The 130,434-nt window shown below is 41.1% G+C and overlaps 10 protein-coding genes across 11 annotated transcripts; 7 read left to right on the plus strand and 3 right to left on the minus strand.

Moving 5' to 3' along the window:
* Positions 1–518: 518 nt before the first annotated feature.
* Positions 519–8,209, plus strand: chatb (choline O-acetyltransferase b; the record flags this gene model as incomplete). Its single annotated transcript, XM_080517475.1, has 14 exons — positions 519–542; positions 953–1,144; positions 1,637–1,755; positions 3,324–3,377; positions 3,500–3,680; positions 4,589–4,766; positions 4,848–5,017; positions 5,093–5,193; positions 5,311–5,439; positions 5,529–5,651; positions 5,742–5,883; positions 6,131–6,193; positions 6,865–7,002; positions 7,943–8,209. 14 exons carry the CDS (start codon positions 519–521, stop codon positions 8,207–8,209), a joined length of 1,881 nt encoding a protein of 626 aa, XP_080373601.1.
* A 16,304-nt stretch (positions 8,210–24,513) lies between these two features.
* On the minus strand, positions 24,514–44,234 carry LOC308145994 (poly(ADP-ribose) glycohydrolase). The gene is given in 19 exon segments (XM_080517616.1): positions 24,514–25,347; positions 25,558–25,686; positions 26,833–26,938; positions 28,600–28,615; positions 28,617–28,676; positions 29,330–29,408; positions 33,455–33,602; positions 35,252–35,327; positions 35,470–35,530; positions 35,630–35,709; positions 37,910–38,064; positions 38,881–38,973; positions 41,711–41,785; positions 42,118–42,204; positions 42,434–42,556; positions 42,775–42,965; positions 43,101–43,466; positions 43,545–43,633; positions 43,712–44,234. Coding segments are annotated over 19 exon segments (2,226 nt in total). The 5' UTR covers positions 43,828–44,234; the 3' UTR covers positions 24,514–25,171.
* Positions 44,235–45,176: 942 nt separating this feature from the next.
* Positions 45,177–52,874, plus strand: adam9b (ADAM metallopeptidase domain 9b). Its single transcript, XM_080517657.1, has 22 exons — positions 45,177–45,276; positions 45,433–45,536; positions 45,624–45,697; positions 45,786–45,858; positions 45,950–46,020; positions 46,486–46,678; positions 46,814–46,876; positions 47,070–47,141; positions 47,242–47,411; positions 47,504–47,594; positions 48,214–48,344; positions 48,512–48,683; positions 48,935–49,024; positions 49,123–49,318; positions 49,561–49,672; positions 49,959–50,139; positions 50,324–50,410; positions 50,500–50,605; positions 51,368–51,497; positions 51,608–51,674; positions 51,811–51,854; positions 51,960–52,874. Exons 1-22 carry the CDS (start codon positions 45,207–45,209, stop codon positions 52,081–52,083), a joined length of 2,421 nt encoding a protein of 806 aa, XP_080373783.1. The 5' UTR covers positions 45,177–45,206; the 3' UTR covers positions 52,084–52,874.
* Positions 52,875–54,273: 1,399 nt separating this feature from the next.
* On the plus strand, positions 54,274–56,259 carry pstk (phosphoseryl-tRNA kinase). The gene is made up of 6 exons (XM_080517409.1): positions 54,274–54,565; positions 55,062–55,311; positions 55,391–55,592; positions 55,675–55,750; positions 55,829–55,922; positions 56,004–56,259. Exons 1-6 carry the CDS (start codon positions 54,344–54,346, stop codon positions 56,219–56,221), a joined length of 1,062 nt encoding a protein of 353 aa, XP_080373535.1. The 5' UTR covers positions 54,274–54,343; the 3' UTR covers positions 56,222–56,259.
* Positions 56,260–56,417: 158 nt separating this feature from the next.
* On the minus strand, positions 56,418–59,480 carry LOC308145636 (zinc finger protein Pegasus-like; the record flags this gene model as incomplete). Its single annotated transcript, XM_080517110.1, is given in 5 exon segments — positions 56,418–58,396; positions 59,076–59,193; positions 59,196–59,255; positions 59,258–59,309; positions 59,311–59,480. Coding segments are annotated over 5 exon segments (1,308 nt in total). The 3' UTR covers positions 56,418–57,488.
* A 954-nt stretch (positions 59,481–60,434) lies between these two features.
* On the plus strand, positions 60,435–64,745 carry acadsb (acyl-CoA dehydrogenase short/branched chain). Its single transcript, XM_080517109.1, has 11 exons — positions 60,435–60,564; positions 60,763–60,922; positions 61,007–61,107; positions 61,201–61,407; positions 61,497–61,667; positions 62,110–62,235; positions 62,329–62,421; positions 62,501–62,590; positions 62,677–62,814; positions 63,087–63,186; positions 63,679–64,745. Exons 1-11 carry the CDS (start codon positions 60,499–60,501, stop codon positions 63,753–63,755), a joined length of 1,329 nt encoding a protein of 442 aa, XP_080373235.1. The 5' UTR covers positions 60,435–60,498; the 3' UTR covers positions 63,756–64,745.
* A 2,851-nt stretch (positions 64,746–67,596) lies between these two features.
* On the plus strand, positions 67,597–68,713 carry hmx3b (H6 family homeobox 3b; the record flags this gene model as incomplete). The annotated part of the gene is made up of 2 exons (XM_080517111.1): positions 67,597–67,876; positions 68,118–68,713. The coding sequence occupies 2 exons, from the start codon at positions 67,597–67,599 to the stop codon at positions 68,711–68,713; spliced, it is 876 nt and encodes a 291-aa protein (XP_080373237.1).
* Positions 68,714–70,291: 1,578 nt separating this feature from the next.
* Positions 70,292–73,912, plus strand: bub3 (BUB3 mitotic checkpoint protein). 2 transcript variants are annotated; one of them, XM_080517851.1, is made up of 8 exons: positions 70,292–70,432; positions 71,249–71,443; positions 71,566–71,635; positions 71,734–71,885; positions 72,146–72,304; positions 72,464–72,641; positions 72,824–73,040; positions 73,710–73,912. In XM_080517851.1, exons 2-8 carry the CDS (start codon positions 71,249–71,251, stop codon positions 73,717–73,719), a joined length of 981 nt encoding a protein of 326 aa, XP_080373977.1. In that variant the 5' UTR covers positions 70,292–70,432; the 3' UTR covers positions 73,720–73,912. The 2 variants fall into 2 exon arrangements, with proteins under 2 accessions (XP_080373977.1, XP_080373978.1); XM_080517852.1 differs by having other exon boundaries at positions 72,824–73,912.
* Positions 73,913–82,422: 8,510 nt separating this feature from the next.
* On the minus strand, positions 82,423–97,662 carry LOC308145941 (uncharacterized protein). Its single transcript, XM_080517541.1, has 7 exons — positions 97,501–97,662; positions 97,095–97,225; positions 95,794–95,894; positions 95,351–95,499; positions 94,289–94,517; positions 93,859–94,079; positions 82,423–83,720 (listed from the first exon to the last, which is right to left on the minus strand). Exons 2-7 carry the CDS (start codon positions 97,211–97,213, stop codon positions 83,553–83,555), a joined length of 987 nt encoding a protein of 328 aa, XP_080373667.1. The 5' UTR covers positions 97,214–97,225; positions 97,501–97,662; the 3' UTR covers positions 82,423–83,552.
* Positions 97,663–116,592: 18,930 nt separating this feature from the next.
* LOC308145885 (G-protein coupled receptor 26-like) lies at positions 116,593–121,411 on the plus strand (the record flags this gene model as incomplete). Its single annotated transcript, XM_080517476.1, has 3 exons — positions 116,593–117,266; positions 118,338–118,451; positions 121,129–121,411. Exons 1-3 carry the CDS (start codon positions 116,599–116,601, stop codon positions 121,409–121,411), a joined length of 1,065 nt encoding a protein of 354 aa, XP_080373602.1. The 5' UTR covers positions 116,593–116,598.
* Between the last annotated feature and the right edge of the window lie 9,023 nt (positions 121,412–130,434).

Raw genomic sequence — 130,434 nt, forward strand, 5'->3', positions numbered from 1 at the left:
AGTTGCAGCACACCTGCTTGCAATGAAGGTCTCGTTACTGGGATTATTCACAACCTTGGTGATGACATCATCGTTAGATTTAGGTATGCTGAAGCAGGGAGAGAACAATGTGCATGACACCGACCCTTCAGGACCGAGTCTGAACACCCCTGGTTTATATGGAGAGTTGTGTCGCTGTCCGTGGTGCTGAAGTTGTTGCTGAATTTCAGCACCGCGGACATCGCTGGTGTTATTCACTTGAGTGACCACTAGGGGCAACATTCACAAAGGAGGCCTCTTCCTTTCCAGGTGCATAAGCCTAATTGAACACACTGTCAGGGATATGATTCCCTTCTCATACAGCCAGGCAATAATAATTGACGGCCAGTTTGTAGACATATAAGGACTTTACGGTTTGACGAGCTATACGTTGAATTGTGTTGTGTAAATGTTCCTTTAAACTACCCAACATGTAAACACAGTCCTATTCATGAACTCACAGTTAAAACGTCATGAGCATCCCATTTATCAATATTAACATGTTGGCTTACGAACAGTTTCCGGTATGCAAATTCAGAAACATCACACAGAAATGATAATAAATTTGCACTTTTCATCGTTACAAAACAACACCCGTGAGACTCTTGGAGTCATTCTCCAATGTGCCTCAAAGCATTTAAGATTAATTATTAATTCTGACTCCAATGATAAAAGCATCATGAAGAAAAAAAGAAAATGACTCCACTTTTAATGAAGGTTGTCTTGAAATATATTAACATGTTGACCAGCCCCTGTCCTTTCTATGCTCCCTTTGAAGAATGTATATTATTATTATTATTATTATTATTATTATTATTATTATTATTATTATTATTATTATTATTATTATTATTATTATTATTATTATTATTGTTGTTGTTGTTGTTGTTGTTGTTGCTGTTGTTGCTGTTGTTGTTATTGTTATTATTCACAGGAGTTGCCAAAGGTCCCTGTACCACCACTGAAACAAACCCTGGACACCTACTTGAAGTGTGTGCAGCATCTGGTGAAAGAGGAGCAGTTTAGAAAAACAAAGGCCATGGTGGAAAAGTTCGGGGCTCCCGGAGGTGTTGGGGAGATTCTGCAGAAGAGGCTCGTGGAGAGGAGGGACAAGATGACCAACTGGGTAAAACAACAACTCTCTAGATCGTCAAATTCCAATAAAGATCTGTTTGGACTTCATTATCTTCATACACATTTATTTGTGCTTCAGCCTTGCAAAGCTTTTAATTTGAATACAGACTGAATTATGGGTTACAACACTGACTCAGACTTTTAGTCTTACTGTTTTTAACGAACACGTTTGAATGAAAGGTCAAAGAAAGTCTGCTGACACCTGGTGCTGACAATTTATGTGACCTATTGCTTTGCTCTCTGTTGCGTCAGTCGCCTCTCCTGCCTCTCAGTCGCTCCACAAGTCATCCAGCTTAGCGAGATCTATCACACTCCCACTCTCACATCGGCTCTCTCCCACTTTCTTTTTCATCTGGCAGTGATGCACTGTGATGGATTTTTACTCCACTGCCCACAGATCTCAACTCCGAGAGTAATAACTTCAGCCCGGGACACTTGACAAAACAACATTTCTCAAAAGAAGTCTCCCTGTGTTTACATCTAGGTGTACGACTACTGGCTAGAAGACATGTACCTGAACAACAGGCTGGCCCTACCTGTCAACTCCAGCCCCGTCATGGTGTTTCCTAAACAGACGTTCAGGGATCATGCTGATGCACTGAGGTTTGTGCCGGATTGTCAACTGATTGTGTGTTTTGAGGTTGTTTTTTTTTTTTTTTTTTAATGAATTTTCCTTTGATACCCGCCAATAGATCGTGAAAATTGTGTTTCAGACAAGATTCAAAGAGAAACACCACAATGATCTGGGTCAGGGGGAGAAAAAAAAATCAAGTGAGGCACTTCATCTCAAACAGAAGCAATATGTAAGGAAGAGCATTTAACCCATCCCAAAGGAGCTGTGCACGGCCACTGCGGTGCCCCCCGGAGTTAATGGGCTGTGTGCAAGAGCCCACACTGTGTGGCTGTGAGGCGGGAACAAGCAGCAGTTTTCACTTTCTGCACAACAACCTCTTCATAGTCCAGGGTATTTGAATGAGCAACCTTGTTGTTGCACAGTCTCTTCGCCAAACGAGGTGGAACCGGTACAGGTACTTTGTTATGATTATCTGGATACTGAGTTACTTTGATACTGTCTCCTGAATATGCGGCTGTTTCCTGGACTCAGCCTCCTTCCAGGAAATATTGCAGTCGCATAAACTTTGGAGGTAAAACTCTGTGCTATGTTGACTGCTAATTTGAATAAAAGTTAAAATCTTTAAATGTAGGACGTCAAACTTCAAAATGACTAATGGATTAAAGTCAAGGGTTTATTTTCTTTTCATAAACAGATTATAACTTCTTAATATTCTAAAAAAAAAATGTTATTCTGGAGGCAGCCAGCTAAAACACATCTAATAGGAAAGTCACTGACATGCAAAGAGGAAGATAAAATAACGAGTGAGATATGGGAAGAAAAAAAAACCTTTCTGAAACTGATCTACACTCCTAATTCCAAAGCAATGAATGAAAAAAATACACTAAATGACAGAGGCCATTTGTGAAGTAATACTGCACTGTATCATAACTCAATGTAGGAACTATACATATTCAGCTCTTTAGCTGCTGACAGGCTTTATGTCCTGTTCAGCAGACGCAGATTCAGATTAAGATCTGAACTACAGTCATGGGGAGAATCTCTGCCCATTATTAAATGAGCCGTGGTCCACCAGACATTACACTGCTCCATCCAGCCCTGTAACTCAACATTAGCTTTTGTCAGCTCACACTGCGCTAACTGAATATTTCCAGAGCACCCCAAGCAGCTGGTAATCTACTGACACAGCCACTTATTAGATTGGGAGTGACAGAGCCAAGCTCTCCGCAGAGACTGCTAGTCAGGCCTCATTTAGGGGTGTGGTGCACTGTGGCTGCCTCTCTTGTATTGATCTGGCTTTGAACGTAATAACATCGAGACAAATGACATACAACACAAGACCTGACAAGGCGCTGTGTTTTCCTTATTTGCCCACGCCGCCTACTCACACATGAAGTCTCGCTCGCACACACAGATAAACGCACATGGCTCATTTACTGTATCCCAGTAATTTGCAATGATATGATTACTGTGGGTCCTATGAGACATTGGAGTCCATCTAAATATAATCACTGGCTTGTCGATGTATGTTTAGTGTTGTGCAGCAAACTCTTCACCTGCGACGTTTGCGTAACTTCAATCTTTTGTATTTTGTAAGATTTGCTGCTCGCCTCATCAGAGGAGTGCTGGAGTACAAGGCTCTCATCGACGGGTAAGTTCTACCTGTAATGGATTACCTGCCAACCTCAGTGCACGTGAAGTAAAAGCAAAGTATGATATCGGGTCACGAGTCTCCGGAGTGGGGAATCTGAGGTGTTTGATATTGTCTCTCAGGCGAGCGCTGCCAGTGGATTTCGCCCGGGGCCAGCTTGCTGGGACTCCTCTCTGCATGGAGCAGTACTACCGCCTTTTCACCTCCTACCGATACCCGGGGTTAAAGTCAGACACGCTGAAGGTCCAGATGAACGCGGCCTCCTCAGCGCCTGATCACATGATCGTTGTGTGCAAGAACCAGGTCAGCTCACTGATCTCCGAGGAGGATTTTCACACACGTGCATGCAAGCAACTTGTATTAAAGTAAAATACGACCATTTAATAATTCAATGTAATTGACATGTCATTTAAAGCGAGAAGGCTTAAAATATGAGGTAACTAGTCACCATATGTTGAACATTAAAGGCAGCCTGTATCCACATACTGGAGCCGAGCTACAGATGGGAACTCCGCATTTCACTGCACTGATCCTAATTAAACTGATGTGCATGTATTCAATCTTTCATTTCGCAGTGGTCTTGTGTGATTTTATGTGAAGTGTCAGATCACACATCGCGAGTCCCAAATTCAACTTTGCCTAAATTAGCCCCACTATAATCTACAGCATGTGGCCATTACCCTCTCATTTCCCTCACAGTATCTGAGTCCTCACTGATGGTCCTCATTCGCATAACTGCGTATAACCCATGCCAACATCTGCATGTCCTACGGTGCAAGGCTGCAGCATTGATTTTATTTTGGTCAAGGTCTGTGGCTTCAAATTACCGTGGAAAAAGCCATGAGCCCTCACCTGGAGATGGTTCTGGGAGCTATCAATCTGCAGTGGATAAGGGCCCGTCCCCATAGAGATCCAGGAAGTTAACTTAATTACTGCTGATTAAATCTGCCATTTTGTCTAAGAGCTTCCTTGAGTTGCATACTTAACTGATCGCAGTGAACTTGCCATATTGTAGGTAGCAATTGGCCATTTTTAGTCCCTGTCATTATTATGAATGTCCTTGTTATCCCAGCCATTGTAACATTGTTTGACAGTAACAGCAGGCTTACAAAGTATTCTCAAGCAAGGGCACATTTAAACGTGAGTCATCATCACTGTAAAGTGCATCGTGTGGTTTTCAACTGGAGTCTTTTCCCCCTTTGTGTCTCTAGTTTTTCGCGTTGGATGTGGTCGCAAATGGCAAGCACCTTAATGAAGCCGAGATTTTATCACAACTGGAGAAGATCGTGAAAATGTCAGAAAACGCGGAAGAGAGACTCCCTCCTATGGGTCTATTGACGTCTGACGGGAGGACCGAATGGGCGCAAGCTCGAGATGCACTAATAAAAGGTCTCAGTCTGTGTTTTAATTCACTTCATTTAACATCCGTCTCATCGAGTCATGGCTCACTCTGACACCTCCTCCGTCCAGATCAAACCAACAAGGACTCTCTGGTTTTGATCGAGAGCTGTATATGTGTCATATGTCTGGACGAGCCCAGCAGGCTGGAGGCCAGCGACACAAACCGGGCCCTGATGATGCTACATGGAGGCGGGCGAGAACAAAATGGTGCAAACCGCTGGTATGATAAGTCGATGCAGGTAGGCACAAATTGCAGCCATTTCTGTCTTCGGTGAGCCAAACGTCCGTGCTGTAGGTGATCGACTTTGTCTCAGTTTGTTATAGGAATGAACGGGACTTGTGGAGTCGTGTGTGACCATTCCCCGTTTGAAGGAATAGTGATGGTGCAGTGCTCCGAATACCTCATGAAATATGTGTAAGTTAGATTCATGCAGCTGGATTGAATTGCTCACTGGACATCAGTGAAAGTTGCTGAGTCCAGGAGTTTAGAAAACATTGATGATGATGATGATGTTATTGTTGTGCTAAACAGAACCGGAAGCCCATCCAAGATCGCCGCTTCCTCTTGCTCAAGAGAACTTTTCCCTCCGAGAAGGCTCCAATGGAAATACAACGCAAACATCCAAGGACTCCTCACAGCATCTGGAGACAGACTTCAGAGGCAAGACACAACATTAATAATCATACAATCATATAGTCGATAATCGAAGGTTCTTTTATGTCACATTTCTTCTTTTCTTTTTGCCTCAGACTGGTGAATAATCTTGACATGGATGTATTCACATTTAAAGTTTATGGAAAAGAATTCATCAAGAAACAGAAGATGAGTCCAGACGCCTTCATACAAGTCGCCTTACAACTTGCATTCTACAAGTACAAACATCTGTTATACTGGGATTTGAACTCCAGTTAAACATCTTGGCAATGCCATATCTTCTTACAGCATGTCTTTCCTGTGCTCAGGTGCGGTGGGAGGCTTGTTTCCACTTACGAAAGTGCGTCCATACGACGTTTCCAAGAAGGCCGAGTGGATAATATTCGCTCAGCGACCGCTGAAGCCCTGGCCTTCGTGAAGCTGATGACAGATGAGAGGCTAACGTTCACCGTGAGTCATTTTTCTTACTTTCACCCCAATTACGAACTCCCAGATTACAGTTCATCATGCCAGCTTAAATGAAACAGGTGCGACTGGCTCACCTTGGCACATTGAAGGCAGCGTCCCAATTCAAACAGATGAGCTCCCTGCAGATCGGAAAAAATGGTTGCCGGAACTGCTGCCTTTTCGCAACACGTGATAAATCCCCAATCGTTATCTTCTCTTGAAAATTGTTTTTTTTTGTCCCTCCTGACAGGATTCTGAAAAAATGAAACGACTGAGGGATGCAATTAATGCCCAGACAAATTATACAGTTGCGGTAAGTCATTTAAATCGTTGAAATCCTATTAACGTACAGACATGAAAGAAAGGTTCAAGCTTAATTCGGCTGAACTGCTTCACCATCAAATGTCCAGAAATTTTATTTTTATATGAGAACAAATGTACAAAGGAAGACAAAATACATGAAATGTTCCTTGTCATATCAGCTGCCCACATTATCCACAGTGATGTGATTTAATCCCATTATGTTTGTACCGGGTAATTTAGCACTTAACCCACCAGGACTACCACAAAGTGGTGTCGTGGTTAGGGCGATCACAATGAAGGTGGGTTATACACTGTGTGCAATTTGCATGTTCTCCCTTTATGTGCATGGGTTGTCATGTGGTATTCTGGTCTACTGGCACAATCCAAAAACATCTATTTCAGGTCATTATCTCAATGGAAGTCGGTATTATTATTTTTAAGTTGTACCCCACAATCGCTCATCGTCAGGTGGGATTGCTTCCAGCCGCCAGTGACACTGGGATGGAAAAAGCAGCATAGAAGTTGAATCGATGGACAACAAGGTTTACAACAAGGGTTTAACTGTTGCATCTCAATTTCTAGTATACTTAAATTTTGCTTGACGGCGATGAATGGTTATTAAACAATAATTGAAACCTCATTTGTGGCTCAAATAGAAGCTAAGACAGCTGCTCTTTTCAGGCTATTACAGGAATGGCGATAGACAATCATCTCCTCGGGCTCCTGAGAATTTCAGCGGAGCTCCGTATGGAGAAGCCGGACATCTTCTGTGATGAAACATATCGGGCTAGTAACCACTTCATCCTCTCCACCAGTCAGGTAACATGCAATCCAACTCCACTCCGGTTTATAATCATCGTTCGTGGGTGATTGCCTGAAACTTGCAGCGGATGGATGACATTTGAAGCACTATGCACAAACATAATATTCTCTGAAATCTGGACCCAATAGGTTTAGAACACATGAAATGATCAGCAAGATAAACACACAAATATTGATGTTCTTCTGATTGTCCATTGCCTGAACATGAATAACAAGGATGAAGATTGCCAAGGGAATCTGAAAGTCTACATCAAACATGGAACTCTTCTTACGTACCTCTGGGGTTGAACATACTGAGGATAGTCTGGTGTTCTCCATCGCCACACTCAAGACTATTATGTATGATGCTTAAGGCAACCATATCGAAGAAATCAGAGGATACACTCATTACACTGTTTAATTACACTTCTATTGCTTTCTGACTGAGATTCTTAGTTTTGAGATTTTCTATTTGAGGGAGTAAAACAAAGAATTTTAACTATGTATGCCATACAGTAGTTGAAAATTCTAAGTACGAAATACTGTAATAGTGAATTAGAATACATTATTTCTGTGAAGAACAGGAGTACATTTTGCTTTTTTGTTAGGTGATTCAAGTGGTATTGTGTTCATTCTAACTTCTGCAATACAATATATTTGACAGCAGCTTTAATACAAATAATATACTGCCCATACATCTTTATGTGTTCAATACAATGAACAGTAGAAACAAACATTCTTTAACAGAAATTAATTTATGATGCAAAACTTGATGCCCTCTCAAATTTGTAAATAGGTAGTGTTTCTGTTGCTTACAAACAACACAGCCCAATATTCTTTGTCAAGACAAAGCTGATTAACATTGTACTTATATCTGTGAACTCGTATATATTTTTTGCAATTTGGCACAGTTCTCTCTAAAAGCCTAGAATAAAATGCACCGTCGTCTTGTCTGCAGGTTCCAACCACAGTGGAAATGTTCTGCTGCTATGGCCCCGTGGTGCCCAATGGTTACGGCGCCTGCTACAACCCCCAGTCAGACCACATCCTCTTCTGCGTGTCCAGCTTCTGGGAGAACACGGAGACGAGCTCGACCGTCTTCGTCAAAGCCCTGAACGAGGGCCTGCTGGAAATCAGGGACCTATGCAATCGAAGCAATGCTGAGGCTACCAAACTGGCTGTAAGTAGCCAGGGAGCAAGCCCGCCTCATAAATCAGGGAAGTAAGCCATACTGAGAGAGCACGCCCACTCCACTGCTCCACTCGGCACTCTTAGACTTAGACTTTCACTCTTGACTCAGTAGTTGAGACGCTTTGATGTGTCGTTGTCTGTGCAATATTGTTCCTTTTGCAACCAAATGCAAAGCCTTAAAGTTCACATATAGTCTGTAAATATTGGAAAATATAAATGACAGCTGTGTAATAACTTTGATTTTGGAGTTTTGTGGACATAGAAAAATATTTCAGGTCCAACAATGAGCCGGCTTGACTTGGTCGACTGTGGTTAACTAGTCTGCTGCCTTTAGGAAACCGAAGCCATGTGTTGCAATGTGAGGGTGAATACTTATGTCAGAGGTAGTATACAAATCATCTAAATGTATATCTTACATGCATAGAGTATTAATGTAGTAGACAAATACCTACAGTGTGTTTAAGTGACGTATAACAATCACAACATCCTGTAAATGTATCCTGCCAACCTCACTTTGCGTGCACCATCGTGTGAAAAGTTATACTGTAAGATGTATTTAAATGTGATATTTTTAATTGTAGTATTCTGACACTGTGAGCTTGCCATGACATAGATATATAAATCCTGTCTGATGAGGCACTTTGATATATTTATAGACATACAACCTGTATGCAAAGAGAAGTAGATCTAAATATTGTGATGATAGGTAACATTGAGTTGTGTGATTTGGTTTTAGTGGCACACTTGTACTGTACTCTATGTATACCATAGCAATAGTAAATATGTGCAAAGTGTGATGAGCAGTATTACTTTGTAAACAAGATGCAGTCCCACGGTGACTGAGGCATACCACTGTGTCCATGTGTATATGTGTGTACGTGCGTTTAGAGGTAGAACAAGGTTAGTGATGTATTTGTACGATGTAGATGCAATAAAACAAAGGTAAGTGCAGTAAGGGACGTGTGCATTGTGCAAAATGAAGCTTGTTCGATGCATGGAGCAAATAGAAGATCAATCACTAGAGAAGCTATTTTTATATATACGGAAAAAGAGTAAATATTATTTATGAAAATCTCTATCGTGCATGCTGTTTCACTCAGAAACATTTCAAAGCGTACCTTGGTGTTTCTTGTGGGTGTTGTTCAATCTGTGGCAATTTTGCTTTAAAGCAAATTGAATCTGTAGCTGTGACAGTCTGAGGATATGTGTCGTCTTGTGTCCTTGAGGTGTGTGTGAGTGTGTGTGTGTGTGTGAGTGTCAGTGTGAGTGCGTGTGCTGTGTTTGTGCATAATCAGCCAACGTGAATGTGAACCGCATGGATAACGTTCTCATGTCGGAGGACACAACATGCATGTTTATTCTTACATCATAGCTGTATTTTTATATGTTCACATAAAGACTATTAAGTAAATATTACTAGCGAGGAATACTAAAATGCCTTAAAGTAATGCAAAATGTTATCCACACATCCTGTGAGATGTAAAATTCTACTGTATGTTTTACCGCTGATGTCACTTTGAAGTGTCTCTGCTTGGTGTTTGCTAAGTGGTACCTGTATGTAAACGAATGTAATGTTTGCTGTTGGTTGTGTTTTTGTTTTGTTCCTTAAAAGTGTTGTTCACATTCAGGCTGTTTTAATGCAACACAGTTTTAATGTGGCCTGATTAATTACGGTTGCACTCACCCACTGGAGACACTTTGTAAATGTGATTGATATGTAACACATCACTGGCAGACATAACAGTTTTTTAATAGAATCACTTAATATAATAAATGGAGTGAAAAGTCATGTATTTATCTTTTCGGAAAAGAAAAATGTTTTGGTAGGAGCCATAACAATAGTTGGTCGATAGAAGACATCAGCTGTACTGACATGATCATGTAGGTAGCAGAAATGTTGCATAATCCCATGAATAAAAACAACTTAAAAATAATTTATGAACTCTGTCAGCTTTTTTTTGTCACACATGTAAACCGTTGTTTACTTATTTTTGCATTATATGACATCGAGTATGAAACAGATATTCTTTTTTCAGATTTTAAACACTAGTCGAGCTGTGAAGTGAATATAACAACTGAACCTTGCTTGAAAGTGGAATTATTTACATATGACTGTCTGTCTGCAACAATACCACTGTACTACGACTCTCCCAACAGATGGCTGTATTTCACTGGCATCTGAGCAGGTCTTTAGGCAGAGGCAGACATTTAATTCTCCATTAGTTAAACCACTGAACCAGGTCGATCGAGTGCCCAAAAAAACATTCAGCATTTAGCTTCTATGAACTGGTCCAATCAAATCTGGATCACAGATTTGACTGCAACAAATCAGTCAGACCCATGAGGATATTAAAAATAGCAAAGTTCAGTGTGTTCGTAGTAACAAGAATGATCATGCATGTCATCGGGTAATAACTATATGCGTCATTGTGTTTTTAATAAAAAATGCAATGCATCTTTAATCTATAATATAGTGAATATATAGTGTATACCAGACCAAACCAAGCAAAAGTGCTCCACTGGTAAAAGCAAATAAAATATTAAGCATCACCCACATCACAGCTAATTGGAACATGTTTTAAAGTGATCATAATTATAGTTGCTTAGGTTGTCGCTGTTTGTGTTCATCAGTGGCACCTCCTTCTTCTTTCTTACACAGGATTTGATTACATTTGTTATCAAAAAGCTCATCAGAATCTGTCGTGAGAACAAGAAGCCATGGATTTATATGCTGGTTGTTCCAAACCTCTAGTTTTTTTCTTGCATTCTCCCTGTGAGACATTCTCTCTGTGATTTGCCAAAACATTACAATGAAACTGGATACTTGATACACCAATTTTCACCAACATGCAAAAGCCAGGTTCCAGAGTGTTTATATATTATATTTCATATATATATATATATATATATATATATATATATATATATATATATATATATATATATATATATGAAACTCTAACTCTATCTCAGTGGTCCAGGAACCCCAAGGTTAGGAACTCAATCTCACTATATCCATTTTGCGTGCTGAAGCAAATATGGGTGTGAATGGGTGAATGTGACTACATTTGTGAATGCTGAAGCAATGAAAAAAATACTATGAAGATAAAACCTATTTGCCATCTGTTGTCTTAATGGGTTTTTTTTATAGTTCACACCTGGTTTACTCTGATATTTCCTGCACTAAATTGTTCCTTATACCATTTTTAGATTATAACTGTTAAACGCGATAACAGCTAAATGCATTGATGCTAACAAATGAAATGCGAATTTCTTATCCAACTCAACTCTTTAATGCTTGTGTGTGACATTCACCTGAAGTTTTAGCTTAAAATATCTTTTAACACAATAGGAAAACACCCTACACAGCGGGGCGAGTCACCTCACAGCGACACTGCTGGCCACGTTACCACTGGTCTATTGACAGAACATTATAAGCTGGGTCATGGAAAGCCAGTGCTGGCAGTGAACGGTGGTTTCACTGCTTGAGGAGCAGCTTGTGACAAGACTTGGCGTTGAGATCAATGGCGGAAGCCCACCTGGAGATGGATGATGGGAGAACATTACCACTAATAAGCGTCTGCCACGCCGCAGACAGAGTCAGAGCCTTACCTGCTGGCTGCTATCGACTGGAGCGGGGAGGAGAGGGGAGCAGAGCTGTCCATCCACATCCCCTCCTCCCGGCTCAGAGGTTTGCCGGGGTGCAAGAGAAATGAGAGGCCACTGAAGGTGTGTTTTTCTGTCGCGTCTCAGGATGACAAAAAAAAAAAAAAATCCAAAAGCGGAGACAGCGGTGTTTACGATTGACTCCCTGGCATATGAACTATGAACATCTCTAAATGAGCGAAGTGGACGTCTGACACCTGCCTGGACCAGGTGCGCACAGGCCGAGGGGATTTCAATTTATTTGGCTTGCATTCCACTTCAGCATGAGCAAGAAGGAGGCATTACAAGGTTGCCATGGAAAATGTCGCAAGTAGGTTCAGACTGTGCAATATACAGCTGCAAGAAGGTGTTTGAAAGGTGCACTCTTGTTGGTAATTATTATGGGTCAGATACAAAGAAAGGGCTAAATAAAAATGTCTTCATGTGTTATTTTCAAGTGTGCATTAGCTTGGTTAAATGTTAATTTTTGCATCATTTGTAAATGCTTTCATATGTATATTTATGGCCTTATGAAGCATTCTGGATTACTGTTCAAATAGATAATTTGGCATAGATCAAGTCAAATTGCCTTGTTGAATCAGATCCCCAATTGATGTCTCCGTTGCCTTAAGGGATTCTACCAATGACAGTAATGTGAGGGAAAGTGTTGAAAGTAATCTTGATGACTGTCTGTGTAACCTGCTGTTATTCTTGCCATTTCTGATTTTGTTCTTCACCTTAAATCTGTATTTAGCTCCAATAGCTGACGACCAGCTACAACCTGACTTTAACCGTCCAACTCAGTCCATCATGTCCATCATGGTCCAGTCATCCTGGTCTCAACTGGTATTCTCACATACATCTATACCAAAAGCCAATCATCATTCAAGGTATGTTGTGGTGTGATCACTAATCAATATGTGATGTGATCATAATGAGGATCTGTAATTGAACAAGTGCACACACATAATGAGCCTCGGAAGTTATAACATGACAGAATGACTCCATTCGGCAGCCTATTAGCTTCACTTGTTGGTAATTTTGTAACCTGAACCACATTGTAGCACCTTTGAAAATGAAAATGAGCTTGACATTTCCCCTCAAAAAAGGGAAGAGAAAAGAAATAAGCCATTGTTCTCGGTTTCAAATATTGACATTTAAGTGGAAACACACAGAAAGCAATCCTGCCATTCTTACATTCTTTCATTTAGGACAGAGTCTACATTTTATCTGTCTGATTTCACTCACAAAAGGAATCTGATAATGGCCATTCTGACATTTATTAGGAAACTGCTCCCAGGGCAGCAGCTGCATTTACACACCATCTTGAAGCCTAATTGGGTAAGAAGTGAGGGGCCATTAAATATTATGCCACAATACAGGACATGACAAAAGCTGAAATGAACTACTTTCACAGAACCAGTCCCATTTAAGTGAGATGTTGATAAAAAAAAAAAAAAAGAACTGATTTATGCTTTGACAGATTCACTTGCTGAAAAACTCAAATGTGCATTTTTGTTTTCTGGATTTCTAAATAAATACTGGGAATGATTGAAAAAAAAAAAAAGGGAAGAATTTCCCAATACAGCCCAACTTGCTCCTATTTTCTGAAGGACAGCAATGTAACGATATCATAGACGCAGCAATTATTATTGAATGAAAATATTTAAATGACTTAATAGTACAGTGTTGCATGTCAGCATGGTAAAATGGCCAACTTCAAGCTCTTCCTTTCAGTGACTGTCAACAGTTTCTTCAGCTGTTGTGATGCGTTTTAATGAGGCGCTGCTGGATGACAACCTGACACCTATTCATCTCAAGGCAGACTGCTTCTATTTTTTTTTTTTTTTATTCCTATTTACACTCCTCTCAGTCTGGGCACTTGTTTTCTCATGGTTCCTAAACTATAATCCATCCCCCGGCTGCGTATCAGCCGTAACACAAGCGACGCTACTGTAAACGCAGTGCCTAAACAACGTTGGCAAGGTATGATTCATTTTGCGATTGGAAGATCAATAACCAATTTGGCGATGACCTGGTGGAAGAGCATCCAGATTGCGAGGCTGTGCTGCTTGGATGTGCAGCGTAAATCTCAGGTGGTGGATGTGTGTCTCGCCCTGCCACGGCTCCTGCTCCGGGGGAATGATTTATGCCTCGGTCCGGCGACAGATCCAGCATTGGTTGGGCACTCGTCAAATAGCCGGGGCTAATTTGAGAGGCCCCAGTGAAAGAGGCTTCTGAATGAATAGTGGGGATGGTAAGTGAAAGGGTCAGGGTGTTAGAATCAGAAAGTAAAAAAAACACACACACAAAAAAATATAAAAATCTCAAGAGTCAATGATTGTTCACATCAGAGAAAAACAAAAAGAAAAGAGACAAATCGTGACCGGGGTGATCTGGAAGGTAAACCATTGTGCCAGGCCAGACTCAATCAACCGCAAGAGGCCCCAGCGAAGAGACAAACGCTTAAACGCCCTCCTCACATCGGAGTAACAACCGTTCGTCCGCCTGCACGGCCTCTCGATTCAGCATGAGAGCCGGTTGCACAAGTGCAGATATGAACGATCCAAGGCGACAGGAGGAAGAAAAGTTAGATGGAAGGAACTCATTAGGCGAGCAGCACTCTCCTCACAAACCCCATCTCGGTAATGCGGAGGAATTTGTGACCTGGCCATGAGTTCTGAAGGATATCTCATAACACTTGACAAGTGAAGAGCGCCACCAGGCAGCTAATAGCTATACTGTCAGGAAGACAAATAAAAAGGCATGAGTTTGCATGCATGTAGGCTTCGTGGCTCTGGTCATGTGAGACACTGTTTGCTATAAGTAATTCTCTCTCTCTCTCTCTCTCTCTCTCTCTCTCTCTCTCTCTCTCTCTCTCTCTCTCTCTCTCTCTCTCTCTCTGTCTCGACCTTCTGCCAGGCCAGATGTGAGATGGAGGGATTGTTAGTGTTACGAAAAAGAGGTTGACTGAGGGGAAGAGGAGTGAATTTTTTTTAAAAAGGTGTGCTTCATTAAATGCTCGGCTCCCAGGAGGCCGTTTGTCCCAGGAGCTCCGTCCCCGCGGGGCAGGGTTGTGTGGGGTGGAGGGAGGAGATGAACAGAGGCAGCATCCTCAAGCCCACAGCTGCCAGTGGCTGCATCCCTCTCAAGACTCCAGTAACTGAACCACACGCAGTGGAGCGGTGCTCCGCTTCCTGACTCCTGCCAATTACAGCCACACCATTAAAAAGAACTAATGCAGTCGCGACAGATGTGAGGACGGAAATGTGTTAACTCCCATATTGTCAGGAGACCGTCTTAATGCTAATGAAGTTTCGGGCTACTAGTATGAAGGAACAAAAGGAGAAAAAATGCATATATCAGTTTGTTCTTTCTGTAACATTTTATAATTATTTTGTATGGTTTGACCCTTCACAGGAAACAAGTCATTTGTAAAGGATTAAGGATGTAAAAAGTATTTACACCAATATACAACATATGATACTTCCATACAATAAAATTTGCAAAAAAGTGCAAAACAGACCAAACTCATTTGTTTGTTCACCATTTATAACACTTTTAGGAGGTTATACATTCTGTTTTCACAACTTATACTTTGCTGAGGGCTACTATCCCACAATAACTATACAATGTATCCTAAATATGACACACAGGTGTATTTTTATGTAAAAAAAAAAATATATATATAAACCTGCATCAGCACATGAGCACATGTGCATGGTAGGGATGAGGTTAATCTCTTTCCTCAGAGCAAAACAGTTCCTGGATCAAATCCTTTGCATGTTCCACTTGTGGGTGCATGTGTTTTCTCCCATAGTATGGAAATAAATGTATTTGTCCCTCGCTGTTTTAGCCAGTGATGGACTGGTGGACCCTGTCTTCACTCAGTTAGGTAGAATCAGCTCTCACCCTCACATAGATAAAAAATAGTACATATAAATAGATGTACTCTCACAATGAAAAGAATATCATATAAATTATTCTCTATTGACAATGTCAGTTATTAGCTGTTTGTGAAATTACTACTGGATATGGTGAAGAAAACCTACTGAAGAGCAAACGCAGTGTTGGAATGAATAAGAAATCTGATTCAAATAAATATCAATGTTACATGGATGTAGATACCAGAGAGGCCTGTATTCTATAAAAAGACAAATGTTCAAGAGAGGAAGTAATCTAATCAGCAGTAGCTCTCTAAGTAAATGAATAAGTATGCCAAAGGTGACAAAAGGCATTATCACGGCTGCAGTGGAAAACTTGGAATAAATATGCCAAAGCAGCAAAACCGACTCTCATATTGGCTAAAAAAGAATACACTGAGGCTATTGTTTACATACGGTTACCAAAACGGAACTCTAGAAAAACAGGGTAAAACATAGTTTGTCCCAATGATCTTCAATTTCTGCTGCTATCGACAGACGATCACGCCCAGAACTCAATGTTAACAACATGAAAATGTGGATCCGTTCAGATATGTGACGTTTAGCAACATTCCAGGGTGCCAATAGTGTTGCGATGGTTGGGAAGGGGCTTTAATTGGAACACTGATGAAGCATTACTCAAACACTTCAGCCGATCAAAGTGTTGTAGCAGACCATGACCGTCCCATTATGACGGGATCATTTATGTTCTGACGTGTAATTTCAGTATTTCATGTCACTCTGATCTTCTCACCAGATCGTCTGATATAGAACCGTTAAACTACGGTGGAGCATGAGATCAGCGTCATCATTTCAAACCCACAAATCTGCAGAAACTGCATGATGCTGTCATGTGTGTCAGTGCGATACGAAAACTCAGATGATTATGTCCAGCACCATGTGCAAACTGTGATTGAAGACTGTTCTTAAGATAAAACGGGGTCCAATCTGGTAGTGGCAAGGTGTATCTAATAATGTGGCCAGGGAGTGTTTATGCACGGCTAACAGAGACCAACTGAACACACAAATCCAGCATTTCATAACCAAACTATTCCAGCAACAGGCTCCGCTGGCTGAAATGAACAAACAGTGTGTGGGTGACCGTCCTTCTCCTGTGAAGGAAATAAAGAGAGCTGAAATACAAACAACACCAAAGGGAAGCCTGATACTGCAAACCATGAGCACATTATGGTGCAGGTTTCACAGAAGAGTGCGGTCGGATATAAAACTGCATTCAAACCGCACGGAGGTGCAGTGAGAAATAACGTAAACAGTCATTAGGAAGTTTAGTGGACACCGAGCTGTGAAGTTTCACTTCATGGCCGCTTTTTCCAAATCTGGCTCGTGTGTTTTCTGTACATTCTTTACCTCATTTGAGTTTATTTACTTCGAGGGGGCCGTGAAGTTAGATGAAGAGGAGCAGAGAAGAGCTACTGTAAAGTAATGGGTCCGTGTTTAATGAGCGGCTGGGGAACGCAGTGCCTGGTGACACAGAGAGTCGCTGTCGCAGGGGAAGAGCTCGCCCTAAATCCTGTTCTTATTGTGACAATATCTCACTCTCGAGACACAACTTCAGATTTTTATGAGTGCTCAGGTAATTGAGCAGCAGAAGGGAGAGGATCTAATCCACTTAGCCGTAAAGGAAGTGCATCCAAACCGAATGACTCCATGCCCACTCCCTGCTGCCTTTAACTCTTTGGAATTTGTCAATGAGATACGTTTAGCGGCCATCAGTGTTTGGCACTGGAGCGATGGCATAATCTTGACTACATATGTCCTGGTGTAAATAAGCCTGCCAGTTTAGCCGCTGGTTGATATGTAATGGAGGAGCGGACTGAGGGATGACGGCAGTGCCGCTATATGGCCTCTTCAAGCCACACTTGTCAGGGAAACTGGCACTACGAGACAGCGCTGAGGGGCAGGACAAATGGGCTTTGTCTCTGTAGTTTACAATTACCAACACGGAGACAAACTATGTGGCATTTTCATTCTCTGAAATGACTCGGGAACAGCAGATGACAAAGACACGTCGTTTTTTTGTTTTTGTTTTACCAGTGATGAGGCAAAAATCACAACAGCAAAATGCCTGCAACGTGAGAGTTGGGATGGCAGTCGACAAAACACTGGAGGAGACAAGGTGTTTCAAATTTGAATCCAAAAATAACTATAAAGATGCTGTGGAGAGGATGTAGAGTAGAGTGGTGGACCTTCAATCGGAAGGCTGCAGGTCCAATTCCCCATCGTGTCAAAGTGTCCTTAAGCAAGACACTGAACCCCGAACTGCTGCCAGTGGATGGATTGAAATCCATTTACCATTTACCCTCAAATATTGAACATGTACCATGTAATTTCCACTGTAAAACAAAACAAAAATCGTTTTCTTTTTGGACATGAAACAAGCAGCAGAAAATCAATCAGTTTTGAATAATCAAAATACTTACAAAGTAAATGCAATGTTAAAGAACAATGTTAAATCAAATTATAGTGTGATTTAGTAAACACAAGTGAATAAAATAGACAGTAGACATAATTAGTGGTATCATTCAGACAATTACAAATCAGTTCCTTAAACAAAGAAAAAGAAATTATCATTTGCAGAATCCAAATAAAACATTTGACCTGTTCTTGTCACAGTGATAATGGAAAAAGGTCTTGAGAACTGTTCGATTGGCTGCAAAAGCTCTTGCAGTTCATGAAGTCATCACAAAGCTTTGTGAAGATGTCGGATGCATGAAACTGAGACAACACAGAGACAATGCAGGTTGTGGTGAGCTCAACGGGTAAAGATAATAGAGAACAACACCACAACTTAAAGGAAGGCACAAAAAGACACAACTGTCAAAGCTCAACCATCTGCATTCATTTTCTTTAAAAAGACTAAATGGGATGGTTTGTTCAAGCATCTCGAGCTACCAAATCCTGCCAGTGGCTACAGGATATATGTATTTTGAGAGTTGTTGAGGAGGTCAAAGGTCATCCAGCAAGTTGGAACCTGAATGCATCACGAGGAACAAGTGATAGAAACTTGTAGGGGCCACATACTTTATGAGCAAAATGAATACGTGTGAGGGACCAGGGAAATTATACCATAGTAGCTAATGAATGCTGACAAATTTAAATTTTGTCCATTATTCTAATACAAAGTTTTGTCTTTTGTCTCACCAAGCAATCTTTATTTCCCCAGAATGTATTTCTACTCCACTGACAATGTCTTTCTTCTTTTCCTTCAGCCTGAAGATGTTGTTTCACCTCTGCTGACAGCTGCTTTGACTGTTTGTTTTGACTTCACAGTTACTTTTGCTCTCTTAAAAAAAACAGCTGCATATTAAAGCGTTTTAATTCCTATTATTCCTCCAATTAAGAGTTCAGTCATTAATAAATTGCAAAATGCAAAGATGAAAATAATCCGTCCATCACACTGAGTTATAGCTGCTATCACATCCTACTGTCTCATTTATGTGTTCATAAAAAATGATGTCTATTTAAAGACTGGAGGGCTTTCATAGGGGCCATCTAATTAATAATGTGATAAAAAAAAAAAAAAGAGCCCAGCAGGGATTCACTTATTAACCAGGAAATCCTTAACCCCCCGTGCAGCCTCACCGGACTGTAATTACAGCTTTGCTGTAGAAAAACAGACATTGGAAAAAAAAAAAAAAAAAAAGTTTGGTTTCCTCATTTGTCTGTGAGTAACAGTCAGTTGTGACTTTTCTTTCCTAACATCCAGGGAAGGGAGCGTTGCATGGTGCGCCGCCACCCCAACAGTGACAGCTCCATAACAAGGCCAGTGCACAGCAGAGCCTGGAGGTTCCCCCTGCCAGTCCGGCTCTGCAAAGCACTGGAAGCAAACACCGGCTGGACAGCTCCCTCCTCTCCCAGGACAGACACACACTGAGTCAACCTGCGACATGTGACAGGCCTTCGCCTGCGGTTCGATTCCCTTGAGCCCGTTGTCAAAGGCTCTTCACATACATGCATAAAGCAACCCATCAAGAAACTTGAGAGCGCTGTGGACAGACCATGTGATGGTTTTATCAGTTTAACGCCGTGACAATAAATCTCCGAGCAAGTTCGAATTGCTGGAAAGATCTTTCCATTTGAAATATTAGAAAGCAACAAACCTTGGTCTTCTAACCACCGCAGTCCAAAACACCACGTGCATTTGGACTCACAAGACACACAGACAGATAGAAGTGTGTGTGGTTGTCAGTCTCGGTGGACTGACGACACATCCAGAGAGTTCCCCACCCTCATGACCAGTGAGGAATGTTCATGGAATCATCTCCAGCACTCTGCCACCCGACGTTGGATAAAGTGTAGATAATCACTGGATGGGCAGCTTTTTGTTAATGAATTAAAAAAATAACCTCAAACTTTTGTCCATTTCTCTCGAAACCACATTTACCAAAGTGAAATATCCTCCAACTGAACGCCTCCACTTTGTTTACTATGACTGCTTGCCATGTGTTTGAGTCTAATCATATCCTGAAAATGATCAAGGCCAAAAGTCAGTAAAAAAAAAAATCTTCTTTGAAATGTTCGAGAAGCATCTGTCTCTGGCACCTTTGAATCCCGGATAGAAACATCTGTGAGTGATGCTCAAAGTGCACCAGTAGACCGACATCTGCATCAGTTCCTCTCAATTCAACATCCTTAAATTAGCGAAATAATTGATTTACGAGCAAGTATAAAACCTCTGTCTCACTCTCCTGCATAAGCTCCTTTGTAGTACTTTGCCATGCGGGGAGCTGAATGCACTTTTCTCTTTTTTGAATGTGTGATGGGTCCTGTGTGGTCGCCGAGCAGATGGTTGTTGTCTACCTCTTGGGTGAGAGGAGCAACAAGTGTGCAATTAAAGGCCTGAGGAAATACTTCATACAAGCCCGATAAACTCTGGAAAATAAACCGATTCTGCTGCCTACCACAAAACTAATCATTTCTTCCCGGTGCAGTCTGAAAGTTAAATCTGATGCCGGAAATGCTAATAGATGGTAAAGTGATGACACATGAAAGCTAATGAACGGTAGGTGCAATTTTATGTGGTCAGCAATATGAGCACTGTCCTTAAATTAACAGTTTTTGCATGCACACTTAGTGTACTCATCATTCTGCAATTGCCTATCCAGCAGTTATTTTCTTAAGAAAACATGCTGATGCAGTCGCTTTCGCACAGAAACATGGCGTGCAAGAACGTCCAACACTGATCTGAAATGAGCGTAAATGAAAAATGATGGAACCGAAGTGGCGAGCAGGTAAATTCCTCTTCATTATATCCTTTAAGAGCTTCCTCCACACCAGCAGAACACCGGGCTACTTCCTACTGCCGTGTGCATGCTGTGGCGGCCCCCGGCTCCATCTTTCATTCAAGCTGAGTCCGTATCAATCACATGACACCGCAGTGATAGATAGGCAATCTATTAACACGACGAGCAAAAATAACTTCACTCACTCAATCCTTGACCTTACAGAGCGGGCAGTCAGTTTGGTTAAAAGCTAAGGCTATCACATAAAATGGATTTTTTTTTTTTTTTTTTCAGGATCAATTGCAGTGGAAACATTTGCACTAAAATGCCCATAGAAAGCTGTCACTTGTAAATAATTGCTGTTGTCATGGATTTAATCACCACCTCCACCCCCACCGTCTCAAACAGCCTCTTTTCAAGAACATTGCAGGAATATTTAGCGCCGATAAAAGACAAAAGCAAGCAGGTTTTAGGAGCGGCGAAGGAACCGCCTTCGGACGAGGAACCGTCTCAGCATGTACGAGGACGCGCAGCTATCATCAAACAGTAGTTTTTGCCACGGCGCTGCTGAGAAAAGAGGAAGCGGAGGAAACATTTAGGTCACGTCGGGTTCAAATGCGCTGGCGGGTACAGCCCTGCGTGGGAGCCCGCCACATTTATCACACACAAGATCTACTGTGAAATGTGACCCAACGGAAGAGAAACGGTGAAAGTTCAAGACCATGAACCAGACAAATTAAAATGGACCAGTTTTAAACGAGCAACGATTGAAAGGTTAATAACAGTAAAATGAATCACAGTAAGTTACTGTCAATGACGGCGTCGATACGGTTCATTTAACATGGCAGCTTTTGCCCGTTTAGCCTGTTTAGCAGATAAGCTGTTCACAGTAAATAACTGAATTTCACAGATGATATGAAATAAACTCATGAGTTGAAATTTGATTTTATAACTTTTGCTTATAACCCAGATTTTATTATCACATTTTGAATGTATGCACTGTAAACAGTGATGAAATCAGCGGTGACCTCGGCTGTGAGTCCTGCTCCAATAAAACAACAAGCTGCACCGGTGATGAGGGTTCTGCCAAAGACTCGTCTTCATAAATCCCTTTGAAAACTGAAGTACACGGACCCGTGAGATCAGAGAATCCACTCTTTGGTGTTAAAATTTGGTTTCCAATTTTAAAAAGTTGACTTATATGGTCGCACAGTAAAGTTTTCTAACCATCTGGGGGAATGTGGAATGTAAAACACACTGATGTTGTATTATTTGCATTGAAATGAATTCGCCTTGGTCACTTTGACATATCAGCCAACTCTGAGAGTACCGACGGAGAGAAATCACAATAATAAATGGCTTTTTATTCCACGCTTAATATGCAAGAACCTCGATGCCTCGCGTGAATTTGAAACATTTATCACCCATCATTACCACATAAAGGACAAACTCTGAATAATCAGCCAAGAAGTGCTCATGACAATGAATCCTATTCTTGTCTTATGTCTTCAGTGAAAACAAATAGAAGCCACAGTTCCCAGGGTTTGATTAAACATATCAACATTCAGCTGATGAAGCCTTTAATCTGTGGCCAAGAGATCCTTGCATAGCTCCTCATAACACTCCCGGGAGTTTCCACTAATGATCAAAAATGATAAAGAGCTCAGAAGTGAATAGCTTATATTTAATTTTTATAGGCCGCCACATTTATAATACAGTACCCTACATTATCAGAGCTGACCTTCTTGGATGGAAACAAAGCAAAAGTAGAGGAGCGGCGGGGCTGTGATGTTCCAGTTTCAAAAAGAAGCTGAAGAGGAAGTGTTCTGGTGCCGGAGCAACGAGATCCAATGAGAAAAGCTGCCATCAATGTGGCTCGACATGTCAATGAGCACCTGCCAACATGCTGGTTGATCCACTTTTTACATACATCCCATATTGTTCAGGATAAATATTTACCACCAATAAATAAATGACACCTGTTTTTTTATTGAATTAGAAAAAGTTTTTACATTTTAGATTTTTCCATTACAATTCCTATAAAGTACCAACAACAGAACGTCAGTGCTCGGAGTGGGACAAAGAATCTGAGCAGTGAGCTCAAAGGTTTAAAACCCATGAAATAACTTAAATATTAAACATCATATTGATTCAATATCTTGTGTCTGGCTTAGTAGTATTATTCCTTATCATGGAATGATTATGAAAACTTCTGTAAAGTATAGCCCTCACTAAAACTAATGGATTAAATCAGTGTGCCCATTGAGGATCTTCTGATATTAAATGAAAACAATCAAATTACATTCTTATAATCCTTTTTTTCATATTGTTTTATCTCAGTCAGGTGGAGCTTGTTGGAAGGGGGGGCCAATCCGAACTGACTGTTTAGCCATACATACACAACGCCTATCATTATATACCAGTATAACAAATATTAACCAATATACTTCTGACATCTGGAAAACCCCACAAAATAGAACCAAATCGTGATAAATTCACCACATTTAACTAAAAAGCTAAACTTGTGAATGGAGTTTATTATAGCTCTGACCTACTAGTGAAGTCAGACGGAGAAAAAAGAAGATCGAACTCTGTTCACTCCATCCTCTGAGGACCATAGGTAAGAAAAGAAAAGAAAAGAAAACAATATAAACAATTTGCTAACATGGCTGGAAACTCTGCAAACTGCATTAGTCGTCTCACTTCACCATCACTACAACGCGATAAACTGATTGTGTCTAAAACTAAACGTGAGTTTATGACAGATGGTCGTCTAAAGGTCAAAAGCACACGTGAGGCCGACAGTGGAGGGATCAATCCGCCATAGACACCGCGGTGTGGCGGAGCCCCTCGGGAGAGACGCCACCAAAGGCTCGTTTTGAACTCAGCAAGCAACAAAGGGAGACCCCGCTACTGCAGGTCCTGATTTCGCGGAGGCAGACAACATCAAGCTCCGAGGCTCCTGAGCCTCATTCATTCACTGACAGACTGGAAGGAAGGAGTCCATTCAGGACAGAGATCCAAACTAAATTCACATCCAGCTAAACAGTCAATAAAGGGATTCTCAATAAATCGACAGTGAACAAACCAAATGAAAATATATCACAGAAAAAAAAAGTGAAGTGGCTCCGTCGGCCGGCTTCACGTTGATTGAAAAGACAGAGCCACTCCAGAGCCCCAATGCATGGCGCTCACATCTGACTGGATGTGCTCAGATCTGCTCTTCACTTAATGAGGTGTCATGTACACTTTATATAAAAGGTGTGACCTTATTAAACTGCGAGTTGAACGGCTGAAGCAGCAACTGGGTGAAGATAAATGGCAATGCTGTATGGAAACTCATTTTCCCTGTAACATCCGTGGGACAAGAAGCTGTTATCCTGAAGTGTGTTTACTGACATTTATGGCTCCATCTGAATGATTGTGCAGGGAGACAAGAATGGCTTAACTGAATCTTGTCATTTTTATTATCAACTTTATTTTTATTCAAACTTAAAAACAGAATATGCAAGAAAAATACATTTAATTCTCATTGGGATGACAGATTTATTTTTTTTAAACTGATTTATAACAAGATTGATAAGAAATTACACAAACAAATGAACACGAGAGATCAACAACAATGAAATCAGTTTGCATTTACAATGCATGCGCCCAGATAAATGCAGTAGTTAGGAGATTATTTCTCGCAGCCAGGCTGCTCTTTAAATCAAACCACTTTCCTGAGGCCGCTCCCAGCTTTCCAAACACCAATCTTGTTATTTTTTTTCCCTTTAACTTGATTTCTGACAGCCAATTCAATTAGGCTGGATATGTCTGGGTGTAAAAAAGGCAACATGACAAACCGAGAAGATGGATGGCAACCTTTGCTTCACCATTAAAATCACAATTGCGTCGCATTGAAGCTCAATCTATTGCCGTATTACCAGCTGCTGCAGAATGAGCGTGGTTTGGACCGCAGCCGCAGACAGGGTCATAACTAACCACCTCCTGCAGCTCAGCCGTTTCTGGAAAGGATCTGGAAGCTGGAATTTTTCATTTTAAGTAGCGAGTGGTCAGAGCCGCACGTGGGGAAAGCCCCACGACACATCGGCTGAAAGAAAACGAAGCTTTAAGGCAGATATCTGATTTCATGTGTCTTATCTTCTGGAAACAAGGCACCGGTGACTCATCAGTCACCCGACCTCACTGACGGTCTGTGGGTACGTGCCGTCTGGCGGAACTCGCGTCGGGATCGTCGGACGTCGGGGAGGAGCCGACCTGCTTGTAGATGAAAGGGTAGAGGCTGACGTCAGGGCGCCGGCCGACGCAGCTCTTGCACTCGGAGCCGTAGTACTGCCCCAGGAGATCGTACACCTCCCCTGGGACACGGGCAAGGAGATTGTGTGTATTGTTTTAGTCGCACAGTTTTTCAAGGATGAACTGTTTCATAAGCTTTGATCTTTTTACACCAAAATCGTCAAGAGGAATCTCGCCACTTTCATTTCTTGTGGTATTTAGGGGGGGGGTGGAAGAGCGATGAACACAGTTTCACATGGGCAAGAAGTGAACAGGATGGCGGCGCGCCTTACCAACGTTGATGTTCCTCTGAGTGAGGAAGTCGTGCATCTTGTAGACATCTGTCATGAGCTGGCTGTCACCGAAGGTGAAATAGACTACGTCCCGACCCGCCTCAGCAGCTGCCAGCATCTGAAGCAGAGCTGGAGGAGAGGAAAGGTTGAGGTAGAGATTAACAAGGAGAGAGTCACAAATAATGCTTCGGCGCACCGACCGACATCACCTCTCTTCAAAATGCCATTTATATTGGCTGAATATGCAGAAAAAAGACCCCAATCCATTTTGATGTCACCTTTATTTTAAGTTTGTTTGTTTTTTTAAATTAAAAACACATTTTCCAGTAACAACAACGATTAAACATACCGAGGTCTGACAAGTCATCGAGTCGTCAATGTTTCTGTTTAGAACCAAGCAGCTGCAGCCTCTGCGGCTGCTACTGTAGAAGCTAAGTAATCGGGGGGAATAGGTCTCCCCCCTGCTGAGAACTCTGGATTAGTTACAAAGGGAGGTTCGGTCTGGCCCTGGAGAGCTGTGAATATTTTAAGAGACTGGAAATATGTCTGCTGATTAATGAACGTTGAGACGCTGCCGAGTTAATGAGCAACAACTGAATCAACATCGTCAGACGAGGGCTAAACTGAATACGTCTACATTTCAGCGGCTTCTCTCCGCCGTGCTGTTTTCAACTGCTTTCTTCAAAAAAATGATCAGGCAATTTAGAAATATAGGCTTCTTTGTTGAGCCCCCTGAAGGTAAATCCGGGAAGAAAACAGCATCGGGATACAAGAGTCTCTTCTCTGGAGGCATGTAACGAAGCAGACAGGAAGGGATGGTACCTATGAAAGACTTTACCTTGCTTCGTCTCATTGATAACTATGAAAAGATACGTACAGTTTGTTAGGAATGTATACGAGTTATAATGAAGTAGAGCTCCTACGGCAAACAGTTGGTAAAATCTGTCCTGAAGCTCCCTGTGCAGTGACAGTGATGCAAGGCACAGACGGAGAGCTGCAGCAGATTGATGGACTCAAGCAGGCGATCAATTTCACTATTAATGAAACATATTAACTTTGTCAGTTGATCAATAGGAGGAAGGCGACGAATAGGCCTTAAGTAAATGAACGTATTCCCGGAAGACAAATGGATGCCCGCACTGATCAGCTGCAGCCTTTCAATCTGAAATTTATTCCGTTACATCGAGGGAAAGAGTCCAATTAGACTGGAACAAATACAGTCTGAGTGCTTCTCGGTGCAAGAGCTACTGACGGCAGCGTGACGTCAGAGCTTACCTTTGAGACGAGTGTCGCCTCCAAAAACGCCACAGCCCCAGTTCCCGGTCGCCACTGCTGCCAGGTTTTCCTTTTCTTCTCCAGGGCGAGCAAAGCCGCAGTATGCCTGTGTGACAACAGAGTGAAGAGAATGTCAGGAGAACCGAGATCTGAGCTGAGAGATCAGCAGCGCAGGAGGAAACGCGAGTTTACATAATAATAGCAAACCGAACAGAGCAATGTTATTATGGCTAATGAGAACGTACACAAAAAAAACCCACAGAATTTCCAATGAATGAAAATCAACCGAAACTGTATGTTTGCAAATCTAACTTTATATTATATTGTAGAGAAAATGTGCTTTGATTTGAGATTGTGTGCACATATGGATCATGAACAGCAGGAGGTGTCCTAAACATTCAGAGTTTTTAGCAGGAAGACGCACGTGTGAGGACATTTGATCACTTGCGTGAACTTTGGAAACCTAAATTTAAATCATAAAATAGTGACTACACCCGTCACTTTGTTGTGACTTGAAATCTACCCAGTCAGTGTGCCAAAGATTGTTCAGTAAGAAAAGATTCATATTTGTGATTTGGTTTAAAAATCTGAAATTAGTTATGGGATCGCATTATTGGTCCAGATCACTGGTATGTTTCATAGAAACCAACCAACCAACAAGTCTCCAAATGTCAATGGAATGCAGACAGCGACAAAGTAATTGAATTTCACTGTGGGTCTTCAGTCTGTACAAGTTATCCTGGACATTTGTCTCGCATTGTGTATGTTTTTTGCTCATTTTCATTGACATTGACATAAAAATCTGTGATTTTTACTTTTTGTTACTAAAGCCATGTAATATAACTGTAAGTTGTCGATACTGTGCATATAAATACCACATTTATTAATCACTGATATACAAGCACTGGATCAGGCTCCCCTCCTGCTTAAAACACATCACATGACGTGTCAGGTGGCTTACGAGTCATGTGAATTGTAAACGTGAGACCTCGCTAAATTAAAGACTTGAGAAGGCTCTGGACATTAATTCTCACATCAAATAAGAAGGTGATAGCAAAAACAAATAAAAAAAATGAATTGAAAGTGCCCAGCCCCCCCCCCCATTGACCAGTCACAAATTCTCCTTTCGAAAGGGCAGATGAACAATATTCGAAAGAGGATTGATCTTCGTGTTGGTGCATTTTTCACTTCCTTGTCAGAGCTGTCAAGCTGCTCCATGCTTCCTGACAGCAGACTTGACAACATCAACATCTTGATTTTCTATAATGAATAGACATGACTATTCTGGGAAGATTACGCATGAGGACAGATATCAGTTATATATTTAAAAAAAAATGAATATAAATGGAAGTAAATATTATAACTGTGATTAATTGTTATAGTGCCAATTATGTTCATTAAAATTTATTCTGGGCTTAATAGACAGTGTAATGAAAACAATTATATTTATTCTCTACAAATACAACAATCCATCAGTGTGTATTATACTCATACGACACATCCATTATTGATATATTTACATCCAGAAAAGTAAACATGAGTCAACATTATCTCATTTGTGATTATGCTGTGTTTCCATAGCAACACAGGGGATTGGCAGCCATAACATTAGGTCGATGTAGCTCGAGCATGAAACAACAATGCTTAAAAGAACATTGCTGCAGCCATAAAGAACATTCAAGGGACTGTTTGCAGAGACAAAGGCTGAAATACAGATAAACAAAAACAAGAGATCAGTTTCGGGTCAAAGCGAAATAGAAGAATTACCTTGTTGAGTTCTCTAGTTCCTGAAGGGCAGCGCATCAATGGCCACGATCTCAGTGCATCTCCTCTGCCAGGCATCCCTGAAAAACAGCCAACCATCGGGTTTGACACCGTTATAATACAATGAACCAGGTGGTTTGTAGTCACGGAGGGTTATGGTTTCTACCATAGAATACATACTCTGATAATAAAACGTCAAGTCTGAATTTAGTACAGGATTTACTTGCAGCTCGAGTTAAAGCCTTAAAAATACTTTTGCAAAAGAACTTCATATATTTACACTATCATGCCCCCCCCCCCCCCCCCCCCCCCCCCCCCCCCCCCCCCCCCCCCCCCCCCCCATGTCGATACTCAGCAGTGGCACTGGTTATCACTGTTGAATCATGATTGGAGGACGAATTGAAATTTCTCCATTATGATGGTCAGGGGTTGCTAAAGTTGGTACCGGTCATCCAGAGGGTGGCACGAATATCAGTGCCAATCTTTCCTCTAATCCATTTAAAGCTGATGAGATGTTTCACTAAAAGTCTGAGGGATTCACCCTCTGGGACAATGAATGCCTCAACAAAAGGTCATGGCACTCCATCGAATTGATACTTTGGATAGTAAAATGTTTACATCAGGCCGAAGTACTGTAATGAGCTGAAAGGCCACCCCAGCAAAGTGGCAGTAAAAAAAAGATTGATATGTCATGTATCTACAACATCTTGAAGCACAGAGATGGAGGAAATACCTTGGTATGGTGTCCTGGTGGGAGTCGATCCATTTATAGGTCTGTGCGTAGCCGCTGTATTTACTGTATTGCTCTGTTCCTAAAAACAACAAGGAGATCCATTTTACACCACTTGTTGGCCAAGAGCTCAAAGGCAAGTATGGCGACACCATGTTCTGAGCCCAGTCTGAAGTGGGCGGAGCCTATTCAGGGTTCACGAGCAGAACCTGAAACATCCGAGGAAACTCTGCACAATCACCATTAAAAAAAAGGCTATTTTTCTTTTCAACCCCAGGAGGTCATACTTTAATATTTTGAAGAGAGACAAAATAATTACTTCAAAATGTAGAGGAATAGCTGCATCAAGTACTCAAGCAAACTTACCAGTCTCACTGTTTATCATTGACATTTGCCAACCTGCAATTTGTATTCTGATCCTAAACTACTGTGACATCATCATACAAATGTGGCATTTAAAGTGTTTGAAAAGATTTAATATGACACAAAGAAAATAATGCCAATACATTGACATGTCTGCCAATAAACATCCAAAAATTCCAAACTGTGTAATCCCATTATTATGTACAGTAGTTTTGTCATAATAATCAAAATATACACTTTAAAAGTAAATGTGAATAATTTATAGAGCATTTATGATTATGGCTGCAATTCATAAAAAAGAAACACATTTGAAATTGATTAGAATACTAAGTAATTATAAAATACTTAATCAAATGAGAACCAGTAAGTAACAGTGAGCCCACCGGGCAGCACTCCACGCCTGTAAAACAGGGGACCAGAGGCGATGGAGGTAACGACACAGTCAAAGAAATAATGCTACAAATTAACTTCCCTCTCATTAGTGCTCATTAGTAAATGGCTGTCCAGAGAACTTGCAGAGATGTTTCATGCTGTAAAGTGAATATACCAAGTGATGAGCAGTGGAGCGCTGGTCAGCAGGTACGAGGAAGAGCATGAGGGGGGAGGGGGGAGGGGGGGGGGGGGGGGGGGGATCTCCAGAGTACACACTACATGGCATCATAGCAGCTCATTAAAGCTTTCTTGAAATTAGATTTAAAAAATACTTTTTTTTCTTTTTGAATCTGCACATCAAAGAACTCTCATCTCCCGAATAAGAGAAAAATTGTCAAATATCAACTAAAATGGCTAAAATAGCTAGAAACAAAAAAAAATGCTCAATTATAAATGCTAAAAATTGCCCAAGACTCCGAAAACAGCCAAAAAACAAAACAAAAGAAATAAAGAAATACGAGTAAAGTGGTTACCTGCAGTGGTTAAAAGCAGCTAAAAAGATTAAAGCCATGAGAATATGTGAGAAGGAAAATGGCCAAAATCTTTAAAAGAGTCAAAATTGATTGAACAACTCAAATACAATTGCTGAAATTCCTCAAAACTGTTAAAAGAGTCAAACTGAACTCGTTTAAACAGCAAAGGTCAAAGGCCAGCAAACACACATAAGATGGTTGATGTAGCTTAAAGATTGAATCCACTAAAATAATAAAACATGGTAAAAATATATATATAAAAAAATATTCAGAAATATTCCAATTCAATAAAACACGTGTCTCAATTGGTAGTCAAGTCATGAAACCTTTACCTCCAACGTTATGAGCTGTGTTTCCTCATTTTAAAGATTCCAACTGAATTTCACTTGGTGGATGGAGCATAAACAGCTCTTTAAGTCATAAAGGTTGCAGATGCCTGATGAAAACAGACATTGAGTGCCACTGCCTTGTTGAGTTAACATTGTCAACATGGCCGCCATCTTGAATGAGGACCCACTTGTCAAATGCAATGAGTGAGGTTTTTACATGGTATTAATAATTATACCTTACTAGATTTTGTTTCTTACAAACAGCAGAGATGTAGGTAAAATTCAGAATGGAAGCTTGTGTACACCAAAAAATTGCATTTTCAGATGTTTGAATAGAAATGAATGCACCAAAATCATGACTGAAGCGAGGCCTGTTGATGGTTGTTTCCCTGAAGCCTTTTAAAACTCAATTTTTTGGTTTAACTGAGTATCCCAGTGGCATCCTGTTGTTTTATTCACTCTCTCAATACAAAATATTGTATTAAAATCTCAATCCATTAAATTTAATTTAATAGAAATCACAATTATTGGAAAAATATTAGTAGGGATATTCTAAATTAGATTGTACAATAACAGACCGACATCCATTCCCAATGAGATAGCACTACTCTCTTCAAACTAGACAGTTTATGTTTTCACTTAACCTTTACCGATTCTCCACAAATATCAGACTTTGATATCTACCGTATTTGCATTTGAAAGGGACATTCTCCGGGAACAAAATAAATTCTACTTTTGATTTCCCTGCAACCCATTTGTCATTTAAAAATCATTTTTGGTGTCAAGCCGATCAATGCCCGAGTATCAGGAATGAATTCTGAACAGCGAACAGGTTGCATGAAGATCAGCCGGTCTGATTCAAAATGTCTTCAAGGTTGGTCTATTCATTTGTAAATACATCAACAACACACTTTTTTTTTTATTTGTGTTAGACCAGACTCTGAAAGGTCAGACGTGTGTCTTGTTGCCATGTCAAGACAAAATTAAGAAAACCAATATGTTTTTCTCCATTATTGTCCAGTTGTACCGTGAGACAAATTAGATGACATTTGTGCGTCAATGGAAGCTATGGCTTTTTACAATAAGCACATCAATATCAATGAATAGTATACCTGGAGCTACTGTCTCCGACTGGCAACAAGGATGTCCTGTATTTTCTGCTCAGCTCAACCGTAAGTGAATCATATGACTTCTCCTTGAGGCTATTTATACGTTTGACCGCCTAGTGGCAGCCAGATATCTAGCAATCAAGAAGAATTCAATTAGGCCTGGGCACTTTTGCAAATTTCAGTGCAGAGGTACAATCCATTAGCTTCTGCACTGTATGCCGGGACGCATCGCAGGGGAATATGATTTAGCGCATGGCCACAATGCAGCCGGGGGTTGGACTTTGGAGAACGAGGGGACAAAATATACGGGCAGGGTTTAATAAAGATGATGGAATGGAAGAGTCCATTAGTGGGGAAGGTCTTGGGCTGGTCTTCCAGCTATAATTAATTCTGGGCCAAGGTAATTCAGTTAAGTGGTGTAAGTGGAGGCGTGGGACCAGAGAGAAGTCTGAAGGTGACTCCGCCAAAAGGCAAGGAGCTCCGACGCTGCGGCACGACGGAGAGGGTGGAGTCTCTGGTGCCGCAGCTTCCGTGATCGTCCAACCCGATTGCTAAGCAATGTTGGGAGCAGCACTTTAGCCATTTCTGGATGATAATCATTAAAAGCTATTCATGTCATCAGGCATCATGATGTTTGTAAGTAATAAAAGCAAAATGATAACATGACATAAATATAAATATAAGGCTTTATTGGCAATTTCTTACTGTATAATTAACGTATGGCTGTTTCAGCAGATAAAATGTGACCCAACCTCGTCCTGCCCTTTAGGGTCACTTGATTTGTGAATGTTCAAGTAAAGTGGGATTGAAGGTGGGTGCGTGATCATTTATAGTTGTCAATTCCATATAGATTTCTACTATGGGGATATTTTTAGTTGGAGCAGAGAGATAACTTTGTTTTATTTCGACAGGCCATCACAATATTTTACTGCTTGTCAAAGCTCTTCATTCAACACGATCAATCTGCCACATCTGCCTGTACGAACAGTGTACGATGAAAAAAGAAGGAAAACAGACGGAGCCATCAGCCTCCTGCTGGGATTTCTGAAGTCTGAGGCAAGTTACTGGGCCGACTGGCCTATCTTCAGCTTATTTGTTACAGACAATCAATTGTGAGGAAGACTCAGACTCAAAAAAGACCCCAGAGAGCAATCAGGACAGCCAAGACTCCAGTCTCCACTCTGGAGCCAATCAAGACAAAACATGACAAGGACAAATACAAAAAGCAAGACAATTGCCAAAAATCTGACACTTTGCAACAAATACTTCATACTGTGTGAAACGATGAATGCACGGTCAAGCAGGAGAAGGTGAACACGTTCCATCATGGATGTCATCCGGATCGAACAAATTAGTTTGTCACAATTAATTTACCGTTTTTAGTGGAAGTTGTTGTTTGCGAAGACTCGGGTTACCACTGACCTGTGATGATCAGACATTCATCGTGACCCAAAGCTTCAGTGAAGAGACGGGAAACGATCAGCTCGGGGTTGATGAGGAAGCGGATTTCTTCTTGAACGAGACCAGAACTGGTGACGCCTCCTCCGACGAACCGATTGGCAAAGTCAACCTGGAGACCCGAGACAAAAGGTCAATGATGAAAAGAAAGAAAGAAAGAAAGAAAGAAAGAAAGAAAGAAAGAAAGAAAGAAAGAAAGAAAGAAAGAAAGAAAGCATGCTTTGTTTGATTATCTTGGTGGGGTTATTTCTCTGCATTTAACGCATTTTATTCATAGTTAACCTTGACTACACACACTTCCATGAGTGGGTCTCCACAATGTGGAACCCACTTCGCAAGGCTCAAGGGACCTTTGTTGGGAACCTACAGCAAATACAGAGGGATTTGAACCTTGAAACTCTGAATACAAGCCTGCTTCTTTAAGCTCTAGGCCACCACTTACCCCATAAAGAAGGAAATGTATAACATTCACGCATAGATTTGATCTTTTTTATTTTTTATTTTTTTTGGGGGGGGGGTTGGGGTGTTATCTGCCATAGTCTTAGGAAAACAACATATCAAAACATTTTATCAGGTGGTGAAACATGCAGCTTCCAAACTGGAACAGGAGGAAAAACACCTCACCAAATGGTCTCTGCCCTTTTTATTCTGTTTATGACAGAATCCCTGACAAGCCGACTGGGAAGGTGGCCAGAGGTGCTCGCATTAATCAGGCAACCGTCCCCTATGCCAAAATCAGCTCTCCCCAGGAGCGACACTTAAGTGTGCGGCTGCCAGCTGCAAACATCAAATCAAGAGAGCAGTCCTGGAGTTCAAAGTAAACATCTTCCTCCAGTCATAACAGGCTGTAAAACAGATTTTCCTTTTTTTTTTTTTCCCCCCCTAACTTCAATTGTGACTTAAAAGATAATACATATCACACCGTTTTCATTTATACAAGCATGACAATTGCTTCAGTCATAAGGCAGCTCCAACATATAATCTTACAATTTTGATGCTGACAGTTGCTCATTGGCCTGAAGACTGTCCCGCCCAAAACCCCTCACAACCCTGGGAAAGAAGCTGCGCAGGGGTGCGCGGGAGTCCGAGAGCAGATCTCCCCAAACTGGTCACTCAACTCTGGGACAGCGAGCCAGCCTCTAAAGTCTGCTTTGACAAGCTGTCAGCCACCCCCCCCCCCACCCCCCCGCCACAACCCCCACCCTCGCAGAGCATCCATCAATCCGGGCCGTGGCGTGCCCCGGAGCTGGTCATGTGTGCATATCAACTGTCAGCTTGTGGCAACTGGAGGCAAACAAAAGGTGAAAGCCAGAGCGCGTACGTGAAGTGTGGCCGTCACAGAGAGCGGAGGAGGCGCAGAGGCCTTGACCCCAGTCCCAGCACGCACTGCGTCCAACGCATCACGGGCTCCCTCAAAGGCCTTTTCAACAGGAGTAAGCATTCTGCGTGGAAACTCTGTCACTGATTTTAACAAAGCGGGGAAAAGGATGCGCAATCTCTTATACCGAGTGTGGGACGAAGAGCCCCCCCCCCCCCGATTGAACTCTAAAGTCACACATTTTCCACATGCGTGTTCTAATTAAATAATTAAGTAAAAGCCTTTGAATTGATCACGATTTCTACCCATTCTGACAAAAGCAGGCGGAGGGAATGGGGTGGGGCTGTCCTTTATGAACAAGTTTCTTTCAGCACAGAGTCTGTACATTGATTTTAAGTCGTCTTCACACAAATGATTAGAAAAACTGCTTCTCAGCAACGAACCTGAAGCATCCCGTAGCCATTATCCTCAATGGTGCCTTCACAGGTGATGTGTAGCCTTGTAAGCAGTGTCTCTGAACTGAAACATAAGATTATGTTTCAGTTATCAAAAACAAAAGAACATCTCTTAATGAAATAATGGAATGCTCAACCATCTGGAAAAAAAATATGACTGCATTATCTTTTAAATCATAAATCATTAGTGCTTTAAAAGACCCAACCTTTCCCAGTCTGGTGGATTGTCCAGTTTTTTCCGGGTAAATGTTACAAGTCCAGTTGGCACTAAAAAAAAAATATAGAAATGTTGATGTGAAAAGTGTATCCTACAATATTCACGTATCTTTTTCACCTCTAACACGATCATAAAAACGAAGCACTCACTTTTCCCTGTGACACTATGAAAATAGCACATCAGTGTTTTCAACTTCTCAGTCTTCCTGGAAGATGAACCCTCGAACAGTCTGAAAAGGAAAATAAAAAGAAGGTGATGAGATGTGTCTTTATCGCTAAAATAAACAGATTTTGGATGGTCGACCAGCACGCTGTGCAGCGACGGTCCAGGCGAAAGCGAGGATGAGGGGAAAAACTGCTCCCCATGTAAGCAGTGCAGCCGAGGCACATAACCTCCACTCTAGCCATGTGAGTTCAGTCATGCTTTAACTTTTTATATGAATTAGTTCATCTCTCACTCAGCTTCCTTTTCAGTCAGTGGCCGATTATGTCGGAGCGCCTTCACTGCTGCGACAACGGACTTGCCCGGGGCCTGCCACCACAGCACTCACTCATGAGCCACTTCACGTTACTCACACAAAAAAGGAAGAGAGCAGGAAACAAGGCTTCCTCTTCGGGGATACATTAAGAAGCCCCGTGTCCCTTTTAAGAAACAAGAGTCCTCAGGAGGCAAAAGGTCGCTCCCCCCGGAACACAGCGCACACTCTTGACACACAAAGCTGCTCGCAGCAGTGAGGTGCGCTGAACGGGCTTGAATGCACTTTAAGCATTAAGCCCGCCATCGCTCTCTCTCTCTCTCTCTCTCTCTCGCTCCCTCTCAACGGGCCACCTCACACGCAAGAACATAAAGACGAAAATTTTGCAAAGGATAAAAAAAAACAACGACAAAGCCCGATGCACTGAGAGCCCTTCAGGGCCTGAGAAACCCATTCATCTAAGTCCAGCATTCATTCCACTCTTCCGTTTTTTTTCTTTTCAGTCCGGCCCCTGGAAGCAATCAAGCCTCGTGTGGGCCTCAGGGAAAATGTCAGACATAAGCTCGCCACCAGTGAGACCGGCCTCTTGGTACCAAATCATAATGCGATCTTTGGGGAAATGAGCGTTAATACTCAATTATATAACATCAATATACTACCTACAGATGAGCCGAAACCTATGATGTAACTCAGATTACGTGTTTCTGTGAATACAATAGGCGTGAGCAAACCGTTCTTTAAAACATGAAAAGCAGCCCGTTAACTTGATGTGACGATTCTGCATCGTGACAAAATAAGCCGAGCTTGTTGAAGAATACACTGGTTGGGGATCTGACCATTCAAATAACACAAAAGGGCAACAGCCTTTATATTACTTCTATTCCTTTAAACTATTTAATATGGCTTGTATGTAAACAGACTTTTCGACAGAGAAAGATGGCGACGCTCGCGTTTGTTTCCACTCACAACCAAACCTCTACGCGGATGAAATTCTGATGCGACGACGCTTCTTCTACTGCTTTCTGCCACTGACCTGGCTCTACAGCCGAGAGCAGCCATCTGAGTCAATGTTAATCTCATTTTCCTTTCCATTTGGGTAATTACAATACGATGCCATCAGAGATGGGGGACGTGACTGAGCAGCGATCTGCAGACTGATTTTACCACCAAGACCATCTCCAGTGAAATTTGGATTACTGTGCTATAAAGAGGTTGAAACTGTTGCGTGAGCTCACATCCCAGTTTTTTGCATGAGTGTCGGTATATAAATGTCGGGAATTACATTTGTGAGTGTTTACGTTCAAAAGTTGTTTATTATTATGCTTATTGACAAAAGGACGAGAGGAAAAAATGAGAGCGAAACAATGTTAAGTTTAACACGATCGATAAGCAAATGCACAACACATCAAAGCGTGGAAATATCCGACGAGGCAATAATGATCAACAGAGCCAGAGCTTCAGTTTGTTCAGAAAATTAAATCATCAATATATCAATCAATTCAAGCCTCTTGGTGAACCTCCCCATCAAACATCCTCTTCAACGACTCCATTACTGTCTGCATCCTTCATGTAATTCAAATTACTTTGTCAAAAAAAAACCTGAAATACTAAAACTGTCAGTCTCCTGCTGTATTAAAAAAATCCAGCGAAAATGTTGTGCAGTCAGTATTCTTTTTTTCTTAATATTTCTGCTTGCTCTGTCAACAAAGACAACATTACAGTGATTAAATCACTGCAGGGATTGAATAAATAAACTCAAGGGCCTGTTTGTTTAAAACAACACATTCACTGTGCAAATGCTGAATGTTTAAACTTGCAGCAAGAGGATGAAATGACAAGTAAGAAAGGCATATACAGTAGTGCCCCCTCATGGAAATGAAGTTAGTTGTCACAGCGGCGTAACTCACAGCCAACAAACCCTTAAAACATTCAAAGTCTCACGTCAGGACTTTACCTGAAAAAGTTGATGTCTGGGTAATTGCTGTACTCAGACCTTCTGGAGTTGCGTCTGGGGAAGGTACAGAAGAAGGCGTTGGCGAGCAGACAGGCCACCTGCTCCTGAGACATGGTGATGGAGTGGTTCATGCCCCTCTTGAGGAGGGGTATTGGCTAGAGGAGGAACACAAATACAACTGAGGAAGGTCAAAATAATTAGTTTGCTTCAATTTACCCAACGAGACGTTGAAGTGTGCCACGTAAATGCAATGAATTGGCACTTGTCTTTGCTTCTTGAGTTAGCCACTACAATTATAATCAAAATCAATTTATACAAGTACTTGAAAGGCATACGCCCAATACAGGTTATGGAGTTATAAACATCACGTCTGAATCTATATCTGCAGGGAGCTTCTTACCTTATGACAATTTTATGGTGTGTTTTTACTCCAATACAGACATTCAACTCTTTTCAAAAACGGTATCTTTTTCTAATATAAAAAAAAATACCGGTACCAACTGAAATTCCATAGTAAGCAAATATTAAAGAAACATTTGTAAAAACACAAATAATGCATAACACAACAAGCTTTGTGTTATGACATAGAGTTTAGATTCAATTTAGATTTTACACAGAAGCTGTACCCCAATTCTGTTAGGAGTTTGTTCTGCTATACCGTGAATGTTAACTATATCTAATTAGAAATAATTTCACGAAAGATATACCAGCAGCTTGGCCAAATCAAGAGACATTTTTGGGCTGCTGCACACACATTGCACTTCATCATCCACATGCTAAACAACCAGATGACCACAGGGGCTGTAAAGCATCTGGCAAATTACCACCAATAGCTGCGTGCCTTGACCTCGCTGCTTCTACAACCATTTCACACGTTGATTTGTCACGTCTTGACCTTTGGGGTCAACCTGCTGCAGTGATCTACTGTGTCACAGGCCAGTGAGTCACTTTCCTCTGGTTCGTGATGTTACCTTGGTGCAAAGCTCAGATGCTCTCAGCGCTAATTGCACCATGTCTGGCAGCAGGGAGTCAAACAGATGTTCGGCAGCATCAGGCTCCAGGACCTTGGAGAGAGCAGGAGATCTGTTTATGTTTGTTGCTTTGCCACAAAACTCAGCTGTGACATTATTAGCTGCCTGGGTTGATTAGTGTGAGAGAGGCAGCAAAAACTGAAATGTCTGGAAAACTACCATGAAAGGGATACTAAAGGTAAGAGCAGATTTAATATTGTGAAGGAAAACAGAACTTTTTAGGTTGCTGCGTCAACTATATGTCAGTGCAGTGTTAAATACATCTGGCATTGGCTGTACAATTCATGCAAAACAATAAAAGCAGCCAATCCATGACTATACAACTTGCATGAATCCCACAGACAACTGCAATTATATACCGCAATTATTTAAACCCATTCTGGCTACAAATGTCACATTGATCAATAACGGGGCAATTTCATCAAGGCTGCACAGTGATGCCAACGTACTAAACAGTCTTCCTGGCAAAGATGTAAATGACCAAGTGTTTAAAAAAGGAGAGTACGGTGTGTTCCCAGGACAAGGAGCCTTGACTGGTGATTTAACCGAGGACATTTATATTATGGCAAAGGAAGCCTGACTAAACACCGTCGTAAGTAATGACCTGGCTGACATCATAAACTGCTCCTATGGGCGTAATAAATGGAGGCCGTTGACAGGGCGAGACAGCAAATATAGCTGAGGTAGTATAAGCCAAGCTCTTTAAATCAGCAGGAGACAGTGTATCAAATCAGCTCAACTAACTCTCTGTATGACTCTGTACATCACAGCAAACTGACACAGCAATCAAACAAGACAAGGGGGAGTGGGTGGTGAAAGATCAGAGCTACCATACAGATTCAACACAACGTCACGCAGACCTGTTCCAATTGCCTTCAGGTTTTTTGGCGATAAAGCAATCCGCATGACCAAATCTGTCGAAGGGCGACCAGGTAAAAGAAACAAACGTTTTGTGTTTATAACTGTAAATTCAGGACCAAGTGGACCGGCGAGAGGAAAAATGAACAGAACTGATGCTGTCCGTCAAAGGCTATTCGGTTATTCATGAGGTATCCATGCTGACATGAATATTCAATGAAGATGCTGGAGCCGTCACTCCACGCCATTCCCCTCCACTTTTCTCTGACACTCAAAATCAAACTGGTACAATCTGGATAGGACAGGGGAAGATTAACAACATGGGGGGGAAATAACATGTCTTCACTTACATAAGTTGCGCTGAAATTCTATTTTCATTATTTTATCACATTTCATTATTTTAGGCATGCAGCTTGATTTTATTTTGTCAAAGATATTTTACATAAAACTGCATGATTTCTATAATCAAATACACACTGACCTAATCCTAGTGAATTCTGTAAGAGTAAGACACATACAAGTGTGCATTAAAGTGGTTTATGTCTGCAATGAATGGTCAGTTTATAGATCAGATACAACACCACTGGTATTTATGTTCTGAGTGTCACAGTTGTTTGGGAGTAAAAGAGCCTTTACAATATATATGACATAAATGGAAAATTTATATTGAGAATTCTGGATGTGTTGGTTTGAAAACACTCCCAGAAATGTAATGGAGGTATTCTTTCATTTCTGACATGTTACTAAACATGACCTTTTGGCAAAGGATTAAATTATTTACTCCCGTTTTGCCTTGTAAAAGGGCTGCAACACTCTCCAAATCCATTAGTGTTCTTCTGCAAAATGGCAGGAAAACATTCAGCAGCTTGACATCCATGACAAAAGCATTACAAGTACAGTTTCACATGAAATGTGAGATAATATTGAAACATGTAGCTTTAGTGGTGCAACACATTTCAGGACGCATGACTGCATTCGGTCCAGAAGGAAAATAAAGCCTATTACTTGTCTGGCTCAGTATTTCCTATATCAAGCACTCGTGTCACAACACAGCCACCTCTCTCGATGGAATATTCCCATCTCCTTGAAGCGCCAGACAGTCGTACAGCCCTCCCTGATTCTTGATACAGGATGACGCAGAGCGCATTAAGACAACGGATGATGAATGGCCTCCGAACAAGACCCAGAGAAGATGCCAAAAACTCTGAGAAACGGCCACTAAACCAGCAGTGCTCTGGCTAAAACAATGCAAGTCATGGTTTTTTTTTTTTCTTAAACTGTTAATCAATTTTTTCCTCTACAGGACTGCGATCACACCTTGCAATTTAGATACTGGATATTTTATTTGTGCACTGACAAAAACTGATAACTCGACACGTTAATATGATAAGTGATGAGAAAAACCTTTTAATACGAGGGCTGGATTATTATCATTATGAAAAATATATTAACTTCCAATACTTTAATCGGGTTTATCTATATGTAGTGCATCAACATTAAATGAGCAATCTGGATGAATATGCAACCACAGTTGCAATTGAAGAGATAAGACAATATAAAGTTGCATCGCTGCGTTGAATACTTTCTGAAAATGAAGTTAGGCCTTGCTCTTGGTACTGAGTCACCAAGCCATTTAATATGTTTTGACAAATATAAAGTGTAGTTTAAAATGCCTTCTGTTGATTCATAAAATGTAACGATCACGCAGCTGATGCTTCATCAGTCCATAGCGAACTCCTAAGGAAGGATTTCAATATGTGTGTTCATCAGAGTTTATGTGTCAGCATACCTGCTGGCAACTGTAATTATTGTAAACAACAGATGTTGTTTTACAGAATTTACTATGTTTGGGAATACCAAGATCCATAAAATGTGTAATCAGGAACTGTGACAGATCAATAAATATATTTACCTTGACACAGTACAAATGCAAAGCCGTGAAGTCCCATTTCTTGGCGTGTGAAGCATTGTACTTTAATATGGCGTTCTGTGAGAGACAAACAAACAACCATGCAAATAAATTCAGTGACAGGTTTTTACATTTACCATTTTGAGTCACATTTTCAATATAAGACAAAAGAACTACGTTTTGACGGAATCTGTTCCTGTTTATGGGGCAATGATGCCACCTTATGGCAAGATGTAGTAACAACAACTATGCGGCTGTCAAATACTTTGACTCAACTTTATATATTGGATGTTAACGATTTTAGATGTTTGGTATTGAATCTTTCAAATAAATCTTTACCTTTTAATATCATTGTCAGATGAAAAGTGCAATTCAACCTGGTCAGTAATGAACAAAAACATGACACCTGCCTTCAAGTCAAGTGGATTCATGAATTCCTCGTTTAAAGTTTCCTTGATCAGCTCCCATCGGCTCTTGTTCTGCAGTTCTTCTGTTTCCTGTAAAAACATTTTTATTATAAGATCACTCCAGAGAGCAATGTGTGTATATATTAACAGTCTTGAATTGTTTAATTGTAGATTCACAATTTGTATAAAGGACTTATAAACAAGCAACAATAGCACATTTATGACCGAACCTGAACGTTTCTACAGCATGTGAGACTAAAAGCACTTTTACAACATCTGTCCCGATAATGACAAGTCAAGAAATACTTAGAATCGTCACCTCATCTACAACAGGAAACAGGTTTCTGCTGGAACAAGGCATCTTGACGTGGTCGTCATCCCAAGTATCTCGAAATTCAGTGGGATATGGAACAGGAACTTTACCATTACGAAGAAGGTCCGTCTGTCAGGAGGAATAAAAATCTTACATAAATTACATTAGCACATACAAAATGAGTGTACAAGACAAACAGTTCAGTAGCAATTTAGTAAAATACACATTTCCAAAAAGTAAAAAAGTGCTATTTACTTAAATTTGACATAATACCTTGAGCAGAATTCTGCTGAAACATTGGCAGACATCCTTGCTGCCCATCATTAAATAGAAAGAATGGCACTAACCCTTATCATCACAGTGTCCTGGTTACGAACTTTCTTCAGTGGAGGAAGTGGTCCACCACATTTGGGCATTCTCTTCAGTTCATTGATCGGCGTCCCCAACCACGTGTCCTCGTCAGAGCTTGTTTCCCCATCATCATCTTCTTTCTCCGGATCTTTAACTGACCGACCTGATCCTTCCTTTGAGCCTGGTGCTGATGTCGGTGAAAAGAAGTGTGTCATTTTGGTTTTCTGTTTGACTGAGTCAGCTGAACTTGCTGGGGATGTTTCACTTTTATGCATTTCGGATCCCCCATCACTGCGAGGCTGTGCTTGCACATTTCCAATACCTGCAGAATCTTGAGAGTCTGGTGACGAGGATAATTCCTGGACCAAGTCTTGTGGTGTCAGGGGTTGGGTATCTTCATCCGTGTCAGAGACAGAAAGGTTATCGACAATCTTGCAGTCTGGAGACTTAGCCGAAGTGCTTGGAATGAGACCGTCGTCGGTAATTTCCACATTTCGCTGAGTTTGCTGCACTTCTGCAGTCTGGGGGCTTTTTGAGGTTTTAACTAACCACCGATCAAGAGTAGTAGTGCTGATCCTCTGTTGCTGTCTCCTGCCACTTCTTTGAAGTGAACCCTCTTCACCAGTCTTTGAACTTGCATCCGTTTTGGCCTCGTCTTGCTTAAACTTCTCTTTGCTCTGACATGCCCCTGAAGAAAGGTAAACAACTGTTTTACAAATGGGGAAAATAAATGAAGCCAAGGAACAAAACAGTCAAATTACAATACCTTGGTGAGATGATAAAGGTGACGTTGGAGCACTTATTTCGACCTTTAGTCTTTTTGGTGAAGGTTCTAGATCTGTCATGGCTGCCATTCTACAAAAGAAAGCGACTCATTTATTGTTTACATGTAAACAAAGCGAGTAGTTGAAAAACATGGGTTTGTCTACTCACAATGTAACTTGAACAGACACCAAAAATGAAGTGTTGATTGGCTTGGTCCAGACTTGATTGCTTGGCAGTCCTTTCTTCAGCAAGTGAATAAATCTTAATCTACAGTATGAAGCCATGTACGACTCATTCTGTTTGCAAGAAGCTCGTTGCAGTGCTATAAGTGTCACCTGTACTTGTGGGTGCTTGTAATAATTAACGAATCTATTTATAAGTACTCACAATACAGGATAATACTCGTTTTAATTTATACTGATACTTTCCTTTGTCATCCCCGCTGTCAAAGACTAAATGACACGTATTTATCCAAAGCTTTTCAACTAGCGTACGTGCTAACTCAACGCATACTAATTAAAACAAACAGGAAAAACTGCAGTTTGGTCTTGCGTTATACTTCAGCAAATATTTGGAATCAAAGCTCTATGTTAGGAATAGCTTCAAACCCATCGTATCAACATTTGGGAAAGGTACTTTTTACTGTAAATGCTAAAGCTAATCATTAGCACTCGCATCGGAGCCAAAACAACAACTGTCTCTACTTCCTGATGTTTGATGACGTCACATTCGGTCAAATACCGCGAGATTTCCGAATACCGTTATTGACCATAAACTTTATTATTAATGATATTAAAATTGTTGTTATGTTAATAACAAGAAGAAGAAGAAGAAGAAGAAGAAGAAGAAGAAGAAGAAGAAGAAGAAGAAGAAGAAGAAGTCGTACATTGAAATGAAACCCAAGAATGTTTTCAAGGTTTAAGACCTCTTTCCCCCGACTCTTGGCCTTCTGGCAAGCACAAATAATATTTATCATACAGTTTTTATCCTTGAGCTATTTGATCATTAGACATTAGTGTTTCAATAACTCCATCACATGCAATCCTATTTCCTATTACCTCATAGTTTGTCTTATCTGTGCAATTTGTCTACTTTTTTTTTTACACTTTATAGTTATCCACTAAGAAAACAGCACCTGCAATATCATTACATGTGACGTATAATGACAATAAAGCTATTCGATTCAGTTCAGTTCAATGTGACATTTTCATTTCAGCTAAATTTCTTGAATCGGTTGAGTCTAATTAGGACTGCAATAAGGATTGCAATGATGGAAAAAAAACTATGCAATGGAAGAAAGTGGTGGAGGTTATCAAAGAGCAATCTTTTAAATCCAAGAAAATGATCGAACCATAAAATTAAGAAGGAAGAAATCTTTTGAACAGTATATTCATTTTGATCCATGGGTGAATACATTGTGTTTCTACGTCAACAAATGTCATATAGCCGTTTCACCGCTGGTTAACAATAAAATTAAAGCCTGTAGTGCCTGATGATGAATGAATGTTGCTAAACAGGGCACTGCCTCTGTACTGTCTCCTGGAGTCACTGCACCTGTTTTTGGCCACGCCCCTCAAAATACACCTGGCGACAAGAGAAGGAAGTCAACCTTCGGGGGTTTGATTAGTCCAAATGGGAAGACAGTCTTGATAGTTAAACAACGATGATGGACAGAAAATACATTCTCGGCCTTTTTTTCTTGTGGTTTTTCATAAATGAGGCTGAAAACACGGGTGAGACACACCGTAGTGGGATAAGTCGATGTGTGTGTGTGTGTGTGTGTGTGTGTGTGTGTATCTTAACAAAAGAAGTCGCTGATTTATTTCGGGAAAATCATCAAAAAGTATTTAGTTGTTTTGTATATTTACCATTCTTCTTATTTTCCCTAGACGTTTTGGGTGGATTAACAGAACGGCTTTCGAAGTACTCCATTGTGAATCCTCAGGTGATTCAGAGAGCAGCACGGAGCATCAACACATCCAAACTGAAAGAGGTAGATAACCCAATTTAATGATGTATTTTTAGTATGTGTTGATATTTTATACAACACCGACCTAAAAACCTTTTTGTTTTTTTACAGAAATTTGATGATCAGATATCATATTCACTCAACATAAACGACAGGAAGCACATTCTTCATTTAAAGAAGAACACGTATGTGTAGACGTGGATAATTCTGGCATCAATTTGACTCACTTTTCGTGCTTCAGATTAAATATCCTGTCTTTTTCCTTACTGTCAGAGATTTTCTGCACCCCAAGTTTTTTCAGTATTCATCGGACTCCACCAGTAACTCATCACATCCATGGAAACATGTACGTTTATACCGATTCCTGAGGGTTGTTTTTGGTTTTTTTTTAAAGTTTACTTCTAAACCTTTTTTTTTACTTCTCTGTCCAACTGCAGTGCTATTACCATGGAGAAGCTGAAGGATATGAGAAGTCATTAGTGGCAGTGAGCACATGCTCTGGTCTCAGGTTTGGACATCCCTCTCTCATCCCAGTTTAATAGATTGGTTCTGCTTTCTAATAGATGGCGTCAGTGATTCTGATGTGGATTCTTAATAGATGAATTTCACAGGTTTTGCTTGGAAAATCAGTTTTAGTCCGTTTTAGTTTGTCTTACAAACAGGTTTGGTGTTGACACTGGGTGTGGGGGACCTGGGTTTGAAAGGTTGCAGCAGGACAGACATCCTGTTTTTTTGTCAATAAAGCCTTTAATGGGAGTTCTGGTTTGCTGTGGTGGCAGCGGCAGAACAGACAAGTCTTATTCTTTATTTTAAGTAATTACATGAAGCTGTGACACTGATTAAAGCCCTGTCTTACATTCCCCCAGCAAGATGGTCTATGAATTCGCTGCAGCTTCACAGAGCCACATGTCTGCTTTAGTAGAGTTGGAAGATTTATATCTTGATTTATCTGCTCCGCATCACCTCTCTATAGGGGTGTGATCGTCCTCGGAAACGAGACCTATGCTCTGGAGCCTGTGCCCCATTCTGCCTCCAATGACCATCTTCTGTACCTCCTGAAAGATGTGCAGTCGGAGCCCGTCACTTGTGGGGTTGTGCACGACGGTGCCACAACCCCGAGCCATGAACCCTTTGAGCCCGGCCAGTCGCTGACTTCTCTACTGCGGGTGAGGATTCTCACTAACGTTTTTTTTTTTTTTTTTTTTTGGGCATATTTGAGATGTGAACCGTTTTACAAAAAGAAGCAGGATGTAATCCTGAATGACACATTCTTGTTCTATAATGTTTCGTTTGTCCAACAGGAAAGACGCAGTTTACCGCAAACAAGCTACGTGGAGTTGGTTCTGGTTGTTGATAACATGAGGGTGAGTCCACGAGGCAATACTTTGACCTTACTGACTAATATTTGAAAAAAAAAAAATGTTTTCCCCAATATTTAAATTCCTCTTATGTGCTTCAGTCCACAGTTAATGAAATACAGCTTGCAATATTGGAATAAACTGCTTATTTGTTCCATTCCATTCCATTTTGTTTTTCTTCTCTCGCTTATTTTACCAGTATAATTTCATGAAACAAAATGAGACGGCAGTACGAGATGAGATGGTGGCAATGGCAAATCTACTGGATGGGGTGAGATTCCAAGCAGTTTGTCAAACGAAATATACTTGATTCTAAATTTAGTTTCATTCTGTATTGATCCTCTGCTTAACTTTTCACTTTGTGGTTTTAGTACTACAAGCCGTTGAACATCCGCATTGTGCTCATGGGGGTGGAGATTTTCAAGGACCGCAATCCTTTCAGTGTGGACGGCTCTCCAGGTGATGTGTTGGGGAGTTTTGTCAGGTGGAGGAAAACTTCTCTGTTACCAAAAACCAGACATGACATTGGTCAACTCATTGTGTAAGTCATTTTTTGTTTTACAGAATCTCCACAGGCTGAAATGTAGAATCAAACCTGTGACTTAATCTCTTTGTCAACCATTTCTTTGTCAGTGGTCGGCCACGGCCTTACGGAGATGGTGTACTGGGTATGGCCTTTGTGGGCGCCGTCTGCTCGATAGCTTCTTCTGGAGGAATCAATGTGGTTAGTTCAACTTCTTTTTGGCTTCTCACACCAGCCAACTCCATGTTGCCATAGCAGCATGAGCTTTTGCACGGAAACCGATGCCGGTTTAATTATTAATGGCATGTCATAGACGTGCATGTCACACTCCCAGGCTATGAACAGAACACCCTCTAGTCTAACAGGTCGGACTTGAATGTGGTCGGATGACACTCCATGACGAGGCAAATTTCTTGAAGGTTTATTTGCATTCTAATGTCTTGGCTTCACATTTAGAACACACTCGGTATATCTGGCAATTATATGGGGATTTGTCTTAAGTATGGAAATTTAAATGTTTGTATGTTCGAAATACTTTTCGGATGAATTTATCATGCTCACCATTTTTATATTTTTCTAATAAACAAAACCTTTACTTGAAATGTGCGCCTTGCCTAAGGACGCTGTGACATGTGATCATGGTGAAATAGGGGATGAAAGAGCCATTGTTTGTGTTGGAAGATTACCCACTCCACCAAAGTTCCTTGTATAATTTATGTTTAGTTGGATTGTTTCTGGAAACCTGCCAGACTATTACGTTTTTTGGGTGTTTTTGTGTCGTGATTAAAAAAAAAAAAACAATGATTTTTATTTAATGCAGTTCGGTGATGACAACTTGGCCTTTGCTTCCACTGTGGTGGCTCATGAGATGGGCCATAATATGGGCATGAATCACGACCCAGGTCGTTGCCGGTGTGACGGAGGCGCCTGCATCATGGCAGCATCTGCAAGGTAAATGTTTTCCACATATAGCCTCATACTTCACTTAGATAATTTTCTATGTTTTCATATAGCCCTCACGTGGAATACAAGGAACACACGTTGAATAAATGCAGCTGAAAATTGTTGTCAGTCTTTCCTGATTTAATATTTGAAATATTTGTGCTGTGATACTGTAGTGGTTCTACCACATTCAGCAGCTGCAGCGAGGATGAATTTGAGAGGTTTATCATTCGTGGAGGAGGAACGTGTCTGAGAAATCCACCCTCCCCATCCGATGTGGTTGACAAAGCTGAATGTGGCAATGGCCGCCTGGATTTAGGAGAGGAGTGCGACTGTGGCAAACCAGAGGTAGAGCGCCGCTCGTTGGACAAAGTCTCTCACTCTGGAAATAGGAGAAATTAATGCTATGTTGTTATTAATTTAGAATTAAGGTCGGGTTTCATTCAAATGCGGGAATGATGTGTTGCCACTGTAATATGATGTACAGTGTTTGAAGATTAAACACAATGAGAAGATTTTTACCAACTTTTTTAAGATTAATATCTAAATGAACAGGTTTGACCCTCTGCCTTTTCTAATGCGTCTTCTGTTCACAACAGGAGTGCAACAATAGATGTTGTGATGCCAACACATGTACATTTACGGCCGGGGCCGCTTGTGCTGAGGGAGCCTGCTGCGACAACTGTCAGGTATACGATCGGTTAAAAATAGGTTATGCACAACTAAAAGAACTGAATACATTTTTCCCACAAAGGCTAATATTGACAAATGTGTGTTTTGATTTCAGTTGCTCATGCTTGGAACGCCATGCAGGACGTCTGCCAACACCTGTGATCTTCCCGAGTTCTGCGATGGCAGAAGTTCATTTTGTCCTGAAGACTACTACTTGATGGATGGTCTGTCCTGTGAAAACGGCGCCGCAAACTGCTATGAAGGTCGCTGCCAGACATATGATTACCAGTGCCAGCAGCTCTTTGCACCAGGTGAAATGACTTATTTGATAGCGCTTGGGGAAAGTTCAGGATTTGCCCTCTCTGGTCAATCCTGGTTGTATTTAACCTGGATATATAACCAGAATACGTATTGTTCCAATCTGTGTAATTAACATGAAAAGTAGAACATATCAGCCTGAACTCCACTAGATTTTAGAGAAATCTAGAACCTGCAAGCTATTGGTTCACTGTTCTTGACATTTTCTTTTTTTCATGATTTCTCTTTTGAGCAGATCCTGCAAAAAAGGCAGATGATATTTGTTTCAGGCATGCAAACACTATGGGGAACCTCTTTGGAAACTGTGGCTTTACCAGCAACGGAGATCCCATAAAATGTGCAGTTGCGTAAGTATTCTGGTTTTAGTTCACCGCATGTTATGAGTTTACTTGCGGGTATAATAGAAGCCATCTGATCCAGGGAGAAAATGGTGATGTATTTGGGATAAAATAATTATGCAACAGTTGTGTAGTGGTAAGAACTCTCGCCACACCATCTAATTGTTAGTTTAGGCAAATGAGTACGTAATTCAAAAAAATAAAGTCACCCCCCCCCCCCCCCCCCCACCCACCCCTGCATTTAACTAATATTTAATTGTAAAAACTCACTGTTTATTTTGAATCTGCACCACAGAGATGCCATGTGTGGAAAGGTGCAGTGCACTAATGTGGATTTGAATAACCCCCCTCCTGGAGCCCAAGTTTCCATCTATATAGTTCAAGGAGCAACTTGTGTTAATGCAGACTTCCACTTGGGCTCAGACGTGCTTGATCCTGGCTACGTTAGGCCTGGCAGTCCTTGTGGCAAAGGAAAGGTGAGCAGATTCTTAAAAGGGAAACATTATTTTTGTTTTTTATGGGTTGTATCTCAAAGAGAATGTCAGTGGGAATTATTGTGACTTCATTTGTTCCCTAGCAGATTTCACTGACATAATTATGAAAATTAATACATTAACCGGCCTCTTTACTCTAATTTTCATGTTTTCAATTATCTTTCAGGTCTGTCTGGACTTTCACTGTGTGAATGCTTCTGCTATTGTGCCCGATTTGGATTGTAACGCTGAGACTACCTGCAACGGCCGAGGGGTAAATCCACACTCTGTGTTTTGTTTTCTCTGATCTCTCATCATCAGTCAGAAATATAGGCCTGAACCCCCCCCCCCTCCCCAAAACAGGTGTGTAATGATCAAGGAAACTGCCACTGCAATGATGGATGGGCGCCTCCCAGATGTGCCACAGCAGGGCGAGGTGGGAGCATAAACAGTGGTCCAGCAACCATGGGTAGGTTTAAATTGATGGAGATTGCAGGAGTACAAACAACTCGGACAGTCTATATTTCTCCAAATTCAATGGTACTAAATAGGGAACCATTAAAGACGCATATTTCAGGGCATCACGAGATACAGTTTTAATGGTGTGGAAGATTGTATGGCTGAAACTAACCATGTGTCAGGAAATTAGTCATTTATAGTGTTGTTCTCCAAAGGTAAAGGTAACAAACTTACTGTAATGAATGAGTATTTGGTGTTACTTTTCTAGTATGCAACTCTTCTTTCCCTTGAGTATAATTTACACAATAATGTACCATGATACATTCTGAATTAGTTATTTATAGATTGAATAGGTATAGAAATTTGGTGTTTTATGTCGGAGAAATGTTTTTTAATTGATAAAATGTATCAATTATCCTCTATTGACATTGTATTGAAACATCAAGCGATTATAAAGTATGTGTTGTTTGGGAGAAGAGTACTTTGGACTTTAACTTCATTATTTTCAGCAACGGAAGTGTTACTTGCTTTTGAGTAATACTACAGTTTTCAAGCTCTTCTTGCTTGACTCTGTTTGCTTTTGCCGCACTTTGTGACTTTGTTTTGACCTTGGAAAGTTTTGCTCAAGCTCAAATTCCATGAATATTCTATTGTTGTGTGTGTGAATATAAGTCACTGATGTTGACAGTCTAAAAAAGTTGAAAAACTATGAGGTGTTAACAACAATTTAAATATCTGGTAATATTTCTAATATCTGATCTTTTCACCACAGATCATTCACTCAGGAATGGTCTGCTGATCTTCTTCCTGTTGGTAGCTCCTGTTGTGGTCCTTGTCGTTCTGGCAATGCTCTACATCTTTAGGCGACAGTCCTTCAACCCCTGTGTGAAAAGAGGAAGGAAGTAAGCATCGACTCATCCTGAAAATATATATGCTGATTGATTTTGCTTTAACTTTACATACTTTTTTTTTTTTTTTTTAAGTAAGTTTGAAAAGAGTTGTCCTTTTTCAGGTCTCAAAACAGAAATACGACTCAACAGTCAAACACCAACGTTCAACAACCCGCTCCAGGACCTGATGTAAGCATGTTTGTTTAGCATTTAACAGTGAAAATCCATTTTTGCTATAAATGTAGACCCAATAAGGAGGAAAGAGTTTTAAGTGCATCTTAAGAAAGGGATTTAAACATACTTTTTTTCTTTTATTATATTCTAGCGCCATCATAATCCACCTCCGGTCACCTCGCCTCCTGATACTGAGTATGAATTTAATTATTTTGGTGTTCATTCACACACTAAATGCATTCATTGCACAAGCAACCCTATATAACCGATTTTCAGCTGACTTTAGTTGTGATTTATCAGTTTCAGGTATGGAGAAATGGACTACTGGAGCACAGCCGCGAATGATCCCGCTCCGCAACCACCGCCTCGTGTTCAGGGCCCCGGAGTGCCGAGACCAATCCCACCCAGACAGCCTCCCGTTTGAGTCAAATGGGATTGCAAACCTGTTACAGTAAATACAGCTCACGATTGTATTTTAAGACACTGCACAAATCATAAGGTCAATAATTTGTGTCAGCAGTTTTTTTGTTTTTTTAAAATGTTGGTCGTATTATGGGAGGAGACTTCTTAATATTTATTGAAATATGTATGTTTCGTTAAGTTTAGAAATTCCACATGCACATGAAAACTACAAACAAGAAAGAACAAAATACAGGATTTGTATTTTATATAATTTCTTTCCAAGTATTAACATTTTTTGAGTTTCAAATGAATGTTAATTATGATTTAATAAACATATAGGAATGTATTGTAAGAAATGGGCATTCACTTAATTTTTATTAATCCCTTATTTTTTTAATCACTTTACATATGAACAAACTGCAGATGTATCAGATATAGTTGTAATGCAAAAACAATTTTTTTGAGGAGTTGGGTTTTTGCTTGTGATTAAGTCGTTTGAGCCATCATGGAAGTTGTGATGCACTTTCGTCATATTCTTCTATTTGATGTATCTGATGAAACAATAACAGGCGTGTAATTTTTCACAAAAAAAATTTACTTTAATCACTATTTGTTCTCCTGGGCTTTAGAAAACCTGAACCATTTATGGACTTGATAACTAATGATTGAAAACCAGTTTTGTTAAACAATGCTCAAACCAGTTGTTAGAAACTCCTTTGTTCTGTTACCTTATTAAAATACATCTTAACTTGCTACTCCCTTTTGCAAATTGTGATTTTAAATTGACTTGTATAATAAAGTGAAAAAAACAGATGAAGCAAAAATACAAAAAAAAAGTTGTTTTTTGTTTGACCTCTTTTGGTATCTTCACCTGCTCAAGGCATTTTGTCATTTAAACATGCTTTTTTTTTTTTTAATAATGTAATTATATGTTGGGTCGATGAGTCACTGTCATCACCAATTTGTCATCCAATGAGCCCTTATACATTTGTCAATGTTTTGGCAATATTTATAATGTAATTACCGAGTGCTGATGTAGGTTTCAGAAAAAGGGTTATGGATATTCCCTAACCTGCATGTTTTCATTCTATGTTTCAACAAGCCTGATTATGATTATGTAAAGAGCAGTAAAGAGCTCCCCTTTGCAACCATCTGTGTTGCAGCTTTGAAGGAACAAAATCATACAGTACTGGGAGACACTGAACCATTTGTGTGTATTTTTACTATACCTTGAGGGCAGTCAATCTAAAAGTTTAGTTGACAGGGGTATACTATTCAGAAGTTGTTGGGTTTTTTTTGTTTGTAATAAAACTTAGATTATATTATAAATTTAGCATAATCAAAATGATAAAATAAGCTTTAGTCCAATAATGTAAAAGTTAGGCTCCTCAATCCCAATTGATTCCAGCATCTTCACTATAACATTAACAATAATATATTTAAATGTGGGAAAAAAAACCTCTTTGGTCTCTGAAAAAATGTGGCATGAAGATGGGCAGGCGCAATGTAGAAATAAGAAAATAATCCTTTATTTGTCCCACATTTGGTAAATTGACATTGTTGTGGCAACAAGTGGACAATAATACAAAAAAGTAGCAAAAGAATATGAATAATAAATGTCAAATAACTAACAACAATATATTTAAATATAGCGTAACAATATTTTACATTCTTGAATGACAATGTTGCTGGTGATCATCATCATCATCATCTTTATTGCTGACCTCGGAGTCCATAAAAAAAACAGTCACAAATACATAAAACAGATACATACAAACACATAAAACTGAGAATAAAACACTATAACAATATCAGAAATAGGACAATCACGGACAAGTAAAATGTTACCCTATTATAAAAGACACCCATACCACTGCCTCCACAAAGATGACTGGTATTTTACTGTACTATGACTGGGATTAGTCAGCAGCATTATAATAGTGTATTTCTGATTTGAAATCTACTAGAGATTAATTGATAATGCACAGAATACAATGAATAATATATACATTGCACACAAGAGAACAATATTCGGCATTAATAAGTGCAGTGTGTCATATTGTCCAGGTGTGTATTTGTCTTTATTTTGTTTTAGAACGCATTAACAATAAAGATTGTTTGAATTGAGCGTCCCACGTTCCCATTCATTGGTGCAGCGCGTAGTCGTGTCACGTGGTTTCCTGTAACGCGGAAGTAAACAAGACAAGCGGTGGAGAGCGGCACGCGCCTTCAACTATATCTATGCCTTCAACAGCTGAGTTTTTAAAGACCCCTGGTTGCACATGGCAGCAGCAGCTGGGACGGCGATAGTCGACGGGGCTCCGGGGTGCCTGTGTGTCCTCTGCGGGCTGCCTGCAGCCGGGAAGTCCTCTCTGGCTCTCGGGCTGCTCGGTGCCGCCGCACAGCGCGGGTGGAGAGCCGCCGCGCTGCAGTACGACCACCTGATCCCGGATCGGGCTTTTCGGACCCTGGCAGTGGAGGACGGAGGCAAACTCGAAGACATGGTGAAGAGTTAACGGCTCATCTGCGTTTCTTTTCTTCATATCGTTTCACGCACTTTCTGTGAAACGTGATGTCTTCTGATTAAATCCAATAAACTGGAAAAACACCTGATCCTATTCCAGATTTGTTGGGATACGGTCTCTTTCATGACACGGTCTCACTCATGACTCACAAAAAGTTATAATATATAATATATTTGGATTTCTGGTGAAACGTATAAAATGTATGTGTGTTTTTAATTGTGTTTTGTGATAATCGACACATTGTAAAATACAGAAACTTTAAAAACATAACTTTCTATGTTTTCTATTTTCTATATATTTGTCTATGATGTTGCAAAAGAAAAAGTCCTAAATAAAGGGCAGAACCCAAAAGGCCACTATGATGTTCATAGTATTGAACGTACGAATAACAATGGCTTTTTAGTAAATTTACAGTATGCATTAAGTTCATCTCTTATTCAAACGTTTTACCGCTGGTCGGATTTCTTCTCTGCAGCACAGCGAGTGGAAGCTCCACAGGCAAGCCGTGTTGCAGCGTCTGGAGCAGTTCTTGAGGAAGCCTGTGGAAATGACGGCAGAACAACCGAGCAGCTCTCGCATCAACGCCGACGCCTGGAAGCACTGCACTAAAGCTTTGCTCCGTCCTGAAGGTTCGAACGAAGAGCCAGCCCCTCTTCTCTTTCTGCTGGACGACAACTTCTATTATCCAAGCATGAGATATGAAGTCTGCCAGCTTGCAAGAAAGTGTAAGTGCCGCTTTTGGCCGGCAAAGATTGTGTTTATTCTGCATTCCAGGTGGTTGAAGATTGTTGGGTGTCGCTGCAGGTTCGCTGGGTTTCTGCCAGGTGTATCTCCAGTGTGATTTGGAGTCGTGCGTCGGCAGAAACCAGAGCAGGTCCACACCGGTCCCCACTGAAGTGATATTGGATATGGTAAAGCGTTTGGAGCCTCCAAATCCAGAGAAGAACTCGTGGGAGAAGCAGAGCATCTCACTGAACACGACTGAGAATTTATCTGAATGTGACATGTAAGAGAGTTGGACTATTCACACAAATAAAGCTTGTATACATACGTCAGATTTTTTTTTTTTAATTCTCTTTCATCCTCAGTAAAACGGTGATGGACTTGATCTCCTCTGCGCTGAGTAACCCACTGAGTCCAGCTGAGGAGAACACCGAGCAGAAGGTGTAACAAATGAAGTCCGTGACGCACGACGGTAGACGTAAACTACAATCTGCAAGAGTGTGTGTTTATGTGTTGCAGGAAGCCGACCGACTGAAATGTGCCAGCAGTGTGACCCACCAGGCCGACCAGGCCTGTCGACGCTTAATCTCTGAAGCCATGAAGACTGCGAGAGGTCCGGTGACGCTTCACGTCTGATGGAACACAGCGCAATTTCACAGCGAGCCTCAATATTGTTTTGTTTCCCTTTTTTTAGAAAATCGTCTCTCTTCTGAACACATGAGGACTTTGGCGACTCGGCTGAACGAGACCAAAGCAACATTTCTCCAAAACCTACGGACACAAGTCCTGGAAGAAGTGCCTTTCATGGCGGAAGAGGACGTTGATGTGGAACTTGTGGTGAAAAGAGCAGTGGCCATTTTTGATGACAAAAGGAAGGAAATTCTATTGAGGATCATCAACGATCACAAATGACTTTTTTTTTTATACAAATCATAAATTACATTAAAGTGAATGTCAAATGCAATTTATTGTCATTATTTTCAGAATACTGCAGAACTACCAAGACACATTAAAACAAAGTCAAAATGGATCTTTTTTTTTCTCCCAGTTTTATTTATGAAATAATGAACTGAAAGTGGGTCGATATATCGACACACTTTTCCTGCAAACATGGTACAATATAGGATTCAGCAATTAAGAAAATGGTCACTTTTTATGGCCAATTTTGGTCAATAACATACAAACTAGTTGAGGTGCCAATTAAATCTTTTACATTTGGCCAAGATTTACATACATTAGATCAATTTCAGACTGATGTATAAATTAAAAGCAGACAACATAAATGAATTGCAAAGTAACATTACTTAATATTACGCATAACGGTGCAACAGTTCAACCCCAAAACATATGGCAACAGCAACTTTGTGCTTTAGTACTACAAACATATATATATATATAGTGCCACAAAATTACTAAACTTTTTTTTAAAAGCACAAGAGTTAATAACAGAGTAAAACACTGAGATGTTGCTCGAATATGATCGATTTGGTTATCACTGTAACCAAGACAACAGGTATAACTAACGAACAGCAAACTGTTTCAATTCTATTTGTTATTTGATGTGAAGCATCCTGCTTTAGTTTCTCCAGATAATTCCAGTAAGAAGGAATCTCCTGTGTGTAAATGCACAAACCGGACAACCTCACTGTGAAACGAAAGCTGGGTAAGTTTTAATAGTTTAAGTGCCAACTAAAATACGGCTGTGAAAAAAAAAAGTGTAAGTTATTAAAGCACGGAGTGTCTTCAAAAAATAAACTATGATTTGCCAAAGAAGAAACCTGGCATTGGCAAATAACACTGGTGAGAAGGAGTTGCTCATGGTGATATCCTTGGAGAAGGCAGCTATGCTGTTAAAACAGGTTTTAGTGCATTTTTATATCCATCCCTACATGTTCTTTATCCAACTTGGGAGCCAAACTCAGCTGACGACACAGAGGCCTTCGCATCGTGGTACAAGAGTTCTAACCACTGTGCAGCCGGTTTGCACATTCACAGCTGAAGTGGAAAAATTCAAGTGCGGAGTCATATAGAGAGAGCAAGTCACCCATCTCCTGACTCTACACTTAATAAAAAAATGGCTTGCTGTAAGAAACCATTCAAATGTGCTCATTTCACATATAAATAACTTCTCAGGAAAAACGACGAATTTCAGTCGGATGTGTACATGTTGCAAAAACACTTACTGCTTATGCTGGCCGCGGGCGAAATGGCAGGCAAAGTCGTATTTGTCTATGCACATGTGACCACAGATGTTGCACTGGAACGGCTGTTCATAGCCGTGGCAGCCCATGTGGATGGTGTAGAGAATATTGTCGGAGAAGCGGATGTCACAGTGCTGACATTTCTGTAGGAGCTGCTCGTCGGCGGCCGCCAGCGCGGCGGTGGGCGTGCTCGGCTGGCTGTTGCTGACACTGGCCGTGAGGGGGTTCATGCTGTTCTCAAAGTCCAGGCAGGGGACCGGACTGCAAGCGTGGTGGCCGGAGTGAGGAGATCCCTGCGCCCCGTTTAAACACGCCACCTGCTCACTGGAGATGTGCTGTATGAGGATGGGCTTCTCTTCTCTGAGGGACTCGCCGTCTGGGGACGCGGGAGCCTGAGACTCCGGGTGAAGGTCGGCCAACTGGCCGGCGAGGGTCGACAGTTGATCCAGCGGGTTCTTAAAAGTCAAGCCGTTCATACTCCTCATGTGAGATTCGTTGTCATCCATCCTGGGAGGGTTCTTGTACTCACCGCCATTTGAATGGTGGCCCTTGTGAGACAGGTCAGTCAAGTAATCGGCCTTTGGCATGACCATGGACGACGGGTTGAAATTGATGAGGAGCCGCCGGCTGAAACCAAGCGAGCCTGTCCTCTTCTGCAAAGAGCTCAGCACTCTCTTATTAGTGAAAGGGGAGCGCATGACTCTGGTCGGCAGGAGCTTGTGGCGCCGCCGCCGGTGATGCGACAGGTTGCTGCGGTCGCTACACCGAAAGGTGCAGAGGTCACACTTGTATGGCTTCTCTCCCGTGTGCGAGCGCATGTGGGCTTCCAGGTGACGCTCGTACGCGGAGGCGAAGGGGCACAGCTGGCAGCGGTGAGGCTTTTCTCCTGGAGGAAGGAACATTAAATGATTCCAACAAGTAATCGTAGAACAAGGCAGTTCTGCCACATTAAGGGTTTATCTCCTGCGTCGGTCTCCAACTGCAAGGCACCCGTTTTAAATCAGTATTTAGACAAGACTAGGAGTGGATGAATGTGCTTGATGCCCTCTACAAACGGCGCGATTGTAACAGTCTTATCAGTTCACAGCGAGCTACACTGTACAACATAACGTTTGGTGTGGGCGGATGAAAACACAGGCTGAATCGTAGCTTATGATGCACGCGAGTCAATACGATTATGCAAAATTAAAACGTCATCCATTCACGCCATCCATTCACGGAAAAGAAATGAGTGAAACGTAAACATAGCCCTCGGCCGAGTGGCATTCATGTGCTTGGAGAGAAATCCCCCAAAAGTTTTGGTTTACGGCCACATTCTTTGTTTGACATTTTTCCATTGTAGCTGCAAAGCATCTATTTGAGTGTAGCACTGACCAGTATGTCATTCGTGCTGCATTTCTATTGGCTGCTTAGTTGACGAAGGTTGTAACTGTAGTCCACAATCAACCCAAATGTCTGACAATGTCAAGATTTTATTGCAGGTTGTCCCTGGTCCCTGGTCCCTAGACCCCCCCCCCCCCCCCCCCCCCCCCCCCCCCCCCCAGTACCCAAGAGGGATCACTGACCTGTGTGGATGCGTATATGCTCAATCAGACGAGCCATGCCCTTGTTGGCATAGCTGCAGTAACTGCACTTGTATTTCCCGTCGCAGGTCCTCTCCAGGCCGTCCACCTGAACGGTCTGGGCCCATCCTCCACCGGCAGGCTCACCTCCACCGAGGGGGGATCCAGGCCATTCTGCTCACACCTTGGGCGACTATAAACACCAACACAATTCGAATCGTCGTACTTCCCCCTTCAAGAGATACCAGACAGCCCCTGTGTGTGATTCCCACCGGCTTGATACGGCTCCGGCGCCTCCTTCTCCCCACAAACAGAGCCTGAATCATGTTGACATGCTGGGGTCTGCTGAGACAGGTACTCCTGGAATTCCTTCACAAAATCAACCGGCTCAGACTTGACCTCTTCCATGGTTCCTCTGCTCAGCTGAACCTGAAAGAGGTCCAGATATAAGGAGTGAGCAGGGAACAAATCCAGCTTCGACAGCTGACAGCTGTTAGCCTCCTGCGGCTAATGTTACCACACACGGAGTTGTGAAACAAAACATATTCGAGGTTAGCCATTAGCATCAGCGTTACCGTCATCTAAATACTCGTTTCTCATTTTAGACACGCACATTTGAAGTAATATCTCTCAAGCATCTTACCTGTCAGCGACAGATTACATTAACAGTCATGCAAACAGAAGAGGCTGTGCGGTGAGTTTATTAGTTAAAATCGTTACCTGGTGAACCAATGACGGTGTTTCTGATTAACTGGTTTCCGTGTTAACTGGTGACCAACTTCCGCTAGCCTCAGTGGTTGCTGCTTTCAAAAGGTAGGACAGACACTTCGAAACTTTATTATAAATGCGTTGAGACGGCGTTCGCCAGGACAACTACGAATTCGTGTCAGATTTTTAGCATGTGCTGTTACTAGCAGCAAGAACGACGGACGTTAAAGGGAGTAGGACGCCAGATAACATGGAAACCAGTGATTCCGAAACACTAAACTGTTTCCGGTTAACAATTTGGTCCTCAAACTCAACCGTTGCCTTCATGGACCATCTGGAGAAAAAATATTCACTTCAAGTTTCGGTTAAATAACTTTCCGAAAATATATAATCAATGTTTTGATCATTTATTGTACACACCTTTTTTTTTTTTATAATATCGATATCTTGTAGGTCCTTTGTTTAACGCACTTGAGTATCAACGATTTCACAGCAATAAATCCCTTATTACTGTTTAAACAGTATTTTCTCATTTTTATCATACAAAACATTACATACACGATATTTTAAAATTTAGAATTACACATTTTATCCAAGCTAAATTGTCAAAGCTTATTTTATTGCATTACCTCCATGAAGCTGTTGTTTCTGCTCCAGTCCGACAGGTGGCGGTCAATGTCTGTAAGGTGGTTGTTTTAAACCAGAGAACAAGCGGCGGATGTTATGTAAACATTTTGTAACAACCATCATGGCTGCGACGCCTTTGGTTCGGATTCTCTCAAAGGTGAGATTGACTTTATTGACATCTTTATCTGTCGCTTTAATATGATATTTACATGCACGTCGGCACTCTTTCCCGACAAATGAAGTTATTTATCCTTGAGTTACACAAGAGGCTAATGCTGCTAATCATGCTAACACTTGGAAAGCAACGCTTGGCAGATCTGTAAAGCAGCGATGCATGTTTTCTGTTGCTTCTCAGTCCTTCAGACAGATCTCTCGGCCATGGGCAACATGTCAGGTTGGATGGAGAAGCAGCTCCACCAGATCTGCCCCAGATATGTCTTCAGATGAGGCCAGAAGAGTCTGCTTCCCTCCACTGCAGACTTACTCCGAGGAGGAGACCATGATGAGGGACGCGGGTGAGCAGGAAATATTGTTTTAAGTTGCTGCTGAGAGCTGAGAAGTAAAGCTCTCTGACACTGAGCGTTTGTCTCGCTTCATAGTGAAGAAGTATGCACAAGACTGCATCGCTCCACATGTGTCAAAGATGGATGAGAATTCTTCCATGACTGATGAAGTGATCAAATCCCTCTTCGAACAGGGTGTATGTAACACCTCGTCTCGTGACAGATCATTAGATGTCATTTCCACACATGTATTTCCCCTGAATTCAGTCTTGATGCTTTTCCTTTCACAGCTCATGGGCATTGAAATTGACCCAGATTATGGTGGCACCGGCTCCACCTTCTTCTCCTCCATCCTCGTCATTGAAGAGCTGGCGAAGGTGGACCCCTCTGTGGCGGTGCTCTGTGACATCCAGAACACACTGATCAACACGCTGCTTGCCAAACTTGGTAGCCCAGCTCAGAAAGAGAAGTATCTCAGCCGACTGTCCACTGACATGGTGATTTCATCCGACCTTCTCACGACAGAAGACTCCCGTGACTGAAACAGTCACATGATTAAGTGTTTGTTTTTTCTTATGTGTGACAGGTTGGGAGCTTCTGTCTCTCTGAAGCAGAATCGGGGAGTGACGCCTTCGCTCTGAAGACGCGTGCCGAAAAACACAAGGACTATTACATAATAAATGGCTCCAAGATGTGGATCAGTAACGCAGAGCATGCAGGCGTGTTCCTGGTGATGGCCAACGTGGATCCTTCTGCTGTGAGTGTCATGTTTCAATTCTAGGATTCTACCAGTTATTCAATTTGTGGATTTAAAAATATTGTCACGGCACAGTAATTAAATCTGAACCGCTTCAGTATTTCTTTGAATTGTTTCAGTTTTAATCAATGACATTTTACTATTGGAGAATCAATTCTATTTCATACTGCAAACTGGATTTTCCATGGGGAAAAAAAATCTGTTCTTAAACATCAGTTTGGTTGAATATAAATATAGAACTTATAAACTCAAAATGACTTGCTGGGTGGAATTCAGGCCTAATTTACAGAATATCTAGTAAAGGTAACTATTATAGACGTGACTGGGGTATGTATATATACTGTATATATTCCACACATCTTGTAATACCCAGTTACAGTATGTTCACCTGAAACTGTAAGCAATAATAGTAATTATTGTGTTTTGGGGTTTTGTTTTGCAGGGATACCGGGGCATTACCTGCTTTCTTGTTGACGGGGACACGGAGGGGCTCGAGATTTGCAAAAAGGAAAACAAGCTTGGCCTGCGTGCGTCTTCCACCTGCCCTCTGAACTTGGACAATGTCAAAGTGATTCCAAATACTTTGAACGACACCGAACTAACAGCAGCTCGCTCCATACATTTAGTGTTCTTTTTACCAAGCCCCTGCTCTCTGTCGTAGGTACCAGAGACAAACATCTTGGGCGAGATCGGCCAAGGGTACAAGTACGCCATCGGAATGTTAAATGAGGGCAGGATTGGAATTGCAGCTCAGGTAAAAACCATCAGACGTGTTTAAGTACGTCTCAGATGGAGCCGTTCATTGTTGCTGATCCTGTTTGTCCCTGTTCCAGATGGTGGGCCTGGCGCAGGGCTGCTTTGACCACACCATCCCGTACACCAGACAGAGAGTGCAGTTCGGGAAGCGCATCTTTGACTTCCAGGTTGCGACTTCGCTTCTAATGATCATCCCGTAAGTTTACTGTTCGGCCATTTCTCACGGTGTTTTCCGGTTCGTTGTACTTTTCAGGGCATGCAGCACCAAATAGCTCACGTGGCGACGCAGATTGAAGCTGCCCGACTGCTGACGTACAACGCCGCTCGTCTGAAAGAAGCAGGGAGGCCGTTCATTAAAGAGGCCTGCATGGCTAAATATTTCAGTGCAGAGGTGAGCTTTTACCTGATTCACTGGCTCTTGAGTAAGATGACAATACTTGGATATTTTAACAGTAGTTAATACATCATGTCAATGCATATACACTTTCTTACATCATTTCTCTGATGCTTTTTGTTTCAGTCAAACTTGAATTTATATCTTTATATTTTATTAACTTAGCTGTATTTACTTGTATTTGTGGCGCTGTTAATTTTCCCGCAAGGCAGTGTGATCATTAAAGTACAAATTCACCACATCGTTGGATCTTTTGTTTCCGTTTACAGGTTGCAACCCTGACTACATCAAAATGCATCGAATGGATGGGAGGAGTCGGCTTCACGAAAGACTACCCCATCGAGAAATACTACAGAGATTGTAAAATCGGTGAGCCCCACACAACAATTGTACTCCGACTCCATAAGTCCAGGCGCCTTTTGCATCGTTCCACACGTTCAGGCTGGAGTTTGGGTCGATGCTGTTGAGACAATATGTAGTTTGTGTTGCTGCCCTGGGAAAAGGACCCCCCCCCCCCTGTGAAGGTCAGGTGGAGTTGTGTGTGATTGGACCGCGGTGGGGCGGGGAGGGAGAAGCCCTGATAGTCGGAGCTGTAATCGGACTCTCCGGGAATTCCCCTGCCCGACCCCACTCGGAGTGCCATTATAGCAGCGCGCAGGCAAAGGCGCTGCCTGTGCAAAATGTCCCTTTCTTTCATCGCCGCCATTTTGGCTCCCCGGTTTCTCTGGCAGACGGCGCGGAATAATAAACCTCGTCCTCCTGGTGGCGAAAGCTGCAGATTAACGTACCGCGTATTGGATGTTGTCTTGTGCAGCAGGTATTCATTCTAATGCGTTTGTTTTGTTGTGTTTCTTTGTGCAGGCACCATTTACGAGGGGACAACGAATGTCCAGCTTTCCACCATGGCCAAGTTTATTGACAAGGAGTACGACTACTGAAACCACCTGGCACTTTATGTTAAGCTTGGTTTCTGCGCGAAATGCACATTTACAGATATGTAATCCAACATTGCATTGATGCACATTGTATCGACTGCCACCCTCGGAGTTGGCACTCATTCACGAGTGGATTATCAGCGTCGCCTTGCCTCAGTGCGGCGCACCGTCTCTTCTGTTTGCAGTATTCCAACTTGATCTCCCAAATCGATCATCACAATGGCAGAAATGTCCACCATCTATTTCTTAAACAATGTTTTAACACCATCATGTGAGAATAAACGCTTGTAAAAGCAGTGATGTTATAGTTGTTTTAGCTTTGTTGCAAAGCTAGCCATCTTCCTAAGAGACTCCCATCCTGCAGTTTGAGGTGACATTTAATTGAATATTACATTATTTAATACCCGCATTATTGAGGAATTTTCCAAGCCCCGACCGCACTGAAGAAATTAAACTTTGAAAAGTGCCAGTGGTTCCTACTAAGTATTCATATTTCCTAATATTTAGTAAACAAAAAAAAAAGTACTTTGTAACTCCAGACTTCTTTTTTTTTCTTTTAGAAAGTTGGTAAAATGCTTTCAGTTGTAAAGATTCGACTCTTTAATCAACAGATATCATGTTGTTATAAACTTGCGAAACATCATCATGGTCGTTACTGATATTTTGGTTACACTTGACACTTTGTATGTCCAACTTTCTCTTGTAAATGTCCAGTCTTTGTTGATTTTTTAAAACTTTTTAGCACCTTTATCCACCGTTGTTTTACTTCTAGTTGAGATGTAGTTTTGAATTGTTTAAGAATAAGATATTGTGACATTAGAGAGATTCGAACTCGTTCAAATGTTTGAGTGCCTTCAGAAAATCTGTTACTGCAATCCGGTGTGATTTATTTTGTTCTCAATAATGCTGTGTGGGATTGTTTTGGTTACACACCAAGCAATTACCTGGAAACGATTATTATTATGATTATTATGTATTAAATATGATTGCTGCAATCAAGTGGGTCTTCTGTTTGTGTGTTATGTCAGGTTTTCCCACTAGATGGCAGTATTTCCTTTGACGTTAGTTTTCTGCAGCCTTTCACTGAAAGAGGCGTCAATTGTGTCTTTTAATAGCCTGTCACCTCTAATGACATCTTATATGAATTTGATTATGTCGGTGCTTCAGAAGAAGAGAGGCTGCCTTTCATAATTAAGTCATTGATAATTTTGTATCTGAGCATGATTACATCTCCGAGTTTAACTACCTTATTTTACACATTAGCGCTGCGTGAATGGTTATCTATAACCGTTTAAAAAAAAACTTCATTTTTGAAGATGCAAGTTTAGTAAAAAGCCACAATTCATTCACAGTACTTGGTATTTATGAAGAGGTGTGAAATGATATAAATCCATAACATTAACCGGAGTCAAATGCAAGTGGAGAGGTCGTTTTAATTTAAACATAAAGGGCAGGTTCACCAGCTCTTCAGAGATGGATATGTTGAACAATACATTTATTCAACACACCACTTACAGGATATCCTGCAAGACAATGTAAATCTATAAAATACATGTTTTGATCATATAATCTCACTTCCACATACATGTTTTGTGAGGATTCTTGTTCATCTCCAGTGAGAACAGTTTCCAATTTTCTCAGCAATGGTAATATGTGAAGTATAATCGTTACTTATCAATACCGGTCATCACCAAAATGGTTTGAATAATCCAGATATAAGGATAATATCTTGGTGACACTGTGAAGTGAACCTGAATTATTCTTAAACTTGCACAAAAAAAAAACCCCAACATAAAACAATATTCATAGATCAGCTCCATGACAGAAGAGCTTCCGAGAAGCATAATTCCAAAAGCACTTGATTACCCAAACGAAAAAACGCAGGCCTGTGTTGGCATCATTGATTGAGTGTACTTTGATTTCCCCTCTTGTCCACCCTGACTCATGCAGATCCTCTGTTTAATGAGCATAATCAGATGAAAACACAGCTATCTGTTTTTCACTTTGCCTTGGGAAAAAATGGAAAAAAAAAGAAAAAAGGCAGCTCGGGCTGCCTCTTTCTCCGCCCCCATCTTTAACACAGCGGTGAGACCTCTAATTATGCAGAGATTCAAGTAGCTGTTCACAAAACACCATGTTGTCCTTTGGAGCTGGAGAGCGCTCCATGAGCTAAAAGGACAGGCTGCATATTTGTAGGTTGAGCAAATTCAATTCGTCTGATTAGTTCTCTGCATATGTTTCCAGTTTAATGGAGATGACGCATCTTAAAGCCACCTTGTGCCATATTTGTTTCCGTTTCCTACTAGATGTAATCATAATACAAACTTACAACAACAACAAACAAACAAAAAACCATCAAAGTGTATATATTGTCCACGTTAGTGTTTAGGTACTGATTTATGACCGCTTTAATATTATTCCGTTAGTTTATTTTGAAGTCAGAGAGGACAGTATGGGGCAGATGGTTTTAAGGAGTACAGCCTCATATCGGTTATAAGTCATTATTTTTACAGCAGGGGGCGGGAGAGGGGATCATTTCCACACCGGGGTTAAAGCTACTTCACCAAACACAACTAAATAATAATGTCTTGAGCACTACTTTCCTAAACTCACATTATATTACTGACTGGCAGATCCTTAAATCAATTAAGCATTTTTGTAAATTCTCTCAAATGTAAATCTTGCATTTTATTTCATCTGTATTATATCGTTCATGCCAAATAAAACGATGTAGTGGTTTGCATTGTATTTATATAATTATTGCTCGTCTTTTATGTCATACCTTTTATGGCGCCACACGCCATCGACCAAAACACTTCCCTTCTTCTATTTGATCACCTCGATTTTAAATAACCCGAAAAGCAATGTCCCTCTAAAGGCGAACTCCATCTACTTCCTTATCTTTGTTTGTTTATTTGTTTGTTTTATCCTCTCATAATTATCCTCCAAACGGATTGGAACCCCTGAGTTTGTTGCATGCTTTAGAGACTGATGCCATCCAGGTGCAGTGGATCACCGGCTGCCCCCGTGGGTTTGCAGGCTTAAAGCTGATGTAAAATGACTTTATCACGACGGTAAGCATTCAATTTGACGTTTGCCTGTAGCATTTCCCGACTAATGAAATTACGTGGCAGTCAATGAGATCTGGTCCAGGTGAAACGCGCACTGCATTGGTCTCCTGCTACAAGTACAACAGAGTTATCTTACAATAAAGAGACAAAATGACCAAAAAGGAACAGGAAAAAAAAAAAAAAAAAACATAACCGAATCAATATTTTTTATATCTCTTCCGCAAGAAAGTCTTATTTTTTTTTTATATGAAACTTGTTCTTGAATAAAATATGCGCAATTTGTATGATAAGAGAGATGCTTAGCTCCACCTTTGAGCGTGATTATCTCCGGATTATTAATTCAATTTACCGACAGGTGATTGTGGCGCGTGAACGCCCCCAAACACCCCGAAACATTTCTCTCTTTAATCTAATTGGATGATAAGTGGGTGCGCACCGTTCCGCCCGCAGCCAAAACGCTTGCGCTGCCTTTTTCTATGGGAGTCTATTCTTGTCACAGCCCCTCACGGTTTCATCTCAAATCCCATTTGCTATTGTACCTGCCCAATAGCAGAGACCGAGCGCGTTTTAACTCGGATGGCACTTTCGTTTCATCATTTCCACCCGGGGAAACTTTGACGAGGTGCGCGCTTTTCTCTCCCATCGCCAAGGAGCCGGACGACAGCTTGGAAAGACAGTTATAGTTGTTTTAAACCAACGTCTATACATTTTTTAAAGCGTTTTCGTCTCTTGATAGATTGTTGATGGTGATTTATATCGGCCAGTGAGGGGTGATGGCAGACTCTGACACGCAGGAGACGCGCCAACCAACTAAAGACTCTCCGTTCTCCATAAAGAACCTGCTGAATATTGAGGACAAACCCACCAAGCAGAAAACCCTCCTCGGTTCATCCAAAGGAGTTTTTGAGGGCACCCTCTTTTCTCGGCTGGGCGACTTATCTTTCCCCCGGTTTGAGCTGCCTGCACAGAGACTCGGACTATCCGCGCAGTATTTAGAAAGAGCTTCCACCTGGTGGTACCCGTACACGCTCGGGACGCATTTTAGGACTGCAGGTAAAAAAAAAAAAAAATTCTGATATTTTTAATCTTGAGCAAACAAATGTTGATTTAGTTACATCAAAAGTTCAATTTTGTTTTTGAAATAGTCCGTTTTAGGGGATTTATGGCCATACATTTGAAATTAAATATCACATTTTCAATTCTAGATATGAGCGCGCACTTAAAAGCAGTACGCTGATTGTAAACATGTCATTATTAAATGTTTGATTTCGTTGTTAAATACAATTTTCTGCAGGATCTGAGAAGGTCAGCCTAAGAGAAAGCTCGCCGGCTCTGGACAGACGCTCCCCGGATTTCTCCAAAAGTGACCAAGACGCCAAAGAGGAGAGCGCGGATGAGGACGTCGCGCTGGACGAGAGTGACGCGGAGGAGCCAAAGAAGGAGCTCGACCCGGAGGAGGACGAGTGGCGGAGGAAAGCGGACGAGTTGGACTCGGAGAAGAAGCCGTGTCGGAAGAAGAAGACGCGCACGGTGTTCTCCAGGAGCCAGGTGTTCCAGCTGGAGTCCACCTTCGACATCAAGCGCTACCTGAGCAGCTCGGAGCGCGCGGGCCTGGCCGCGTCGCTGCACCTCACCGAGACGCAGGTCAAGATCTGGTTCCAGAACCGCAGGAATAAGTGGAAAAGGCAGCTGGCCGCCGAGCTGGAGGCCGCCAACATGAGCCACGCCGCGGCGCAGAGGATTGTGCGGGTCCCCATACTTTATCACGAGAACGGAGCCCCCGAGACGAGCGGGGGTCCCGTCACAAACTCAGCGGGCGGCCAGTCCCTCCTGGCTTTTCCCCACCACATGTACTATTCTCACCCAGTCCCTCTGCTCAGGCCCGTGTAACGCTGAAAACACTGTACAAAACGTTTTTAATTAGTCATTCACTGTAGACAAATCCAATAATTTTGTATATTTTGTAGAATCAGTGAACCCAATATTTATTATTATTATTATTATTATTATTATTATTATTATTATTATTATTATTATTATTATTATTATTATAAAATGTGGGAAATTACTGTTGGGGCATATTATCACAATTATAATCGGTGAATCTGAAAAAGAAATGGGTACATATATTTTAACGTATTCAGTTGGGATTATATTTGTTTTAAACAGGGTTGGCTGTCTATATGTATTTACTGAGATTTGTGTCAGTGTTTGTAGCTACAAATGTGGAATTTAATATTTTGATATTTTCAAATATCGTGCAATACTGTTGGCTTTCATGAGGCTACATTGGCGTCTGTCACCTATAGTTAATTTTAGAGGAAAAACAAATATATTTTTTTCTCTTTGGAGTGATGAGGACAATCATGTGATCTCTTAAAAGTGTCCGGAAAAACTGCAGGTGATACAGGCAATCGTTTTGTATTACTCAATGTTTGGCAGTCATGTTTAAGCCATTAGGAGCCAAAAAAAAAAAAAAAAAGCTTTTGTTTTGTGTATGACTTTCTTCTGATATTGTAATTGAAATTCTGTATATTATATGAGCTGACATCCAGTAAAGATTTGTTTCAAAAAACACTTTCTCACATATTATTTGTGTTTTATTTAAGTCTCATTGCAGGTGGGGGATTTCAAACATTTCTGTAAATGCTATATATTTTGCTGCATCATTAATCTGCAATTATATCAAAAAACTGAAATCGTTGTTATCAATACGTAATGACTACGTTTTATTTCAAGTAAAGAGCGGTATAGCATTTAGTCGCAAATTATATTCGTAGATATAATTTTGAGCATTTTGGCATTTCACGAGCCTTTATTTTGGTGATTGGATTATTATCACAGATAATAATAATTTAATCTACGTTATTGAAAACAACAATTGAAAAACATAAATAGCATTGTACAAATTCAAAAGCTGTATAATTCTCAACGGCAGTATAACATCTTTATACAATGCAGTCAGTGTGATATTATAAGGCTTTAAATGTGGGACTTCGGTTCTTTTTGTGTGAAAAAGTGAATGAAATTGTTAATTATAGGTGACCTGTCGGATTGAACCGGATGCTTTATCAGGAACAAGGTGCTGCCAAGCTACAAGAGGAATGCAAACAAACAATATTAAATTCGATACATGCAGTGGCAGATATTACTGCGAAGGGTCCATTGTGATTCATCAATGTTACACATAATAATATTAACGTTTCCGACTAAATAGTTTCCTTCACCGTTCAAGTTCTTATCTTATTCTACATTTTGCTCGTGGATTTAAATGCTAATAAAATTACAGATATGTCTTGAAATAAACACGTCTATGATAAGGGAGCGAGACGACCTTGTCACGTGATCTGTGTCGACATAACGGAAGTAAAGTTACTGGAAACGCGAACCAATCACATCAGTGGCGCGCGCTTGAATATTCGTCTCAACCAATCAGCATCGAGCTCATCTTTGGTAGCGCTGTACAACGGAGCTAGCTCCATGTAGCCGCACTGCTGTCTGACAATTTTAAGATATTTCATTTAAAAGTATTACTATAGCCCCAGTCACAGCACCTGAGCAGGTTACTTAAGAGATTTGGCAGCGCCTGAAGAACACCAAACAGCAGTGGTAAGTCAGATTAGACTCCAAGCAGCAGGGACTTAGCCGTTGCATGCTAATGCTAGTTAGCAAACACCGGTGTGGCTCTGTAAAATTGAGCTCCAGAGCTCTTGTAATCTGTTAGTGTGAATGATTCCACTTAAGGTGAGCAGTCGTCACTCCAGCATTTGATTGTCACTCCAGCATTTGATTTTAAGCGACGAAAATAGCACAATTTACCTGGAAGTGTGAAACGGCACGGAGTTTAGCGGGGATTAGCTTAACACGCTGTCTGTAATGGGAGACTGAATTTACTTCAATCGCAAGTCAAAATGTTCTGTTGATCAGCAATGAGTTTCTGTCTGCAGGTCAACCCAGAGTCTATCTCAAGTCATGCATCCTGTATTTCTGTGGAAATTACCCCCATAAAAGTATTGATGAATTATGAGCACATTAGCCGCCTGAAAACCTCATGTAGGATGCCTGCTCATCAAAACAGCCAAAACCCGTTTCTTCTCTTTTTTCCTTTTTTAATTTTTTTTTTAACACCAGATGTGTGCTAAAGTGATTAAAAAAAAAAAAAAAAAATTACACATTTTTATTTTGTTGTTGTTTGTGTGGAAATATAGGGCTTTAATCAGTGGAATGTTGTGACAATGTCAGACATTTAATAGTTAATGTTTTACCAGTTGTGTGCATAACGCAGTATTGTTAATTTCATTGACAATTGCTACTGCAATGACACCTGCTCTTGAATCTGATAATCTACAGTTGTGATGGTTCTTTGAAATGATCATCAAGTATAACACGGTGTCATTTTAGTGACTATTTTCTCTTCCTCTGCAGATGACGGGCTCAAACGAGTACAAGCTGAACCAGGGACCAGAGGACAGCATCTCTGCTGTCAAGTTCAGCCCCAGCACTGCTCAGTTCCTCTTGGTTTCATCCTGGGACTGTACTGTTCGCCTCTTCGATGTTGGAGGAAATACCATGCGGATGAAGTACCAGCACACAGCCCCAGTTCTTGATTGTGCTTTTTATGTAGGTCAAAAAATGTTTTGTTTATTTATTTTGCTTTGCTTTCTTCTTACCTTTTAATTTGCTTGTCTTGTGGGCGTCTTGCTATCTCAGACCAAGTCAAGAATTTAACCTTTTGCTCACAGGACCCGACACACTCTTGGAGTGGAGGTTTAGATGCACAATTAAAAACTCACGATTTGAACACAGACCAAGGTATGTGGCGATGCTTTCCATGTACTGACTATCTTTATGTCGTTTAATATGTGTATCATTCTCATTTACTAACAATTTTTATGCTTCCTTTTAAACAGGCACTGTAGTCGGGATGCATGATGCCCCCATTCGTTGTGTGGAGTACTGCCCGGAGGTTAACGTCATGGTAACGGGTAGCTGGGACAGATCAGTTCGGCTGTGGGACCCACGGACACCTTGCAACGCCGGGACCTTTACACAGCCTGAAAAGGTATGACAGCAGAGGCATGAGTGCCTAAACCTTTTTTTTTTTTCTTCAAGTTAGGTTTTACTGTGTGTCCTTTTTAAATCCCAACACCTACACCAGACAAGATAGAAACCATAAGCCACCAGAAAACATAAACAAATTAAAATGTTTTTAAAAAATCTCACAGTGGTGTGGAAAATATTTTTCGTATGCATCCCTGTCTGCTAGATGTGTTTAGAAAATGGTTTCATCTTCAGGTTTTGTGTTTGTGATCGTTGTCAAAGGTGTACACCCTGTCTGTGGCCGGAGACCGGCTGATTGTCGGCACAGCCGGGAGACGAGTCCTGGTGTGGGATTTGAGGAACATGGGCTACGTGCAGCAAAGAAGAGAGTCCAGTCTCAAGTATCAGACTCGCTGCATCAGAGCCTTCCCCAACAAACAGGTCCGTATTTCATTTGAATCAAACTCTCTGTTCAGCCCGTCGAAGAGGCACGCCGGCCGAGTTAAAATTCAACAGCTCGTCTACCGTTAATGAAGTGTCGTGTTGCAGCCGCAAGTTTTTGATGTGAGGAAGTGTGACGGTAGCCTGTCTTTGCTTCAGGGCTACGTGTTGAGTTCAATCGAAGGACGTGTGGCTGTGGAGTACCTGGACCCGAGCCAGGAGGTTCAGAAGAAGAAGTATGCCTTCAAGTGCCACAGACTGAAGGAAGAGGGAATCGAGCACGTTTACCCCGTCAATGCCATCTCATTCCACAGCGTTCATAACACCTTTGCCACAGGTAAGATTGGCCAGTTCGCACACCGATAAGCGCGTGGATCGTGTTTGTTTTCAAAAGCTCTTCCTGTGACCCTTTTGTCATTGAGCTGCCACGTTTGCAGAATTTGGTTAATATAGATCATATCTCAGCGGCGAGCGTGCCTAAAACCTTTGAGGTTGACCTTGAGCCTCTCCTCTGACCAGGTGGCTCAGACGGCTTCGTCAACATCTGGGATCCGTTCAACAAGAAGCGCCTGTGTCAGTTCCACCGCTATCCCACCAGCATTGCGTCATTGGCCTTCAATAACGACGGCACCATGCTCGCAATCGCTTCCTCCTACATGCACGAGAAAGGCGACATCAGCCACCCGGAGGACGCCATCTTTATCCGCCAAGTCACAGACGCTGAGACGAAGCCCAAGTGAGTCCTCCTCTCGCCCGCGGCTCACAGGACTCCATACCAGCGCAGTTTGCCTGCACCTGACTCTGAGCTGTTCTGTTTACCGAGAGCACGTCCAGCTGCAGCATATGCTGATCTGTATCTCCGTCCGCCCACTTTTCAATATCCGACAGCTGAAAGATAGACAGATGAGAACTCCAAAGTCCTTTTTTCAGTTTTTGTATCCGAGGCTGTTGCAAATAAACACTCAAACAGACACCTTTATAGTTTGTAATGCAAACATTTACACTATTTTGCTACAGTAAAACTGTAAGGCGGGTTGTCAGTTGGGGTTTGATGCCATTTGTGGTGATGTTGTTTTTATCAGTTCATACAATGCATACGCTGTATCATGTTGTTAGTCCTCATAGTGCTTAGATGCCATCAGAATATTGCTCACTTTCGTGCAATTCAGTATTTAACAGATGTTTATTACATAAATGTGATTTGGAACATTTCTCTTGCCTGAAGAAAACAATTGTTGACCATCACAGTGTAAATAAAATACACACTTTCATCTTTCATCGATTAAAAATGTTTCCTCCTATGACCCAGACTAAAATAACAGAGCAAACCTGTTGCCTCGAAATTGGCCATTGCTTATTGTCACGTGTGGATTGAATCCATTTTGTCATGTGTTTTGGTTTGCAGGTCAACCTGAGTGCACTGTGGATGTGTTTCCATCTGCAATCAAATTGGATTTATCTGCTGGCATCCAGTGCACCCTAACCTTACTGTTTCCTATCATTTCTCTATATTCTTGTGCAGCAGTTCAAGTGTCTTCTGTTTGAGTAGCTTTCCCTTCTCTTGTCAATCTTTCTATTCGCGTGTCTTGTTCTTTATTAAACTGATTTATATGCAGCTTTTACACTTTTTGTTTGCTTATTTTTAAACATACCTTGGTGTGATGATCTTCGATTTTTCCAATACTTGGATTTAAATACGGTTTGGGCATTTGCAGAATAATTAATAAAACCACTTGAAGCCCAGCAACATTAAGCCAGTTTATACTGTCAACAATAGCCACTTGTGTTACCTGCTCGGAAAGAAAACCAAAGAATGCAGGAATGTGTGAGGGCAGGAGAGGTTGTTCTCGTGACGACGTGTTGAGGGAAAGTCGTGATCCACTCATCTTGCTGAAGGCTCCACTTGCCCTCGGACACTGACCTGTGCTGATAGACATCAGTGGTCTGAGGGCCTAAACCAGAGCCTGCTTTATTATGAGGGTATGTTAGAAAACCACTTAACTGGAAGACCTGACAGGCTGAAATCAAAGGTTCAAAATGGTAAATAGTCATGATTAAGACATTTTACGCAATATATTTCCATCTAAGTATTTGTTCGGTTTTCTGCTGTGTTTCAGCAACTTCTTACACGGTGATGAAATGAATGGGGGACTGAGCAGGGAGTCGTGCCCTACACGAGTCCCAAGTGGTCTCTTTTCCCCTCAGCCCAGATTCTCGATGCCAAATAATGCAATTTCCGTGGCCCCTTCAAGATATAGATGTCAATTATAGAATTTAAGAGCTTCATTTTTTTCCTAATGGCTCTATCTGCTTCTGTGGCATCCTGGAAATGATTAGTTCGGTTTGGTGAAATGATGTAACTAATTCCCATGATTGCCGATAATGAGTCTGGCTCTTGACGTACGATTCTGACTGATGCCTCGTATGAAATGGCGATCATTTTGGGTTATAATTACTCCCCCATGCAGCAGACAAGAGGATGGCCTCGGGTTTGTTGTTGGGAATTATGGTGAACTATCTTGCTTCCGCTCAAGCTGGCTTCTGCAAGGAGTGTAAAATCGAGCTCTTTCAAGTCTGCGTTTGAGGTTTCCCCTCTGCTGGACTGCTGTTAAATTGTTAGTAATGAATTAACGGCGAACGTTAAAGCAATTAGTATTTTTCCATCCTCAACTCAGAGTAACAAATGTAGTCTTTTAATTCAGTGCCTTAAAGGATGTGTTAAGCTCTGTAATTGAATAAATTGCTGGAGATAACTCTTGCATTATCTGTCAGCAACTTTCTCCTTGCTCGTCTGCACAAAGCTCTCTCTACAGGGGTTTTTCTCTTCTCCCCCCCCCCCCCCCCCCTCTTTGTCCGCTTTGCAAGCATCCAGATAACCACATTTGTGGTTGTGTGGCCAGGCTCTGGTTTCCAACCGCTGAAGTGTTGCAGACAGTTAGGCTCTACATGAAACCGTTACATGACAATTAAAATGGGTGATTGTGCTCCAACAGGCTGTCAGGTGCATTTAACCCAACCACAAAGGGCTCTTATGTTCACTCAAGAGGGCACGGATGACCTTCAATCAGACACCTTATCTCTCAAGGCTGGCTTCTAATATTATACACAGCTGATGATACCGTCCTCTGTGAGCTGTGGAGAAATGGGGAAATCACATGATGCATGGGGAAAATATTGACGGCGCTCTCTGCATTATGGTGTGTCTTCTGTTTCATTAGCAACACTGATGAACAGAGATACATGCAGAGTTGTAAACGCGGAAATTAGTATTTATTTATTAACCTACACAACTCCAGAGAAAAATTGTTTATTATAAACATTCTTATCGTCATGTAAGAATACCCCTCATGCACACTGGCTTATTTCAAAGGAAAATGTTTTCGGGAGCCGCTATGGTCTGGTGAATGTGTGTGAATGAGTCTAAAAGCTCCTTGGTAGTGAAACAAACACATATATGTATTTACTAAATCTGGCGTTCTGTACAAGATGTACAGAGTATTTTCAACAGAATAGTAGCAGGATGAATTATTTATTATTTTTCTATTTGCAAAAACATGAATTCCTTAGTGATATAGCAAGCTTCAGAAGTTGTGCACGCACAGAATGGTATTAATCAACCTCTTTATTGATTCCCAAAGTAAGTCATTTCTAAAAGTTATGGAATAGATGGTGAAGTAAAAGTTACTGTTTTCTGCCTCTGACTCGTAGATAAGTTTGGATCCTGTTTCCAGTCCATCCCAGCAAGGGAATGAAACCCGACTCTTTCTCTCGGACGTGGCTGTGGTCTGCCACAGCACCTCACTCCAAACTGCCCCCGCCCCGGGGAGGCTTTCAAAGAGCTTTGGTGGCTCGAGACAACATCTTCTCCAGAGCATTGTAGTTACATTAGAGGCTAATTAGACGATGAAGCTCAAGGCCATGTAACCCACTGCTGGGTTTCACACTCGGAGCCATCCATCTCCTTTGGCTGGGCAGGCTGCGGGGGGCGGGGTGGCGGGGGCACTCACCTGGGAACTGGACTGTAGTCAATCAAAAAAAAAAAAACTCTGACTGTGACAAGAGGGGGTCACAGATTTTTAGTTAGTGGTTCCATTATGCTCTTGGGCTTCGAGCTGGAGATTAATCATTTGGTAAATGAAATGTGTGGCAGGGATGTTTTTCAAATGAGGGCCCTGAAACAATGACGCCCAGTTAAATCTGCCCTTCACTTTGTTCTTTCATGGACCTAATTGAAACGGCTTTGCTGACACGACAATGCCGGGATAATAGTGACGACTACGTAAGCCAAAACAAACGAAAGATAATTTGTAATAATTGCGATGGCCCTGTAGACCTTAGGGTTGATTGTGGATGGTGTTTGTGTTTCATTGTTTTAGTGGCTCGCGCTCTTACCTCGTAACAGCAATGTGTCAGGGTCATTTCACAACGTCTAAAGTGGGTGTTTCAGTAGGAAAAATGGGATTGTATCAGTAGCGCACATGTCAAACCAGAAAATGTAAACAGCAGATGAATGTATAAGCTGCATTTAAGTTATGTTTGAACATATCCAGGAAAAAAATCAAGTTAAGATTTTTTCTTATTATGGCCTCTTTCTTGAAATATTGTGTTCAATGTGTTACAAAAGCAGCTGCAGTAGCAGAGGTGTTTGATGGTTCATACTGGTGAAGAACAGCTTTCCCATGTATAGGGTGTCATATTGTACCACGACGAGATGTGTTATTATCCTCCAGGCGTGAAACCACAAACACTTAAGCATAACTGATCCATGTCCTATTGAGAGCCATTCTATAGGACAGTCCGGCATGTCACACACCAAATCCCACTTGAAAACATAAAACCTGTTGCATTGTGTCCATGGTTTGCAGTCAGCTTTGGAGTGACAGACAATTATTTTCTCAAACTGTCAAAAAAAAGAAGAAATACAGGGAGGGCACATCCCAAGGGAAACTTGTTGTTATCCCCATTTAAACCAAAATCAGATTGCAGGCCTTTTCAGGCCAGCCTTTTTGTACAGCTCCACCACTGTGTGCTGCTTAATGGGTTCATGGCCACAGGGCAAGGGTTACAGTTTGTCCTTCCTGCAATTAGCATTCACGGTTAGCTTAGCAGAACTAATGCACCACCTCTTTGAGGCTTAAGTTTCTTCTGTGCCTCCGGGTGACCGTGGGCAAGATTTAACCGACTCCTTGTATCCATTTCAGCCTGCTTTATTAGACCCTATTGGCAAAATCCCCCGAAGAATACAAACTCAAGACAACTATTATTATCCAATTAAGCGCTGGTGTCACATGAGTTGTCCTGATGGGGGGGGGGAAGAAAGATGGTTGTGCATATCATGTATTGATGTTCAAGTTATGAACTTACAAGAACACTAACGCAGGTGTTTTAATGGATGTTATTGTTATGGATCAAAACATGCTGATTCTGTTTCATTGACATTTAGTGACTCAATTCTGGACCATAACAAAATAGGATATTTTGCCATTATCGTCTTCCCTGGGTTGCCCTGTGACATCTAGGTCAAGATACAGTGATCTCATGGAGGTATTCAGCACACAGAAACGTTTACACCCGAGACATTGTGGTAACTGTTGTGGACTGAGGGGATCTCATGAGTCTTAAGTGACACGGTTGCAGAAATGAATCAGCTCGGAGCTGGTTTCTGTGATCGGCTTTCTATTTGTTGAGTAACATTACGTAGTTTATGTGTGGATCCATAGATGTTTATGTAGGTTGACTGTATTTGTTTGAGAACAACAGCAAAAAAATGTAGGCTGCTGTAATGTGGACTTCAAGACTCCCAGAGAGTGAGTGACAGAATATATTTATACTATGGCGATACAACTGGATGAAATAGTATTAATAAAGATAATATTATGATTTGAGCGGAATAACATCTTAATTGTATAAGGAGCACTCTCAAATCTGTTAGAAAATGGGAGCAAACCAATTAAACTATTAAAAATGTTTCCCATTGTTTTTATGAGCCTCTAATATCTTGTTTTTGCATCGAATTTCGAGGAATTCGTGTTAATAGTTATAAAAGTACCACAGATAGGACTAACACTGTTTGATTAGCACCGTGACATTATGTATAATCATGTTATCTTCGCATGTGTTTCTGCTCTGTAAAGGGTTATAGTACTAAGATATCTGATTCAATCAGTCAAGAAGATTTGTAATGTCCAGATTTAAATAAATGACACAATCCCAAAATGGCAGGAAATGTTTGGTATTTCTACATATTTCTAGTTTAAATAAAATAGCCAGAACCATGTTAAACATGTTTCCCTGTTCAACGTTAATGTCTTTGTGTGTGATGCGGTAATACATCCATTTATTAGTATTGTCTTTACTTGACAATGTGAATAAACTCTAACCTGTGGATAAACAGGAAGAAAAATCTATGTTATTGAATTTAAAACACATTTGTCATTTCCTAAGTGCATCCTGTCTGAGTGATCAGTGACTGTCGTGCATTATGGAGCCAAATCAATGAGACAAAAAGGAGGTGCTTTCATAAACAGCTTTTGATTATTGGACATTATTAACTTTTCTGAATTCGGTGAAGTGAAACAGTGTGTTGTCCCATCGACTAAACTCCAGATTAAGCAAACCGACGTGAATAATGCGAATACAGAGATCAATTTGTTCAACTAATAATGTTGCCATACACAGAACAGCCGTGCATGGAGAAGTCTGGTTCTAATTCATCATCGTCCACACATTATATTATTATTGATGGCTCTTGCCTTGGGCAAGTCCATTTGTTTTTCAAATTTGTGGCAGGCGGCAGAACACTGCATGGAAGTTTATTCTGCTGCCATGCACCGAGCATCACACCCGGCTCCCTCTTTTACTCATTTATTGATCATCATACCTCCCGATAATCTGGCACCTGACACATTTCACAACATTATGTGGAACAGGTCAGACAATAGTGCAAATATAACAGCATGATGGATGCAGCATTAACCCGGCATTTACCCACGGCGACCTCAAACAGCCTGCCGGGACTGCCAGAGAAAAGTAAAGAGCATTCATCGATGTAGTCCGGGGTCATGCAGGTGACGTACGATAAAACAACATACCAGTGTTTTGATAGGGAAAAAAACCCAAACATTTCTAGATCAAAACAAGACCTGATTAGCGTTATATGTTTACATTTTTCAGGTTTCTCATCATCATCATCATCATGATCATCATCATCGTTTTAACCTTTTTGAAAAGGGTGTTATTACCAGCTGAAGACTGACTACAGACAAATAAATTCACTTCTCCCATCAAAGGATGGTTTCTCCTGAGATATCCATCCATCCCTCCATCCAGCCATCCATCCATCCTCTACCCCTTTATCCAGGTTTACAGGCAGCTGAAGCCGATCCCTGCTAATCATGGGCAAAGGCAGGATTCACACAACCGCACCCTCACATTCACACCTCGGGGCAATTGAGGGGCACAAATTAACCTCACGGGTATGTTTTTTGTACATACAGGTGTGGGTGGGAGGAAACACATGAAACACACACCAAGAGAACATGCAAACCCCACACAGAAAGGCCCCAGTCGGTATTTGAACCCATGACCTTCTTGCTATGAGGCACAAGTGCTAATCACTGTTCCACCAAACAGCTTTTTCCATGGATGGATGGATGGATGGATGGATGGATGGATGGATGGATGGATGGATGGATGGATGGATGGATGGATGGATGGATGGATGGATGGATGGATGGATGGAAACTACCTTCCAACTGTGATTTGAGAAGGACAGTAAGTACACTGCTTCAAATATCAACAAAAAAGACAACTATATAAAAAGCTGTTTTTTACACAGTTTAATTGTATCTTTGCATTTTATCCAAACAAGAACAAAAGACAGCAAATATTTTAAAAAAATTTTCTTTTGTTGGCAATAAGCAGAAAATGACCTGGTAAAAATCACATTCTGTGCAAGCATGGTGAGTGAAATCATAAGAGAGGTCTGTAACACCGGGCGTGAAGTGAGCTGTATGACTGCGAACTCTCTGCTCTGCTCCCGTCCACTGCATCCATCTCGCCCGGCTAATGTATCCCTCTCAATAGATGGGGGAGAAAGGGGAGAAAAGACTGCTTGTGTGATGCACAAAAAGCCCCACCGTGGCCACGTTTGTGGCCTTAATTGGCAAGGAAGCTTCATTTCATTCAGTCCTGTATGTCTTTTGTTGTCCTGTGGGTTTTTACAAGTGTAGTGCTTTTGAGGGTTGTTTCAAAACTGGCTAATTTCTGCAACCCCTTGCCTGTTGCCCATGTGCCCATTATTTTATTATTTATAAATACAATGCTGTACATCCCTTTATGTTTTTTTTTTTTTTTTTTTTGTTGGACACTGGATCTTATAAATAAAATAAAATTGACCTATTAATTGAATCTTCTTGATACTTCGGTTTCAAAATCTGCAAGACGGGGAATAACACTTAAAAAAAACAAAAACAAAAAAAAAAACCTTTCACCCTGTAATATGTCTTGTGAATTGGACCCGGACATACACAGGGAGAACATACAAACCCCACATAGAGACCCCCCCCCCCCCCCGACCAGACTCGCTCCAGGAATGCTCTTGCTGCTGTGAGGCTGGAGTGCCAACCACTACACTACCTTTCAAAAGAAAGATTAAAATAAAAACAGCTGCAGAGATTTCAGGCGGATTGGATATTCAGAGTGACATCTCAAATACTTAGCGGCCGAATTTAAACTGGCAGGCAGTTTTGGTGTTCACAGTGTTTATGTTGGGGCACAATCGGAGTAAAGAGTCATTCCGAAATGTTTCCCCACTTATAGTAAACATAGCTTTTCGCCTAAGGTTACACTCTCAGTGCAGCACCATTTCATCTCTAGGGCCCTTTACAGATGAAATAGGCTTGTATCTCAGAGAAAATGTTCCAGCTAGAGAGCGCGTGTTGACCCCCGCCTGCTCAGAACCTTTGAGCCAGTCAAGGTGACGCGGCCACATCACAGAAGATTGGACATTCACGTAATACGGTCAAACTGTTTGCTGGGTTTGCTCCGTGCGGAAAGTCTTGGGAGTAAAGTGCACCAGTGCAGAAGCAGGAGAAACCGAAGGCCAGAAAACAATGTAGAAGGGAGAACCAGTTAGGAGTGCTGCTGACCCACATGAACTGTAGTGGAGGAGCTGAATAGTTTCAACGGTCGTTGATGAACGCTGCTCGAGATGGAGCTGTCCTTCCTCTTCTACATTTCCTCTTCCTGTACAAAAGAAAAGGTCGAATGAAACACCTGACCCGGCCACCCTGAGCAGCGAGCAAACGGCCAGAGGTCAGAGTTGGACACCTGGCTTCTTTACCACACGCTCAGAGGATACACGCTTTTATTTCCCTGCTTGCACGCTGTGGCTGCACAAGACGTGGAGAAAACAGATGATGATCAATATTCTCGTCTGCAGGATACTTAGTCTGTGTTTTTATGGAAAGAATCACTGTATATTTACAGCTGATTGTATTCTTCCAAAGATCTACCTAAACTCGATATCCTGCAGGATTTCCATTTTGAACAGAACCCTCATTGATTCCGTTTCCAGAGGAACGGCAGCCTGGATCAGTTTACCTTGTTACCTTGTCACACTATGTTCTGGTCTGATCTCCATGTCCATTTCCGCTCCGCTTCCTCTGCCGGTCACCACCACGCTGCCCAACAGAGTTTTCTTTGTCCCTGTGGCCAGTCATCCGTTCCTAATCTCCAGTCTTTTACCGCGTTGGGAGACGGGCCGCATGCTTTCAAAGAGCAGAGTGAGCTGTTGATGGATGCCCTCCATCTCACTAATAAGACTTTAAGGAAACATTGTGGCCCAGTAGTGACAAATGACTTTGTATATGGGGTTCGTTATTACAGACACTGCGCGGGTATGTTTGGATAAGAAGAGTTTGCATAGCTTCGGGGGAGCAATCAGGTAATATATGAGTGAATGAAACTGGCTGAAGAATGCATTTTTCACCCCTAAAAATGTAATTTAGTCATTAAATCTTTTTATTACAGCACCACATTGTACAAACATGAACACCGGTCAAATATCTTAAAAAAAACAGAAAAACATGCTTGAATTAGCTTAAGAGTATGTTGGCTTTTATATTTGAAAGTGCTTTAGATATAATAAAAAATGCATTTTCATCTCAAAGAAAAATCAAGTTACAGTAAAACCTGCATGCACCCACCGCTTATCATATTCAAGAACGATTTTCATTTAAGTACATCTCATCTGATACAGTCACTGCGGTTTGTCAAGTGTGAGAGAAAACACCTCCTGAGGACTACTTGAGTTTTAAATACAAGTGAGTAAATTCACCAGAACACCCCCAAAAACTGGAGCAAAGAAACAGGCTTAAAAATGTGTTTAAACCAATGCAACTATCAACGATCTGTCCCTCAGGTAAAAAGTGTAAACAGACATTTGAAAAAGTAAGTACAGTGTAATGATGTTTCAGGTAGAGATGCCATGCAACGAGATACCATCAACAGAAAGAGCTGTTTTTATTGCATTAGCTAAAGGCACTGATATCTTGATGGAAATAACTTCATTTTGACCGCGACCAGACCCAGTAAATACAATTGCTAGCTGTTAGCGCAGCTGTGCGAGCCGGATAACTGATGGAAAGCGACTCGGACACAGTTATGAATGGTGCTGGTGGCCGCGGCCGTGCGCTCTCGAGCCTGTTATCGTCTCCCCGGTGCGGTGGAGCATATTAATAAAGCACCTTACAGTTACACTGTCTAAACAGACCGTAAATAACTTCCCATCGAGCCGGCGGAGGCAGCGACGCACACGGCCCTCTGTCGCGCCAGAGGCCACCACAATCTAACCGCCACAATTAACACATTAAACACTCCAGTCCTCCACTGCTGTGACATAATCAGCTGATGATTAATTAATGGGTGCTTTAAAGTGAGGGGCAGCTCTAGGAATCCAAAACAAGAGAAAGATAATCAAGCTAATTGTCTGAAAACTACCATCATTACAATAATATTGACACTGAGGATCTGAAAATCAGAAGGATTTTCAGATGGGATTTTTCTTTTTATATTTAATGGTTTTTTGTTTTGTTTTTGTTTTTGTTTTTAAAAAAAAGCTCATATGAAGATATTTTGACTAGAAGTACAATATAAGAGAATAGAAACACTGCATATCAAAAAGGCACAACATTACATTTAGGTATTTGTACATTTGTAATTAAGAATGCTCCGATCTGGCAGACAGTCATGTGCTGAGAGTGACGCTGTGAATGGCGTTTGCTGGGATTTTGGCGTCCGCTTCCTCGCCGCTGATCCTGAAGGTCACGAAGGCGTTCGAAGGGATGGTCGTCGTGGCGCTCAGCGATTTACCCAGCCAGCCGCGAGAGCCACGCTTGTACATTTTAACTGTTACCTGCAGAGTGGGCGACAGATTCAGAAAAAAAAACAAAAATACTGGTTATAACTATTGTAGTTCATGACTACAAGGTGGCGCTGTATTCTGGGACAAGCTGTTGTCAAGTGACTTGAAACAAAGCGCTTTTCATGCTTGTTTTTGGGCCATTTCCTGGGGTCGTGACCCCGTCTGCAGCCTCCTGACCTCTGGTTAGAGCTGAACAGACACTCCTGACTTTCACCTTTGACTTCAACATGTACAAGCTGTTTCCAACTTGGTGGGCTTTCAGGCTGATAATCAGACTCAATCTACTAATTTGGGGTTGTTGAAAAAGGGACTGTGTTGAATAATGCCAACAATGGAAATCTCTGTCCATCCTCTCATATGACCTCGGCTAACAGCTGTAGAGTTTCTTAATTTTTTTTTTCCTTAGACAATGTTTGTTGCTGAAATCTGAACGTTTGTGTATTTTTTGGGGGGGAACATGCATAACACAATAAAGCACATTCATGTAGGTCATTTATTAAAAATGCTGATATCAATATAATTAAGTCCTATTTTTGGCTACTTGTACTTGGTTGTATATATGTTATTTCACCAATACTTCAGCACAGTTTACACCATGTGATCGACTTAAAATTCAAATCTTCAACAGGTTTTTGCTTCTTTTTTCCAGAGGAAACAATCTCCATTGAATTGTGCTTGAATATATATATTTTGCACAGGTAAATTAAATCAACTCTCTTCGATTATAGATGCATTAAACATTCAATGTGCAAAACAATGACTAATATTGAGTTTTGAAGAGATTACTTGGTACTATTTATACAAACATTTAATTGAATACGGTTTGGGCAATGAAACAGCAGATTAATTACACACTTTGTTGCTATTTTCACCTCTGATCAGTTCCTTTATTTTTTATCAGTGAGAAATAACTGATCGTATCTCGGGAATTGTTCAGTATTCAGTGAAATGACCTTCAAAAAATTAACAACAGTAGAATTTTGCTTGAGGTTGCAAAAATATTGAGCAACTCTATTCGAATGGGGATCCAAATGGTAGTCTGCAACAGAATAAATATTAAATTAACCTTGTTCTCACTGTGGGCTTTAATTCCCCTCCACATATTGAATGGAGTCATACCTCTCTTGATTTTATGTAGGTTGTAGGGCATAATACGCTTTAACACTACATCAAAACTGCCTGTTATGTTTCGAGCCCGACAATGGGAGCCTTAACTAGATTTAGACATGCAGGTAATTGAACCACATCCATTTCAAAAAGAATGCCTCGCTACATCTCTTGTTTGGCTGCATTTACAGGGGATAACAGAATATTACAGTGCCTTTTCACAGATCCATTTTCTTTCACTTTAGCATTAGGCAATTTTTCAATTATTATTTTTTTTCTCCATGTACTTTCATCCCCGGCTCTCCATAATGTCTGGGCCTTTTAGTTAATGGTAGCGACAGTCAGAGCCCAGTATATCGGCCCTTGTCCATTTTGCAGGTCATTGTGGAAGCCCAATAGGCCTTTTATTACGCCGACATCAAAAGGCAGATAAGCATTAGAGGTGGGGAAAATACCCTGCACTAGATATGTTCCCTCTTTCCTTTGTCTGCTATTGAAAGTGATCATTTTAATAGTGAAGAGGTTGGTGAGCTCCGGGGCTGATGGGAAGTGCGACACCCCTGACAGCCTACGAATATGAGCAAGTCGATAACACAACACGAGCGCCCAGCACACCCTGAGCACCTGCACACTCGTGCTGCTAACCTAATTATCTACAACAAAGGCCGCTGCGATTTCAGACACACATCTTTCCACCATTTACTTACTTATTACTGTGCATTAAAACAGAGAGAAAGAATAAAATCCCCCCCCCCCCTCAAAAAAAAAACCAAAACAACTGAACAATTGTGTCTTATATTGCAGCCTTGGCCGGATGCCACATGGCTTGTATTACAATAGCATCAGACACTTCAGAGTGAGCGAGAGACTATTAATTTGGGATGCATGAAAAAAAAAAAAAAAAAGCTTCATGACAGCTGGTGGCAGAGTGGCATATAAGCCAAGACAAAGACATCAGAGAGGATTTTTTTTCCTTTTTACAAATAAGAGAGTTAGTAATCAGCAATTAAGTAATTTAAAGGAACCATAGTTAAGTATTTCATCATTTGCAGCTCGACTGTTGCACAGACACAAGCACGCATCACATTTAAACCCAAATAGAAAAAAATAAAACAATTTACTTAATGCAGTAAAAGCAGCACAGGAAGCTATAACAAGATGTGTAATTATGCCGGGGCAGTAGTTCCAAAGTGTCAGACAGTTTTTTTTTTTGTTTTTTTTTTGGGGGGGGGGGGGGATTCAATCACAAATCAATCAACTATTTTAATATGAATAGATCTCAGTGTGTATTGAGAAAAATGTACATTCTAACATTAGGACAGTTGCAGACTATAAGTAAAGGCTTACAAGACATTTCAGATTGAAGCATATACAACTAGCATGCGATAAGTTATGCTTTTTATATGAGACGGATCCCTACAGGCTTAAAAAAAAAATAAATCATGTTAAAAACATTAGGAACTAGGACATTGTTGCATGAGATTTGAGTGTATTATCTGAAAAGGGAATCTGTATGAGAATGTTTTTAGACAGCAATGGAGTGTGCAATATTTTCTAAACTATTTGATCATCTAAAACATCTGTAAAGCAGAAATGCTGTACGACTTGAAGATTTTCATATCGAGAGGGAGAAAAAAAAATGCTCCCACTGTTGGATTGAACTGAAAGACAGGTGTTTTGTGTGGTCTAGACTACCTGCCTGCCAGGTGTTGTTGTAGCAGAGATACGGGAACTGTCACTGCATGTTTCCGTCTCGTGCACTTGAGGCAAGTGTTTGAGGATAAAGGCCATAGTGTATCTAAATTACAGTAGCAGAACAGAAGTGTTAAGGAGCCGCTGACATGAAATGTCATCCAAAGAGTAACCTCCGTCTGACATTTAAGATGAAGAACGTAAGGTCGGAGCAGCCGGATCTCCAGCAGGATGAATGAATCAATGGCCACTACGACGGTGGCTCACAGATTTGCCAACAGAACCATTACTATTTCAAGCACCAACAGGTCTGAGTGTCTGCAAGAATCCGTGTGTGCATGACACTTCCACGGCGGGAACGAGACCCTTGGGGCGAAGGCTGGGTGTCACACAAAGGGCTGAGAGCTCACCTAACGGTGTCTACCCCGGCCGGCCTCTCACTTTCTGTGTCGTGTGAATGACATCACTCCTCACATTTCAACAAGACAAACTCCTTCTTCTTATTTACCGTCTGCTGATAGTCATAAATCCTGCCTCTGGTTCACCCATCACCTTTTAACCTCCTAAACTCAAGACTATCTTTACATATAGCTGACAGCATTTTCCAAACCGTTTCCTCTTATGTTTGAGACACAGGTTCGGAGCCAGTTTTCGGGTATCAGAGAATTAAAATGCGTGCTATATGGTGTATTGTTGGTATACATCGCAAACCAACATGTTTCAGTCAAAATGTAAGCGTCTGTCTTTCAGGCCTGACAGGTCTGATGAGCCTGAATAATGTGAGGAACAGTGTAATTGGGTAGGGACGTGTCACCGCCTGTGTGTATTGCCATTCACAAAGTTCAGATTCTTCCTCCGATAAAGTCAAAGAATCCCAGCGGGGTATCCGTCAGCGGGGGCCGTTACCCGGAGCCATGGGTGCCGTGTTTCAGCTGAACTCTGAGTGAGCGTAACGCCACACCGGCCTCAGACGACGGCCTCTTTGTTCCACGCTGTGTCTCAACCAGACAGCGATGGGGAGGAACATTGAGTAACACACCTCCGGCACACCAAACATCTTTGTCGACAAGCCAAATGTCGTGGAATCAGACCCCCCCCCCCCCTCAAAAAAAAAAAAATGCTTTGCCAGGCAATTAGAGAAACACCGTGTGGTTTGGCTCAGGGGATGAATGTCGTGGAAATCAGCTTTGAAGGGGTGTGAATTACAGGATTTGAAATCAGATGGAGATATGAGCAAAGTCATGCTTTCTGGTTTGATTCATGGCTGATGGTTTCTTCACCATTGCTTGAGTTTAGAAAAAAACTAATGGTTAATTGCTAATCATTCAATACTATATGTATGTTTACAATGGCAAATAATCCTTCTCTTTCAAGTCGAAACACTTGAGCAGTCTTATTATACTCTATATTAATGTACTTATTATGACGTTTATATTCTACATGTTGTTTGAATGAATAAATAAAAGATTAAGAAAGATTTATAAATAGTAGACAGCAGGAATATCCCTGGTTAAAGTCCTTACTGTGTTTTCCCTGTTTGTGCACGGGTGTACTCCTGACCTTTACTTTCCTTCCGCAGTATAAAAAAACTGGTATTTGAGGTGAACTGCTGACTTGCGACATATGAATGTGTGCAGGGTGCACACCCTACCTAAAAGGAGAGATGGGCGTATGAATAGCAGTAGTTTGTAACACTCAGGAAAAACTTGACACTAGAAGAAGCAGAACTGATGCATATAGTTTATTTTCGGTTTTTGCTGAAACAAAAGCAACTGGGCTTATTTATTTATTTCATCCATAAATATGGATAAATATAGATGCCATCCATATTTGACAATATTATTGTAAATTATGTCAACACATGAAGTGGGGTATTGTACATGTATAATGAGCATAGAGCACATGATTCTTTCTTTAAATTACTTTTTTTTGGGGGGGGTGACCAAAAGTCAAAAACATTAAGGAATAAATCTACAGTGAGACAAAACCTGGAAATTGAGATGTTTGAAAGCGTGTCCGTCCGCCATTTTTCAGCCAAAGGTTGAACCAACATTCAACACTGACGTAAAATAAATTCCCATTAACTACCTGATGAAGTAACTGGATTCGGAGGCAGTTCTACGTCATCATTATTGAGCATGAAAAGCTTAAACAACACAACCGACCTCATACATGCTGCAGGTGTGGGTCCTCCATTGACATGCCTGAACTTTGGTTTGTCAACATCATTAACTGCATTCGTCTAAAGCCATGAATGCCGCCCCCTAAAAAAAAAGGTCAGAATAGTTATGTCTCTGCTTCTACATAGCCTACCTCAGCTCACAGGAAGCCATTAGACCCTCGGTAATAACCATTTACATCCAGTCACCCAGCTCTGACTTTATTTACCTCTGCATAAGTGCATTTTCTGCAAGAGGTTAAAATATGAATCCACTCCTTTTTCTCCTCAATGGGTCTGGTTGTCTGGCTGACTTGAGAGGGCACAATCTATGACTGATTTAATTTGCTCTTTACGAACATCTCTAACAGTATTACGCCCAGAGCATACACTGACTGCCCCCATCTGACTCCATTAGGTCCCAAATCAGGTTTAAAGACCATATTGATGCCGTCCGTTATTAAGGGTGATTATCAAAACAACAGACAATGGGCCAAAGTGTCTGTTAACTAGTTTATCCATAATTTCACATAACTGTAACAGATGGCAGGGCTGTCAATTACCTACTGTATCTGTTGCTCCCAGCAACCACACACTGTCTGGATATGCAGCACATCAGCTTCTACATTAAAAGAACGATAGTCTGCTCACAGGTGGCCAGGGGAGAAACACTGCACGCACAAAGGATATCGTATTAAAGCTTAAACTCAGAAATGCATCAATTCAAGAAAGCAGTGAATTAGAACATTAAATGAGTTTTTTTTTTTTTTAAGCTTCAGTGGGAGGTCTTTATACTTTCATTTAGAAAAAAAAAAAAAAAAGAAACCCACCAAAGACACTATAAAACTCTACAGTTGCCGTTCAGTCCACTTCATCACCTTTATTCTCCTCAATTAACGCGAATGGCTTTTGAAGCTGTAATTAAGTGCCTCTGCTCCACTCAGCCTCTTCATTATTCATGAATCCCTATTGATTATATCTTGGAACCTATACTGTGGGGGATCACTGTAATATCCTGAATCCACAAAACAAATAACTGAGCTCACAGAGATAAAATTAACATCTTGGCCACTGACCAAAGAAAAGTTTTCTTTACGTAGTGAATCCAGTAATTACCAGGAGTAGGGAAATGTGGGAATCTGAAATAAACCCTCAAGAAAGCCTGTAAGATCTTATTAAATTGCCAAAGGAAGAGAGCAAAACTATTATTACTATAGTGATTAATAATTAATGGTACTATCACTAATGTTATATTTACATGATCTTAAAATGGTTTCAAGATTCATTGAAATGTAGTTTTATTTCGTTTGTGCCATATCCACAAAATTGTACTATAATAACCAACATTGTTCTCCAGAGTGATGAAAAACAACATATATTTTTAAATATTTAACATAAAAAACTCATAACAATAAATAATATTCATCATATAAAGTCACACATTTATTTCAGCTCTGAATATAATTTCAGTTTGTTCATTTCGTTATAAAATGTAAGTTTTGGAAAAATAATATGTGCAGGATTTTTTAATATGTTATATTTGTAATCTAAATTCACTGCATTGACCATCTGCTTGGTTATCTTCAGTTGTATTCTAGACAATAATTTGACAAATATTAGTTCAATATTTAATAACTTTCTTTTTCATTTGACTAAATCCAGCCCTGTATTAATGCTTAAGTGTTAGGTCAGCATCACAGACAATTTTACACACCGCAAATCCCAGCTCATTCCACATTCAAAGAAATTACTTTGTAATGCATATTGATGGATTGGAGCTATATTTTAAACATGTATTCACACTCACTGAATATGTAAGTCCACCTGTGTTAAATAGGAATGCGTAAAACATGATCTCAAGCGGTTGATGTTTAACTAAATTAACAAAACAGCAGCTGAAGAGCCCTTTAAAATGACTGGTTATTGCATGCTGGGTGACGGATTTGGAGGAAACGCATTGAGTCACCTTCAAACTGACAGATGCAGAATCTCTCCACGGGACTCTTCACCGGCGGCTCAACGCTCGAGAGAAAAAATAGATTTTATCAAGTTTAATCACGCGCTATTACGAGTCAGCTTCCACCACTGCTTCCCGCGGTATAAGTGCTGGTGTCTTCACTAGTTCATTACTGACACTTGCGGTTCCGCAGCTCTCCTCTGGTGTGTAATTGCATGGTTAGCTTTGCCTCTGTAGCTTCCTACACACTCTGCTGCAAATTTTTTCCAATTTCAGCTTTCTTTCAAGAGCGACACGGCAAACAGAAATCTGAATATCGGGCAATTTTATATTACTTTTTTTTTTTTAACCTTTTTTTTTTTTTTTTAATATATGGCATTGAGCTAATAGACTTTTCCATATAAACTTTTCTTTAAAACTTTTATCAGTCCGGAGGTGATCCATGTATCAGGTTTCGATTGAGACTTGACAACATGAACTCTATCAAGTCATTATTCCTTCAGAGAAAACAGCACAAAAAGTCAAACTTTGTGCATATGCACTTTGGTTTTCATGGAGTCAATATAGCCGGATTTTAAAGTTTTGCATCTGTAAATATACTTTTACTTGACTTAATTTCTTTCTGAATCGGTTACAAAGCAGATGCGCCCATTTCGCAGGGTTTTGCGGGCTGGACAGCATACGTGGGCGATAGCTATATTTTCTATTGATTATTCTAAATGATTTATAGGCAACAGCAATGGGTATTGTGAGTGTTTGCTTCAAATGGCTTAATACATTTCTTCTCGACATAAAAAGAGAGCAAAAAGCCACAGTGGCAGCCAATATTATCTATTTAGGCGGCAGTATTTGCAGGCTGTGTAAATGGGCCTGCTCCTGGCCTTTTGTGTGCCTCCATTCATTATCACCACAAAGCAGTTGATGTCTCCCCTCTCTGCCTTTTCTGTGCTAAGCACCGAGCGCACCAGGCTGTCCATTATGGGCCCGTGACGCGTGCAGCCTGGGAGATGGCCAAACAGAGAGGAATGTCAGTGTGTGGAGTTAAATTAACAAGCTACATTTGTGTGGAATCTGCAGTCTGTCAGGGAGACGAGATGTATCTCCGGCAACCGAGATCTGATTATTTGTACCATTCTCCGATAGCTGAGATGTTGTCTGTGAATTTGCAGCTTTACGTCTGGTGGCTTTGCTTCTATTAATCAGCTGACGGGGCTGCGTAGTCAAGCTACAGCCGGAGGAACCTAATTGTTTCTTCTCAGCTATGCAATTAGGAGGCACACTTAGAAACAATTAAACTTTTAAGAATTCAGGGGTCTTTCTTAAAAAAAACAAAAAACAAAGGATTATATATAGAGGCCTCATGAAATATCAGCATAGAGGGAGGACACGAAGATGAACAACATCGGTAACCTGCACTTTAAGCTATGACATGGGTAGGTTTTCAGCTCCTTTTATCTCATTTTAACACACACACACACACACACACACACACACACACACACACACACACACACACACACACACACACACACACACACACACACACACACACACACACACACACACACACACACACACACACACACGTACAGTAATTACCCCTCAATCCATACAAATTGAATGAAGCCCCGAATCGTGGTCTAAGAATATAGACCATAATTAATAAATTACAGCCACTCTACTCAATCATTCTCCACTTTGGGGCATGTAGACATCCCATTCTCCACAGAGTAATTGCCTGAGCTCACAGAAAACACCTAGTACCTCTGTGGTGGCTTTGTGAGTGCGTGTGCTGCCACTTCTTCTTACAGCCAAACGCGTGCGCAAATGAAAGCGTGAGTCATATCGCAGATCTTCTGCTCTGTCTGTGTTTACAAGTAACAAATCAAAATGCATGCATTATTTCTGAGCTCTGAAAATACCAGGGGGAGCGATCAGGTTTCTTCGCCACCCCCAAGCTTCCCCTTACAGCTGCTGCACAAATGCAAAGATGGTTTCTTTTTTTCTTCTTCTTAAGACGGTAAGTGACACTGTCAATGAATCCAAAAGAAGGTTATTCATATGGTATAGAAACAGATGGGTCTGGGGGTGGATCCATTGAAATAAATACAACGTTTGGTTTGGTATCTGACATTTGGACAAAAATGGACGATTTAATAACACATTTCCAAATATTCCCCAAGCTATATTTTGGGTGAACTATAGAGAAGGAGGCTCCCATCACTGTGCCTTAATATATTTTGTTATTGCATTGTCTGTCCCCTTGGGCTAGAAAAGGGCCCGCTGGAGACTGTCTAATGACTGTTGGGTCATGTATCAAATACACAGCAGCTGGAGACTAGAGGGGAGAGTACATGCAGTCTGGGTGTTTTTGGGTGGGGGCGGGGGGGTGGTGGTGGTGGGGGCAAAGCCTTGAGTGGGCTTGTGCAGAAACCCCAGGCTGAGTGGTCTATACACCGACTGTGGGTGTGAATCGGTAATAGATGCTGGGACACAGGTACTGCTCTTTAAGAGGCGATGTTCTCTTAATTTAATAGGACTAACTGATAACCAGCCCTCAGGGACCATCGCTAGGAATTATAATGACATGTTTGTGGATGGATCAAAAAAAAATCTACAGTCTTCAACATTTTATGTATATCAGTCAAGTAATTAATCTAATCTCATTTAAAATTTGAAATATATAAAATGATAATCTGGTAAAATTCTGATGGGGTTGTTTTTGTAGAGGTTATAATATACAATTTGACCAAAACAGGTTTTAACAAAGCTTTAATCAGCTTTGTCTATATTATGTAATAAAAGTGTGTTTATGTTCATCACAACTGTGCTTCACTTCTAAAAAGGCCACAAATTTAATGAGACAGACAGTTAGTTCAGGTATTTTTTTTTTTCTGGTGCAAAACAAACAAAGATACGACATGAATTTAAATTTCTCTGAATCTCCTTAACAAATTGTTCTGCAAGTCCTTGCTAAATTACAGTTTGTTAGGTTTATATACTTCTCATAATAAAATCATGCTGTGTTCTGTTGTCTTAATCATAAATGACCAGATCATGATGCAAATAATTGGGACAAGAGAAACACAGACATAACGTACTACTGCCACCTGCTGGTCAATGTTGGGTTTTATATGCTGGAGGCAACGATGAGCGTTTAACCCCCGAGGTGCAACGAATGAACCTTGTGGGCCCATGATGGTCTGAGCACTGACCTGAGGAACGTGTCCCAGCAGAGCCCACAGCGAATCGGCGGACAGGGTCTTGAGTCTGGAGAATTCCAGCGTGTCCGTCTCCTGGCGGTCGAAAGCGATGTACTGGCAGCCCTGGTAGTCTCCTTTCAGCTGGTCGCCACAGTGCAGCCGCACCAGGTCCCACGTTCCCACCTTCCTCAGAACCTCCCGCACCGACTCCATCTGCCTGTATGACAGGTGACCTGCAAGGACGCAAGAAACTCACGTAACCGGTGGTTTTACCGGAAGACGATACTCGTTCCCGCACGTCATTTTTATCAGTCGGTAGGATCTGCTCAACGGACCGGTTCCGGGAAAACAACTCAATGATTCATTCATTGGTGTGCTGGATTTCTCCGTAAATCACAATATTGTCTTATTCACAGCAATGGATCACTTTAATTCAACGAACCAGAGATCCACGAGGGAGTCAGGGCGTCTGACATCCAGGCCATGTAGCCCTCCCTGAAGGATTTCAGGAAGTCGTTTATCTGACCGTAGGAGACCAGCTCCCTCCTCTTCCTCAGATCTTCATCCAGCTCACAATTTGAGGAAAGGAAGACGACCCTGGGGAAAAACAGACTTTGGCGCACGGAGACTCCGCTTCTGTTCAGATGTCTGCACAGGTTTGCTGTCTTGGTCTGAAGGAGACAGTAAAGCATTGATATATTGTTATTAAAAGTGCATTTCATGGAAAAACCAAATTATTGAGGCTTGTCGAATTTCTGTTAAGTGTTCGATTGTTTCAATATTTACAAAATAAAGCTCTGAGGTTTATCTAATCAAATATGTTCACATTTTCATTCTGTGCACTCACATTCATGGGATGTCTCAACACTGCTGTTGGATGACGACCCCACAGACACTCAATGCTAATGTTCACTTTTGAATTTTTTTTTGAATTTTTTTAAAGGGGCCCATTTAAAAAAAACTTATGTAACCTCGACTTGGCGCGAACGGTTGAGGACTGCGTGCTTTGTGTAGATTAATGAAGTTAATAGAACCTATTCGAGTGGGATTATCTCAATAATGTGGTGTGCGCGTTTGGCGCCACACTCCTCTGTCAAGCCCAATTTCAACATCTATAGAAATGGAAATGAATGACTCCACACAGACCCACAAGGTGACAGCTGTGTTTAGGCACCTGCCTGTTTTCACCCCCCACCCCCACCCCCCCCCACCCCCACCTCCACCTACCCACCCACCTCAACCCGTGAGCATAATTATGGCCTTTCAGATGAAGAGTGGCCACTCAGGAAGTTTAGGAAGCCCTGCTGTAGTGTCTGAAATTTCCATATAAATTGTTATGGTGACTCAGAATCTCTTAACCCGGCTACAGTGCGGCTGAAAAACAGTGTGTTGGACAATCGGATGGACCTTGGACTTAAGTGTACCAGACAGTTTGACATTTAAGGCTTTTCATTAGGCTATTGCAACAATTTGAGCTAAATGTCTTTCTTTTTTTTTTTTTTACCGTGATCGCTTTAAGGGGGTCTTCAACCTGCTCGATGCAGGTATTGCTAAAGTTTTGGTCCTCTTCCTTCACTTGCACAAGCCAGTTTTGGTTGCGAGCAGACACAGTTCCTCTCCAGACCTTCACGTCGAGGCAGAAGATTCCTTGCCCTTGTTGAGAAGTAGGAGAAAACATGAATCCAAAGAGAAGGCTCACACTCTGAAGTTTAAATATATTTTGTTGCTTCAGTGGGAGTGTGTTATTCATAGAGGCTTACTGTCACATGCCACCTGAGTTACTAGGAAACTAGAACCATTATGACATGTGCTTTCCCAACTCAGACTAGTCAACATGTCATGTGGGCATGAGGTCTGTTACAAAAAGCAAGGACGCTCAGTGTCCAACTGAAAGATTATATATATATTTTTTGTTACAATATCAGTGTTTTCATCAGAAATACTAACCTGAGAGGATAACAATGCTGATGTCATCTTTGGTTGCCTGAAATTGGTCAGGAATGCGAAGATTGCAGTACACATCCTCCTTCCTCAGCCCTGTGATTTTCCTGCAGTGAAAATAAACAGCAACGAATGAGTTTTTTGTATTTTTGTATTTCATCAGTGAAAACCAAAAGGTACGTTCGCAGTGAAACAAGCTGTGGACAAAGTTGATCTATTCAATGTGTGAGCATCGATTTTGATCTGGTTTCAACTTTTATCCAAAACAGTTTCTCGAAATAAGTATTCATGTCCAGGTTTGCTGCTGATAAAACAATGTAGACTGGTCATAAGGACTGTGAACCGGAGCAATAGTGTTGAAGGGAATAGTACTCATTTTGACTATGGTGACCCTCACTAATCCTGCCAGATGACTCATTGATAGTAACATAACAGCGCAAACTAGCCTCCAAACTCCCTTTTCACAAGGGTTACCACATCAAGTCACGACAACATGCTCTATAGACCTCACTACCTTTATAGAATAATACTTTTACTCTCACAACTGGTATTCAAACATGGGAACCCTGCCCCCAAAATGAAGATTCAATGTGATTAGAATTCATTTTTAAAAATGTAGTTGTCATGAAACAGCCTGAGGTTGTCTCGTTGGTTTCTGTTAATGATACCCAGCACAGGAGAAAAAGCCAAGGCACATAGGTTTTTTTTTTTTTTTTCCTGTTTGGGGCTCAGTCCATCTGGAATGATCTGCCTCAGGAAATTAGGCACTCCTCGTCTATTTCCTCTTCTAAATCTGTCTCGAAAAACACCCTTTCTAATTAACTTTTAAATCACTTGTACGGCACATTTTCACTACTTTTAAGGCGTGTTGAAGTTCTTTACTGCTGCATGGCTCTCATTCAAAATGCTCACACACGACTGGGACCAACTCAGGTTGTAATATCGTAACTGAGGACATTTCAACACGTGCACAGACAGAGCCTTTAATTGAACCATGCTTTCTTTTCCTGAAGTTCAATTTCTGTTTTTCCACTTAATGTGTGTATTGACATAGCATTTTACCTGTGACAAATCTATTCTTTTCAGATGTAAAGCACTTTGAAACGTTGACAACCACTATATAGGTGAACTTATTATTATTATTGTTGTTATTTATTGTGATCATGTAGCCAACACAATGTGCTAAAATAGGCCAAACTGAGCTGAAGGTGAGTGAATCTTTGTACTTGTGACCCTTGTACCAAACAAACACACACGTATTCCTCTGGTATTGTAAACATCCAGCTCAGGCAGCTCGCAGTACTTACATGACATGTGGTAAAAACAGTGGGGCTGCTGGTGTTTGCTTTGCGCTGGGGCTTGGGGTGTTTTCTGGAGGCCTGGAGCTGAGCTGAAACTGGGTAAACAGGCTACCGAGCTGAAGCATTTCAGTCTTTAACTGGGGGAGAAAGAAAAACAAAAAAAACAACCTAATGAAAACAGTAAAGAAATGTGGTTGTTAGTTTGAACAGCTTCACACAGTTTGATGTAACTTTATGTACAGAGATACACTGCTGATTCACTGAATCTCGTCCAGTTATGTCTTCCTTTCCATTTTCTTTTATATGTTGAGACGCATCAATCCAGCTTTGTTTTGACAGCGTGACGTTTGAGCCAAGAGAAGAGAACAAAAGAGCAGGAACAGGACTGCACAGTGAAAACAACCATACATACTGTGGAGATGTCGCTGGAGAGAAGAAGCAAAAGTGAGCAGATTCAGTTCCGGTCGGGCAGTTTTCCTGCGTTCAATTCGGCCTGTGACTCTTTTTTTTTTTTAAATTATTATTATTGCAAATGCCGAGCAGCGTAACTCTATCCAGGAACGCCGTTTCACAATGTTCACCCTCCTCCTCCTCTTCCTCCTCCCCTCCTGCGAATGTTCCTCGAGGAAGTAAACAACAGACCACGTGCACCGTCTGCAGCGTCACATTACACCTACAGAGTCGTGACGCACGCACACGTCACGCGACACCAGAGGTGTGCAACATACGGTCCCGGGGCCAGAACCGGTCCACCAGAGGGTCCAGGCTGGCTGACAGGAATTGGAAGTGAAATAATTGCTGTTAGTTATTTCCTTTAATTTAATTATGTTTCATTAAGGTTTTCTGAAAATGTCAGAAAGTAAGTAAAAATGCTGCAGTTTGCATGGGTGGTCACTTGTTGGAGGAAGCTTTCTTCCCTGGTTCAATTCCCAGAAATGACATGCAACCACTATGGACCCTTGAGCAGCATCTCTTAACTCTCAACAGAGTGACTAGTGGTGGCCTTGAGATCAAGGGTTTGCAGGTTCGAGTCCCTCAGTGGACAGGTCGGGGCTCCGTGAGCAGTCCCTGTATATATATGTGTGTGTGTGCTGTTAAATATAAGAGACAGCAGCACAATCACACTGGAATCCACCATCATTATTATTATTGTTAATGTACTCACATATATGGAAAACTAAAACGTTGTGTCAACAGGGCCTTATTTATTGGGGATCGTCAGGTTGGTTTGGCCCATAATGCAATGCTTGAGGGGCAGCTGTGGCTCTCTGTCACTGGAAATGTTGCAGGTTCAATTCTCCATCTTCCCCCTCCATGTCTAATTCTCCTTGAATCCCAAAATACTCCCAATGGCTCGATTGAGTACCTTGCACTGGATTGCATGGGTGAATGTGACTAACAATATAAAGTGCTTTGGGGTTTTCAGAAGCAGTGGAAAAGCACTTAATGCTGCAAGTGAAATCCATTTACAGTCAGACCTGAGCCGATACATGAATGATAACGACGTGAAAAGTAAGTAGCATTAGCATCAAAGCCATATGATGAAGTCGAGTTTGTAAGAATATGCATGTGAAATGCTGCCAATGGAGGACCTTCCAATGTGTTTTACACCATTGTTATTCAGGAACATTAAGTGGAAATTGTGCTTTTCTTTAAAACGTTCAATGTATTGACATTTTCCAAAACAAAAAGGTTTAAGAATAATTTAATATCTCAATCAAAGTGATGTGTTTTTAAAATTTGTAGGGATTTCAATGATTTACCCACAAAGGGTTAACCTGAAACTACACAATCAGCCTCACTATTCCCATTATCCATCTGCCTCTGATTCACCACTTCTCCCACATTTATCTGGGTCATGACGAATTCACAAAAAGTGAACATTGATTTTGTAACATTCATAAACAATTACTGCTCCTCCAAAAATGATCTCTACTTACATGCTCTGTAGCCAATGGTTTGGAAAACTAGTATAATTTACGTGTTAAATGAGGCACTTTGATCTGATTCTGAACCAAAGGACACGTCGATGTCGGCTTCTAGCCGACTTGCATGGAAAATATTCAGCAGATATGCATCTATCGATAGTTTACTTTATCCTGTTGAGGATTGCAGGAGGCTGAAGACTATTTCAGAAACAGCGAATAATGAGTGAAGGTCAGAACTACTTCCTGGGCAGGTCGTCAGTCCATTCGAAAACTAAAACGTGCAACATTGACTGTCTTTGGGTGTTCTTCTCCCCGAAGCCGGAGGATCCCAGAATTCAAACTGGGATCTTAATACAATGTTACGTTGTTTGAGTTTTAGGTTTGTCAATACATTGCTTTGTCTTTATAAACACAGATATGAGATTTACAGTCATTTCAGCAACTTTAATAAAAAGTAACACAGTGGATTCTGCTTCTTAAGCCAATAACCTGTTACTTGTCTGTGGTTGATGTTATCGTGTAGGTTAACGCCGCGACAGCAAACCTGGTTATACAGTTATTATTCCAGCTTGCAACAGGGCACAGACAACTTGCATTTTCTTCCAAAGTCGCCTCATAAATATGAGAAATTACATCGAAGACGTGAGGACACAGATCAAATGCAGTGTGTATGTGTTCTATTTATTTTTGGTCCTGAACTCACAGATAGTCAACAAGAATTTGTTGGCACATCTAACAGGGTCCTCACATCCTGCATCCTGCAGCCTACAGAGAGGATATTACAAAAGTGATGAAGAATATTTAATTCTGCAGTAAATACAGGGTGAATATCTCAATGTGGTGATAAACAATATCCGGATGGCACAAAATACCATGAAAGAGCTTAATATCAAGAGCAGATATCCAAATCAGCTCATATGGGCTCAATGGAAGCCAATAAACAGAGGCACTCTGCCTCTCCTGACCTTCACTTCTGGTCGAGATCGCGGCGATACAGCAGGCGCAACCTCAATAAAACCCATACAATGGAGTAAAATAAATAGATATTAAATTAAAGCAGAGGCAATACTGGCTGAACTGCTGCAAGAATTCAAGAACAAAAGCCTCTTTGTGCAGTTTAATATGGTCCACAATCGCCACCTCATGATACATTTTCCCAATCATTTTCATCTCCTGCCTCGAAGTATCATCACATATAGTAATCTTGTATTGGAACTTGCAAATGACTTTGTGTGTGTATGTGTCTGTGTGTGTGTGTGTGTGTTTGTGTCTGTGTGGGTTTGTTTTATTTATTAAACGCGCCCTGTGCTCCCAGTTTGGCCTTTTCGCTTGGAGTTAATATCAAATCCACAATCTCTTTCATCTCTGACTGTCCAGGGGAGGAGTTTGTGGTGTCAAACCTTGTCACTAGCTCCTGTTCGCCCCACGCCAACTTAACACCGGTACAATTCATTACTCTTTTCTCTGAAACATAACAATTTCTCATTGATTCTGGACACTCTTGCTACGTAATCCAGTTTGTTGTCGTCTGGCTTTTGTCGTGAGCTAAAACTGAGGTCCTCTTCAACTTCACTGCATCCTTCCAAGTGTGTCCTGGAGCCTAGTGTCCGTGCCATTGTCAGTGTTAATGTAATTTTCATCTAATGCACCTCAAGGGCTCCACTGTGTGTATGAGGAGGTTTATTTTTTTTTGAAGGGTTTTCATGTCTCCTCTGAAGTGTAATTAGGCACCAGGGTTCAGCTCGCGTTGTATTATTTAGGGATTAGTGACCAAGAAAGTAACACTATAATCTGCACAGTGGGTTTCTCATGTTTACTACATTTTCTTTTTTGTTTCCACATAGATGACAGTGTCACGTGGTGCAAACACAAAGGCAGAAGTGGAAGAAGATCATGATTTCTCACACTGATGACATTTCCATTTTCGATCTCTCAAATCAAATATCTCATTTGCAGAAGTAATGGCTACATGACACCGCTGATGCTCTGCACACTAATTTTTGCTCATTTCCTTTGAATTATTAATATGAGAGATTCTCCATATGCTCTCTGAGGATCCGCGTCCATTCGTTCCAGAGAAAATTTGCATTTTACAGTGAAGAGTATGAAGAGTCTTAACTGCCCCGATCAAATGGGGTGATTTAAATCCTGTCTAATTAAGATGTCTAATAGTGGTTGCAGCTGGATGGCCTGAAAATATACCTGGAGCTCAATCACCTGTATGATGAGGATGGCTTCACCTGAAGACGTCTGGGTTATGTAAAGAGGTTTGCAATATAAAACAAATGGGTGAAATGTGTTTTTTGAGGTTTTTTTGTAACTAATAATTTCATCAACACAGTTGAACTTGCATCAAAACTTCAAGTCTAAAAACCAGCTTATAAATCGACCTCAGATAGCCTTCTTTGTGACTGGCCGGCCTCGGTAATTATTGATGTCATATGAAGAGCTAATTTGAATGTTAAAGTTTAATTGTTCAATTATCACTGTACGTGAGAGGAGGCCTTGATGCCATTTCATCATGCATGAAAATAGTGCCAAACCCCTCATGCCACGTATTGTAATAGTTGGCAATTACAGCGAGGGCTCTCCACCTGAGTTGATTGATGCAGGCTGAAAAGCCTTTGCTACCTGCCTGGTGCAGTCATTGGCACTGGAGTGTGCATCCATTCAGCCTGCGGAGCTGAACCAGCCATACTCTCAATGTGGAAAAGGGCCTCACCCAGCCCCTGATAGACGGCATAAATACCAGCTCGATGAGGACTGCCGAGGACAACATGTTAAAACAACATTATCTCAGAGTAAACAAGAAGAGGACTCGCTTTCATTGTCATCGTCAGACGGTGACGGAGAAGAAAACGCCTTATGCACTTGGTTGTTAAGCAGATCAGGGTTGTCTCATTTCAGGTCTGGGTTACGTCAATAAAGTGTAAAATCCCCCCCCCCCCTCGTTTGTTACTATAAATAAGGACGAGTGTGTTTTTGATGGATTAAGTCCTCTTCACTACTGTGGCTCTCTTCAGCCTGATTGTTGGCAAAACCCTGTCACTTTCAATTCTTCAAATTTCTGCAGCATTCAGCATGCACTGTTCCCCGAACTCATTCTCACACCATCGATTTCAGGCTGAAGTGCAAAAACACGTCTGGCTTTAATGGTAACAACTTGCTACAAAGCGCTGTTTTGTTCTCGCTCTTCAGTTTCGTATTATTTCTGCTCATCTACGTTAGTTCAAGATCTTGTTTACTATGACATACCAACAGTGAACAAATTACGTTGATCTTTATAGGGACAAGGTATCGAGCAGCCTCAGCCAAAGTTGGGCTTTAGGATATAAAACTTTAAATCATGCATGGAAATTGTTATGACAGCATGATTGCATGTCAAATGAAAACGATCTAAATCCAGTTTCATTTCGAAAGGTAAAGAATTCACCTTTAATTTTACAGACAAGATCTACATATTACAATTAAAACTCAATGCTTCAGATGTTTCTGAGCCCGAAGGTCCAACTGGAACCACAACGGCACTGTTCTCCGGAGGAGGATAATGTCTTTTCACCCATTTTCACTCATGGATTTCATCTTTGATACTCCGCCATTAAAAGAAAATACACAAATTACAAAGTCAAATATATTTCTTCTTGCGTTTAACTTGGGATTTCCCCCTGAGAAGTCTTGTTTTGCTGCTCTACATCATTCAAAAAATGGTTTTCTGAGGATTGTCTGTCGGCTCCGTTCTTTGTTGAATTATGTTTAATGACCTTTTCCCAGAGGCCACGTCTGTAACTCACAAAATACTATTATGATTACAGGATTATGGATATCTATTGTGCTTCACCAAATAAATATGTGACAATAATAATAAAAAAAAATACAAAACTTGAGCTCTGTTTATAAAAGAATTAGATCACAAGAGAACTGCCATCTACTTTTCAGATAGTAAAATTCAATCAACATCTCAGGGGCTCATTGAGTCGACAACCACAACACCAAATTTGTCAATATCATTTGGCATCATCTCTGTGATCGTCGACAGCTGTAATTTAGACATTTGTCATGTAATTACAGCTCCACAATCAGTTGTGAATGACCTGGGATGTTGACCAATGATTATGGTATATTTCATGCTCTTTCAGGGGCCCAGATGGATATCCGGGAGACAAAAGGGAGCCCTTTGCTCTCCGGCAGCAGCTTTTCAATATCCTCATTAGGTTACTAAATTACCATATGTGTCTAATTTGTAATTAGTTCCTTCAGAAAAATGGGTGATACAATTCCTTTGTTTGAGTCCGGGCACTTTATTAAAGGACATAACATGCTTAAGAGCTGCAATAATAACACTGGAAGATCATCTTCTTTTTTTTTTTTTTTTAAATATGCAGTTATGAATGGTTTATATAAAATGTAAAATCAATTCACATTCTTTGCAAATCAATTTTCTGACTCTAAGGGGTTGTAAGAAAAGTTTCATTTACAGACATATTGAAACATGAATAAATATGCAATAAATAAATAAATATGCACAAATACGTCATGCTTTGTTGTGCAATGTTCAGTAAAAGATTTGATCTAAGTGGGTGATTTGACTGAAAATTGTAAACGGGTGTTATATATTTTACAAATGATTGGTACTTGATCAAGTATTTAAACAACTTCCTTAATGTTTTCTGCGCTAACTACGAGGAAGGCAGGGTCCACCATGGCAGTTCAGAGAGAGAGAGAGAGAGAAAGACATACAACAAATTCAACTAAATAACTTCTGCCTTTTTTTTTTACTTCACAGGTTTTTTTCCCCCTCAATAATGAAAAAGAGAACACGTTTGGCATTTCTTTCATGCTTTGTGAAGTTCTCGGTTGTTTCATTTGAGGGAATAAAACACTCGGGCCAGAGCACGTGACAGTGAGACACAGCCCCTTTGATGAGTGATTTGTTGAACCAGACGTACAACATCAGGTATTTTCAGTTCTCCCCAAACAGCAGACGGTCCTTTCATGTTCCTCTAAGTTGGCAGTCACAAACTGAAACAAGGGTACGATTGTGGTTGTCACCAAACAATGACATTTTTTCTTCCCTTTAGTCCCCAAATCCCCCATATCATCTCTACACAGATGGGCAATTTGTCTGTCATGAGGTCTTGGGACACTGGTCCACTCTGGGCTTATTTCACTGACAACACTGTTATTAGAGGAAAGCCGAGCCAGAGGCAAATGAATCTGCCTCCTGTTCGGGAGGCCAGAGCTCTTTTCAGCGATTAATTCGATAAATATATTAATTATGAATCTGGATGACAGTACAATCAGATTGTCCGGCTTCCAGACTTGGCCTTTTGTGATAATTCGGCTTTGAGATTGGGGCTCCTCGGGTTTCGGGAGCTATCATCCCCCGGTGCTCAGGCTCTTATCAGCGCCTGACCCATTCACTCCGTAATTTCCTGTGTGTTGTAATTAAATGGAGGCTTTCTGATTGCAAGTGACTCTCTTTAAGAGGTGCTTCTTGGGTTTCAGGTGAAAGGGATGTTGAGTGGACGGACTGTTTCCCTCGCCCTCTGCAGGATTCAACAGGCACTGAAGCTCTGCCGCTTAAACTTTACACAGCAGTTTGTTAAACAGTTTACACTCCTGGTTTAAGGCAAAACATAGAATAGAATAGAATAGAATAGACTAGAATAGACACTCGTTATGAGGTAGGTAGGTACCATATAGATCGATCTATTTACCATTTGAAATACTGATGTCCTTTTTATTGGCACTGTGTGATGGGATCTTGTGTCTACTGCTTCAAATTTGAAAAAAATCCTCCACTGAAATGAGATCACTGATGTCTATTGTTGTTGGTGATTATGCCTGTCCATCTCCACTTGGATACAGTTACAGAACTGGCTGATGGGTATCTTGAGCGTGGCGTAGAACCTGCAGCTGACGCATGGCAACAAGAAGAGGAAAAAACAAAAAGTGAAGGTAAAGTGAAAAGGAAACTTGACTTCTGCTATTAAAACTGACGGAATTGCCAAAAGTCTACACACAATGATTATATTAATTCAAATCCAAATAAATACAATGTGAGCTGAATGAGTGGAGTGTCGTTGTCTAATGTTGAGCAACAAATCATGAAGAATGATTTAGACTTGTATTTCCTACTCAGGCGGGAGATGGGGAATCGAACCAGCAGCCATGACGCACTCCTTTTATTGATCTTTGAGCCCAGCTGACTCATGCTGATGAACATCTAGAAGTCTCCAGTCTGCTTTTTGTCTTGGCTGTGGAAACCTTGAGAACCCTGAGAAAACCTAAAGTAGCACAGGGAGAACATGGAAACTCAACACACAAAGATTCATAGTCACACCTCGGAGCTTCTTATTATGGGACAGAGACGCTAATCACAACACCAATGTGCTGCCTAATTCAAGATTCAAGATCTTTTTTTTTTTTTTTTTGGCCCAATCCCACTGCACTCTTATAATTCTTAAAAACATTAGAGCAGTGGGCAGAAAAGACTTCCTGTACCTCTCTGTCTTGCAGTTCGGTGGGATCACACCGTCACTGTGTTGCTCTCCCTGAACGTCTATGACACCTGAAGTGGCGCCTCGCATCCTTCGTGATGATGTGAGCAGTTCAGTCTTTTCAGTCAGTTTCTGTTTGCTGCACGAGCATAACACGCAAAATTTGACAAATGTGACGTGTTTAAATAAGGCATGATAAAACAAATCATTAAGTTTAATTATGAATGTCAGAGCCAATGATTTATTGGGAAATCCAGCTGAAAAAGAAATGCTCATTGCTTTGATAAGTTACATTTCACCTGTGTAAAGACACAATTACAATACTTTTTTTTTTTGTTTTTTTTTTGCAAATATACTTTTTGGGGGGAATCTTGTGAATTAACAAGAGTTATGACAAATTAGTCAATAATCTGTTCATACAGAGTGTTGGATAGTTTCATATTTTCATTCATGTTTATTCAAACGCCGTTTCCTCTGGAGGGGTATCCAGAAACATGAATTAGCTTTGCCCTGCTGCCTCTGAAGGCACAAAAGGTTTCCCTGCTGCCCTATTTCACTTTTCTCTCTCTTGTAGCGCCGGGGCCTATAATTAAAATCGTGTTTTTTCATATGGCCGGTGAGCGCTATTAATTCAGAGAATGGAGCCATTATGGAGGTTGCGGCTCCCAGGGTAGCACTGGGGAAGAGGTGGGGCAGTGGCTTTTCAGCATTAATGGCCCTGTGTGTGCCTGCCATTAAACTCAACAAGGAGTGAAGTGGCTTTTTTTGTTGCAGCTGCAGAAGCAGGACAATGCTCCCAGAACGCCGCAGAGATTTAATCCAGTTTAGTCTTGGGTCCTTTACCGTGACCTTTGACACCACAATCGGTTCCGATGGTTTGTTCATATTTACTCTCCATTACTGTGCGAATGAAATTAAGAATATTGTGGGATCAAACTTTTAATAAAAGATGGAATAAAAAGATCAGTTCTGAGCAAGTGCAGTCATTTACACGCACATGCATATGCACACACGCACATTTTTTTTTTTTTTTTGTCTTTTTTTTTCTTCCCAAGCAACCTTCTGGCTGTAAGCCCAGACTGGAGGTCACAGCTTACCACTTTCCAACATTTTAAATAATTCATGTTTCTATGACAAGCAAGACAACCAATTTACAAACACTATTACAAGACGAGGGACAGCGAGCAGCAGGAAGATGACAGAGTGGATAAAAAACCCCAAAGAAAAACAGCACTGACCTTGCTTTGCCACAAGGAGGAACCAATGATTAAATTTTGCTGCAGCTGGAGTTCATTCTTCCTTCATGACACATTAATTTAATGGAGCCTCTGAGCCAGTTTGTAATGCTGCAGTCTTTCACTAGATGGCAGGAGTGCATGATTTATCGCTGAGCTTGCGTCATCTCGACACGGAACTCCTAAAACGATCACTCTTAAGATAAACCAGCCACCTGAACAAACAGGAGAGCTTCTTCCCTCTTGTGTTTGGCCAACAGTGGTCGCTTCTTATCATTTTTTGGGGAAAAATAAAATACTCCAAAATAAAGTGATATGTCATAATGTGGTATTTAACCCCAGTCATAGATGTGCAGTGACAGGTTTATAATCAGATTTATTCATCTCCTTCTGTAAAGTGTCATGACTGTGCCACAAACGAGGAAAACATGCAGTGAAGGCACTGGTGCCTCCCTGTTGCATCACGTGAGAGCAGCATGCTGCAGAGGACGTGTCAGAAGTTAATTGCTGTATCCTGCAAGCTCGATAAGACTCCTCCATGCACACGTGGGAAAAAAAAAAGAAAAAGAAAGAAAGAAAGAAAAAAGCCCACTCTTTTATTTATGTAATCATGCTAATATAGAATTAATTTTCTCATGCTAAAATCTGTTGTCATTCCCTTGTTACATTTTATTCGTGCAGGCTACGTTAATCCGGAAATAAAAGGATAATTATTGCGCATTAGTGTTTCTAATTAAGGTTTTTCTCAAAGGTGGATGAAACGCTGCAGATTTATTTTTTTTTTGGGGGGGGGGGGGGGGGGGGGGATTATTAAATTACTGTGAAATCAAATTAGGGCAGCAAATTAATCCTTGCAGTGAATTAGATCAGCGAGTGAGAGAATTGCCTTTTCAGCACAATGCAGCGGCTCATATGGAAGGATTGAAATAAAACACTGCGAGTTGTTTGGCTCAGATCATTGTCAGGGATAAACAGGAAAAGCTCTTGTTGGACTAATTGAAGATGCCAGCATGGACCTTATTTACATTTAGGCGGGGAGCTGGAGCATGCACAAACTACTCTCTGCTCTCCAGGGCTCTGCATTACCTTCATTCTCTCACACAGACACATGATTGCCACACTGTCGAAATGCTCCTGCCATACGCTCAGTCTGAGTAAATCATGATGATATGCAACTTTTTCTTACAGGCCAATAATAATTATGTACATAGAACAGACTGCTTGTCTGATTTCGCCTGTTCACTGTTTATTCCATCGTCAACTGGGCTTACCCGCACCGTTCCACGACCCTGAGTTACACCAAGTGGTGTCGAAGATGGATAGATGATTAGATAAGGTGTCTGATTTTGTGACAAGCCAGATGATCGATTTGGCTTTTCGATCCTGAGGCCAAGCTCAGGTAAGTACGTCTAGTTCTCTTTAAGTAGCAACATTGTGCAGACATTAGTGTTATTAATCTACTCAACCCTCCTCATGAACATGAAATTAGATTAGAAAATTAGATCAAATTCCCTCTGGAATTAATAAATTATTTATATGATCAAAGTGATGATGGTGATGTTTATTTCTAATGCCCTTGAATGTCATACTTTTGACTTTGTTATCGTCTTTTGTTTTCATCTCGAGGTTATGCTACGAATGGTACTTGGGAATGTATTTTTCTGTGTACTAAATCTTACTGTGGGTATGAGGGTTGCGTAATCGCTGAGAGCCATTGTCCTCTCTGCATTTTGTGTGTTTGGAATGTTCCTGTTTTTGTCATTGTTGTTTTGCCAAGTTTTCTTATGTTTTTTGTTTTGAGATGTTTGTTTTAGGACCCCATCGCAAACCAGATGTTTCATCTGAAAGATTTATCCTGCTAATAAATAAAATAAATACTATTCTATTCTATTCTACACAGTCTAAAAATATTGTGATTTCTTATTCAATGGTCAGCTGATAACATCCTCAGCATGTGAAGCAGGGACAGTAATCAGTTGGTCGGTTGTTTTAGATGTATTCACTTCACACTAAAGATAACCAGGTTTCATTTATAGTCCTAGAATTTGCAGGTTTAGTATGTGTAAAGCATGTACTGAAATATCGATTCCTCTCGTATTGAACACACGGAGCCAACAGTTTTATTTTAACGATTCTAATCAGAACTTATGGATATTCTCTCATCACGTATTTAATGAAGGTGAATTATGGGAAAGGAGAATGTAGAGATGACAAGTCAGCCAAGTTTAGACATGTCATCTCAGTTTACAACTTCAGGTGGAAAAGGCAAAAAATAAACAATAGCCACATAGGATAATGTTATTAAAAGTGGTGGAACCCCCCATCATATCTTGTTTTGAAGTCATATAAGAAAACATATTCCAAAAAATTTATATTTTGTGATACGGTGTGAGGGTGTAGAGGGCAAGACCTTTTGAGCATGTTAACTTTTCATTTTCACTGTATTCAATGTACTTATTATTTTGTTTATGTCCATCCATCCATCCATTCATCCATCCATCCATCCATCCATCCATCCATCCATCCATCCATCCATCCATCCATCCATAATATTATCATTGCCACAAGATAAAAGTTTTAACTTTAACATGGGCGAGGAATCTTATCAAGTTCAAGTGGGCCATGAAACTTCAAAAACACAAGACAAAACATTATCTGGTTGTAGGCTTGTCTAGCTACTTTGGAAAAAAAAACAACAACATCATCACAGACACTATAATTTGTGGGAAAGTTGCAAATAATGAGATCAATACATTGTAAATTGTGTTTGCTTTCACTGACTGGTGTAGGGGGGGAAACGCCTTCAAAGCACAGTGTCGCTGTGAACTCATCTGTAAAATAAAGAGATGAAAGACAGACAGCCTCATCACTGAGTTGCTGCATGGCATGGATCGACAAGGCAGAAAGAGCCTTTCTTATTTTATAATGATGCTGAAATCACACTGGTATCAACCCGAGTTGCCCTTTTCCCCAACGTCAACACCGCCTGATAAAACGGCTCGTTATTCCAGGTTCAATTGCTTTACATAATGAAGCTTTAAATCTGACAGCCTCCTTCAAAAATCTGGACCGAAAACGTTTGAAGAAAAGTGTCCTGCTGGAGATCATTATTGCTGGCAAAATGTTTCTCAGTCCAAATATTAACACGAGGGTAAAAGGTATCTGTCAGCCTCGAGTGTGAAACACCATGTCGAGCTATAAACCTCTTTTATTGTGTCTGGAACTGTTTCCCAATTGCATCCTTGAACACACGCTGCCAGTAACTCCCCTGGATCTATGATGAAAAGAAGCCTGGACTCAAAAGTCCAGTGGCTGTTTTAACACTGAGCTGATTATAAATTGCTGATGGTGAGCTCAGTCTCGGTGTTGGTTTTCCTCTACAGCACAGTTAATGTGAAAGGACGGGCTTCAGATTGTGCTGGAGCGTCGGACGGTGTGCTGCCCGGCCAGGCATACAGATGGAGGACATGGACAAAAGCCTCTTATGGGGGGGAAGCACTCAAAGGTTTCATGAGATTACCTTAATGTACAATTGTGAGCGATGCATCAACATTAGCAGCAGTTTAATGTTGTAGCCAGTTGAGGTAAAGCTAATTTGAAAGACTTCTGGATTATTGAACATCAATTATACATCATAATTATACATAAATATTAATTTAATAGCCTCTCGGCATGTCGGTGTAGTACAGCTTTTTCATTCAATTTGTGAAATTGTTAGGCTATAAGAGAGAGCAGAAACGATGAAATGCTTATATTATAATTCTACAGCATATATATGCTATGGTGACAATACAAAAGCTAAAAAATACATTTAGATGAGCAGAAATGTGTTGTGTAGTTTTTTTTTTCTGATCTCATTCAGTTCTTTTTAATTTCATCTAGCTCAGTGATGGGGTGAGAAAAAGGAATACCTAAACTCAGATGTGGTACAAAACAGCCTCTACTAGTTGGGTGTTATGGGAGACTTAAAAAAAAAAGGAAGTAGCTGGACAGAGAACAACAAACAACGGACGATGAGACCAATAACGAAAGATAAGGAACTTTTAGCGCCAAGCCCAGAAATAGTTCCAGGAAGTGTCAGAGAGCAAAGGCACAGTGAAGAAAGATTACAGGGGGGAGAGAGAGAGGGGGGGGGGGGGGGGGGGGGGGGGATGCAGAGTGCATCAAAGATGGTCCTTCATTAGTCTATGTTGTGGCAGCAGAGCCATGAAGCAGTTAGTTCAACAGCTCTAATATTCTCCTGGATGGACTGCAAAAGTAAATGTACACCTAACACACTTTTATACTGAGTAAATAGTGCAGATATTACTGAAGTACAGTATTCGGTTCCTCCTGTAACCGTTAACTTGTTTCCGGGGGGTAATCTATTGACCCAAACGCCAAGAATTAAGGACAAAAAAGTAAGAAACTGTCTAACTTGCTGTCGACTGTTCAGAGTGTTCTAGCTCGTTGCTCCTTCAATCTATGAAACATTTACATTACAATTTAAACTACCAAATTTAGCTGGTAGTCTATTTAGTTTTCTTTATAAAAAAAAAAGTCACAACAGCTGCTAACATGACCTTAGGTTTCTGACCCTTATTGCAAAGCAGATAGAATCATAAATGGCTAAAGTAAATACATTCAAATATAATATATAAAGAAGCAAAACAGGATTATATGAAATTATGGAATGAAATCTCTCAATATTGTGAACGTATATACTTGCTCATAACGCCGTGTTGTGAAAAATAAATATAATGCACAGCATGTGTGTGAAATAACGTGCGTGAAGTACCAGTGAGTCAGAGAGGGAAATCTGTGTTAATGGCTTTGGGCTTCAAAGAGAAAACCTGCTTTTACTCACAATCGAGAGTGGCCATGTAATAAGCAGACAGGGTTGATTACATGACGTAATCACACACAAAGAGACATCTGAACAAAGTATTTTTAGCCCATCGCCTTCAATCGGATTCGAACAGCCTCATTAGGCCAGAAGCTCTCTTGATCTCTCATTGACGGAACCCTTCAGGGCCTGTTTGATGAGAACAGGTAGCTGGTGATTATTCAGGACTTCTCCAGTGTCATCAATGAATATGAAAATTTAAGCAAAGCCCAAAAACTATTTCACAGGATGATTTGAACTCTGTGAAGGTCAGAAGCATTTCTCAGAAGAAGAGTCGACATGACAGGAGGTTTCACATCCGGGCCAAGAAGCATTTAATCTCGGCAAAATGCTAATATTTTTTCTTGAAAAGACATTTGTGTTTGGCGGCGGTACAAACGAGATGTCGTTTCTTGATTAGTGAAGGAGTTGCTGTTTCCAAAGGGTGAATTTTAAGGGCGGAGGGCACAGGGGATACCAATCGTTAGACCATCAATAAGTGATAAAAACAAAGTCTGTAAACATTATTTTAGCATCATCATTTGTTTATTTACTCCAGTTGCATTTTTTCTTGCATGCCACAAGGAGGAATGTGGGGCATGCTGTATTAAGTGTAGTAATACACTTCCTGTTGAGATTACTTTTAAACCTGGGGGCAATTCAAACAGGAAATTGAAGTGTTTTATTTCCACATCAGGAGACAATGATGGGTGGAAGCTATAAATAACATCATTTGAAAGCAGCGAAGATGAAAATGGAAGGCAGATAGACACTCCACCCCTGGCTGGTGGGGAGACGTTACTACAGCAAACAGTATTACATCACGCTGCTTCTTTATCTTCATAAATATAAAAGCCCGTAAAACGATTTAACCAAAATTGAAAAGGGTTAAGTATAAAACACTATCTTGCAGGATAAACAGCATCAACTGCTGCATGTGTGTTTTCATACTATAGCTGTATAACTGTATTTATGTGTACACTCAATGGCTTTGACGAGGTGTGTAAAGCCCTGTTCAGCGTTAGACTGGTGGTGGTAAATAAGTCAGGAGGAAATCAACCTCTCAGCAATATTGTCGACAGTGTCAAAGCTTTGCTGCTCTCCCCCTGTCCAGTGAGTGTCCTGTGAAGTCCTCATAAGTCTGAAGATTTACCGCTCTACCTGCCACTTCATGCATTGTTTATGCTCCGAGTTACGCAACAGTCACAGCCTCACACATTTTTCTGACAAAAAAACAAAAAAAATCCAAAATTTGTCTCCAAATTAAGTAGAATATACAAGTCCTGCAGTGTTCGGGATATACAGTAAGCATCTAGTGTATATTTGAAGGCGTCAGGAAAAATGCAGGAGCGAGGGCATACATGTCGGTTTAAAATTCACTCCGGTCTGCCAATCAAGAGGAAGTGAAGTGTGGAATTGGAACTGGCAGGAAATTCAAATCCACACTGTCACAGCACAAAGAAGGAGTGCTGCGGGCTCTCTCCCATCCCTCCATCTCTCTCAGTCAAGTCCCACTTGTTAAGTCTTCTGACAAGAGGTATTATCTTCAAAGTGCAGATTTAAAGATCTTGTCTCAGCCACGGTAAACACGACAGATTTGCATCAAAACTGACAGTTTGTATTAAAGGGAATGACAACATAAATCACTGAAACAATGAAGATCAACTGATTAAAGCAGTCCACTTGGATTGAAGTTTAGTCTGACGAACTGCCTTTAATTGTAAGAATAATGCTGATAACAATGTATATTAATAACACGATTATAAACAGCCATGCATCAAGAAATTATGTTATTCATCAAGTAAAGTAATTTTCACCCGTACATCTTCACCACCTTATAAATATCAGTGTCACGGGAGGCTGATTATGGGTGAAATCATGAAGAAATTCCTTTCATTTATCAGGCGTGCACCGTCGTACAGTGATGCATTTCATTTATTCAGGAAGGAGCTGTAGGAAGCAGCTGTACAGCACCCAGGGAACATTTGAAATTTGATGTGATGGCGATTTGGCAAGACAAGCACTGGACTTCACTTCCCCCAGAATATTTTTTGCCTTTCAAACTAGGCAAACTAACGATTCAATCTAGCAACTTTCCAGTTACATGAGATCCTTGCTAACTTTGCCCAGAGGGCAACAGTGAAATATTCCCACACATCCACACTTTTAGGCAAATTTAGAGTCACTACTTAACCTAAAATGCAACATTTTCAACTGCAGGAGGAAACCAGAGTATCCAGAGAAAACCCATAAACACTGAGGACATGCAAACCAACAATCTGACTGAGGAACTTTGTTACCATAAGCTGAGATCATGAATCATTACACAACTTAGTGACTCTATGTTGCAATTTGTTGATCATAAAATCTAAATGTTTTAATTATGGCTCAAAACATAGATTTTTAAATAACATGTATACATTGGATTATGATCATTCATCGAACTGAAACATTTTATATACACTCCTTTGTGTCTTTTATGTGTATTTGTTTATAGAAATAAACAGCTGATCTAAAAAAAAAAAGGCATTGCTATTTATAATAGCAGTCAACATTTTTATACTGGAAATAATTAGCTGCTACACCGACATGGACGTGTTAACACAACTAACTTGCATGAATCTTACCTTCAAAATGTTTGATGGTAGATTTATTTATTGTAAGATCAGTATAGGTTCTGTCTTTCACCAGTTTTTGTTTTTTTTCTAGTTTAGAAAAAAGATGAATCTGACACATCCAGCGGGGAGGAAACGCCAGGATCTGCCCACGACTTACAGTATATTTCTCATTTGCTCTGAGGGCTTGAAGAACAGGAAGAAGGTGTAGAGAGCAGAGACGTCGGAGCTTCTTTGCTCTGTAATGTGACCACAACCACACGTGAACAAAGTGGGAAAGAAAATGATGAATGGATGCAGTTATATTCATTTATTTATTTATTTATTTTTGCCATTCTCAGAATGATTAACCTTTCAAAGCATCCTCTATCTTGATTTGTTTCAGGATGACAGTGCAGGAAGCCAAGAGGAGTCACACCACATGCCTGCCTTGATTCAGGCTTGATTCGTATGTCGGCAAAGCTATAATACTTGCTTTCTAATAACGTGCATTTTGGATGGATTTAAAGATGATGACAATGTTTGTGTGGGCAACATCCTTATTCTACTCAAGTATCAAGATATTTGTGCCAACTGAAACAACAAGATCCATCACAAGTATAATCTATTCATTCATTTACATCACTCCTACCCCTCAAAGATGTATTTTTAGAGAAATTATTTTCCACTGGCATTATTGTCTCTGGAGCTGACATTTAATTATGAAAAGAATAATTACTGCACTGCCTACAAAAAAAAAAAAAAAAGCTGCACTTGCATCTGAGATCAACTGGTGGCTCCTTGCTGATAAGGCTTGACAGTAGAGAGCTGTGCAGGGACGTGCATGACAGTGCTGGAGTGTGCCTTCCTCCAAAGGCTGATTTCCCCCCCCCCCCCATCACATGTACAACGCATAATGCTGAAAATGCATCCATCACAGCACAAGCCTTAGTCGGGCATGGCGGCAGAAGGGAGCTGCGTTTCAGCCTAATAACACACAGCAGCTGGCAGGCTTGTTTGCCGTTGCCCCTGAAGCTGCCTTCTCTTTGCATCAGGAGCAAACGTCCGCCTATACACTCCACAGAAAACATCACAGGATAGGACTTCGAGAACTGTCTTTTGTCCCTTTTTTCTTTTATTTGTGGCCACATTTCTTTCCACTGAGCAGACAGTGGGGATGACATAGTGGCCTGCATGGTACCACCTCTCTACAGATAAAAGCCATGCAAATGTGTTGCAGTGCACAATAACTCTTTCTGCCCACATACTCTGACTGTCCCCCCCTCCCTTCGCTGGAAGACACATCCACCACCACCACCACCACCACCACCACCATCACCACCACCACCTCACCCTGCTCCAGTGCCTTCAGTGGCTCACGTGCTGCAGAACACTTTCAAGAGTCCCACGCTTCAGAGGAAAAATTCTCCACACCAAAGTCTGGAGGGGCATCAGAGTGTGGGGGCGTTCTCCAGCTTCCAGGGGGAAACAGCATGCTGCTTCTTATCAATTTGATGAAGCAGACCTAATGAGTGAAGATAGGGAGGATGGTGACTTAAAGGGAAATACAATGAAAGCTGCCACTTACATAATGATTTAAATTTGTTATTTCTGAATTTAATTTAAACATTAAGTTTGACAAGGGGTTAATGACACAAAAAGTCACTGGGCAAGTAGCCTCCGGTGACATCAGCTTTGATGATTTCTGATGAATCAGATAATCGTCTTAATAGGATGGGTGTGTGACAGCATCCTTTATCAGATGCTTACAGTGCATTTCCTGCCTTATAATCGTGTAGCAATAAATTCAAAGAAACGTAAACAATTAATTACAAATAAGATCTTTCAATATAGCATTTATATATTGTAGTGTTTCTTGATTGATGGGAGAAACATAAAACATAGAAATAGAACATGTATGGTTTTTTATGTTAAATTCTTTCTCTCTCTTTTTAAAAAAAAAAAATCTAAGTTGAAAGAGGATTTCCGCTCTTCTTTCGTGCCCTGAATCCAGTTAGAACTCCCTTCCTATATGATGTTCAGTCAGGTCCTCACAGTAGCCCACACACTGTGCGGTGCGCGCGGAGGAGCGGAGGGGTGATGCCTCGAGAGCGCATCACAGGACGACCAAACCCCCACTTGCAAGACGCAGCGCCAGAAGACAGCAGCTCCTTTCCTTCCCCCCCAGTACGTCCCACCACATCGGAATTCGCCGGCTTATCTCCGCTGCGCAGGGACAATGTAGTGGAGGGACGAGTGGGGCTCTCCACCGCTGGAGACATCCGAGGGATGCACAGACGCGGCTGTGGGTGACTGATGCATTTTGGACTGGATATGCGCACAGAAAGTGGGGAGAAGTGAGTTTCGGGGGTAAGGGGGGGCCCACAGGATGGACACTGCGGAGGTGTTCCTCTCCGTGTTGGTGGTTGTGATTATCATAGTGTCGCTGCTGTCCAACGTGCTGGTGCTGATCTGCTTCCTCTACAACCCGGAGATCCGCAAGCAGGTGCCCGGTCTGTTCAACCTCAACCTCACCTTCTGCAACTTGTTGCTGACCGTGTCCAACATGCCGCTCACGCTGGTGGGACTTGTCAGCAATGCGCAGCCGGGTGGGGACGGCTTCTGCCAGATCGTGGGCTTCCTGGAGACCTTCCTGTCCACAAACTCCATGCTGAGCATGGCCGCGCTGAGCATCGACAGGTGGATCGCGGTGGTCTTCCCCCTGAGGTACCACTCCAAAATGCGCCACAAGGACGCGGCGTTTGTGCTCGGATACACGTGGGCGCACTCCGTGTCCTTCTCCACGGTGGCCACCTGCCTGTCCTGGGTGGGATACCACCGGCTTTACGCGTCCTGCACCCTCTCCAACCCCAGGGCGAGCAGCCGGACGCAGTTTGTTATCTTCACCGTGTTTTTCCACTCCTTCACGTTTCTCCTGTCTTTTATAGTCTTATGTGTCACATACCTCAAAGTCCTTAAAGTGGCAAGATTTCACTGTAAGAGGATCGACGTTATCACAATGCAAACTTTGGTGCTGCTGGTGGATATACACCCCAGGTAGGACACTTGAAGTTATGATTCCTGCTTGGAGTCATTGTTTTGCTTTGTACCGTTGACACTGAGGCATATCTGGGAAGCTTTCAGAAAATTGTCTGTTCAACAAGAGCTTTTAAAAGAAAAGAACAAACTGTTCAGATCAGCTCAGAGGGAAAAAATACAAAAAACAAAACTCATGTCCCTGGGAGCATTAATGTACTTGCAGCCATCATTCCTTTCTATATTGATTGTAAAGCATGTAAAAACACGGGTCTGTTTCAGTGGTAAATACAACGCAGTAGTTAATGATGCTTTGCCATCTCTGCACTGACATTTGAATTGTGTCCTGGGTATTGAGAGGGGACGCACAATCTAATTCTCCTGAAATGCCATCCAGAGTGATTGCTGCACTCTACCTCCATATAGTGAAGCTAAAAGGAACGTAGTGTGTGTGGTGTGTGTGTGTGTGTGTGTGTGCGTGCGAGTGTGTGCGTTTGTGCATGTGAGAGAGTGTGTGTGTGCGTGTAAAAGATCAATCAGCGTAAGCCTGGTCACACAGGATACTGTAGATCACAGCTGCTGTCTATGTGGTGCACGCAGCTATTCTAAATCCTGACTGTCATTACTCACACTGATGACCTCCATTTCACAGAATATCACTCAGAGCAGTGTGTCATCGTGGTATCACGGCCACGGTGCCCTCAGGTTCACGCACAGAGTCTCACACACACACACACACACACACACACACACACACACACACACACACACACACACACACACACACACACACACACACACACACACACACACACACACACACACACACACACACACACACACGGAAAGTGTTTCAAAAGGTGTCTTGGAAGTGGGCATCCTCACTTTGCCTTACATCACAGTCTATAGGGGAAACCTCTGCTCATCCTGCCTCCTCCTATATTTAACCCCATCTCAACCGCAAAAGACAAAAGGTACACCCACTCCTTGCTGTGTTTCATGACACCCCTGCAACCACCCCCCCCCCCCCCCCCACACCCCTAATTATGTGGCCCACGAATTATAATCCCGTCTGAACTGCCTCTGCTTTAGTGTTCGTCAGCGTTGCCTGGAGGAACAGAGGAGGAGGCGGCAGAGAGCAACGAGGAAGATCAGCACCTTCATTGGCACCTTCATGCTCTGCTTTGCTCCCTACGTGATCACAAGGTGAGTGCTCGGAAAGCCGGGGTATGTGCGAGGGGAACACTGCAGTGTGCGCATCCCTCTGGTTTGCCTCTCTGCTGTCAAACCCACCCACCCACCAACCCTCCCATACACCCTCCTCCCCTCCTGCCTCCTCCCTGCCGCCTCTCTGCTTCCTCTTCACACTGGCCGGAGTTGGAAGATGAGATTGGCTGACCTTGTGATAAGTAATATGCCTCGGCTCTGCTGTTGCTGCTGCATTAGCACTTTTTTCCCCCCCCTCAAGTTCGCGGAGTGCATCTCAGTTTGTTAGGTAGAATTCACTGGCATCGATCACTGGGCAAAAGGGAGGATGTCAAATGTAGTGAGTGTGATACACGAAGGGTGTTGACATGTGAGAACTTTAAAGGACATCGTGTCCACAAGAAGAGAAAAGACTGGCTCATTTAATTCCTGTCAAAGTCGGAACACAATATGTGCAGAATTTAGCCATTTTTACTGTATTAAACCTTAAGGGCATCTTTTATTTTTTCATACATGTGTTATAGTTCTGTGACTGTGAATCATGATCTTTTGAAGAACATACTGTTCAAAATTAAATATTTAAAATTAAATAAAGCAACCTTTACTTAGTGCCAGGAGCAGAAATCACAGAAACAAGCAGATCTTTCTCAAAAAACTGTTCACATTTAATTAATATTATGATTCTGCTGAGAAAGTTCATGATGTTTCAAACTGCTGATGTACAAACTGAAAGTATTCAGGCTTTGTTCTATTGACTGACTCCATCCCCCCACAAAGCAAAACCAAAAAGAAGAAGCTGTCTTGAAAACCTAATGTGTATGGATATTTGTGAACCAGCAGGAGGAACATGTCAGGAAAAAAAAAGACAATTTCAGCTAAGAAAAAAAAAAAAGACATCTCCCTGTGTTTCATTTAATTGGCAGTATTCCTGTAAAGTTGCAGTTTGACTGACAACTGGCTAAAGTCATTTTGAGCCAATATTTGGAGGGACAAGCTTGTTGCATACAAACAGCATCAGCTCTAATGTTCAGAACTCAGCTTCAAGACACAATACTCTGAAAAACCTTAACATTCGTGTATATTAGTTTGTGGATTTTAACCAGCAAAAGTGATAAAGATCAGTGTGCAATGAAGCAGAAGTTAAACCGTCCAGACAAACTTCAGCATGAATGGCAGGTTTAATGAAACAATAGGTTCTATTATCTTGCACATGCTGGTACATTGTAATGCATGAGGCCACTAAAAACCCATCCTTTCTAGCAGAGGGTCAGATTATAACACAGCCACTAATTTAATGTAAAGCGCTAACTCATTGCTGTAAATTAGTTTTGCGTCAAAATGCATACGTTTCACAAATTCCATGTAGAAATAAATTTGGGCTGAGAAATGAATTGCAATCGATGCTGAGTTGAAATGTAGTTAATTAACCTTCTTCCTTGCATCGCAGTTTTTCTGGGGGATTATGCCTGGGCAGCCGGTTGTCCATGTCTGCAGTGTGGCGTCTCGTATGACGATGAGATGACTATTTGACAAGGCTTGAAATGATCCCGACTAGTTTACTGTCTGTCCTTTAAATACAGCCCATTATTAACGTCTTTGATTGCAACCAAAAAATTGGAAGTTGAGCCCTGTCATAAATATTACAGTGGACACATTGACTTTGAGCTTTTCGTCTTGTTCTCGGTAAACTGTCAGTAATGAATATCCGTAGCCGGGCCGCACAGGCTCCCACTCTGCAAATGGCAGTTCCCTAATTAAAATCTGAATATATTACGCTAAAAGCTCCTCCACTGGCTCTACTGAGCTCATTTGCCGTAAGGGTCATCATGTGTATAGTGAAAACCCTGCTGTGTGCTGTGGCAGCTGACTTAACCTCCTGTTCTCGCTCTTTCTGCAGAGTGTGTGGCAAATGTCGGTGATGGCTACTGCCCCATGTAAGGCTGGAGTTAATGTGCTGACAGATCTCAGACACAGTAATCAGTCAAGAAGATTGGACTTTTTTTTCCCTTTCCATCTTTAGTCACAATACACATAGGAAAATGTATTTATAACAGATAAAAATCAGTGTTACAGTTAATACATAGGTAAAAGAAAGTGTTCAGGGTTGCCCAACACTCATTAGCAAGCTCATCAGCTAACATTTCATTAGTATTATTTAAGTACAGGCTGAGATCTGACTTTCTTGTCATTAGTTTTTCCTATGAAGGTCTATTCTTTTAATCTGTCAACTTTTATATTAAATTCTCCCACAAGCAAATAAGGATATAAAATGATAAAAAACCAAAAGGTACATGCTCATTATATGGATGCATGATGTGCGCATCTGTAAAACTGAAAAAACATAAGAAATAGGTGCAAACCCTCATCATAAATAGTGACGTACTGGTGGAAACTGAAAAAATTAAAAAACTGCCAAAGAATATCTATAATAACTTAATGCGAAAAAGTGCAGAAAGAGAAGATTCGATATATAAAATCCTTACATAATGATATCAGTGGAGATGCCCTTAGTGGGGAAAAAAAAAAGGTTACAGGCACAGTGTTTTGCCTCTGTATTCCTATTTCTGCATAATAAGCTCAAGGCATGCGTGTCTTTTCCTGTATGCTGACTTGCCTCTCTCTCTCTCTCTCTCTCTCTCTCTCTCTCTCTCTTTCTCTCTCTCTCTCTGGCCTGCAGGATCGTGGAGTTATTTCCAGCGGTGCCTATCAACCCTCACTGGGGAATTGTCTCCAAGTGCTTAGCTTACAGCAAGGCGGCTTGCGACCCCTTTGTGTACTCGCTGCTCCGACACCAGTACAAGAAGACCTGCGCTGACATCATCAACAGGCTGCTGAAACGCAGCTCCTTGAACGCGTCTCGGCGCCAGCACGAGAACCAGAACCAGAACCAGAACCAGAACCAGAACCAGAATCAGAACCAGAACCAGAACCAGGGCAGTGGCATCCCGACAGTGGAGTGACACGGGAGAGGTCACAGTCAGATGTTTGATCCCGGAACTGTCAAAGGAGACAGAAATTGAAGAAGAAGTATCTGTTCCTCCCGTCCACATCAGCCTGAACTTGGGCTGACAAACGAATACAAACACACAAAAACAGAACAGAGGAAACTCCAAAAACCCGTAGCCAAGTGCAAATTCCTTGCTCTGTGCTCCTTCACTGAGTGCCCAGAACAGCAGATCAGTGCAGTGAACTCGCCACAAGGACAATAAACAGCAGATTTCTCGTCCACCGGAGGAGACGGAAGACGTGCTCACCCAGGAAGAACGGCCAGTTCCTCGCCTCGTTAATTTAACTAGGGTAGCTTTCAGTCTGATAGGACGTAAAGTTCAGTGTATGTTGAGTTGTCTGTTTTGACACTTCTCTGATATACAGAGAAGGGGGTGGCTCCATGTCTTTTTTTAGCCAGTGCAAAGTGTTTGCAAGTGACTAGTTGAAATGTTTCTTTGTTGAGTTTTTTTTGTATGTAGCACTGAAATCTAGCCTAACCAAAACTTGATACCGTAGAGTAAGGGTACATTTTCTAAAGGTATTACAGGAGTGAACACACAGTCCGGCTCAGGTTTTTCAGGTGGCAAAACATAATTTCTGAAATCGGGAAACTCTTAGTTGAGAACATTGTTATGGGATATGAAGGAAATCACAATAACATGCTTTCTTTTTTCCTTCAAATTTTTCTGGCATTGTAGTTTTAAGCAGAGTATTTAATGGGAAACAAGGACCTCCGAACCAGCTGCCTTTGCTGTCACGACTGACGTTTGCCCCTCAGGTTGTTTGGTCAAGCAGGACATGATCAACCGTGGTCGTCTGCATCTGCAGTCGGGCACGAGTAACCTGCAGAGCTTGCTTCATGCTCTTTCACACATTTAGGAGAAGACAGACTGAAAAGGGAAATGTCTCGTCCAACGATGTATATTTTTTTTAAACAAAAGGATCGGATGCCTCTAATCCGTGCAAGGATGCAAGCAGGTCGGAGAGCAAATCACCTCCAGAGCCAGAAATAGTGATTTTGCTTGAGTATGTTGTAAAACTAAACAAACAGTCTCTGCTTTTTTTTGTTTCTAAACATTAATTGCTGAATGTGTAACGTTGACGTTTGGCAGCACCTTAAAGGCAACATCCTGTATATTTTTTGGAACTTTTTCCAAAATAATTAAGATTAATGGATGAATAATTGTTTCTCTGTCGCATTTGGAGTCACCAGACTCATAAAATAGTTTGGTATTAGTAGTTTGAACTGGAGGGACGCTAAAAATTCCCTGACCGGTTTCTAGTAACGTCGTCATTACAGAAGGTTTATTTCTCCATCAAAAAGACAACATTTCTCTTTTACATTTCAAAATGATATAAACATGAGGAAAATATTTCTCATGTATTTGTGTGGGATAAGGAGGCGATGTATGTGTCACTACTTAACATTATGGATGACCTTTAACCTCCCAGCCTGGAGAATTAGTGGGCCGACACACAAAACCCCGGCGAGGGAGGCAGGGAGGGATCAGCCCCTGTGAAACACAGCAATTGTGAGAACTGTTAATTATACATTGACACTGTATGAGACGTTAACTAAAGATTTCCCAGGAAATAAATTGTAGCAAGTTTTAAACCGGCAGTAGGAAATGATGGAGGCAGTACCCCAGTGTGTATTTTGTTTATTTATTTTAACCATGGAGACTGTTTGAGTTAGTCGTGGGTGGTGCAATATGGTTTCAGTATGTTAATCAGTTGAATACCTCTGAAACCACTGTATAAATATCATTTTATCTGAGTTAAAACATCTGAGTGTAGAAAGTAGAATTAAATTATAGCTTGGCTATGATGGGGGTTGATGTTTCTTTTACAATAGCTTTAGCTTAAGCTCCCATTTTTGCTTTTCAAACCACGTTTACTCGTAATAGCTAAATCCTCATCTCTATTGTAAAATGAGACTCAAAGTTTACAGTATTTGAAGTAACAAATAAGACATATTGAAATATGGCAAAGTCAGTATTTTACACTCTCAGGAAATATTGAATATTTGCATATTCTATATATTCTGAGTATTTCTGCTGAAGCCTATAGTAGGTGCCTGGTATTTGTTGAAGACATTTCTACGCTCATGAGCCCTCTTGATTAACTCTCCATGTTGTACCTGTTATTTGTTGGGGGTTTTCTGTATCAGAAGGCAGGCAGCTTTATAACAGGGGGCTTTGACTGGGCTCCACTTAAGATGGTGGAGGAATACAGCGAAGAAACCCGTGAATACAGAATCACATATAGTTGTACTTAATTTATAGGCACCTGTTTTTCTTTTTTTACCCCATTTACACTCGGATAACATTTTACAGGATTTACAACACAGTGCATTTATATAGTAGAAGTCCAACAATGAGACGGAGACTGAACACACAGTGCCAACATTATAAATCATGCCCAGTGAGCCAAGTACAAGTAGCTGCTGTTGATTTTCTGAAAACAAGAAGAAACTATTTATGTAAGCATAAACTGGTGAATATTTTCTTTAAGTTGGTATTCATAAGTGAAGGATTTATGTTTATACAGAGTAGAAATGAATGCCTTAAATTGTGTAATAAAAGGAGGTTTACAGTTTTTCTCTTTACAACCACGTGAATATCTTAAACAATATAGATGGAATTTATTATTGCCTTATTCACATCATCGTTCATTGAGAGTATTAAGAATCAGCATCTGTATTTATTCACCCATTCTTGATTTTTGTGGCAAATTCTTGCTGTTGCACCTGAAGTTCATTTATTTATTCGTCGTAAATGATGACTGTGGTTCTCGGTGGAAAACAAGCTAAACGTGGAGTTACATTTGGTGACAGATTTAGATAAACATGACAACGTGAAAAGTATTTTTAGGTCTTCTTGATATACTGTGTGTACGTGTAATTTCTGACGACACTGTAACTGTTTGACTTTTTCCGAATGTGCTGCTTAAAATACAAATTAGGGTTCAACTGTTGCGGAAAGGCGACAGTGAGTTGAGTGTAATATACCTCATTTTGTTTGTCGGTGACTTACTTGACCGCCTGAAGTGTTTTGTTATTTATTTATGAAACTTTAGATTGATCCTGCTGCTGCTGCTGAACATGATTAAAATGAGAAACCGATGAGGATGACCATGATGATGATGATGACGATGGCGGGTTTGGATGGCTGCTATTTCTCTCTGTTGATAAGAACATTTTGTTTCAAATTGGTGATTGTAATCCATTATGTTGGAGAAAATGAGGAAAATGACCGTTTTAAATTTTGACTATGACAATTAAAGTAAACTGTAGACTTTACCAAAGTGTTCTTTTCATGTTGTGTGTGTGTGTGTGTGTGGCGGGGGGGGGGGGGGGGGGGGGGGGGGGTCTTCTTAAATACTTTACTTTACAGCTTTAAATATGTTTCTGTGCCTTGATTGGATTAATTCTGCTTTTTTGAAAAGTTATGTTCCTCTTGTGGTTCCTTGCCTGGAAATGCTCTAAAAGACTATTTGCTTTTATTATGGACACATTTCAAATTTTCCAAATACTTATGGGTAAGAGCCACTTTTTAATGTAGTGTTGAGCAATCCTGCCTTCCAGTTTGACATTGTTTCCGTGTGCATGCATGGGTTTTCTCCTGATACTCTTGTTTCTTCTTACAGTACAAAAACATGTGTCCAAGGTTAATTGGTGACTCAGTCTTGGGCGTGGCTGTGATGCTCCGTCTCTCTCTGTGTTCATCCTCTTGTGGATGGGCGACCTGTGACCTGGTTCAGCTCCAGCACCCCGTGACCCTGAGTTGTAACGAGTTGTCAAAATGAATTGATTTTGTCTGCTTTCAAAACTCGAGTTATATGCATATGTTAAAAGAAAACTAAAAGGAACAAAGCCATTGTTTTAATATATCAAATCATTGTTAGTGCAAAACCCTCGATGAAACAGCTGCATTGGTTGCAGGCTTCATGCAATGATTTGTTTCTCAAGTTTCAAGTTTGTTGCGTTTAAGTTGAAAGTCCTGCTTTACTAAAATGATAAAATACACATATTTGATGTGTGTCATCCATCCCGTGGTAGAAAAAGAGGTAGTCGCTGTTCAATCGTGAGGAGTGGGGATAGATTTTGTCCACTGCAGGGATCAAACACAAAAACATCCCCCATGGATTTAAATCTAGGGATAATTTCAAGACACTAAGTCATCTAACACACATCAGTTTGGGAGCAGGCCAGACCATCAGGAATAGACTCCCTGCAGGCACAGGCAGGCCAAACAACTTTAAAATAGAAAAAAAAAAACCTGCTGTGTTACAATTTCCTCAACGTGGAATGTTTTAGAAACATAGCGTGGGTTAACAAACAACAAAATACAACGCTGATTATCCTGCAGACCTATATGGTGACCAAGTAAATCAGGCAAAATATGCTGGTGAGCTAAAGCAACTGTAGTTTATGTGCTTCATTTTTGTTTAATTCAATTTAAACAGCATAAGTGTAAGTTTGGGAGAACATATAGGAAACATAAAGTAATCCTTATACACGTTTTAGAGGTAAATATAGAAATAGCTCAGGTGCAATGTATGTTATGTATGTCCTACTGTATGTTAAATCAATGGTATAAACACATGTTCCTTCCATTCGGATGATTTTGCATCCATGTTGGGCAGAAAGAGGAATAACAGAAGGTTTTGACAAGAGTTTCTGGCTCATTCTTCTGAGGCGATTTGGACAGTTTTTACCCACAATCAGCCCCATGTCAGAGGGACACAGTCCTTCTGTTCACACCACTACGCAGGTGGTAATGAAACAACATCAACAGTTGCCGGAGACGGCCTCGGTCAGAAATGGCTGTGATTCTATACCCTGATTACCACCCCAGGAGCGAGTGATTATCCTCAGGTGGGTGGCGCCGACCGTAACACGGCTTCATCATGGTTGACTAAAGCCCGTTCGGCCAAACCGCCGCCCCCACAGAGAGCAATAAACCACCGCTCCAAGCGAAAAGTGGACACCTCAGTCTGGAAAACATCGGAATGCTTGTTGTGTTGCTTTTCATCATCCTTTCACTTGGTGTCAGAAATCAAAAGAAGTCAATGTCAGAGTGCTGAAAATGCCCTTCTATTCTCATGCTTTACAAGTGATCTCAGTTCATTTCTTTAAAATGTGTGAATGTTTAGTGAGACGTTTGTTCATTTGATCACAGACACAACTTCTTTTTTGTAAAAGCTGCTTTGTGTTTCATCCAAACTCACAGAATTATTACCTCCACATCCAAGTGACGTGTGAATATGTGCAAATTATGAGGGTGAATTCTGCACGACTCACACATGAATAATCAAAAAGCATGTGGAGCTCATTATTCCACTTACTCTGGTTTCTCTCCCATATGTCTCCACATGCTTCCCGTCTGACCGTGTGGTCTTGAAAATATGAGATACATATTCTTAAGAGAGTAAGGAATCCAGTTTTGGTTTTTAAAGTATGAGAATGACACAATTTCAAAACATCTGACTGTATGAAGATAAACAAACTTGAGAAGGAATGATTCGTGCTTTTTTTTGTGTGTCTCCACATCTGTGGGGCACACCTGTTTTCAAATAGTTGGCCGAGAAAGTATTTTTTTCAGGCTTGTGTTCTTTACAACCCATGTGGTAAAAGGCTCCACAGACGATTGGTAGCATGTCCTTGACAAAAAAAGAAAAAGAAAAAGAAAAAACAAACTCTTTTGCCCCAAAATCACAGCATTCAAACAATTAATTATACAAGTCGTTCACAGATTGGGTAAAGAAGGAAATGTGTTTTATTGTAGATAACTTACTCTCTAAAGATCAGCATAAGCTATGATTTGCACCACGTATAGCTTTTTTTAATTTTTCTTTACCTTCACCAACATTTTTGAAGGTACACCTCGCAGGAGTTTTTCTGTCGAATTACATGTCTTTACGGTATATATAAAAGTTATCTTTAGAGGACACATCTGTTCCAAGCTCTGTGTCAATAATAAGTGTTTTCAAGATATGCACTTTTTCCCCCCCTTTCATTTCTGGGGTTTTAAGTTGTGTCTTGAAGTCTGTAAATATGATTCAGAAAAATGTCCACCTCATTTTAGTTCATTTTGACACAAACTGAGCTGGACAAATCACTCAAAATAGGTCTGTTCATCTTGTATGCCAGGTAATAATAGATAAAACCTGGGCAAACTCTGGATATGTTACCAGTCTGCATCACAGGGCAAACAGAATAAAGACAGTCAGTTCATCTCGAATGTGAGTTTTTGGACTGTGGAAAGAAACCAGCCTACCTAGAGAAAGCTTATACGGCACAAGGAGATCAGGTACACTTTGCACATAAAGCCTCAGACTCTACATAACCATGCAGCCATATCAAGTTTAAAAATACATATTCATGTGAACATCACCTGCAGGAATTCTGATTTGTTTGCAGAAAAGCAATAATAATGATAAGAATGATACGAATACATTTAATTTCTAATGCAAGTGCTACAAGCATGTTGAAAAGAAGCAAACCAAACACCAAAAAAGCTAAATTCTTATGTTTATCTACCCTTTTGTAATAAACCACACCTCACTTCAATGCCAAGTAGAAATCTTTGCTTGAATAATGCACCTGGTGATTTCTGACATTAAAAGACATTCTTGTTGCCGATGGCTGTGGGGAATCTTAGCCGATAAGAACTCTGCAATTTCTCACTCTGGAAATATCTTTTTTGAAATATATATCTGGCAAATTTTCATTCATTGTCTTCAACCACAACTTACTCTTATGGTGTGCAATGAAGCGCAGCACAGCATCCTGTCAGAGCCCCGCTCGAATAATGTGTCACATTATTCGTCTCACTGAAAGAACCAGTACAATTACCAAACAACCTCAGTAAATGCATTTTTTTCACCACAATCAAATGGATTTTGACCAATATAAACATTAAACCGTGCGCCTGGGGGACCGTTCCAGTTGCTGAGTGGATCATCATCTGATTGGTAGTTCGATCACCAGTTTCAGTTTCATGGTGGAAAGAGAAGAGGAGCTGAACAGGACAGTTTATGGAGCTTCTTTGGACAGATAAAAGAAATAAAACCAAGTAGTTAAGTCCTTTCCTTGAAGATTTGTGAGGGGTGTATAAATCCAGAGCAGATGTTAGAGAATAAATTATGATTTCTTCACATCTTTCAAAAAAAACCATCCAACTTCAGAAATGTGTCTTATTTTAACATTATCTGCTCAGTCTTTGTTTTGGGATTGTCCCCACACTTCCCAAACAGAGGCTTCTTTCTCCAGGTTAATATACAGCCAAGGTCAGTTTAATAAGCTCTCCAATATGAAGAAAGAGCTCAGCTAGAAGAACCTGGAATATTCCTTAAATCAAACTCCATGAAGCCTGTTGAAATATCTATGTATTTTCCACGGGGAAAAGTCTCAGCACAGTGAAATGTGTTGAAACTTAACGCCTTAACTGAGAAGCTGCAGAACTTTGGGGCGACTGTCCCTTCCATTGCCTGTCGTCTTTGATGTCCATCGGCGCTGCAGAGACTCTAATCTGCCTGTGAGGCTCCAGAGGAGTGGGCCAGGGAGGCTAAACGCCGGTTTACCTAGGCTGCATGGCGACTCGCTCCCCTGATATCCAGGCCCGAGCTCCCAACACTTCAAAGGCTGGACCAACTTCTGAAGAGGAGCTGGTCTTTTCAACTGCTGGCAAGGTCAGCCGGTGCCTGTGTCTTCCCCACACGTCTGCACGGTACCACAGCTGCAAGCCTCAGCGGTAACACTGCACACCCTGCACACTCACATCACGAGTCACACCCACCTGGACTCACGAGGATTGTCTGCTATGCATGTGGATGAAATCGGTTCTGTTATCATGAAATGAACATCAACCCTGGTATTTCAACAATGTGATTCGTGGCTGGCTTCGTTTGATATCGCAACTATATAAAGGTAAACAAGCGGCGATCTGTATTTTCTAACTCGCTGATCACCTCCTTTTCTCTTCGTGGCTCTTCAGGAAAAGACAGCTGCCCCTATTAATAATAGAATGTTTGCAGTGGGACCCAGATTTCAAAGAAGGAATTCACTTGTGTCGTGGATCAAAGTCGGTTCCTCCTCTTAAGTCTACGGTCGAAAGTGCCGTCTTGTCTCCGCCTCGACTTCTCAAAACTTTCCGTCAGAGACGTCGGCACCGGTGTGGCACTGAAAGTTTCTCAGAACTTTAAAATAGGTGCACCCTGCGCCGAATTTAAACATGTTCAAAGAAAACACAACATTTGTGTCATTTTCAAAATTGAATCATGCAAAGTCAACTTTTAAACTCTATCAAGTTCCACTCCACTCCCTCGACTTTGCTTACATGACACACATTTACTGATTAAGTTGCAGCACACTTTTCACATGATCAGTTAGAATTGGCACCCACAATGACTCACACTAAATGGCCAAGGTGCACCATTGGCGAGAACTTGAGGTTCGCTGCCCCGACCGACGCAAACAAGTTTGTCGCATCGAGTTGGGAGAACGAGAAAGTGTGAAGTGAACACTGCAGAAACGGATGTCGCTAATGAGTCTCGGCTCTCCATCGGCATGGCTCTTGACAAAAGAAACCTCATTTTATAGCACAGTCTAATAACATGGATGGAGGAATTTTAATCAATACGTTGTAGGCTGTGAAGCATGATCTTCCAATCCAGCGTGCCTTATTTTATTAGATTTATGACAATGTGTTTGTTGCTTTTTACTCTCTGTCCTATTTTTTTTAAATTTTATCTCTTGTCTTCCAACCCAAACCAGAACAGCAGAAAGCTCCACCTCTGAGTCTGGTCCTGCAAAGATTTCTCCCTGTTGAGATCAAGCATTTTCTACCCACTATGGACTATGGGAGCTCAGGTGAAATTGTTGCGTTTTACTCTGTAAAATATAAATCGAATTGAATTGAACTTCTGTGTCTTGTGTTTTACATTCATAGTCACATATTATACTCTGTAAAAAATTTTTTTAAATGAAGCC

Source organism: Blennius ocellaris, assembly GCF_963422515.1.
Source record: "Blennius ocellaris genome assembly, chromosome: 21".
NCBI classification, from domain to species: Eukaryota; Metazoa; Chordata; class Actinopteri; order Blenniiformes; family Blenniidae; genus Blennius; species Blennius ocellaris.

Excerpts from the sequence above, each read along its gene's own strand:
- adam9b (XM_080517657.1), top strand. The coding sequence starts at position 45,207 with ATGATGGACAGAAAATACATTCTCGGCCTTTTTTTCTTGTGGTTTTTC. Across the intron at positions 45,277-45,432 it reads AAATGAGGCTGAAAACACGG|ACGTTTTGGGTGGATTAACA; the intron begins GTGAGACACACC and ends TATTTTCCCTAG. Across the intron at positions 50,411-50,499 it reads CTACCTGCAACGGCCGAGGG|GTGTGTAATGATCAAGGAAA; the intron begins GTAAATCCACAC and ends TCCCCAAAACAG.
- pstk (XM_080517409.1), top strand. The coding sequence starts at position 54,344 with ATGGCAGCAGCAGCTGGGACGGCGATAGTCGACGGGGCTCCGGGGTGC. Across the intron at positions 55,312-55,390 it reads CTGCCAGCTTGCAAGAAAGT|GTTCGCTGGGTTTCTGCCAG; the intron begins GTAAGTGCCGCT and ends GTGTCGCTGCAG. Across the intron at positions 55,923-56,003 it reads AGCCATGAAGACTGCGAGAG|AAAATCGTCTCTCTTCTGAA; the intron begins GTCCGGTGACGC and ends CCCTTTTTTTAG.
- acadsb (XM_080517109.1), top strand. The coding sequence starts at position 60,499 with ATGTTATGTAAACATTTTGTAACAACCATCATGGCTGCGACGCCTTTG. Across the intron at positions 61,108-61,200 it reads AATCCCTCTTCGAACAGGGT|CTCATGGGCATTGAAATTGA; the intron begins GTATGTAACACC and ends TTCCTTTCACAG. Across the intron at positions 62,236-62,328 it reads TGAACTTGGACAATGTCAAA|GTACCAGAGACAAACATCTT; the intron begins GTGATTCCAAAT and ends TCTCTGTCGTAG.
- bub3 (XM_080517851.1), top strand. The coding sequence starts at position 71,249 with ATGACGGGCTCAAACGAGTACAAGCTGAACCAGGGACCAGAGGACAGC. Across the intron at positions 71,886-72,145 it reads CCTTTACACAGCCTGAAAAG|GTGTACACCCTGTCTGTGGC; the intron begins GTATGACAGCAG and ends TCGTTGTCAAAG. Across the intron at positions 72,305-72,463 it reads GAGCCTTCCCCAACAAACAG|GGCTACGTGTTGAGTTCAAT; the intron begins GTCCGTATTTCA and ends TCTTTGCTTCAG.
- LOC308145941 (XM_080517541.1), bottom strand. The coding sequence starts at position 97,213 with ATGCTTCAGCTCGGTAGCCTGTTTACCCAGTTTCAGCTCAGCTCCAGG. Across the intron at positions 95,895-97,094 it reads CTGTTTTTACCACATGTCAT|GAAAATCACAGGGCTGAGGA; the intron begins GTAAGTACTGCG and ends TTTTCACTGCAG. Across the intron at positions 83,721-93,858 it reads TGCTGGGACACGTTCCTCAG|GTAACAGTTAAAATGTACAA; the intron begins GTCAGTGCTCAG and ends CCCACTCTGCAG.